Source organism: Eublepharis macularius, chromosome 5 (genome assembly GCF_028583425.1).
Source record: "Eublepharis macularius isolate TG4126 chromosome 5, MPM_Emac_v1.0, whole genome shotgun sequence".
In the NCBI taxonomy this organism is placed as follows: Eukaryota; Metazoa; Chordata; class Lepidosauria; order Squamata; family Eublepharidae; genus Eublepharis; species Eublepharis macularius.
In genome coordinates, this window is record NC_072794.1 from 12,329,172 (window position 1) to 12,452,579 (window position 123,408).

The window sequence follows — 123,408 nt, forward strand, 5'->3', positions numbered from 1 at the left end:
TTGACTTAGGCCCCACAATTCTAGCTGGTCTATTGCATGTCTCCCATTTCCTGATGGAAGGGGTACCTCAAAGGCATTAGGTCACAACAACTCTTGTCCAGCAGCCATGCAGGAAGCAAGTCGCTGGATCGCGTCTGCCTCCAGTTGGCAATTTGTACTGGTCGATATGATGCATTATTAACATGTGGAACTCTCTACCACAAGATGTAGAGATGGCCAATAACTAAGATGGCTTAAAGTGGATTAGAGAAGTTGATGGATGACTTGCCCATTAGCTGTCATGGCTGGGACTGCCGCTGCTTCTAATAGAGTTGCCAACCTCCAGGTGGTGACTGGAGATCTCCCAGAATTACAACTGTCCTCCAGGCCACAGAGATCAGTTCCCCTGGAGAAAATGGCTACTTTGGAAGGTGGAGTCTATGGTATTATACCCTAGTAAGGTCCCACCCCTCTCAAACCCCACCCTCTCCTGGCTCCACCCCCCAAATCTCCAGGAATTTCCAAATCCAAAGGTGGCAGCCCTAGCTTCTAACTAGATAACATCTGATGCTGGAGGCTTGGGGAGATTTTGGTTTCTGTGTCTTTGCTTGTGGGCTTTTGAGGGCATCTGGCTGCAGGGAAACGGGAAACTGGCCTGGATAAACCATGGGTTTGATGTGGCAGGGTTCTTTGGCAAACCATGGGTAATTTATAGTTCTCCTAAAATCGTTTTGGCTAATTAGTAGCCATTTTGTTCTGTGGCTACTAATCCTGGGAGGTCACAGGGAGATCGTACTTGTGGTCAGATGTTATTTCCTTTGCCCAAATAGAAAGTGAATATGGCTGATCTCCCAGCCCTTGAGCAATGTCCCCCATCTGCCTCTTGTTAGAGATGTCAGGGACTGAAGTGGTGGCCGTCGGTATTACAAACCGTGTGCTTTGCCACTGAGCCATAGCTCCCAAAAATAACGCTTCCAAATGAATGGGCGTTATCATTTGCCATGTGGCCCTTCTGCTGTCTAACACTAACCATAATCTGTCATTGTCTCCCTAGGATAATATAGATTCTCAGCTCTGGCCAGGCAAGGACATCATCGAATACCAATGCTTGCTTGGGATGCTGAGCTGTTTATTCCTGCAGACTGAAGCCCTTTGGATACTGGATAAACGGTTTAATAAATCTATTTTTTTTTTGAAATTTGCAATAAAGCTGTATTTTTCAGACTAGCACCCGTCTATCTGTTTCTTCGGTGTGAAACTGGCTTGAAGGTCTTATCCCCAAAATTAGAACCTTCTTTTTAACAAAATCTGCAGGAATATGATACAAAACCAGTCTGTAGAAGAGCAGCCCTGTGCAGGACATCCTACTGAGAATGGCATGTGAGTGAGGTGGGATCTGAACCAGACATCCTTGACGGTCATCGTTTGTTTAACTAACTTTACAGGGATGATTAACCTTGTTTTCTTAGAGGGGGCACTGAGTCTTCTAAGGAGTGATCCGGAGATTAGAGGTGTTTGTTGTCTCACAGATTGACGGGCGAGTTTTTAAAGAGTTGAGTCTGGGATCCTCAGACTCAACTTGAGTTCTGGGCAGCTACATAGCACCTTTGAGAAAGAGCTGTTAGAAACAAAGGAGAGCCCAAATGGCCTCAGAATGCCCCTGCGGGGGGGGGGGGCGGGGTTCTCCCTCCCCATCAAGCCGTTTCCCCATATCAAAATAACAGGCGAGGGAGGTTTTCACCCCTGTTTTTTCTGCCCCACTTAGAGTATTCCGTGCATGTGGAGCAGTAAAAACTGAGGGAGACTCCCCCCCCCATGCTATTGTGACACAGGAAAATGGCTTGAGGGGGCAGGGAGGAGCCCCTCCTCCCCCTGCAGAGGCATTCTGAGTCCTTTTGGGCTCTCCATTATTTTTTAACAGCCATTTACCTTTAAACTTCTGTATGGCTGCGGAAACCTGAGTTGGGTAGGGGGAAGCCCAGACGCAACTCTTTAAGAACCTGCATATCTAGAGAGTCCCTGAGACTGGGAAGTTGATCACTGGCCCTGCTTACCACTAAGGGCTTATCTTGGGCGGGTGGGGGGGATGTATCTATAACAATATCCAGGGCTTTTTTTCTGGGAAAAGAGGTGGTGGAACTCAGGACCGCACAATGACGTCACTTTGGGTCAGCTGGAACAAGGGGGGAGTTTTTTAAAATTTAAATCGCCCTTGGTGAAAATGATCACATGGCCAGTGGCCCCGCCCCCTGATCTCCAGACAGAGGGGAGTTTAGATTGCCAGCGGCGCAGAGGGCAATGTAAACTCCCCTCTGTATGGAGATCAGGGTGCGGGGCTACTGGCCATGTGACCATTTTCAAGAGGTGCCGGAACTCCGTTCCACCGTGTTCCTGCTGAAAAAAAGCCCTGACAATATCTAGCATTAAGGGTCTTCTAACAATGCCATCCTAAGAGTTATAGCATTCTAAGCCCCCTGACTTCAATAGAAGGGAATCTTGCAGCTTAAAAAATTTCCCCCTTACATGAAGTAGTATAATTCTAGCATACTTTGTTAAATTCAGCAGGGCCTTGAAATTTTCCTGGTCTCTTTAAGCCAATGGCAACTGCAGTATCTTATAGCCATGGAATCTGTATGTTAATATTGGCCGTTTTCACACTGCTTACTGGCCACAGAACATTGCACCAAGCTCCCAGAACGACAGCATCTTCCTGGCATGATTTCACAGTTCTCACACAAAACCACGCCAGGAAGACGCTGTCGTTCCGGGAGCTTGGCACGATGTTCCATGGCCGGTAAGCAGTGTGAAAACGGTTGTTGTGTTGTATGACCAGGTGTTCTTTCTTTGCCTGTCCTGACTAGACATGGGCACAAACCGCCTGATCCTCTGTTCACAAACTGGCGGTTCATGAGGGTCCATGGCCAACGAACCAGCATTCGTTGGAAGCCCGGTTTGTTGCATTCGCCCGCGGTTCGTGAAGCCAGACAGTCAGGCACCGTCAATCAATTCCCTTGGAAACGGGGCTGGGGGAATGCCTGAACTCTGCCTGCACTCCTTTTGTCACCCTGGAAACCCGAATCGAAGCCCAGCTTATCTTGATCGCCAGGTCTTCCTTCCAACCATGGAGCTGTAAATTGGTTACAATTGGTTACATGGGAGAAGACACCCAGGGGGAGGGAGGGGGAAGGGGGTGTTCTGTAGTCATGGGCACTCCAATCTCATTCCTGCAAACCCTGATAGGCAGTTCTGACGGCCAACCCCTTGTACACTGGGCCAACGTCAACTGGTGGCTCTAATCGTATCGAATGGGAGTTTCCTGGGGGCCTCGGATTGGAGAGGGTATAAGTCCAAGATCCCTATTGCAATCTTGACCAAACTTGGGTGCTGGCTGGAGGAGAGCCTGCTAAACACTCCCTGTGAATATGGGCTCTCTAAGTCCAACGGGGGCCGTTCTGACCCCCACGAACCACGAACTTCAAACCGGTTCGTCAGCGGGAAAAGTTTGTTTCAGTTCACTAGTTCAGGTTCAGCAGTGACACCAAACCACCAAACACTGGTTCGCTAAAAAATTTTGGTTCGTGCCCATGTCTAGTCCTGACCCTCACTCCCATTAGGGGCAGGCTGAGGTGGGGGGAACCATTTTATATTTCTCCTATTATAGCCTGTTTATTCATCTAAAATGACCTCCTAAAGTTGCTTCTAAAACCCCCTTAATTTAAAATGAGATGAGCGGCTCTGTCCATTGGGGAATTAAGTGGTTAGCCTAATTGTTGATTTTTATGCTATAAACAATTGCTCCACATATTTTAAAATGCATTATTTTAATTGGAGATTTGGGAGAGAAAGAGGCAGGAAGGAAGAAACAAAATGGAAATGAATATGTTTGTGTCTTGAAAGCTTATCTTGTTTGGTCTCATTGTTGTAAGGTTACAAATTCAAAATAGGCAACAGCAGCTGTCACGGAGGAGGCAAGCCCAGTTTGAATCTCCTCTCTGCTGTAAGCCCATAATGGGCCTTGGTTGTATGATGCGGAAGGAACTTCAACAGCTGTTAAAATATCTTGAGTTGTTGGGGTGGGGGAGCTGGAGGAGGGTGACTCATGGTCAATTTGTCAATCAACTTTATTTCAGGCAAATGGGAGTTCCTCTTAGCTAAATGTTTACTATATGACATTACATCTATTCTGTACATAATTGCAAAGGAAGGAGCTAGACGTCTCTGGTCTGGATCCTTTCACATATGAGAAAGTCATCTCCAATGGTCCAATCAACAATATTACTACAGCATGAATGATGGTGGAATTACCTCCAGCGGAGGCTGGTTGGGAAGAGTGAATTGTGCAGTAGGCAGCCTCCGTAATGTCTAAGAAACTGAGCTAAGTCTCTGCATGAAGATTAATGGAATGATTCAACTGCAGCCAATGTAGCAGCAGAGGCCAGAACGGTGACTCCTACAGAGAGAGAGTGGGCACCCTCTGCAGGAAGCAGCCTTGATCTCTCAGATTACATTAATTTCTTAAGGTACACTGCTAGTTATCTTGGGGCCCACAGTTCAGGAATTACACAGGGAAGTAAAAATACCAGATAACACACAGCTTTGCTTTTGTGGCTTTGTGTCCTCTTGAAGTGTCCAGTTAGAGACACAAAATTAGGGTTAGTACAATAAAACTAGAGCCGGTTAGCAATCTGAAAAGCAATTTGCAAGGCTACCTTTTCAGCAGCTGTGTACAAGAAGATTGTACATACTATGCTGTGTAAAGAACTGTAGGGGTGAATGGGGGTGGGAGGTCTCTGTAACACCACCTTGACTGCTAACGTTGGCACCATAACTGGAAATATGTTGTCTTACGCCACTCAGATCACTTAAGACTCCTGATACAGAAGAGGCTGCCTGTTGTGTCCATGCATGAGTCCCTGCACTGAACCTAATGTATTTCCAGGGGGGATTGTGGCTCAGATGCCTGGCATCTGAGGGGGAGATTGTGGCTCAGATGCCTGGCATCTCCAATAGACACCAGTGGCAACCCTCACCCCCTCAAGCCCAGGAGACTCGTGAAATGGCCTGCTGGAGGAGGTTGGGGCGGCTCCCATGCTTCTGTTGTTCTGCAAACTGCATAAAACGGAATTATTCGGGAGGGCGTTCTCTAAAAAGCAATAGGGCTACACTCCAATGCAGGAGTCCCCGACATGGTGCCACACTGTCTGCCAAGTGATTTTAGAACACGGGTGGGGCCACGAGGGGCTTTTGCATGACCGTTGAAGCTGTGATTGGCTGTGCAGATTCCAAAAGACATTTCTTCAGCAGCGGCTGTCACCAGCGTATGCAAGAAAATATTTATGTTTATTTAGAAAGTAATCCTGTTAAGCAGAGCTGCTGCTTGTAGAGTTGAAGAGTTGCTATTAGAACTATGCATCATTATGGCCCCTGATGTTTTGTGGTTTGCGCCACCTCCTGCAGCAGCCATTTTTTGTGACTGCACTCACCACCCTAGGTCAGAATTCCAAAGGCGCCCACAAGTTCAAAAAAGTGCTTATATAGGGAAAGAAACTGCACTACACCGGAGTGTATAGGACAGATTATCGCTCTGCGGAATGTTCTGTCCTGTTATTATTTTCTACTGAAGTAGAGCAACTTTTTCTACATTGTAGCTAAAGATTTAATACTTTAGATTTGCAGTCTGAAATAGATTCAACATTCTGTGCTTATTTCAGATTAAAATAAATAAACACTGACAGCTGCCGTACTGAGCTAGGTAGACCAATTATTATTATTATTTATTAGATTAGATTTTTAGTCCGCCCTCCCTACCAGGCAGGCTCAGGGCAGAGTACAACATTTCAATTTACATAAATAACATTATACATAAATAAACATTATACAAATAACATTAAAACAACTTTATACAATAAATACAATACAGCTTCTCTTCAGATGGCGATGATAAAATACTGCTTTTCAAGCCCTGGCTCATATATAGGGTGGTGGATAGATCTTTAGTGGGGCCAGTGCGGGGCCCAGTTTAGCCTCCACCATATGCCTGGCAGCAGGGGTCATTTCGTAGAAAAAGAGCTGGAGGAACTCATTAGCATAACTCATTAACGTATGCCACACCCTTCCCATCGCTGGAAGTGTGTCATTAGCATAACTGATGTGCATATGCCACACCCCCTGACATCACCTATCCTGGCTGTTTTGGACCCAATCCTGGCCATTCAGGGCTGAAATTGGGCCCAAAATGGCAAAAAGGGGCTGAAAAGGGCTGAAAAGGGGCCAAAAATGGTCAGGATCGGGCCACTGCTGAGTGGGAGAGTAATCCACCACCAGTCAGAGGCCCAATCTGGGCCGTTTCGGTCCCAATCCAGGCCAAAATGGGCCCAAAATGGCCAAGAGTCCGGTGGGCGGGGCCACCTGACACGTGACCTCTTTGGGGAACTGCCAGAACTGCGTTCCTGCGTATTCCCCCTAGAAATGAGCCCTGCCTGGCGGAACATCTCTGTCTTACAGAGCGCGGTGATCAGATTCAGTATAAACAATATAAACATCCACTGTGAAAACAGGCTAATTTGAACCAATACTTTAAAAAATGCTTTACATAAAGTATCCTTTATGAACAATGCAACCTAGTTATTATAAACACATTTTAAAAATATCTACAATTAAATATAGATATTCTTACATCCAACCTTACAATAGTATAAGGCAGCTTCACATGAACAGTGACTCCGACAGAGAAGCAGCATTAATCACAATCTCAAAGTAATTGTTTTGTTCATAAGATAAGCATACTTCCAACTCCGGTTCAACAAAAAAGTGACTTAGCCAGCCGAAGTTAGACTGGAATCACCTCTCGTCCTCCCTGAAGTTCCTTTGCTGAAGTGCTTCCAAGTTTCCCTGATGTAACCTGGTTTGTTTACCAGCAGCAGCCCCATTTCGGGGTAGCTGATCCTAGATTCTATTTCTGTTTGGATGAGGTCTGGTGCCTTTCCTAATAATAACCAGCCACAAGCCAAAGCTCTGAGAAGAGAAATGAAATTCACAAGGCTGTGTCTCATTGCACCGGTTCTGGCAACTGACTGACAGAAATGAGCAGTCTATGTGCTGCTGACTTAGAAGCATTTTTTGGAAGAAGCATCATCGGGAAGCAAGTATGCCTACTGGGCTGGGCCCCTGAAAAGCTTCTCTATAAAAGCCGGACCAAGAGTTTTTAAAGGCAGAACTGAGCAAGTCTCACTGAACAGAGACGGAGCGCCACGAGAGTTGAACAGCTTGGAGAGGACCACGCCTTCCTACCCTGAGCCGAGGATGCTGTGCCGCTTGCATCTCACCGCGCCACGCAGTCCCTTGCGCAGCCGTGCCCTTTGGCCGAGCCCTGGCTCTCTCTTTGAGGAACTGGAGCGAGAGATGGATGCCGTCTGGGACTTGCTGAGCGGTCACTGGCAGCCTGCAGTGAGCAGCCCTGATTCTGCCCGGAGCACAGTCACAGCAAACCCTGCTGAAGCATTTGCAGTGACCCAAGATATGGCTGGGTTTGACCCCAGGGAGTTGGTGGTCAAGCTGGTTGGGGAGAAAGTGGTGCTCACGGGCAAGAAGGCCACACAGACTCCCAATGGCCCCTTCCGCTACGAGCTGTTCCGGAGGGAGTGGGATGTACCTGAGAATGTGGACCGAGACCGCCTGACCTGCTCTATTTCTAGAGAGGGACAACTGCGAATTGAAGCCCCATCCATGGCGTCGGAACCCGCAGCAAGGACAGTGCCCATTGAGGTTGGCCAGTCGGGGAACAGCGCACAAGCCGGGCCGGAATCAGGAGGTGCCGAAGATACCAGGGCCAAAGCATGACAGACTGAATGGGAAAGACTTTTTTCTTTAACAAAAAAAAGTTTCTAGAAACTACCAATGGCTATGTTCTGCTAATAAATATCCTTTTAATATGTTTGTGTGTGCGCGTTTGCTACTGAGCAGTCAATTTAGAGAGAGAAAACAGGTAAGGGGGTATATCTGGGATGTGACCAGTACCCGCTGGTGAAAGTCAGAAAGTCTTCAACTGTGTGCCAGGGGAGAATGCCAGGGAATATTAGAAAAATTAAGCGATGTCTAAGTTCAAATCAGTGACCTATAGAGGTAGGAGTCTGCTGAATATACAGTTGATTAACTAGTCTAGCCACTTTCTAATCAGTCAGGATTAGGTAAATTTGGTAAGTCTCTGCAGTGGATGGGAAAGAAGCATTCCATTTCTTCCAAAGCAGAGAGACAGCATGTCTGATGGGGATGTCTATTGCAAGTTTGCTCAGCTTTACTACAGCAACCCCCCCCCCAAAAAACCCTGCAGTTGCATATGTTGGTTACAGAAGATACTGGTCCTCCAGCCCTTCAAAAAAGGGACAGCGAGAGAAATATTTTCCTCATCATGAAATTGCTTGGCAGTGGATTTAGGACAGCTAAAAATTTTTTTTTTCAATGTGTAACTAACTTTACGGAATTCCTATCACAAGATAGTGTGACCGTCACCAGCCTAGATAGCTTTAAAAAGGATTCGAAAATGTATAGACTGATGACTATTAAACTTTATAACCAAATGGAACCTTCATGTAGTGCAGATTCTGGGGATAAACAGAAGCAGTGTGGTGGTATGGTTACACTGTCAGTATAGGATGGAGGTAGGTGTGCCAGACTCTCGGTGGAGGCGGGAGATTCCCTGCCCTCGCCCTCCACACCCCGCTCCCACTTACCTAGCCAGCAGGGGGGCGCGCACCCTCCATGCGTGCTCCCCTGCGGAGCTGCGTGCTTCCGCAGATCGGGCACGCCGCAGCGCCTCAAAACGGGCCCATTTTGGGACCATTTTGAGCCGCTGTGGAGTGTGGGAGCATTCCTGCATGCTGCAGCATCCCAAAACAGGCCCGATCCAGGGCAAAATGGCTGTGGATCGGGCCCGTTTTCGCGTGGACCGGGCCTGTTTTGGGACACTGCAGCAAGCAGGAGTGCTCCCGCGCTCCACAGTGGCTCAAAACAGGCCCAGTCCGCAGGTGTGTTTTGGGCCACTGTGGAGTGCAGGAGTGTTCCTGCACTCCACAGCAGCCCCCAACGTGAGCCCCTGCAGAGTGTGGGCACGCTGTGGGGGCGCATGTGCAGCATGATGACGTCACTTCCCGGAAGTGCGCACACACCCCCAGCAGGACAGAGGTTAGAGCCAGCCCCTGATCCCCCGCTGGGAGCTTGAGGGAGCCTGACAACCCTACATGGAGGGAACCTTAAATTAATATTTCAAATCCCAAGGAACCCTCTAATCCAGGGGTTTTTTTCAGCTGGAATGCGGTGGAACGGAGTTCCGGCACCTCCTGAAAATGGTCTCACGGCTGGTGGCCCCGCCCCCTGATCTCCAGTCAGAGGGGAGTTTAGATTGCCCTCCGCATCGCTCTAGCGGTGTGGAGGGCAATCTAAACTCCCCTCTGTCTGGAGATCAGGGGGCGGGGCCACCAGCCATGTGACCATTTTCGCCAAGGGTGATTTAAACTTTTAAAAACAGCCCCCTTGTTCCAGCTGACCCAAAGTGACATCATTGGTCCTGGAAGCATGCGTGCACTTTGCACGAGCACATGTAGTACCAGGGGCACCACCTTCTGCCAAGAGTTGCCCCCTGTGCTGGCAACCCACTGAGTTCCACCACTTTTCCCAGCAAAAAGCCCTGCTCTAATCTATGAAAACATTTACAAGCCAAGGGAAGTTTATGGCGGGGAGAGCAACTCAATTACTGTTAAATTATTGTCAGGGAAACATATTTGTAAAGAGCTGCTATATATAAAGTCATCTTACATCATGAGAAAAAAGGTAAAGCATTTTCCTGTCGTTTTGTGTTATCTAATCTTTTTTTCATACAGCAATCAAAATAAAGTCCACATCCAAAGTAAATATAAGGTTTACTTTCAGGGTGATATTTGGGCTTGTATATTTGAGGTTCTTCCAGGTATTTCATTTTTTAAAAATTGTTTATTCCACAATTTCTCACAGAACCCCTGCTGATATCCTGTAGCATCTCATGGTTCTGTGGAGCCCTGGTTGGGAAATGTTGTTTTAGGACATAGGACACCCAAGTTCAAATCCCGACTCTGGCCCAGAAGCACGTCATACTCTTAGCCTAACCTACCCCACAGGGTTGTTTGACAGGATAAAGTGGAGGAGAGGAGAAACCCTTGTAAGCTGGTTTCGTTCCCTATTGGGGAGAAAGGTGGAGTATAAATAAATAAATCAGGGCTTTTTTTCTGGGAAAAGAGGTGGTGGAACTCAGTGGGTTGCCTGCAGAGAAAATGGTCACATGGCTGGTGGCTCCGCCCCCTGACCTCCAGACAGAGGGGAGTTTAGATTGCCCTCTGTGCCGCAGAGGGCAATCTAAACTCCCCTCTGTGTGGAGATCAGGGGGCGGGGCCACCAGCCATGTGACCATTTTCAAGAGGTTCCGGAACTCCGTTCCACCGCGTTCCATCTGAAAAAAAGCCCTGAAGTAAATAAACATCAATGGCACCCAATTGCTTTCCACAATACTAGCAGAATTGTCAATCCAGCCACGATGAAGTCTGTTCCGTGAGGCATCCAAAAATAAAAATCAAGGTTCAGTTGGTAGTACAAATATGAAACCTTCTCAAAATTAAGCTTTCTTATGCCGGCAATTTGAAAGCCTTTGTTTTCCAGCTTTGGCTTTTAAGGACTTGAAATACTTTCCTAGTTTGCCCACTTGGTGGTGTTTGAGGGAAAGGGGGAGGGATTCTGCTTTTTCTCTGTATTTTGGACTCAGCAAAACCTTGGCTCAGCCTTGAAAATGATGCAATGAGCTGAAATGATCCAGCGCGTGGCTTCCTCCAGAGGGGTGTGTGAGAGAGGTGACTGTGTTAATCTGTAGCAGCCCCAATAGCAGGTGTGGTTTGCAAAAGCTTATGCTGGTGTCTATTTATTAAGCCTTTTCAGGGTACTGCAAGACGATTATTGTTTTAGTCAAGCTGTCCAACCATCTATTACATTTTTATCCCATCTGTTCCAACTCTTGCATAGAAAAATCCTGGAGATCTGGGGTGGTGTATTTCTGGGAGAACTTTAGACCTCACCTGGAGGCTGGTAACCTTGTTCCCATCCCTCAAGGCAGTCCCAGAATGGCTAAATAGAACCTCCAGATTAAGGTGAAGTCTACCACTGAATACCAGTTGCTGAGTGGGCAACAGCAGAAGGGAGGCTTTTTGTGCACTGGCCCTGCTTACAGGCTTTTTCAGGATTTCTCACTGTGGGAAATAAGATGCTGAAAGAGGGGCTCCTGAGGTTTCATAGGGCCAAGCTACAAGTGATGAATTACACTTGAATGGCAAGTGAACAGACTCACGTGTATTCCTCCCTGTTCACTTGCACTCCACTCGCACTCCACTCGATCACTACGTGATCGAGTGAAGCACTACGTGATAAAGTGGAGTGCAAGTGGAGCGCAAGTGAACAGGAAGGAATACACGTGAGTCTGTTCACTTGCCGTTCAAGTGTAATTCATCACTTGTAGCTTAGCCCATAGTGTAGCTTGGAAATAGGGTAGCCAGCACCATGTGGGGAAACTCCTGATTTGTGGATGAACTCTCCAAAGCAGCCATGGGGATTGATCTCTGTAATCTGGAGATCGGTTTTAATTCTGAGACATTTCCATGCCCCACCTGGAGTTTGGCAAGGCAACTCTACTGGGAGAGCCGAGTTCAGATTCCTACTCTGACTCTGATTCCTACTCTCAGCCTAACAGAACTCACACGGTTGCCGTTAGGATAAAATAGATATGTCTACTTCTTGGAGGAAGGTTCAGATTAAAAATGTACTAGATAGGCTAGATGGATCTTTTGTCGAACTCAGCCAGGCTTTTTTTTCCTGGGGTGGGGGGAACCAGCATTAGCAGGCAGATTCAGCCCCCAAGAATACGCCCTGTTATTTCCATAGGAACGACCAGAACAGGAGAACATGAGGGCAGGTTTTTAGAAATCAGCTACCATCTGCTGTCATCTCATTTCCTCCCTCCCCCCCGCCCCCCCAGGCAGCTTGTCCCATGACCGTGAATAATCAGATTGCTCTGGAGGCTGCTAGAGAAGCAGCTTATTTCCTGCATTCTCTGTTGCTAGCAGTTTGGGGAGAAGCCACGGGGCTATCCTCCAGATTTCCAGCTGTTTCCCGAAGCAGGAGGGTACCTTCAGAAGGAGGGCCTTCATCGCTCCTTCTAGAACTCTCGCCTCCTTTCTAGTCTTGCTGGGAAAACTCCAGGCCAGCCCAGCGCCTGTTACAGGCAGTTGCGTCACCCCTGAAGCGGTGCCAAGGCCTTCCCTTCAGCCTTGTTTGTGGGCGGGCCAGGGAGTTATAAAAGGCCCCGCACGGCTCCCAAGACAGCCTGAAAGACATCAGCAAAGGATTTTTCACCCAGCAGTGCTGCCTGCGTCGCCATGGCTAGCTACAGCCGTGTCTTGCTGCGGATGCTCCCTCTGCGCAGGTGGCCGTTGCCTGGCCTGGGTCCTGTCTGGCTCAGCGATGCCCAGCCAGCCTGCAGAGTCCTGTGGCCATCCAGCCATAGCCTCATAGACCGGGTGGCGGCTGATGTGGAGAGGCAGATGCAGGACATGGAAAAGATGACCCGGGCCTTCTTCCAGGCTACCCCACTTCTGACGTGGGAGCGCGAGAGCCGAAGGGAGCCACATGAGGAGAGCGCCACAGAGGCCACCATGAAGGGGCAACCAGAAGGGAAGTACCACTTCTCTGTCGATGTGGCAGGCTTTTCCCCAGAGGAGATGACGGTGAAGCTGGATGGGAGAAAAGTCACCGTGACCGCAAAGCGCCAGAGAGAGAGCAAAAGTGAGGGGGACGGCTACTGGCAGGAGCACCAAGAGTTGCGGCGGGAGACTCTCCTCCCACTCGATGTGGACCTGCAGGCCGTCTCGTGTTCTTTGACCCCAGACGGACAGCTGTGCATTGAGGCACCGCGCATGGCTTCTTCAGCGACCACAGAGAAAGCCATCCCGATCGACGTCCAGCCTGCGGCACCGAAGACACCCAATGGGGAAGAGAAAGAGTTGGGCGGCAACGAGGGGGCCAAGCCAAAGGAGACCTGAAACCCAACCTGATAACTGTGGGACAAGCCCCCCTCCACAGCTTTGGTAGCAGAAGACACATGTGGACAATAATTTGCATGCACTGCTGACTCGCCTTTTAACCTGTGGCCAATTTGGCTTTTTTCCCCTTTATCAAGCCCAGCCTGGGCCCTGAGAACCTCTTGCACTTGTACAATAAACCATTTATTTTTCCAAAATGATGTACATGTGGTGGGATTTCTGTGTGGCGCCTTCTTCTTTTAGTGTTAGGGCAAAGCAATACTTTTAAGAGGAGGTGGGGGGTGGAATCTATACAGAGAGAGTGTGTATTAAGAAGAGGGTGGGATGGAGATTACCAGACTGGATAAATTGGAGGTTGCATTTTATCATTGCTATGAAGCTATTCTTTTGATAGTAGCCTAACCTACCTCTCAGGGTTGTTGTGAGGATGAATTGAATGAGGGAAGCCACGTACATTGTCCTAAGATCCTCAGTGGAAGCCACGGTGGTCCATTGTTCTGATCACATCCAGGCTAGATTACACAGAGCTGCCTTTGGAAACTGTCTAGAAACTTCAGCGGGACCAAAATGCAGCAGCCAGGTGATTGTTGGGGGCTGGATCCAGGGGGTCGCATCACCCCTGCGCCGAAAGAGCTGACCAACACTGGCTGCCCATTTGTTTCCAGGCACAGCTCAGAGTGCTAGGTCTTACCTTTAAAGCCCTAAACTTTGCTTTGGGCCAGGGTGCTTGAAAGACCCCGCTTCCCATATTGTCTGGCTGCCAGCTAAGAGCAGAACCACAAGTGACAAAAGGCACAGATTGGACACTTGTCTGCTTCCCTCAAGTTTTGATGGGAAATGTAGGCAACTTGGCGGAATGTTGGACAAGTGACAGTTGAAAAGTCCATTGGACAGCAGTCAGAGAGCGAAGCTGCGAGACCAGGATGCCTACATTTCCCATCAAAACTTGAGGGAAGCAGACAAGTGTCCAATCTGTGCCTTTTGTCACTTGTGGTTCTGCTCTAAGTTCTTCCTCACAGGCCCTCTTCTTTGCGCTCCTGCCTACAGAGGTGAAGTGGGTGGCATCCAGAGACAGGGCATTATCAGCGGTGGCACTGGGCCTTTGGAATGCCCTCCCCACCTGCAGGCTCACCTGGTACCATCTTCACTTTCCGCTAGTCACCAGGCCAAAACATTCCTTTTGAACCCAGTAGGATTTTGTGCCTTTCAGCAGTTTTATGGTCCGTTTCTGGAATAAGGAGTGTTTTATTTATATCATTTGGTTGCTCAGTGTCTTTTTAATGATAGTTTTATGCCATATCTTGTTTTTAATGGTATTTTTAACTGTGTTTTAGTTGTAAGCCACTTTGAGCAAGTCTCTGGGACGCAGCATATACATTTTCCAAACAGGTAAAGGTGAAATAAATAATGTCACATATAGAAGTCGTGTGTGGGTCTAAGGTAACAAAATGGGTGTCTTCCCCAGATAAAGGTGCCAAGGCCACTTAATATAGAGAGAAGAGTAAAAATCATTTTAAATTGTGCATTGTTATTATTCAGCATGTTTTCAAGATGGAAAACAAAGAGTTGGCATTGAGGCCCAGTCAGGGCAGCAGGCCAGGTCCGGCAGCTTCTCATTTGTCCTGTGCCTGCAGCTTAACACGGGAAAAACACCTGCAGGTACCGAAAGCTGCCGCTAGCAAGGGCAGAGATGAAAATTAAAGACTGGCAGATGTTGTCAATTGGAGAGCCAGCCTTTGAGCACAACCGCTTCTGCAGAATAGGGCAGTCTAACCTGACTTGAATTTCCACAGCAGCACCCCAAACATGAGCTGAAATGATTTTACATCTTAACATTGAACAACAGGTGCCTGGGAGCAGCATGGGGACTCCTAAATACATTGGCTTTTAAAATGTGCACATTCCCCCTTAACCCAGAGTGGAGTAGCGGTTAGAGCATTGTCCCAGCACTGGGGAGACCCAGATTCAAATTCTCATTCCGCCATGAAGCTCACCGGAGTGTCCTTGAATCAGTCACTCTGTTCCCCCAAGTTTGTTTTGAGTATTAAACAAGACGGGAGTAACCTTTTTATGCTACTCAGAATTATCTTTGGAGGAAGGGTGGGGAAAAGCATACTAGATAGATTTTACACCCTGTTAGGGTAGCTTCTGTTTTTACATTCCTGATATGGCATCTCCCAGGTTTTTGTGTGGCACAGGGGTGTGCATGCACTAGAAATGGAGGACTCCCTACAGACGAGGCAGCATCTAGGACACCTTTCACTCTCCATCCCACCCCCCCCCCTCCCTTGTAGCTTCCAGAAAATGGAGCTGGGCAGGGAAATGGCCCCAATCTAACTGCTTGCAAACATTATAGGGAGAAGCAAGCATCTACCGTAGAGAGATTATTGTCTAGGGCACTGCAGCTCAATCAGCGAGGAATCTAAAAACCGACTTCTCCCTCTCCCCCTCTATATATTCATTACCAACGATGCAAACTCCCCTCCATTTTAAAGAGCGCCCCAGTGTCTCTCCCAGAATAAATAAGAGGACTGAGAGAAGGCAAGACGGTTGAGAGGCATTTATTTATTGAAGGCGGAGGGGATGTTGTTAGTTCACAGTTTATATTTGACAGAAGGCCAAAAAAACCTCCCAGTATCTTTGGAAAAAATATATTTATCCAGGTAAAGCGGGTCTAGCTAAGGTTGGCACTAAGAGATGCCAACAAAGGGCCGCTGGCATGATAGTGAAGACTGTGGGGACAGGGAAACAAAATGCCGCTTGGCAGTCTTGACAGGCAGAGATTCGAGGGGGTGGAAGGGACCGGCCTGATCTTTGACCTCTGCAGGGAGGCCACAGGCACACTCCAAGAGCATGTGGTGCACGCCTGGCAGAAAGAGGGAAATTGCTTGTCTTGCAGGTTGAGGAGGCAACCAAGACAGCAGGATCCACATTCAAGCATCAATTTGTTTGCTCCTGTAGAGGAGGGTACTTGTAAGATAACATACCCCAAAAAAGTACAGGCTGTTTGTCAGCCCTGAGTATTCTAGTAGCCCAAAGCAGCTCAGAACTGCCCCCCAAAGCTCCTTTTCCCAGAATTAAAGTCAATGCAGCCACCAGCCTCTAACCTTCCCCCTCCCCTAGAGCAGCCACTGGCTTCTTCTCCATTTATGTTTCATGGTCTCCCAGTAGCCTGATTATCGCAGCACTCCTTTCACTCGCAAAGAGGATTACAGAGGATGATTGGAGCAAAAATAAGAACCAGAGGCCTGGGAAAGAAGGGGAGGGGGGAATGAGACACCTGCACACACCCCAAAAAAGGTTTGTGCAGCGTGTCCAATGTAGGGGGTTGGGGAGACGTGTGTGTCCAGTTTTCCTGTCTCCCAATACTCCCAATGCTTCCAGGCCCTTTCTCACCCCTGGCATTGCACCCAGCAGCCATACAGTCACTGCTAGGCCTTCACTGCCACCTGGGGAAGGGGGCAGCTCCCATGGAATAGTTCAGTGGTATTTCAATGCAGAAGCAAAGACCTCCCCCCCCCCCAAGCCACCCTAACAGTCCAAGCTGTGTAGCGATCATCAAGGGCCAAGTATGGGGAGAAAGGGGGAAGGGGGAAGGGCCAGTCTCGGGGCCTCGCGTGCCAAAATGTGCTATTGGCCAACGGTGCTAGTTCCTGGCTGCTATGACGACTGACAAGGCCACGCCTCCTAATGCCACGGCTGTGGCACCAAACAGCCACTTCCAAGGAATAGCCTGGGGAAAAGAGAAGGAGAAAAACAGTTTTCAGTGCTAGAAGCCAGACTGATGGGCACAGGAAATACAAACTAGGATCAGTATTCAAATTTGCTTCCCAATAAAATCACAAAACCTATGGTACACCCATATTTGGAATACTGCAGGTGGCTGTGAGCTAGAGCTGGGGAGGCATATAGCAGTGAAGAGAACGAGCCGAGATCCCAGAGGCTGCTAATTCAGATCTTGCCTCTGCCATAGACTTGCTAGCTGGCCTTAGGCATATCATTCAACCCAACCCCATCCACCATATGGGGATAACGGTACTGACCGACCTTACAGGAATGTTGTCACGATTACAAAATAACACCTAGAAAGTACTCTGAATACATGAACAAGCGTATACAGGCCAAATAATAACAGCTGCCATTGTGTCAATATGGCAGAACTGGTCAAACCGTAAACAAAATGAACAAAGGGACTGGGAATCTCTTCTAGAGGAAAAGTATTTGGAGCTTATTTTAGTTCATGGGACAAGAGAGGACTAAAAATGTGGTAGGGAAAAGAACACCACACATGACAGATAACGGTGGAGGAGAGTGCCCTCAAGTCACCGCTGACTTATGGCAAGCCCTGGCAGGGTTTTCAAGGCAAGAGATTAACAGGTGGTTTGCCATTGCCTGCCTCTGCAAACCTGGTTTGCAGGTCTCCCATCCAATTACTAACCAAGGCCGACCCTGATTAGCTTCCGAGACCTGACGAAATCAGGCTCACCTGGACTATGAAAGATTAATACAAAAGCATAAAGAGTCTTTGCTTCCTCTCTCCTCCTCTCTAAACTGCACTTCTTCAGTGCAGCTCCCACTCTGCTTTGCTAACCATTTTTCCTTAAAGCACTTCCTATGGCACCACATGAACATGAAGCCAGGAGCCGAAGAGCTGGTTCAAATGGAGATGTGAATTTTAACCTCTCTCTACACACCCTCCCAGCACTTTCCAGCCCTTGTTAAAAGTACTCCTAATGCTTGAGCACAACACCATGGGACTCACACCTGGCTCCCTTAAGCTTCAACACAGCCCTTGAAAAAGTATGGCAGCCTCCTGAGAAAGACTCCAGAACTTTAGTTCCCTGAACACCTGGTCTGTGAACACGTCATGCCAGCAGGTCAAACAATGACATAGGCCTCCCCCAACTGAAAGCACAACTCAATGAAAAGTCCTTCCCTCTCCGGGTCCCATGGGACATACTCCTCTCCACCTACCCGGGAGGACTTATCTTTACACTTAGCAGGGGGTCCGCTGGAGCCAGCAGTCCCCAGCATCTTGCGGTACATCTCAGTCTCCACGCTTTTTTGGTCGGCGTGCTTCTTTGCCAGCTTTGAGAGCTCCATGTGGATCGTCTGGGGGCCAACAGAAGAGAGGGAGATGTCACCAACTCTCCAAAATATGTTCTGGGGCAGATTTTTAAGAAACCACTTTAGGAGGCTCTCCATATTCCTGCTACTGGAGTCAAGGTACTCTGTACTGGGGCCAGGATGTTTAAGGGGAGGCTGCCATGCGAAACACGTTGCCTCAAGGGGCTTACGGAACAGGCAGCCCTTCTGGATGCTGCAGCCTTGCACGGCTACTGGGTCTAATATCTAGCCACACTGAAGTTCACGCCGTGGGGAAAGCCAATCAGGGAAGCTGTATAGACAAGTCCTTGGTAACTGCAAGCGAGCAAACCCTTAACCTTGAATTCCCAAAGCCAATCCAGACAGGCCTTTACAGGGGTCATTTCATAGAAAAAGAGCTGGAGGAACTCATTAGCATAACTCATTAGCATGTGCCATGCCCCTTGCCATCACCGGAAATGTGTCATTAGCATAACTGATTTGCATACGCCACACCCCCTGACATCGCCTATCCTGGCTGCTTTGGATCCAATCCTGGCCATTCAGAGCCGAAATTGGGCCCAAAATGGCAAAAAGGGGCTGAAAATGGCTGAAAAGGGGGCCCAAAATGGTCAGGATTGGGCCACTGCTGAGCGGGAGAGTGATCCACCACCCATCCAAGGCCCGATCCAGGCCGTTTTGGCCCCAGTCCAGGACGAAATGAGCCCCAAATGGCCGAGAGTCAGGTGGGTGGGGCCACCTGACATGTGACCTCTTTGGGGAACTGCCGGAACTGTGTTCCAGCGCGTTCCCCCTCGAAATGAGCCCTGGGCCTTTACAATTACAGTTCTACAAGACACACAGGCTAGGATGTGAGTAGGTGTCCAGGATGAAAAAAGCTCCTAACTGTTACAAAGGTCATTCGCTTTAAGAAAAAAGGAGAGTGGACAAATTCATCAAGTATAGTCTATCAATGGCTGTTACAAATGAGGGCTAAATGGAATCTCCCTGTTCAGAGGCAGTCTATCTGCAAGAGCCAGGTGAAGGAAACAAAGAATGGAGAAAGGAGTTCATTTTTCTGGGATTCCTGAGGGAGGTGAGAAGCAGAATGCAGAACAAGACGAGCATCTGGTCACATCCAGCAGTGCCATTTCTAGTGCTCAAAGAGCTCTGCTAGATCAGACCAAAGGATACAGATAGCCCATCTTGTTTCAACCAGCGGCTGGTGAAATGCACCTGAGAAATTCACAAGAAGAGCACGAAGGAAAAAGCCCCGTCCAAATGTACATACCCTCAACAACTGACATGCAGACACCCCATTTAAGTACCATGGCTAACAAAATTTGTCTAACCCTTTAAAAAAATAAAACCGTCTAATCCGCCAGCCATCACCACTTCCTGTGGCGGGGAGTTCCAAAAGTGAACTAGGAACTGTGTGACACCGCCCTCCTTTTCTGATCAGGGTATCAGGTCCAGTTGGAAATCACAACTTCTGGGCAGGTCTGTTTGCCAAGTTGGCATTCACGGGCGACTCACCAACCCATGACCTGCTATAGGCACAAGATCCCCACTGCCTACCTTATTGGATGGCTCCAGCTTCAACGCTGCCTTCAGGATAGGGATTGCCTCGCTGTACCTCCCTTGCTGAGCCAAGACCTAGGAGGGAAGCAGCCAAAACACAACTGTGGCTGGTGTCAGCGAGCAAGCAGACAAGCCCAGAAAGAGGACCTCCCTCCCCCTCTCCGAGAATAATTGGTGGATCATAATACTGGATGACCTTATAGGAACACAATCCATGCCACAGCTTTTATGGGACCAACCAAACTGGCACAAAACACTGTGCAAACTTTAGAGCTAATTTGGTTGGGCCAATAAAAACTATGGCATGGATTTTGTTCTTTTGGGGGGGAGTCTACATGGACCAACATGGCTGTGCGATGATTTCTATTTAATGTTAAAAGGCTGTTGCGCAGATTTCAACCATATGAAACAGCACTGCAATAATGATAATATAATAAATATGAAACTGCCTGCATGAACCTGTCCAAGATTTCACCCATATCCCCCACCCATCAAAATAGGGCCTCCCATAGATAATGCCTGTAGATTTTGCTCTTTGTTTGTCACTTTTAAAAGTCAAGCCAAGAGACTTTTTTGTTTTACCCAGGCCTTAGTTAATTTTTCTTTTACAAAATTTTTATTGTAATTTTTATGCATCTTACATGGAAGCCTATGGCTGAGAGGCAAGGTATGTATCTTACAATAAAGATATGGTTGTTTAAAATAATAAACTTGGTACATTCCTACCCAGAATTCTATGCTAAAAAAACTCCCGAGAACGAGTTCTCCAACAGACACCCCCCGCCCCCATCCCTGTGCCCAAGCTCTACCTTTCCTTTCCGAAAGAGGGCTTTTATGTTGTCTGGCTGCTGCTCCAGCACCTGATTGCAGGATCTCAAGGCCGCTTCGTAATGGTCTAGTTTTAACTGAGACGCAGCTAAGTTGTTCAGACACTTCACCTTCACGTCCAACAGCTCGGCCTCCTCCTCTGAGCTGAAGTTGACTGCAGCAAGCAAAAGGCAAAGATTGCACCCTGAAATGGGGCTGGGTTCTCCACTACGGGCTGTTTCAATAATCCTTTATTCCCATTTTACAAGGAAACGCAACCCCTAATTGCACCTTCTACGATCACCACTGCCCCAAATCTAGCATTTGAGAGAAGCTGAAGGGTGGGAGAAGCGATTTCACAGAACCTGGATGCATGAAAACCTGTTTAAAACTAAGCATCTAACCCTTAGATGCTTTGCAAAACTCACTCGCCGTAAGCCAAGGATTTGGGGGGGGGGGGGGTTGATACCCAAGGCACAGTTTTGGATTACAACTGAGGACAAGCTGCATTCAAAACTCAAAATTATCTTTCTTTTCTTGATGGGTCCTTAGGAATGAAGAGGAGGTATTTTTCTCATAGATTTGTAACAATCTGGTTAATATTGCTTACAAAAGTCCCACTTTCCACTTTGCCCAACTAATAAGGCTCTGTTTCTTAGGCAAGGGAGATGCTACTGGGCTTCCTCCCCATCTGACTGCTGCAGAACAAAGGATATCCCAGGAAACGCATGCTCTCAGGATGGCGCCCTCGAATGTATATTGGAAGAGGGGGCATCGATCCTGCCTGAGACTCTGATCCTGCATAAGACTCCCCTGACCTAAGAAGCATACAGTCGTGGATGTATCCAATGTCATGGACGAGGTTCCTGGCAGCCCATCTCACAGGACAGTCTGAGAACCACTGAAGCACATGAGAGAGATGTTAGCCAGATCCTGCCACCATTTCGGTAAGTGGTAAAATCTGCAAGATTTGGGGTACACAGTTGGTGAACAGTTCACGCATACATCTCTTCCAGAGTCCTGCAGTCCCAGTCCTATTACATTGCTAATTAGATCTTAGTGACAGCGCTTACTCCGTGTAACCCACTTCAAGTTTGAGTGAGAAAGGCAGCCTATAAATAATAGAAACAAACAAAAACCACCTTGCACAGCAGGCTTTGGGTACCTTTGGAACTGGAGCCAATAACCTTCAGGGCAACGTCGTAAGAGTTGATGGCCAACACGTAATCTCCTCGCTGGTAGTGGAAGTTGCCCCGTTCCCTCTTGTGGTTGGCTAAATCTACTTTCTCTTTCCCACTGAGCAGTTCTAAGTCTGGGGCGTCCTGCGCCGCCAGCAGCTCCACTTCAAGTGTGAGGGCTGCATCTGGAGGCACATCCGGGCTTCTATGCAATCAGATCAAAGAAAGATCATCACCAATGAAGTTCTCTGCAGAGTCAAACCAACTGTCCATCTTAGTCAAATTGACCTTGAGCTTGTTTGGAGGTTCTAGCAGGGGAGTGCAGCTATCATATACCCTTGATTGAAGAATGGTACACTCCTTCTATTTGGGATGGTCGTCCTCTTCCACCGAGCGCGCAGCTTCGGGAGGGACGCACATGGAGCGGTGAGGGAGGAAGGGGACAACTGCCTAACTAGCCAGATCAGCCGAATGAACCCTGGCGATCAATGGGGTGACAGATGTCGCAGCCAGATCGCCCTCACATCCGTCCATCTTAGTCAAATGCCTTGTTTCCAGCAGAGACCAGCCAGACACATCTGAGCGGATGTGTCTGCCTTTGTGCCACCTCAGCCCAAAAGCAACAGCCCTTTCCGGTTCTTTGACCTCTGGCAATTGGCATTTAGGTCCACTGCCTCTGAACATGGAGGTTCTATTAGATGTCATGGCTATCAGCCACAGACTGAACTATCTTCTATGACTGTGCCTTTTTGATTTGAAAAAAAACACACACCGCCCTTCAGGACAACTTAACACCCACTCAGAGCAGTTTACAAAGTACGTTATTATTATCCCCACAACAACAATCATCCTGTGAGGTGGGTGGGGCTGAGAGAGCTCCGAGAAGCTGTGACTGACCCAAGTCACCCAGCTGGCTTCAAGTGGAGGAGCGGGGAATCAAACCTGGTTCTCCAGATTAGAGTCCCGCGGTCTTAACCACTACACCAAACTGGCTCTCTCTCTCTCTCTCTCTCTCTCTCTCTCTCTCTCTCAAAGAGAGAGGAAAACATTTCTCTCCATCCAATCCAAGGGGAAGGGGCATATCTTGGCTTAGTGGCAGGCAGAAGGTCCCAGGTTCAATACCTAGCATCTCCAGTTAAAAGGAGCAGATAGTAGGTGATGTGAAAGACCTTGCCCAAGACCCTGGAGAGCCACTACCAGTCTGAGTAAACAATACTGACCTCCATGGACCAAGGGTCTGATTCAGTATACAGGAGCTTCGTGTGTGTGTGTGTGTGTGTGTGTGTGTGTGAGAGAGAGAGAGAGAGAGACAGAGTGTGTTTGTTCAATCTTTCTAGACCATTTATAGCTTTATAAACCACTACTATCCCCTTAGGCACCCCCCCACCCCAACCCAAGTACAAAGTCAATTATTATTTAGCCTTTCCTTGTAAGGAACGGGCTGCAAAGCCTTCAACAGTTCCCCTGCTCTTTCCAAACATGCCCCCCACCATCAGCCCGTACGCTTCGCTTCCTCGCCACGTACCTGCCCTGTGAGCCAAAGCAATACTTCGAATCCGACAGAATGAGGGCTGTTTCCCCCGTCTCCATTAGCTGCACACACAAGTCCAAGGCCTGCAAAGAAATTAAGGTTTCAAAGTTGTGTGTGTGTGTTTGGGGAAAGGTGAGGGGGGGGGCAGAATTACTAGATAGCCGTTTGGAATTCTCTCAAAAGAGAAAAAGGGGTGGGGGGAATGACCCCCGAGTAGTGGGTTCCACACCTCCTGTGGGCGCAAAAGGCCCCATGACCCTTCCCCGCCATCTCCAGGCAGGTACTAGGAACGATTAGGCTTTGCCCAAAACCCAGGACAGCAAACAAATAATATTGTCCTGTATCAAGGGTGGCCAAACTGCGGCTTCTTCTAGACATATTGTGCGGCTCCCAGAGGTCTCTGAGTATCGCTGTAGCCGTACAGCTTATTTTAGTTTAGTTTATTTCCTTCCCTCCTTTCCCCTTTCCATGTCTTTCCCTCCCTCCCCTTCCTTCTTTCTTTCCATGTCTTTCACAGGTCCGACTCAGAAAATACCTGGGGACACCCCTTTGGGGGTGAAGCCTATCAAGGATGCGATATCACTTTTGTCAAAGATCAGGTGATGGCTCTTCCCAAGCGTCACCCCTTCTGATGATGTCACTTCCAGCATACTGCACCAAAACCCCACCCCTTCCTGTGATGCCACTTTCAAGACATTCCCCCAAACTCACCTCTTCCTCTGAAGTCACTTCAATGCATCACGTCTTGCGGCTCTCAAACATCTGACATTTACGTTAAGCAAGTTTGGCCACCCCTGTCCTGTATGAACAAGTTAGGCTAAGCAGTCATAGCTGAAGCCGATAATCGGCATGCTGGAGGCCCAAGGTTCAATCCCAGGCATATCCTCTTGAAGGGTCAGAGGTGGCAGGCCTGGGGAACTGCTGCCAGGCAGAGGCCTGGCGGATCAAGAGTCTGGCTTGGCAGAAAGCGACTTCATACGGCCAGGTTGCTCTTTCGGTAAAAATGATGTTATGATGGGCACTGGGAGCGGGGATCACTCTGTCCTTTAACATCTCTGGGGTGAAAACTGGATATACTTTGCACCAGACATTACAGCAGAAAACGTCCCCATGTTTAGACCGGAAAGTACGTGGTGGTGGGCTGATCTAATGCTTTTCTCTCTGTGTGCTCAAGCCACAAGTTCTCAGCAAGTACAGAAGGATCCACATTTATTTATGTATTTACTTCACTAATCCCCTGCCAGAAATTTCTCCCCAGTGGGGACAGAAAGTGGCTGACCTCATTCTCTTCTCCTCCATTTCATCCTCACAACCACCCTTTGAGGAGGTAAGGGTGAGAGGGTGTGACTGGCCCAAGGTCACCCTGTGAGCTTCCATGGCAGCGTGGGGATTCGAACCTGGGTCTCCCAGACCCTAGTCCGACACTGCAACCACTGCACCATGTCAAGCTGCCACCAAGCCCAACTTGCATTTGCTGAAATTGAACGAACAAACAAAAAAAGGGGGGAATCTGTTGCCAGGGAGGCAGGGACTGGGCAACGAAGAATTTCTTTGTTTGTACACGCACACCCACCTGGATGACATCGCAATCGCCCAGCGTGAACGTGAGGTTGGGATTCTCCTCCACCACCGTGCCATCTTCCAGCGTAGCTTTTAATCGAATTGTAACATTCTGATTCTTAACCGGCCGGGTCTCCCTGCCTTGCCCAGCAACGATGACTTTCTTCTTCAACAAACCGCTCCCTGAAGGACAACAGGAAGGCGGAACAGTTTTAGCAAAAGCTGGAAAAGGTACAGAAAAGGCACCCAGAATGATCAAGAGGTGGCTGCATCTGCCTTCTGGAAAAAAGCTAAAGAATTTGGGGGTTTTTACTTCAAGGGGAAAATGAACAGAGGAGGATATGACAGAGATCTATAAAATTACAAGGTGGGGCGGGGGGACTACAGAGATTCGCAGGGGGCATCTCATTTCCCCATCCCTCACTGTTTTTCTTCTCTAAAAGCCCCCATATCTTCTCCCCTTTCCTTGCCAGGACATCTAACTGGAACCTGCATGTACAGAGGCAATCTATCAGTGAATATCAGCGGCTGGAGACAAAAGTGTAGAGGGGGTGTAGCTTATGGTAAGCCCAGCCCTGGTTCCAAGAATAACTACTATTATAATGTACTACTACTATTATCCAAGACCTTCCTGATTCATTATCATTGCTCTTTATTAATATCAATAACACCTTCTATCATTATTACTACCTTTCACACAGTATTGCCATTATTTCACCAATGCCATCAGCACGTGTGTGAAACTTTCAGAACATCATAAAAAAGCTTCTTACACTTAATGTGTTAATTGGCTTTTGTTTGTTTCTTTACAGTTTCAGCCAGACAGGCTAATGGATTCTTAAAAACTGTATTGAAGAAGAACTGTATTGTGGCTCAAATGCAGGCTATACTGTACTTTAAATGCATAAAGGGAAACAAACAAACAACCAGTTCTCTGTTCCTAGGAGCCCACAGTATGGATTTAGAACAGGGGAAGCAAAAAGGAGAAGCTGGAGGAACAAGATTATGGCAGACTACGGCGCGGGACCTGAGTTCAAATCCCACTTCCCCTGCACTAGCTGAATTCCTGCCTGCCGTAAAAGCACATTCCTGGTCCAGAAACAAAGAGCTATTTTACCCAGTACATCCATCCACTCCTCCACAGCAGGAGAGCCTTCCTCGGCAGGGTGCTCTGATGCGGATCCTTCGGTTGCATCTTTAGCTGCTGTCGTCTTGCTGGTGGGCACATCTTCCAGTGGAGGAAGGCCATTCATGTCTTCCTCTTCCTCATCATCCAGGACTTCAAAGTCTTCGCCACTGTCCATCATGGAAGAGCTGGCTTTTGCGAGCTCTGGTGAGGTCAGGTCGAGGCTAGTGCCAGCCCAGTCCGAAGAAACGTCATCAGGACTGTCCCCACCGGAGGCCATGGTGCTGGAGCTCAATGTATCAGCCAAGCTGTGAAAAAAAGGGCAGGCAGATAAAGAGTGTTCCCGGTCTTATTCAACTAGCTGTCATACAGTTAGGGAGCCAGATCTGACACACGAGGCCTTTGCCCAATCTGGCTGGTATGCCAACGTTCACAAGAAGCACAAGTTGGCTAGTTATCTGCAATCTGAACACATCCAGGCTGGACCACTGCAATGCTACCCTTGAAGACGCATTCAGAAGCTTGAAGAAAACAAAACACAACAGGCAAGATGGTTGGTTGGTGCAGGAACACATTTTGCCAGTTTTAAAAGAACACCACCGTTGTCTATTTGCTTTCAGCATGTTTCAAAATGCTGGCTAAGAAAACCCTAAAAAATTTGGAGCCAGGTAAGATCTCCTGCTTTGTTTCCCAACCCCTTGTGAGCTAAGATGGTGCCGAGAAGAGACAAAAGGCTTTCTTGGCAATGGCAATTTGCCTTCGGAACCTCCTCCCACAACGTCTGCTTAGTTTGAAACATTCAGTTTGTGATAAATCTTTTTGTTTTACCCTTTTGGCTGACTAGCAGTGCAATCCTATGGAGAGTTACTCCAGTCTAAGCCTATTGAAGTCAATGGGATTAGACTGGAGTAACTCTCCATAGGATTGCACTGTAAACATTTTTACTGTGTGTCAGTATAATGGATGATTAATATCTGCTTTTCCCATTTCTTACATCCAACACATCACTCAGAAAGTTTTATCTGATGCTGCTAATTAATTTTCCTGCAATGGAGATTTAATTAAGAAATCTGCAGAACATAAGTGTGTTCAATTGCTCAATGTGTGAATCTGAGGTATCAGCAGCCACTACAGGGACAGAAAAAGGCAAAGCAGCAAAAAGTATTTCACATGAAGCTGCCTTATACCAAATCTGACCATCAGTCCATCAAAGTCAGTCTTGTCGACTCAGACTGGCAGTATTTCTCCAGGGTCTCAGGCAGAAGTCCGTCACATTGCCTACCACTAGATTCTTTTGCCTGGAGATTCAACCTGGGAGCTTCTACATGCAAAGCAGATGATCTATCACTGAGTCATGGGCCCTCCCCTAAACAGTAACAGGGCAGCCACCAGTTCCTAAGGCACAGAAACTCCTATTTCAACAGCTCTGTTTGTAATCAGGGAAAAACCTTCCATGGATGGAGTTTGTCCATATTCTCACGGATGGCAGAAGTACAAATCCTGTTTGCCATGCCCACTGACCACCTGGCAGAAGCGGAGGGCAGGAGGCGGTATGCCTACCAAGGGAGGGAGAAGGGGTGGACTTGGTCCCACCGCTGTGACTGCACAAAGAGAAAGGGTAGGCATTGATGCTGCTGCTATGTAACAGCAGACCCTCTCAAATTCATGGGGCCTCAACAGCTGCCCAACAACACCTGCTCGTCCTAATACTATATCTGGGACAACATGATCCAGCCTGTGCCCTGCATGGACCGCATGCCCTATGAACAAGTTTCACTATCCACTACAACGCAGTGATTCCCAGTGTAGACAGGCAGAAATATCTCAATGATAAATTGCTCCTTCAAGACTAAATGTCCCAAAGCCACTGCTTTATTTAGATAATCAGCCCCGAATCCATTTTTTAAACACCTAGTTCAAACATACATGTTGTAAAATAGCAACAGGTGATAGATCCAGAGGAGTTAGCCGTGTTAGTCTGTAGTAGCAAAATCAAAAAGAGTCCAGTAGCACCTTTAAGACTAACCAATTTTATTTTATTGTAGCATAAGCTTTCGAGAATCAAGTTCTCTTCATCAGATGCCTGATCCGAACTGGTCAAATACAGAAGAGGAGGGGAGGGGAAAGAACAGGACATATATCACAAGAAGACAGGATGCAATTAGCGTGAAGGCAATCAAAACATTCCTTTGCTTGTAAATGTAAACATCTCCTTTTGGTGTGGAGTCAGTTTGCCGCAGTGAAGGTATACAATTCCTATGTAGTATAAGCCCTCGATAACCACAGCTCTCCCCGCCAGAGCTGTGCTTACCGAGGGCTTATACTACATAGGAATTGTATACCTTCACTGCGGCAAACTGACTCCACACCAAAAGGAGATGTTTACATTTACAAGCAAAGGAATGTTTTGATTGCCTTCACGCTAATTGCATCCTGTCTTCTTGTGATATATGTCCTGTTCTTTCCCCTCCCCTCCTCTTCTGTATTTGACCAGTTCGGATCAGGCATCTGATGAACAGAACTTGATTCTCGAAAGCTTATGCTACAATAAAATAAAATTGGTTAGTCTTAAAGGTGCTACTGGACTCTTTTTGATTTTGCAACAGGTGATAGCGAGGGTGTTTTTTTAAAAAAAGAAAAACCATAGTGTGCAGATTGGAGAACAATACACAATGTTATTATTATATATTATTAGTTGTGGGAGATCTGAAAACCGAAATTACAGGGGAAGGGCACAGAGTCGCAATGATCCCTCAGGCTCTGGGAGGCAGGCTGGAATTAATATTCCCACACTGCAGACGGGAGAGCCAAGGCCAGGAGAGACGTTCCCAAGGCCACCAAGAGAATTAGTGGCACAGCAGAGATTCAAACCAGAGCCTCTAACAGCTACTTAGATGTCTTCCTTGTTAAAAAGAGTGGGGCCAGCAAGCCCAACCAACCATCACCCCACTGTCAAAGGAGTCAGGTGCAAGATTTGCACTTGTTGTTAACCAAGAGATGGGGGTGGGAGCGATGGAATGACATCGACAGCTCCAGAAATAACAGGGAAGAAACACCCAAGCCCCAAGGAAGAGAGCGACGCAGGAAGAACGGGTTTGGGAAGGTGGTGATTGAGCAGCGACTGGATGGCAGGACAAGCCACAGAATTTCAGTTGATCTGTTCTTTTCTCATTGCTGTGCCTTCCAGTTTGAAAACCCCAAATTATTCAAAGGGGGGAAGGACCTTGGCCAAATCACTCAGCACAGCTTAAATACCCCATAGGTAAAATAGGAAAGAGCAATTAGAAACAGCCACCCTCGAGATTGCCCGTAGCAAGGCAATTCTCTCCAAGTGTCAGGAAAACTTTCCCCCAGACACAATATTGTTTATGTGACTTTTTACAAATAAAAATATATAAATGCAATACATGAATACAGCTAAATGCAAGTTACGGACTTGAGTCTCATTTCCAGTAGACAGACTGCGCACACGTCAAATGTCAGTGGTTAACTCCACATACCCCCTCTCCCAGAAATGACCAATAAATGCATTTTCCTGTTACTAACCATAAAATGTAAAAAGGAGATTAAAGGAAAAATACTGGTTCCTACCATATGAAAGAAACTACCATCTACTTATATGGGAAAATATCTAAATTATGTTATTACAAATATGAAGTCGTAATGAAATTATTCTGGCTAAAGTAATTATTAATTGAGAGCAGCATATATTTAAGGATTCCAAAACAAAAAAACACCATAAACCTATAAGTTTGCCTTTCCGTGGGTATATTTAAACAATGAAAGTGTCAAAACAAGGTCACCTGTGTTAAACTAAGTTATTATATAAGCTGCACTAAATTAAATTTTTAATATTATATGTATATATTACATTATAGATCATATTAAATTATGGCAATTTATCCTTGAGGAAAACGTCCTTGTAATCTGGAATATCGTGAAAACAAATCAATCCACCAGAGCATGATTGTACAAGAGTAAAATGTTCTTTTGTGTTAAGATGACTTTATTTTTAGAAAGGATGCTAAACAATTCAAGGAATCTCAATTGCCATCAACACTAAAACAAAAAAGTCATGTTATTAAATCTGTAGCTATCAATACATGCTGTTAAATCCATAGATATGGATACAACTGAAGCATGATTTGTCACATAGACTCAACATATGATGCCCAGGCTGGAATATTGACAACTAAGACATAACTGATGTATTGTCGAAGGCTTTCACGGCCGGAGAACGATGGTTGTTGTGGGTTTTCCGGGCTGTGTTGCCGTGGTCTTGGCATTGTAGTTCCTGACGTTTCGCCAGCAGCTGTGGCTGGCATCTTCAGAGGTGTAGCACCAAAAGACAGAGATCTCTCAGTGTCACAGTGTGGAAAAGATGTTGGCAGGTCATTTATATCTACTCAGTTATCCACATAACTGGTCGTCGATAAGTGTATTTAAAATATATTCCATTTCTTCTTATTCTTTTCCAAAGGTCTGGACAAATTCTGTTGTTCCAAAATATATTGCTGGATTTCCCAGTTCTTTTTCTCAACTTAAAATTGCTGGCATGTTTCTTTCAATTCTCTGTGTTGGGCCTTCTCTTGCTTACGGAGCTGTTGCATCTTAGCTTCCAAGGCCTTCTGTTTCTGTTTTTTTCTCTTCAACCTTCATTTCCTGTTTAATTTCCATGTCCATTTTCTTCATCTTCGCCACGTGAGCTCTCCGTTCTTCTTTCACGTATGTAAGAAGACTCTCCATTAACTGCCCTGTGTTGTATTTGTTGTCCGGCCCATTATATATAACAGCTGCGGATTTCTTGCTTCTGTACTTCTCATAGTGACCTGGTTCATGTTCTGCGGGTGAGTTCTTATCAATATGTTCCTTAGAATTATGAAGTCATAGTGTGTGCCATTTTCAATTTTGGCAACTCTCCAAGGAAACTGCCTCCCCTAACTCTCCTGCCGCTGACTTCAAGGATAGTATTGCTACCAATGTCCGCAAAAGGTAAACAGTCCATTTTTAACCAAATTATTTTGTTCTTCATTACCTGTTTTGGGGAACTCATATATTTTAATGTTGAGCTCTAGAATTTTTTTCATGATCTCTCTTTTAAACTGTTGGCATTCTTCAGGGGTAAGCGTGTTTGCTTTGGCAACAAGTGGAATGATATTCACTTTTTCATGAAGCTGCTTCAGAAACTCAGTATCCAAAGGTTTGAGTCCGTGTCCTGAAGGAGCAATTAAGAACAGGCAAGATTGCACTCTGGTGTCTGCTACCCAGCTTCCTTTGGCACGCAATTCTGCACGGAGAGAGTCTTCAAACTTGCTCTCAATGCGGTGAATAATTGACTGCCAGCAATTGCTATTGTCCAGCTCATCATCAAATACAGGGGTGTCAACTAAGGTTAGAAACAGCAGAACATCCCTTTCTGGAATGAGAACCCTGGTCTGTTCAACATGTACAGTCTTTTTCATACCGCGTGAAAGTCTTGAATGAATTCAAGTCTGTCAGGAACAATGAGCAGATGAGGGTTGATTTCCCCAATCCAGATGCCCCCACTGTGAATTCAAGCCTTCACAGAGTTTCTGTAAAAAGGATGGAGGAGATTAAGTATCCCCACACATCCTTCATCCAGAGAGCCTATGGGGCTGACAGCCCCTGAAAGAGGGCACCGTTCCTTCCCTCAGCTATGACTCTGTGGAGCCAACAAGCGGCCCCTTCCCTCTTTACAGCGCCAGGGCAGTGCAAGCCACGGTTGGCAGTCCAACCACCGGCCTCCCAATTCTTCAAAGCCCCCACACCGTTTGAGCAGCGTAACTGCGGCACACCCTCACTGTGCCTCCGCAAGCGTACTAAGCCAAGCGGGCGGGAAGCCGTGACAGAAATTCAGGCCGGGAGGTGACCCAAGAGAAGGAGCTTTAACGAGCAAACGGGCGGGGACGCCTTAACAAGGGCTGGGTCACTCTCGTTTGAAACCTGAGGGAGAGTCCCCAGCCATCAAGGATTTTCTCACAAGGGTGAGAGATCCCGCCAAGCGTGCCTCTGCCCAAGACTCCCAATTTGAATAAGCCACAAAATAACGTGCTTGAAGGCTCAAAGCTTCTGCCTATGACAGAGTTGTTGCAGCCAGACACCTACAGGAGAAAGAGCAAGAGTCCAATGGCACCTATAAGGCTAACAAAATTTGTGGTAGGGTAGGAGCTTTCGTGAGTCACAGCTCACTTCATCAGAAGAAAGATGGCATGAGAAAATTCACAGCCAGTCCGGTTTGTTTCCTAGTTTTAACCCATGTTGAGTCAAAGCTCCCTTCTTCAGACACAAGTAGGAATCTCAAAAGCTCATACCCTGGAAATCTTGCTTGACTCTGAGGTGCCACTGGACTCAAATCCTACTATTCTACTGTACACCAACACAACTACCTACCTGAAACTAGTTTTAAGACTGCTTTGTTCCATGAACATAGGGTTGCCAGCTCCAGGTCGGGAAATCCTGGGCTGAGTGAGGTTTGGGGAGGAGAGGGGGTATAATGCCACACACACACACACCCAAAGCAGCTATTTTCTCCAGGCGAACTGATCTTTGTGTCCTGGAGATCAGTTGCAGTGCCAGTAGATCTCCAGCTACCACCTGGAGGTTGGCAAGCCTAGCTCTGGGGGACTTATTTCAACCCAATGGACTTTAAATCCAGGCTCCAGAAAATCATCAATTATTTCCTATAAATACAGGCTCACTCCAGAAAATCAGCAGCGACTATTTCCTATTCATGTCTGAAGAAAGAAGCTCTGACTCTACAAAGCTCACACACACTGAAAATCTCTCTAAGGTGCCACTGGACTCAAATCCTGCTGTTCTACGGCAGACCAAGGCGGCTACCCACCTAAAACTATTTCCATAGTGGGAGCCAATCAGTTGCAGTAAAAAAAAAAAAGGGGGGGGGGGAGAAGGTGCCTAACAGATTTATTGCGGCGTCAGGCTCGCATCGGCCAAAGTCGCATCAGCCCGGGAGGGCACTAGTCCACAAGAAAGTATGCCATGATCGATCTGTTAATCTTTAAAGGCCCCACGAGACTTCAGCCATAATAGGTGAAAGGAGAGAGAGAAATACAGGCAGTAGGATGAAAGGCAAGGAGATTTGCAGTGGTTTGAAAGGCAAACTGTAGGCGGGGGTGGTATGAAGCCTTTCCTTAAAGCCTTTCCTCTTTGCAAACTCAGATTTCCATTCTTAAACCTTTCTGTTTCATTTGATCATCAAGAAAAAAGAAAAATCAACCCTTCCACCCCCCCACCCTCCCCAGCACACACAAACTTTCCAGCCCAGCCAACCCACAGCGAGCGTGGTTGAGAGTCTTTCTGTCCTGGATTCAATGTAAATAAATCAATCAGCCCCTATTTTGGAAAGTTGGGACTGAACTGGGTAAGGGCCCCAAATGCAAACCCCCAGGCCACTACCTTTTCAGAATTTTGCCAAAACAACCCCCTGTGGTTTTTAAGCAATTCACAAGCGCAAGCAGCCGGCCCCTTCCAGGATCGCCGCCCCCTCCCCAAACAGCAAGCTTGTTGCAACACTCACCTGGTCCCAGATATGATTCTTTTTCCAGCCCCGCCCCCTCAGAGCCCTACACTTGCTCAGCTGACTACAGGCAACCAATGCTACTGGCTGCTTCACCTGTTCCTCAAGCCCTGTTTCAGACTGAGAATTCTTAAAGGGACAGGAAAGGATTTCACTTTTTTAAAAAAGGAGAGAAAACGGGTGAGTTGAAGTATACTTCCATTACAAAATGCAATACCTAAGACTAGCTCTGAATCGGATTTCTGCTTGTCTTCAAATTTCTACTATTCTTACCCTATTGTACTGTTTATTCAATGCCCCAGCTGTTGATAGAATTGATTTATACTGTGTAATCCCCCTTGACTCTCAATGAGAAAGATGGATTTTAAATAATATAATAATATATATTAAAATGTGGGGGTAGGGCAGCTAAAAAAACAGCAGTCATACCCGTTCAAGTTACATATAAGACGGGACAGGTTCCAATCAAAGCTATATAATGAGGGAAACCCCAGGAACCTCACATTTGACAAAAATATATCAAACAACTTTAATCACAGATATCCATCTCATTCTATAAGAATACAAATTTAGTTCATACAAAAATACAAATTCAATTCATGTGATAATATTCAATTCATACAATATTGCCTATAGCCCACACTATATATGAATACAGCTAAAGTCCATACAATAGGACCCAGAGCCCCCTCTGGGTCTCCCGGCAAATGGCAACAATGGTGCAAAAGTTTCAAAGCGGCTGAATCCGCGCTGAAGGTGCCAGAGCCCCCTCTGGGTCTCCCGGCAGATGGCAACGAGCCCGCCAGCTACAAATGCTCGTTTCGGAAACCCTTCTTCTTGGCCACCTTATAATCATAACAGTCAAAAGCTCAGTTTTCCGGTGGCTCTGGCACCTTCAGCGCGGATCCAGCCGCTTTGTAATTTACGCACCATTCGTTGGGAGTCCCGACCGGGGCTCTTACACTCGTAGCGTGGCAGCAGTCGTCTTGAAATTTACACAGGAATTACAGCTACTCGGGACTCGTTATTGGCGCATTAGCCACTTATTGATATTTATATACTGGACTTACACGGGTCTTGAGCCTAGTCCTATTGTATGGACTTTAGCTGTATTCATATATAGTGTGGGCTATAGGCAATATTGTATGAATTGAATATTATCACATGAATTGAATTTGTATTTTTGTATGAACTAAATTTGTATTCTTATAGAATGAGATGGATATCTGTGATTAAAGTTGTTTGATATATTTTTGTCAAATGTGAGGTTCCTGGGGTTTCCCTCATTATATACCCGTTCAAGTAGCATTTGTACAGTTTATGGTGGGGAAACTTGATTGATTTGTTCGGAATTTATTTCCCAACTTTAAAAAAAAAAACTATTACCTTTTATATTCTACCCTTTGAAATATGGGTAGAATCAGACTGGCCTGCCTTACAAAGTTGTTGTGATAGCTGAGTTAATGGATATGAATTGCTTTTAAGCACTGGTTAGTTGTTCTATCCACACACAAAAAAACTTTAAAACTTACTCTGATGTCGAAACATTCTACATATGCCTAGAAACACTTTTTTGTTGGGAGTAACTATGCAATGAGAGCATAGTTGAGGCTGCTCTACTACATTTAGCAGGAGAACATATTCCCCTGCATGTTTTGGACTCAGAAAAACCAGATGTGGCTATCTCGTTTACACTGGGGAAATGCAAGCTGCACATCTAATGGGCTGGGTTACCAACCTCTTGGCAGTACCTGGAGATCTGGAATTGCATCTAATCTTCAGACTACAGAGATGTTCCTTTGGAGAGCGGACTCCATAGCATTACACCATGCTGAAGTTCCTCTCCTTCCTAATTTCCCAAACAAGAGTTGGCAAATCTACCAGGGGTTCCTGCAACTCCCTTCTTTCATCTGCATGGGCACAAGGGAAAAGAGAGGCTGGCTCTTGTATACGGGAGATGTGCGTTCCACACATCCAGAACTCCTGGAAAGCGGGTGGTTCTTGCTAAACTGTCTCTGAGGAAAATACACTTTGTACGTGCCTAGAGACCCTGGAAGACAGATTTGGGACCATGTGCTGCCTTGAGGTCGAAAACGCCCTCTGCACATGCTCAGGCACGAGAGCGCCATCTCCGCGGCCTCTTCTTCCTAGCATACCCAGAGAAGCGCAACGAAGTCCCACATCCTGACCCCTCCCCGTTAACCTCTATGAGAGCAATACAGTCGGCGCATGCCCAGAGGCCTTCCTAATTCCCCCACCCAGAATCCCCGCCAGGGTGTGGGGGCGTGGCCTGCAGAAAAACGCGGAAGGCGCTGCGTTGCCATAGAAACCAACCTTTTTTTTCACTCCGGCGCGCCAGGCGCACGCACGAGGTCACGCCGTACGCGACCCCAACACCAACCCGGAAGCGAGCGCGGCCCCGCTGTGCCTATGGGCAGAGAGTGGCTTCTTCGTCGGCGGCTCTGGTGCTGAGGGAAGGGCGCGCTCCTTCTCTCCCGCGCTCGCTCGCGGCAGGCTCCCGCTGCTCCGCCTCCCTCAAACGCCCGGCATGTGAGCTGCGGCCGGCCAGGCCCGCTCAGGTACTCGGGTGGGCGAGACCTGTTGTGCAAGGGGGTGGGGCTTTGACTGACAATGGGGCGGGACCTGCTGAGTCTGCAGCTGTTGGGAGGCGGGCCTTGGCAGGGGGCGGGGCTAGCTCTACTCTGGGGGCCCCAAAGTTGGTGTGAGGGAGGGGCTTTGGGCGCAGGCCCCGCCTTGTGCGTGGGAGGGGCTTATTGGGGTGGGGCAAGGAGGGAGGGGTGCACCTGCCAAGGTGAGTGGGTGAGCCCTGGCAGCTGCCACCCTCCACCAGCCATGGCTCACTGAGGCAGTCAGCAGACACCCCCCACCTAAGGGTGGCCTGGAGATATCGTGGAATTGCAAATGACCATAGAGAACAGCCCCCCTGGGAAACATGGCAACTTTGGCGGATGGACTCTGTGGCATAAAACCCTGCTGTGGTCCTCTCCCCAGACTCCACTCCCGAGATTACATATTTCCCAACCTGGACTTGGCAACCCCAGGCTGCAAAACAAATTTGCATGCGATCCTGGTTTCTCCTTGAGTCTGGTTGGCCTGGAGTCCCTGCAGTTGTTTACTTTCTCTTGCTTTCTGCTGCACCTGTGCTAGCTTGCGCTTGCCTCCACTGAGGCATGGGAAGAAATGTGCTCACACAGCACCTGCTTTCTGTTGCATAACTGCAATTAGGTTCTGCAGTGTAGGAAGCCACTTTTGTTCCTTCACCTGCTCAATTTTTTTAAATTAGATTTTTATCCTGCCCTTTTTTCAAAGAGAACAGGTGTCTCTCATCCTCTTCCCCTGCTGTTATTCTCACAACAACTTCAGGAGGTGGATCAGCCAGAAGAAGTATCATACAGTGAACTTCATGTTGGAGTGGGAATTTGAACATGGTCCTCCTCTTCCTTACTAACCACTCCACCCCTCTGTCTCTTAGCCTTTTTTCTCCATTTTTATCCTTTGCAGTACGATGGAGCCCTCTGCCTCTGGTGTTTTCTGCAGCCGGGTTCTCAGCATGGTGAACTCAGAAGATGTAAATGCTATCATCCTGGCTCAAAAGAACATGTGAGTAGCCTGTTTCTTCACTCTGGCATTATATTATTTCCTTCTCACTCAGCCGTCAGAGCATTGCGTTTATTTAGTTGTGCATGGTTCATGTTTAAATATTATACATTGATAATCCTGACCCCCCCCCCAGAGTTCTTACATGCTTTACCTGCATTGGGGGTGGAGAGTCTGGTGGAAGGTAGAGCAGCATATTTTCCTCTCTTCTTGGTGCAGTCCTGTGCAACTGTTTGCCAATGCTGGATGTACCTGAAGATTGCTGAAGGTGAGTGGGAGAGGCAAGGGCATAGAGTGACAAAGCTTCCGCTTTTGGGGCCGAAGAGTGCAGAGGGACAGAAGTGTGAGGAGGCAGTGACTTTCCAGTTGAGAGCGGAACTTGAAGATCTCCAGGCCATTGCAATAAACTTGTTTCAAGAGCTTCTGTGGTGAGAGGCTTTCTTTTGAACCCTGGAAAGATGGAATTTCTACCCTGGAGCTTGGCTCTGATGGGGTGCCTACAAGGGAGTTGTCTCTCGGCTGTCAGTGGGAAGCTGACTTGAGATCCTTCAGAAGGACAAAAGGACTGAATTTAATGCAGCCCCCAGTTATTTGAGGCTGCTTGTCTCCTAGACTCTCCTAAGGATGGGTCCTTGGCCCCAGGTAGCAATAACGGAGGTGGTTCACCCATATATTTCTGACCTAGCACAATAAAAACAGTTTGACTTCCTGCCCAGGCTTGACCGATTTGAGAAGACCAATGAGATGCTGTTGAACTTCAACAACCTGTCCTGTGTGCGAATGCAGCAGATGAACGAGCGCTTCCTCCACCATACCCGGACCCTGGTGGAGATGAAGAAAGACCTGGACAGCATCTTCCGGAGAATCAGGTGAGTGGGCAGGCCGCCTCTTGACCACAGGGCCCTCTGCTTGGCCCTTCGTCCGGCTCCTGAGACTTCACCAAGCCTCGTTTCTGCCGCTGAGATTCTTGGGTATCCCCTTCTGTCCGTGTGTGTGGAATTGCAGGATCCATAGCCTAACAGGACCACTTTGAATGAAGATCATGGATATTAGGGATCCCTATATTTTTATGTAGCACTGTCTTCTGGTTACTTTCATCCTGATTATGGTTCACTTTCTCTCTTTTGCAGGACACTGAAAGGGAAGCTAGCAAAACAGTATCCAGAGGCCTTTAGCAGTGAGTGCAACCATGTTGTCTGTCCTCTCCAATTCTGTTCCTGAACATGGCACAACTATCCTAATCCTCGACCTGAAAGTCGTTTTGCACATAGTGGTAATAAATTGGAGGTCCGGGGGGATTGTGGGGTGGGAATATTACCAACAGGAAATCCCCGTCCACAAAGCTTCCTGTTTCAGTTTGGACTCTTCCCCCCCCCCCCTCTTCATTTTTCTTTTAAGGAACTTCCAACTGTTTTCCACAGCCTTGTGAAACACATTCATTCCTCATCAAGACCTTTAGGGGTTTCAAAGCCCTATCATTCTATGTATCTAGGGAGTTCCCTGAGTTAGGTGCAGACCTTCTGGGCAGGTGTCCTGCTTTGCTGTTTTTGTAGTTTGGAATGGAGCCCTGCTGCTTTACTATTAGATATAGTGATAATCCTAAATACTTTGCCACGTGTGCTTGGGATTATTCAAATCCAAAGCACAGGTGGCAAAGTATTTAGGATTATTCAAAGCCCTACATATGTTATAATAAGGGAAGCTTTGGGAGCCTCCTTCCGTCTTCGTTCTAGCCCTGAAACTGCTTTCCAAAGGGACGTTAATCTCTCCCCATGTTAACTTCAGCTGTTGTGTATCAAGCCCCGTTCCTATCTGCACAACCCCGCTCAGGATTCTGTTTCTTGATCACGCTCAAGAGTAATGGAATGGCTGATAATTTTTGACAGCTGCTTTTCCTGTCTGCTCACACTGCATACATTATCTGAGCAATCTTTAAAATGGTATGCCAGCATTTGGCAAAGCTTTTGATGAGGTGCTTCACCAAAGACTCCCGAGTGAGCTTAGTAGTCATAAGATAAGAGGGGAGGTCCTCTTATGAATTAAAAGTTAAAAAGCAAGAAGCAAAGAGTAGGAATAGGTAGACAGTTTTCACAGTGGAGGGGAGTACACAGTGGTGCCCTACATGGATCAGTATTTAGGAGCGGTGCTATTTAATTTGTCCATAAATGATCTAGAACTGTGGGTAACAGTGTAGTGGCCAAGTTTGCTGCTGGTATCAAGATAGGATGGAGAAAAAATGAGAATTGTGAAGAGCTTCGAGAAGATTTCTAAATTCAGTGAGCGGGCAACATCATGGCAAATGAAGTTAAGCTCAGGCACGCATAAGGTGATGTACGTTGGTGAAAGTTGTATGATCTGAAGAGAAACCAGAGTATGGTGCGATGTGCATGAATGAAATATTATAACTTTACATATGAACTTATTTAGAAGTTTTATGCAGTCTTTCCACCCAACTTAGGGTCCCCGAGGCAGTGAACAATCAAAAACTTTTTTAAAAAGTTAAAATCAGTAACAATGTATAAGCGATTGAAATGCACAACAGGGTGAGTGAGGGAACTCCAAACAGAAAAGATAAGTCTTCACGCACTGGCAAAAGAGAGTGATGAAAGGGGATAGATGTGAGGAGACTCAGTTGTTTTGCTGCCGCAACTGAGAAGGCCCTTTCTTGGGTTGCTGCTTATCTAGTGTCAAATGACAGAGACACCAAAAGCAGGCCCTCTGAAGATGACTGGAGTGATTAGGTTAGTTCATATAGGAGCCGGTGGTGCCATACGGGGCTCCAAAGATCAATACCAGCACTTTGAATTGGACTTGGAAGCAGATTGGGAGCCAGTGTAAGTGGGAAAAGACTGAGGTGATGTGGTCCCTATGATCCACTCAGGTCAGCATTCCGAATGCAGCATTGGGTACCACCTGTAACAAGGGCAACTCCTTATACAGCACACTGAAGTAGTCTAATCTAGATGTTACCAGGGCGTGTACCACAGTGGTAAGATCTCTTTTGACCAGGAAAACTTACAGCTGTTTCACCAGCCAAATATATAGTGGGGGGCCCGGACTGGCTGAGACAGGGGGAGAGGAGATCTTGGGGCTGTAGTGGACAGCTCAATGAAAACGCCAGCTGAATGTGAAGTAGGAGTGAAAAAGAAAAACTTCATGCTGGAGATTAATGGGAAAGGGATTAAAAATAAAACAGCTAATGTTATGCCCTGTGGTGTGGCCTCGTTCGGAAAACTATGTGCAGATCTGGTCACCATAGCTCAAAAAGAACATTTCAGAGCTGGAAAAAGTACAGAAGAAGTAGGTCAAGAGGATTAAAGGGGCCTGAGCTTCTTTCTATGAGAGAAGGCTAGGATTTTTCAGGCATAATTTCAAAGGTTTTCCAGGCATAATTTAGGATAGACTAGGATTTTTCAGTTTAGGAAAAGGATGACTGGGGGGGGAGGGTAGACAGTATTATAAAATTATGCCTGGTGTAAAGCGAGTGGATAAACCGAGCTTCTTCTCCTCTTCCCCCTTCTCCCTAGATCTGCTTGGGAAAGAGGCCGAGGACAGTCAAAAGGAAATAGTTCTTTACTCCATGAGTCATTGAATTGCAGGATTCACTGTCAGCAGATGGAATGATAGGCACGAGCATACATGGCTTTAAAAAGGAGATGGAGGAGATTCGTAGAGGAGAGGCTCATCAACGGCTACTCGCCACGATGACTAAGGGAACCTCCGCATTCAGAGGCAGCAAACCTGGGAGTCCCAGTGCCTCTGCCCTGCTGCTCTCTCAGCAAGATCGTCTGGGTGGTTGCTGTATGAAACAGGTTGCTAAACCAGATCAGCTGCTGGTCTGATCCTGCAGGGCTCTTCTTATGTTCATTAGTCCTGGGGTGTTTCCAGCTGGAGCTGAGGCCAAGAGACCATGGCTGTTTTTTCACTGCAGCTCCGCCCTGGCCCAGCGCTTGCATCCACCAATTTTATGACGGCCCATCTCTGTCTCCAAAGGATTCACAGTCAGAATACTAGGATGGACGCTAAAGATGGTATTGTTGTCACCGTAGCTCTCCCTGTCCCAAAACAGAGCTCTCTCCCAGAATCTGCTATGGCTTATTTCTCTGCCAAGTTGAGGTTTTCTAATGTAGTTATTAGTTTTAAAAGCCCTTTCTTCCCCAAAACAGCCTCAAGGCTGAAATCTCCCTTTCCTATACTTAACCATAAAGGTACAACTAGGGTTGCCAGGCTCCCTCAATCTCCCAGCAGGAGATTGGGGACTGGCTCTTACCTGGGGGGGGGGGGTGCGCGCGCGTGCTTTGCGTGCGCCTGCTCCTGCAAGCGTGATGACGTCACTTCTATGAAGTGACGTCATCACGCAGCCCCTGGATTGTGCCGTTGGGGGCTGCTGCGGAGCTCAGGAACGCTTCTGCACTTCGCAACAGCCCAAAACGGGCCCGTTTTGGGCCCCTATGGAGCGCGGGAACGTTCCTGCGCTCCGCAGGGGCCCACAACGGACCCAATCCGTGCCAAAATGGGCCCGATCCACGCCCATTTTGGCACGGATTGGGCCTGTTTTGATGCAGATCGGGTCCGTTTTGGGCCCCTGCAGAGCGCAGGAACGCTCCCACGCTCCAGAGAGGCCCCGATCCAGGCCAAAACAGGCCTGATCCTGGCGGCTGCTGTGCGCCCCTGCGCACAGCAGCCGCCAGGATCAGGCCTGTTTTGGCCTGGATCGGGGCCTCTCTGGAGCGTGGGAGCGTTCCTGCGCTCTGGGGGGCGCACATGGAAGGTGCCCCCCCTGGCCAGGTAAGTAGGGGGGCGCACATGGAAGGTGCCCCCCCTGGCCAGGTAAGTAGGGGTGGGGGTGTCATCAGGGCTTTTTTTCTGGGAAAAGAGGTGGTGGAACTCAGTGGGTTGCCCTCGGAGAAAATGGTCGCATGGCTGGTGGCCCCGCCCCCTGATCTCCAGACAGAGGGGAGTTGAGATTGCCCTCTGCGCCGCAGAGCGGAGGGCAATCTCAACTCCCCTCTGTCTGGAGATCAGGGGGTGGGGCCACCATCCATGTGACCATTTTCAACAGGTGCCGGAACTCTGTTCCACTGCGTTCCTGCTGAAAAAAAGCCCTGGGTGTCATCAATATGCGGATGACACCCAATTCTATATCTCGCTATCCAAATCCCCACAGGATGCAATAGAAATCTTAGATTGCTACCTGACAGCCGTGGTGAAATGGCTGAAAAATAACAAATTAAAATTGAACCCAGACAAGACTGAAGTGATGCTTGTTGGGAAGGTAGAGGTCTTGAAAGACTCGCCACTTTCGATGGTGTTCGTCGGGCCCTTGCAGACTCGGTTAAGAGCTTAGGGGTTATACTGGATCCAGCACTACTAGAAAAACAAGTTAAGGCAGCAGCAAAAAATGCCTTACTGCAATCTCACTCTAGCCTGGAAGATGGCTTCTTACCTCGATACGGCCAATCTGGCCACCTGCATCCATGCTATGGTCACATCAAAACTTGACCATTGTAGTGCACTATATATTGGTCTCCCATCTAAGTTAACTAGGAGGCTCCAATGGATGCATAATGCTGCAGCTTGACTGTTAGCAGGAGCATGAACATCACTCCTCCTACAGTCACTCCATTGGCTACCTATCAGCTACTGTGCTCAATTCAAGATACTGGTTATTACATGCAAAGCTCTTCACAGCCTTGGCCCAGCATACCTACAGGACCGCCTCCTTCCCTATGTCCCTCTACGGCAGTTTCCCTCATCTGAATAGGGTGTCTTGCAGGTGCTAGCCTGCACATGGGTGAAATCAACAGCAGCCCACACAAGGGCTTTCTCTGTGGTGGCCCCTACCCTGTGGAATGGCCTGCCTGAGGAGGTCAGGAGAGCCCCTACTCTCCTGGCTTTTCACAAACAATGCAAAACCAAATTATTCAAAAAGGCTTTTTACTCAGAAGATGGTGGTGGAGAGTGCCGTCAAGTCATAGCTGACTTATGGCGACCCTCAGTGAGGTTTTCACGGCAAGAGACTAATAGAGGTGGTTTGCTGTTGCCTGCCTCTTTTACTCACATAGGAGGGATGTATTGTAGGGAGTCTCAGATGTTTCACTAATGAGTTAGGGACCATAGACTTCACCACTATGTTGCCTTGCATATTATCTGTTGCTTTGAATATGTACTCCTATATACTACCTGTGCTTCATGTTATCTAATGTTAATCCTATAATTGATTATGTTGTTTCAGCAGTTCTTCAACTCTATTGGATCCTTGCTCATGCTATGTCTTTGTAAAATCCTATGACATTGTTTATGGAAATGTCCTTGATACTGATTGTACAAATCTCATGCTATGTAATCTGCCTTGAGTCTCAGTGAGAAAGGTGGACTATAAATGACATAAATAATAAATAAACCAGATATACCTCTACTGAAGTCAACACCCTTTCCCTTAGGGAGGAGCCACAACAGGAGCAGAGGACAGGGGTGTGCCTTCAGTTCTTCTCTCGCCCTTCATTTCATTCAGTAATCAAGTGCATGCAGGAAGCCAGAATGAGGCTGGGGTGTCAGATCGCCTTTCTCTCTCTCCCCCTTCGCAGATATCCACGAATCTCCCATTCTGGAAGACGACGACTTCGACCCCCTCCCCAAAAGTACTGCCACAACCATTGCTACCTCGGAGCAGAGCACTGAATCCTGCGACACCAGCCCCGACATCATCTCCCCCACCACAAGCCACGACTTCGAGGACCTTTCCCAAGGCCCGTACGACTCTCCGGCTGTGAACGGGCAGAGCATCACAGACGACGACAATGAGACGGACTAGACTGCTGGGGAACGCTCGCTGTGATGGGCTTTTCCTCCCACCCGCCGTCAGGGCTGCAAACTGGAATCCCTTTCCTCCTTCTCTGTATCTCTGTGTTGTCTTGGCCATTTATTTCCGTGTCCAGGGAGAGAGGAGTCAGCGTGGGCACAGGGGCTTTCGCATGAACTGTCGTCTCCCTGATGATGCTGATCCCTCACATGCCAAATAAGCTAAATGTGGGTTGAGTTTGTACATTAGTGGAACCCCCAAATAGCAGGGGATGGCCAGCTGCATTGCAAACTGCTTGCCCGAAGGGCTGCCTGCCAGGTTTGGGCCACCAGTAACTACCACATTCCCATTAGCGGGATTTGTTTTGACTGCCCTTCAGACCAACAGTAATTACGCTGTTTGCCCTCTTGCATTTGCTGTATCCATACCTTATCCCTCAGGCAAAATGTATGAAGCTGGTCTCTCAGAACTGCAGCCCTCAGTGGGTGGAGAGCAAGAAAGGGACAATCCAAGGAAATGGCTAGGAAACACACTGAGAATGGGTAGCTTGGTCTTTTTTCAAGCCATGCTCGTATCCCCCTGGCTGTGCCTCCCTGGGGCACAATTCATTAGAAGCAGCTGATGCCCGAGATCCCCTTTGAAACAAGCCACAGCTCCTATCCATGTACAGGGCTTGTGCAGGTGAGGTTTCTGGTAGATTGCACTAACATATTTCCGAAGGTATCCCCCCACCCCCGCCGCCCTTTCCTACAGGCCTGCTATCAGGGTGTAAGGCCTCTGTCACCTCCACTGCCGCTTCCTCTGTCTCACTGTAAAAGCGTGTCTTCTGTGCTGCTGGCCTCTACTGATGCACGCTATAGCTAAAAGAGGCTATGCATCAACGCAGTCTCCTTGCAGAAGACAGCTGACAGCCACGTATCACCTGTTGCTTGTCACATGTAACAATTGGATTGCTTTTTGTTCTGTTTCGATCCCGTTTGTCGCCTTCTGTTTACAGCCCCACAAAAAGTGTCCACGTTCTTTGTCTGGTTTTTAGTTTTCCCCTCGCCCCCTTCTGCTGTGGTATTAACAGTTCCTTTGCCAGAGTTCAGCACAGGAACGACAACATTTTGCGTGTGGAGAGAGTGAGGCAACTACCCACCCTCGCTCTGATGTAATCTCATGAGATGCAAAAATCAAAGAAGAAATATTTTTGTACCGCTACAAGTTTACAGAGATTAATAAAGAGGCGATAACCCATGGAAGAGTTTTCCTTGACTAGAGCCAGGGCCATGCTGATCTAATGAGTCTGGACACGCTCTGCTAGCTGAAAGGTAAAGGAGGGGGATGCAGCTGGGGTTTCCAAGAGGCTGAAATTGCATCAGCTTGTTGTCAAAGGAGAAGGCTGTAATCATGTAAGAACAATGTTATTTCACAAATGCATTGTGGGGAAGGGAAAAAATCAGAGTCAGGTTGCCATCTCTGAGTTGGGAAATTCCTGGAGATTTCGGGAAGGAGCTTGGGGAGGGTGGGATTGGGGGAGGAAGGTCAGCAGGGTATAATGCCATAGAGGCCTCTCTCCAAAGAAGCCATTTTCTCCAGGGGAAGGGATCGCTGCGGCCTGGAGATCAGTTGTAATCCCAGTTCTCCACACCCCCACCTGGAGGCTTGCAACCCTAGCAGCTCATGCCAAAAGAGGCTGCCTTTTTTGAGAAGTGTGTGTGTGGGGAGGGATGCCCTACTGGGGATAAACTCTTCACATGCCCAGAGGCAGCAGGTCCTAAGTGTTCTGAAAATCAAAGATAGATCAAGATGGGTAGCCATGTTAGTCAAGTCTGTAGCAGTAGAAAAGAGCAAGAGTCCAGTAGCAACGTTTGTGCTAGGGTACTAGTTTTCATGAATCACGGCTCCTCCTTCAGATACAGCTAGAACGTGATAGATGCAGAGGAGTTAGCCGTGTTAGTCTGTGGTAGCAAAATCAAAAAGAGTCCAGTAGCACCTTTAAGACTAACCAATTTTATTGTAGCATAAGCTTTCGAGAATCAAGTTCTCTTCGTCAGATGCATGATACAGAGACTGGTCAAATACAGAAGAGGAGGAGAGAGAAGAGGCAATTGGGGGGGAAACCAAAACATTCCTTTGCTAGTATATGTAAACATCTCCTTTTGGTGTGTGAATCAGTTGGCTTCAAAGGGACTATGAATGGTTATCACATTATCACAGGTAACAGATTTCCTTTACAGAGGCGGGGTCTGGGGGAGCTCAGTGGCACCTGGCGTGGGCTTTCGGGGACCACAGATCTCTTTGTCAGATGTGTCTGGCAAGGAGAGCTGTGGTTATCGAAGGCTCATACTGCATTCGAATTGGATGGTCTAGCTGTTTGGCTGCTACAAACTAACAGGGCAAACTCCTTTGAAGCCAACTGATCCACACACCAAAAGGAGATGTTTACATATACTAGCAAAGGAATGTTTTGGTTTCCCCCCAATTGCCTCTTCTCTCTCCTCCCCTTCTTTCCCTCCTCTTCTGTATTTGACCAGTCTCTGTATCATGCATCTGACGAAGAGAACTTGATTCTCGAAAGCTTATGCTACAATAAAATTGGTTAGTCTTAAAGGTGCTACTGGACTCTTTTTGATTTAGCTAGAACTTGAGTCCATCTGTCCATATATCTTGGGGAGAATTTGAAGAAGTGAGCTGTGACTCGTGAAAGCTCCTACCCTACCACTCATTTTGTTAGTCTTACAGGTGCCACTGGACTTTTATTCTTTTCTACTGGAAATTAGTGTGTTTGAGGGGGCAGTTCTGGGCATGCGCGGACGGGCAACCGCCTCAGCGCTTTATAACGGAGGCGACTTCAGCCTTCGTCGCAATTGACGCAGAGGAAAGCGTCCATGCCCGGAGCGGGAAATATTACTTATTGCCACCTTCGGGAGCGTTCCCGCCTCGCGGCGGAAAGCTCCGCAAACGCCTTGAGCTTTCCGGCCAAAGAAACGACCGCCCGGAACGCAGGCGCCGCGAGAAGCGGCTGCCACAGCTGCGCGCGGAAGAGTGGGCGTGGCTCTTCGGTCAGGCGGCGGGAGGGGCGGGCTATGTGTGACGTAACGAGCGCCCCTTCTTCCCTTTTCGCCGCCATAGAGCTCAAGCCAGCCGTATACACTTCCGGTTCCCATACGAACGCGGCTAAAGTGCGGGACGATCACCCGCGACTACCCACCCCCTCTCCCTTCAGCTGAGGTTCGGAACTGTCTTTCTCGCGAGCAGCCAGACCTCGGCTCCCCTCTCCTCACTGGGCTTCCACGCGCCGCAACCAGAGCCTCGGCGACGGGAGGGCAAGAAGGGCTTGCGTGATGACGCCACGCCGTTGCTTACTTGCTTGAGGGGCGGGGAAAGGGGCCGCCGTCGCCCAGACGACGCCTGTGACGGGCAGGCGAATATTACGGAGGAAGTTGACGTAAATGCGCTTCCGGTTCCGCTGCTGGAGCTCGCTCTCTTTCCGTTCGGCCAAGGGGAGTTGCAGGGAGCGCGTGGCCGGTGGGTTGCGGGCCGGGGCTCGATTCGCCCCCCGGGACTCTCGCTGGGGCCGAAGGGGGGGCGGGGAGGGAAGGAGGAGCGGGAGATGAAGGGCGCATATATGTTTATTATAATTACTATGTTCATATTATATTTGTATACATATATAGTATTATATTTGTAATATATAGAGAGAATATGTGTGTAATATAACATATAATATATACACATACATATAATATATATTCTCAGACATATGTAACTCTCTGAGTATTTTAAACTGTATATTTTTATATATTGTGTGATCTGCCTTGAGTTTCAGTGAAAAAGGCAGACTCTAAATAGCAAACAAGTATGTGTATTTTTATTTCGGTTCCTTAGGTTAGCTAGGTAACGTGCTTTTTCCCTGTACTCCTTTCTGCCACTGCATGACATCTCTCTCTCTGCCGCTCTGCTTATTTAGTATTACGAATTTTTATTCGTTCTTTTTATATGTATTTTGGGGGGAGATTATAAGGCGGCTTTCCTGTATTTAGGGAGCTCTAAATTCCATAGTGTATTAGCCAGTATTGTTAGAAATGTCAGCTTACAGCTTGCTCTGTTTCTTCTCTCCCCAGAGGATGTGTAATTTATGGTTATCTGGATCTCGGCGATTGAGAGAACCATGAAATTGATTGCAACAGACTAGTAGAGTTTGGCAGGACTGTGGCCAGTGGTAGCTGTCATTTTGTAGTTGGTGGTGTTTAGTCAGCAAATAATTGTGCAAAACTTAGCAATAGTGGTGATAACAGTTACTGGTTTTCACTCTTCCCTAAGAATTAAAAATGCATTTTGTGTTTAACTTGTTTATGTCATCCCCGGCATTTGTTTATCAGATAGTTTGCATAGTGGCTAATAACCACTGGTTGGTATCTACCATGGACTTACTGGGTTGTTTTTTGGCAGGTCATTGTTCACTCAGTCTCTAGAGCCCCACTTCTGTAACTTGGGGGTGAAAGCTAAGATTTCTGGTTGAGCAGAAATTTCATCTCAGCTTTGAAATCCAACACTTTGTTGTTTTGACTGTGTCTCCTCCTTTCCCCCTTACCAGGTGATATTTGGCTGCCACCATGCAGATTTTTGTGAAAACCCTGACTGGTAAAACAATCACTCTTGAGGTGGAACCCAGTGACACAATCGAGAATGTAAAAGCAAAAATTCAAGATAAAGAAGGTGAGCATTGCCCCAGCCCGTCAAGGTGCTATAACAGAGGAGAGCTGCTGTAGCATAGTAGTTAAGTGGTTAGGTTGTGAGACAGCACTCCGCTAGTTCAACTCCCACGACTGCCATGAGCTCAGCAGGTGGCCTTCGGTAAGCCACTTCTCTCATCCCCAGCTGTGTTGTGGGGATAGTAACACTGATTTTGTTCACCACTGTTGAGTGGGCACTAATTTATCTAAAAGAGTGCTGTGTAAGCACACTTCTTGTTAATAATAATGTTCATAAGTGGGTGGGTGTGGGTAGAAGAGGGAAGCCTTAAGAGGGACATCTCATTGCTGCAGAAACAAGGGGGGGGGGAAATAAGCATGGGAGTTAAGAACTTAGAGCATTGGTGGATCGCAGCCATGATCCATCCCCTTTTCCCACTTTGGCCAATGAGCCAGTTTGGTGTAGTGGTTAAAAGTGCAGGCCGCTAATCTGGAGAATCGGGTTTGATTCCTCACTCCTCCACTTGAAGTCAGGCACAGCTTCTCTGGGCTCTCTCAGCCCCACCCACCTCACAGGGCGATTGTTGTGGGGATAATGATAACATACTTTGTAAACCGCTCTGAGTGGGTGTTACGTCATCTTGAATGGTGGTATATAAATCAAATGTTTAAATTATTTTTTTATTATTATTAATGAGTGAAGCCTCCCTCAGGAAATGGTTTCAAAGGTATACTGCTTTTCAACATGGAGGTGCTGTTTAGCTATCTTGGCTAATACTCTGTTGATGGACTTTGCCTCCAGCAATTTATCAAATGTCTTTTTAAACTGTTGCTGTTGCTGTCAAGTTTTGTGACAGCATGCTATGTCAGTGTGGCATTGTGTGAAATGGTCTTGAATTCCCTTCCTCCTTTTCATTGGCTGCCTCTTAATTGCAGTATTAGAGAACAGTCCATAACATCATCTGCACTGTAGGAGAATGAGAGTGCCCTCAAGTCATAGCTGACTTAAAGGGTTTCCATGGCAAGAGACTGTTAGTGGTTTGCCATTGCCTGCCACCATAATCGTCGCTGGAGGTCTCCCATCCAATTGCTAACCAAGGCCAACCCTGCTTAGCCTCTGAGATCTGATGAGATCAGGCTCACCTGGGCTATCCAGGTCAGGGTCATCTGCACTGCAGCAAACGGTTAACACAACAGTTCTCCAATGCAGAGCCTTAGCCCAGCCTGGCCGTTCCTCTCTTCTGCCACCCAGGCTTGAGAGTGAATGTGGAGAAGCTTCTTATTACCAGTAGGGCTGCTGAGACTCTTGAAGCATACCTGCTGCCTTGGAGTGGGCTTTAGTCCCCCATCTCTGAGTCAACCTGGATTTTTTCTTTCCCCCTTCCCATGTTCTGGTCATAGGGATTGACAACTCAGCTTAAAATAAGCCATTTGGGAAACTGCTCCCCTCCGCCACTCAAAGCTCCAGAGGCACAAGGAGTGTGAGGAGCAGAAGCGTCAGTCTGCTTGACAGAGCAGGTCAAGGCCTCTGCCCCAGATCTCTTTCTCAAGGTGACTCTCCTTGATGAGCAAGAAAGTCACAACGCCACACATCCTGCTGCCCCAAGCCAGCGAGAATATACTGGATAATTAGAAATGAAGCATTAAGCAGCATACAGAACATCTATCCCAACTTCCATGCTTCCTTTTGCTTGGCAGGTATCCCTCCGGACCAGCAGCGCCTGATCTTTGCAGGGAAGCAGCTAGAAGATGGGCGCACACTCTCTGACTACAACATCCAGAAAGGTACCATTCTGACCTGTGTTGGCGGGGTGGGGTGGCGCAGTAACATCATTCAATTTCTCCCTGTAAATATAGCAGTGTCCTAATAACAAGGATGAAATGCCTGAAGGATCACCCCCCCCCCCCACATCACTTGCTGCTTGCTGCTGTTTCACTCGGGAGATGTTGTGCCAGAGGAAGGCCTTGTACAAACCTGCATCCCACAATGAGGCTGCTGTCGTTCCAAAGCATGGCACACCCTTAGATATGGCTTCTATGTGGAGAAATAGGAAGTTAGAGCCAAAACGTTTAGCATTTTGTAAGTGCTTTCTTCATCAAATCAATCCTGCCAACAAAGATCTGGTTTGTTTAGCCTCCTAGAAGGGGAGGTGAAACTGACAGAGCCTTCAGGGGGCAAAGAGGAAATAACAGACTTTGCTGGCTCCATAGAGAGGGGAAATTGACAAAGCCTTCTAATCTGTCTTTTAAAACTCGGCTTCCGGCTAGCATTGCGACTCCCTTCACGTGAGCGTCCTCATGTAATTCATCTCTTATAGTTTAGCTCTCAGTTAAACTCTGCCGCCTGCAGTATTTGGGAAGTGGGGGGAATATGCTAATCCTGGCCTGCCTTGATTATTGTGAAGATATTTATAAGGTGCTTTGAGCAACTGGAAGTGCTGGAGGGGAACACACAGTGCATGCTCACACACATGGGCCATTTCCTACAATAATAGCCTGTGTTTCCAGAGCAAGGAGCAAACTGCTATCGGAGACTCCGTTCTGAATTTTAAAAAGACGTGTGTTCTCCCCCCCTCCGCTTCTCTGAGGGTGAGCGGAAGCAAAAGAAAGGCAGGACCCTGGTAGCAGTAGTAGTGACTGTGTGAAAGGGGTGGGGATTTGGGCAGGTGTGAAAAGGCCGCGGATAGGCTGAGGTCTTCTTGTGCTTGTGGTTTCCGTTCTTCATTTTCCACTGTTAAAAAACAAAAACCTGGTTGCGAGACCCACTTGAGGCAAGACACGTCCACTCGCCCAATCTGCAGTGCTCGGGCAGCAGATACGCTTTGTGGTGCTTTCCCACAGCACTTCTTGCCCAGTGCCAGTTGAAGTCTGACACATGGGCCTTGCTGACTCCTGTGTGTTCCATATGCCGATCACGTTTCTATCCTGCTCTTTCTCCGGGAAGCTAAGGGTGAGGTTTGAGCCATGGACTTCCCGGCTCTCAGCTGCAGTGCCCCGGGCATCTCTGTTATGTGAACATGGTGCCCAGTTTATTCTCCCTGCTTTCCCAGGGCCTTCTGGCCAAACCTTCTCCGCTGAACCTTCTCTCTTCCCTCTCAGAGTCCACCCTTCACTTGGTGCTGCGTCTCCGTGGAGGAATCATTGAGCCTTCCCTGCGCCAGCTCGCCCAGAAGTACAACTGCGACAAGATGATCTGCCGCAAGTATGTGAAACCACGGTCAACCCCTGGAGTCGCTGGCTGGGGAGGGGAAAGAAACGGGTAGACTGGTATCATGTCTCCCCCCCGTGATCCCAGGGGAGACAGCTGCAAAAATGTCACATAGAGCAGTGCCGAGTTGACAGAGGTTCATGGAAGTCAGTGGTCCCATGGGAGGCCATAGCCAGGATATAGGAGGGAAGAGGCCGTACCTCAGTGGAAGAGCACCTGTTTTGAATACAGAAGATCCTGGATAAAAAGGATCACAGAATGAGGGTTGGTAAAGCTGAGCCGTTAGCTGTGAGACAAGAGCTACAGTGTTCTGTGTGAGCCAATACACTTTCCACTGATGACGGGTGATAGCATGATGCTGCCTTGTTGAGAGTCAGGCCTTTTGCCTTTCAAATCCACTCTCCTCTGGCTGGCAGCGATTCTGCAAGGAACCAGGCAAAGGGCAAAGGCCGTGCTCCATTGTTCACCCACAGCCTCTCCATCTGCCTAATTCAGGCACAGTGATGGGTTCCTCAAGACCAGGCTCTGGGAATTGTGTGTGCCCTGCACTCCTACCCCTTTGTAACACCCACAGGGCCCTCAGTAGACAATTAAACCAGCCTCTTCTCCCCCTTCCCCCCCACACCAAAGCATGACCATTCTCAGTTCCACAATGTGTCCCAGGATCCTTTGCAGCATGCAGGCAATTCATGCTAGCTTTTTTAGCAGCACAAGGCCATGTGGAAAGGGCGCCCTGCAGAGCATGTGTGTTGAATTACACCCTCTTGCCCTTCCAGATGCTACGCCCGCCTGCACCCCCGGGCCGTGAACTGTCGCAAGAAGAAGTGTGGCCACACCAACAACCTGCGCCCAAAGAAGAAGGTCAAGTAAAGAGCGTGGAAGTTCAGGGCAGATGCTTATCTTTTCCCACCTGGTTTCAGCACTGTTGGTGGCAAAATGCTCCATCTCCTGTTCTCGTGGCACGTGGCCTTTTTCTGCCTGCTTGAATAAAACTTGTTGATGTCAGCTGCTTTTTTAATTTGTGGACCTTTGTTTTTTAAGGGGTCTCTGGTGTTCCTGGAGTGTGTACCCCCCCCCCTTTCCAGGTGCCACATCATTTTGAAATTGTGCTGCCATTTCCCAGTGTGAAGTCTCAGGGCTGTAGCATGATGGAGGCGCCTGCTTTGCCCTAAGCCTCCTAAGCAGAAGGTGCTGTTCCTCATGCCCCTGAGCCTTGTGCTGCATACACAACATGGCCTTTGTTGGGAACGGGGGTGAAGGGGATAAGTAGAATGGTGGGTCTTCTAGGACTCGAGGGAAGAGAAATGCCCAGCTGCACAGTGGAAAGCTCTAAGGGAGGAAGAGCTGTTGCAAGATGTAGCCAAAAAGACTGGGCTTCAGATTCAAAACAGTTGGAACAGCAAAAGTCAAAAGGGGGCCATGAGATCTCTGCCCCCAAACAAGAAGGATGCTGAGGAATCTGCAGTTGCATCATGGTTCTTCTCTGCATTGCCTGCCTATGAGGACTAGCGACTTGCTTTCCTCCTTCCCTGTTTCTCTGATGACTTTATCAGCTTGACACCCTAAGATTGTGCATCCTGCTGGACAGCTGGTGCTCAAAAAGCTGGGAAGCTACTTTTATTTGGGGGGAGGGGCTTTCCTTATATGGAGAAGACTCAGTTAACCAAATGGCTTGTATTGCCTTAAAAGGCAAATTTATTCAATGTGTTTGTTAACCACAGTGCGCTTGGTCAGATGCCTGAAGCATTCTGCTCAATTCTGTGCTGCTGGACAAAAGGCCCTCTTATATATGCCCAGAAGCACTCTGGCTGTCAACAGATGGCTTCTCTTCCAAAGGAAACTTCCCATGCAGAGGTATTTTGGCCTTTGGTAAAACCTGGAAATAAATGAATCTCGGGGCTGTTGTTAAAAACTCAAGTGAGGTAGAAGCTTTTGCGGACAATAAATCTGTTACTCTTGAAAGTGCCACAAAATGTTACTGGTTTGCTGTAACGTCACAATGAATACCCGTCTGGCCTGCTTGGACCCAGATATTGTAGGATCAAGCCACCTTTGGACAATGAAGCTTGGCTGGATGCTGAGAGATTACTTTTGCTGGGTAGGGGGAGAATTGAATTAAGGAATGGGGGATCTTCAGAAGTAACAGGGAAGCAGAATTGGTCTGTGCATTTTTATCCTTCCATTCTGCCAAGTTGCTGTGGGGAGGCATCAAATGTTTTTCCCTTCTGTGGCTTGTCCTCAATCACAACCCTGTGAGATAGCGGGGGCAGACCAATCATCTATGCTCTCCAAATGAACTTCATGGCTGAGTGAGGATTTAAACCTGAATCTCCTAGGTAAAAAGTATGATAGTGTTGCACTGGGAAGGAAAGGCAGAAGAACGATAACGACAAGTGAGATCCCCTGGGGTCGAATCTCTGCTGCAATCCCACCAATTCCTGGCCTGGCAGGCACAATAGGGGGTATAATTATCGAGCAAGATTTGGGTGCGGTAACGCCTTAAAGACCAACCTAGATTTCCAGGGTATGAGCTTTCCAGAGTCATGAAAGCTCATACCCTGGAAATCTAGTTGGTCTTGAAAACTCACGCCCTAGGAATCTACTTGGTCTTTGTCGGTGCTATTAGATCTGAATCTCGCTCTTCTGCAGACCAACATGGCTACCCCACCCGAAACTACTTATTGGTTGTTTCTTCCAACCAACCTCAAGGTAAGGTAGTGTTATTTTCAGATGGGTAGCCATCTTGGTCTGGCCTTCCTGACCTCTCTCGTGGCAGGTGCAATGGGGTATAATTATTGAGCAGCGTTTGGGTCCAGTAGTCCCTTAAAGACTGACTAGATTTTCAAGAGTCATGCCCTGGAAATTTAGTAGATCTATTAGGGGCTGCTGGATCCAAATCTTGCTCTTACATTGTTACGTAAAACCATAATAAAGGTAAAAAGAGCCACGACTTGCTGTTTGTGTGCAGCATTTTGCCCTGCCCTTCTTCCAGGGAACCAGAAATGGTTCCCCCTCTTCAGTTTTATTCCGCAGTAATAGTGTGAGAATGACTGGCCCGTTAAGTTTCATGGTAAGTGGGGAACCTGGGACGACCACCCCCCTTCCCAAAACACATGCACACATTGGCTCTCTTCTTTGTCAACTAGCAAAGAGATTGGCCAGCCCTATATTTATTTCAGTGCATAATTTATTAAAGAGAGACGGGATGCAAGAGAAGCAAAAACAGCACATGTTGAAAGGGGCAACTTGTAGGGGTCATTTCAGCAATGTGCCCGTCCGGCCTGCAGGCGGCAGCAGAGGGCCCCGCTCCAGAGGCGCAAGCGCGGACGGAGGACGGAGCTGAGCTCGGTGCGGCAGGAAGCGAGACGGTCTTCTTTGGAGAGGGGAGTGTGGCGCAATGGTGAGCGGAGGCGCCGGGAGGGACAGGGTACCAGGAGGGGGAGCAGTGCTGGGCTTGCTCTCCAGCCCAGACTCTCTTTGCGTGAATTGGCGGCGGTGGGGGAGCAGGACTGAAATTGCAAAGTTAATTTTCTTTAAGCGGCCAGTATTTAAGGGGCCTGCATTTTTACTCTGAGCCGTGCAGAGGGCGCTGAGGCCGCTAGAGGGCGCGCGAGCCCCGAAGGCTGCTTTTTGCAAAGGGATTGCAGTTCATGATTATTGTTACGTTATTATGCATATTATTATTATGCATTCCCTATTATGCATATGTGGATGTGAAAATTGGACGGTGAAGAAAGCTGACAGGAAAAAAATTGATTGCTCTGAAATGTGGTGCTGGAGGAGAGTTTTGCGGATTCCATGGACGGCCAAAAAGACAAATGAGTGGGTTTTAGAGTTTGGATCACATCAAGCCTCCCTAGAAGCTAAAATGACAAAACTGAGGCTATCGTACTTTGGTCACATCATGAGAAGACAAGATTCTCTGGAAAAGTCAATAATACTCGGAAAAGTAGAAAGCAGTAGGAAAAGAGGAAGACTCAAAACGAAATGGCTTGACTCAATCAAAGAAGCCACGTCCTCCAGTTTGCAGGATCTGAGAAGGTCTGTTAATGATAGGACGTTTTGGAGGTCTTTCCTTCATTGGGTCACCATAGGTTAGAGGCAACTTGATGGCACATAGTACACACTTTATGCAAATATGCATGTGTATGTTGTTATTACGGTGAGATATCACAGTCCACCGGATGTTTGGGTTTTACTTGGTGTGAGGAGTCCGTCACCAACTCGGATTTTACCCAAGAGTCTAGGAGTCACCTTAGTATGTGTAATGTTTCAAGTGTTGCGGCTGTTTGCAACTGTCCAGTTGTTATCCTGTCTGTGCCAATATCGCCTAGATGTTTAGTTAGTCCTTTTGGACCTACACCTAGTGCGCCTATCTATTATTTCTGAAATAATCATTGTATTTTTCTCCCAGAGACAATGAACTTCAAATCTTAGCCCTTGATATTTTTTTATCTTTTCAACCTCTTTTTCTTCAATTTGACATCTTGTTTGACCTCCTTACTTTCAACCACAGTAATATCCGGAATTGTACGTTCTAACTTCTTAATCTGATTGGATTTTAAAACCCCACAAGATCTTAAGTTTCTCATTTGCAACAACTTTTCCTGGCTTATGTTCCCACCAATATTTTCTTGCTATTATCATCATCATAGAGCAAAAGTAACATCTAGAGCAATTGATTGAGGTGAGGAAGCAGGGACGATGGGGGCGTGGTTTTCTGGGAGGCCAAAGCTTTAACAACACTGTTATGAATCCAGGACTTGCTTAAAAAAAAAAGAGCAGGTCTGGCTCAGAATGGGGGTGGGGGGAACAGGTTCCCTTGTTTTTAAGTAGGGTTGCCAGTTCTGGGTTGGGAAATTCCTGGAGATTTGGGGGTGGTGCCTGGAAAGGACAGGGTTTGGGGAGGGGAAAGAACTCAGCAAGGTATGGTGCCGTAGAGTCTACCATCCAGAGCAGCCATTTTCTCCAGGGGATCTGATCTCTGGAGACCAGTTGGAATTCTGGGAGATCTCCAGACCCTGCCTGGAGATTGGCAGCCTTATTTTAGGGGGCCTGCTGAGCGCCCTCCATGTATACTGCCCATAGTCGGGTGGAGGAAGAAAGGCAGGACATAAATGCAGTTGATAAAAAAGCAGGGCTGTAAGGTAGGCCGGTGTCTTTATTCCGCTGTTGCAGATGGGGCAGATTTGCCAGCCATTAAAGCCAGATCTAGAGGGGTTTTTTAGCAGAAGCTGGCAACAAACTGGGGATTTTCTGACTCAGCCTTCTGTCCTTGCTCTCCTATGCGTGCTTACTTGGAAGTAAGCCCCACATAAACGTGTGTAATATTGATCTGTTACAGACTTTATTCCTTGGGAGGTACCCCAAGGGTGCAGTCTTAGCCACCATGATACAGCAGCTTTCTTTATATTGACTGACAGTTACAATGGCCCTGGAGGGCAATCCGCGTTCTGAGCCCAGGATTGCAATCTTGCAGGTTGAAGCTTCACAGCTGTTGGTCGCTTCCTCTCAAAGAAAGCCCTGGAAAAGGCACCTGTACAAAGGGAAGGCTATTACTTCATACAGGTTTATTTATTTTATTTATTTATTTCAAATTTCTATTCCGCCCTCCCCGCGGGCGGGCTCAGGGTGGATCACAACGTATTAAAAATAAAAAAGCAGGTCTGGCTCAGAATTGGGGGGGGGGGGAGGTTCCCCTGTTTTTAAGTCGGGTTGCCAATTCTGGGTTGGGAAATTCCTGGAGATTTGCTGTGTCTCCTTGCAGAAACCAAATAGACTTTTGCGGATCCAACAAGACAACGCCTTGCTGTGCAGGTGATTTGCTGGCATGTGTGATTAGGCACATCTAAGGAGGCGGGACCGTTGATGGCAATTAGCCGTGATCGCTAAAAAAAGGAACCTCCATGTTCATTGGCAAACTATCTTTGCATACAAGATGCTGGGGGCAATCAGCAGAAGAAGACTTCAAGCCCTGGCTGGAAACAAGATCCAGGCTGGGAAACAGATGGACTTGCTGGTCTGGTTTGGCTGGGCTGTTCTTATGGGTTGCCTAACGCTTTCTAGGGGTTCATAGCTGAGCGAGACTTGAACCAGGATCTTGACCAGGGCTTTTTTTCAGCCGGAACGCAGTGGAACAGCATTCCGGCACCTCTTGAAAATGGTCACATGGCTGGTGGCCCCGCCCCCTGATCTCCAGACAGAGGGGAGTTTGGATTGCCCTCCGTGCACAGCACGGAGGGCGATCTAAACTCCCCTCTGTCTGGAGATCAGGGGCCGGGGCCACCAGCCATGTGACCATTTTCGCTGAGGATTATTTAAACTTTTAAAAACTCCCCCCTTGTTCCAGCTGACCCAAAGTGACGTCACTGCGCGGCCCTGGAAGTGTGCGTGAAAAAAAGCCTTGATCTTGACCAGTCTCTCTCCAAACTCACCAGTCTAACTCACGTGTGCTTTATGTAGTTAGCTGCACCGTCTGAGCCTTGGACTGGATTTCCGGGGCAGGGAAGGGGGCCAGTTTTGCAACCTGCAATTAAATGACCTGCCTTCCAACCGTGCGTTCACACAGATGCCAGCGGGCGGCCTGGATCCTTGCCATGAAGAAAGGGAGGATCAAAAAAAGGCCTGGAGAGACCACATGGAAATTGTCAGTTTAATTGGGTGAAATATAGGGAAGGAGGAACCACCCACCCACCCCCAGGCTAGGGTTTAGCCCTGGCGGCTGTTACGGTGATGGGCTTTCTCTCCCTCCCCTGCGCTAGGGAGCTTTCTCCCCCATTTGGAACGGGGCAAGACGTGTGCCTGCCAGAACTGTGTTCTAGAGGCATTTTGGAAAAGATGCTCTCTGTCGCTAGGTCAAAGGTTCAATGTATTGGTGGAGATTAACCAGCAAGGTTCCTCTGCTGAAGGGCAAAGTAAGGGTGTGCGTTGGGGTGCAAGATTGTGCCCTTTGGCGCCATGAACCCACAAGGCCTGCTGCAATCCAGGCAGTGTGTTTCGCCAACAGGGAATGGCGTTTTTGGGCTCGAGCTACCAAGGCGCAGCTGTTGCCGTTGTGTTTTCTGCCTTTTGCCAGCATCCTTGCCCTGGTTCAAGCCACGCAAAGCAGACTCGAGTCAAAGTACGCAGCCGGCACGCCACTCCCGCGATGCTGCCAAAGGTTTGTGATTCCAGGCAAAGCGAGGCTTCAAAGGCCCAGTGGAAATTTCTTATGGAGTGTGAGAGAAATTGGTCTTGGCAAGAAATCCGCTGCAAAGGAAGCCAAAGCGGACGCTGTCCATTCCAAACGGAGCTGGGGTTTGGGGGGGGTGCGGGAGGCGGAGAAGGGGATCGTGGGCTTGCCAACTGGAGGGGCTTTGAACCCTCTTTCAAAGTTTTATGCATAAATATATATATATATATTGAAATGAGGCGTTGGAAAAATAAATCCGCTCCAATCGTTGAGCAATTGCATAGGAACAGTTCCAGAACTTTGAGCTGTTGTTTCAAAAAGGCTCTGAGAACAGACCAAAGAAGAGTCAGGTTTTGGTCACGGAGAAGAATGAATTTTCTTTCCCGGAAAATGAAACATCACCTAAGAACTTTAAAGAAGATGGGCTTGGTGGATCAGGCCAAAGGTCCCGCTCGTCTTCGATTCCAGAAAATGCTTCTGTAAAGCTCACGTGGACATGAAAATGGAGACGGCTGTCTGTTGTTGCTAGTCTCCCCTTCCTGGCAAATGAAGGTAGACCACCCTGGAAGAGGGAGGTTCCATCGGGTTCAATCCTAGCAGCTTGCCTGCTCAAACTTCTTAAATTTTTCTCATCATAGCCGACATTCCCTGTGGGTGTTGTCCACACGGGTCCCACTTTTTTATGGTTCAAAGATGCTCCTTCCACCATCTTTTAGCAGTGGAAGGTAGAAGCCATTGCAGCTCCATGAAATGCACCCGGACTTTTTTTTCTTTCAAGAAAGGCCTACTCTGGGTTAACGCAGTGACCGTTTTCCAAACAGTACTTTATCAGGGCACAAAGAAACCTGTAGATGTTTTCACTCGTGTTTTTAATTTTTCAAACGCACATATTTAATGTTACCCTGACCTAGATAGCCCAGGAGAGCCTGATCTCATCACATCTCAGAAGCTAAGCAGGGTCGACCTTGGTTAATAATTGGATGGGAGACCTCCAACGGAGACCAGGGTTGCAGAGGCAGGCAACGGCAAACCGCCTCTGTTAGTCTCTTGCCATGAAAACCCCAGGGCACTCTCCACTACTATATATAATGTTACGTTATAACTTATTCCCTGTTTCTATGGCAAGAACTGCTAAGTTGTCCAACCAATTTACGTACTGAATTCTGTTGGCTGCGGAGAGCGGCAAAGAAAAATGTGTTAGTTGTATCTCGTTTCCTTCTGCAGGCGGAAGACGATGTACAGGCCTTAGTACGCCGCTTCTACAGTCTACAGAGCGAGCGTGTGGAAGCGTATCGCCTCTTTGAGGAGTGAGTATCCATCGTGGGAGGGGTTTTCCCAGCAGCCCACTGCAGCTCTGCATTTTTGGATCCGGGTATTGGGAAATTGAGTCAGGACTCGCTTAAAATTGACCTCGATGCCTCCAAGGCTGTCTTAATACATTGAAGACTAACTCACAACTAACCCTAATACATTCGGGTCTGTCTTAATACATTTGGGACAAACTCACAGTTAATAATAATACACCTAGAATTAACTCACAACTATCCTTTAATACATCTGGAACTCTGTTAATACATTGAAGCCTAACCCCACACTGACCTTGGTATATCTAGGCCTGTCTTTAAACATCCTGGACTAACTGAAAACTAAAGTAAATACATCTGGAACTGTCTTAATTCGTTTATTATTAACTCAGAAGTAACCCTAATACATTTGAAACTTTCTTAATACGTTTGGGATTAACTTGGAATTCACCTTAATACCTCTGGGACTAACTCACAACTATCCTTAATACGTCTGGGACTAACACAGAACTAACATTAATGTATCTGGAACTGCTGCAGTTCATCTGTTACTAACCTGGAAGTAATCTTAATACATCTGGAACGGTCTTAATACATCCAGGACTAACTCAAAACTAACCATACTGTATTCAGGATTGTCTTAATACATCTTGAATTAACTCTGAACTAACCTTAATAAACTCAGGACTGTCTTAAGTCATCCAGAGGTAGCTCAGAACGTAACTATATACATTTGGCATTAACTGAGAACGAATCTTAATACATCTGGTACAGTTTTAGCTCACCCAGGCATAAGCTGGAACTAACTTTATCGCATGTGGGGCTGTACCTCGAGGACTGCCTGTCTTCATTAGAAGTTGGAGGAGATCCCATTGAAGATCACATCCTGGGTCCCTGCATATTTCTAATATTTCAGGAGAAAAAGGAATAATTTTAATCCACCCAGGAGTGGGATAAACAGATTGGTTTTTCTCTTTTGTTTTTTCTGTTCTCCGCTTTTTAGAACGGTTTTCATTGCATATACAATTATATGCCATTTAGACAGAGTTTATACATCCAGGGGGATGTGGAATGGTATAGTATAGTCCAATCTTGCCAGCTCTTGGAAATGAAACTGGGTCGGTACTGGGAGAGGGCAAGATTCGAGTCCGATAGCACCTTAAAGACCAACAAGATTTTCCAGGGTACAAGCTTTCAAGACCCAAGCTCTCTTCGTCAGATAAAAAAGAAATGGAGATCCCTGAGCTCTTATACACCAATCAGAAGGTGGGAGGGGTATTGCAGAGAAGGGAGTCAGGATGCAAAGGTACAATGCAAAATATAATCTGCTTGATTAGAACAGGGGAGGAAATGCAGGAAATGAGCATCTGTGGTGAGATAAGAATCCTGTGTCTCAGGGCTGAATAGGGTGCTTGACTCGTGGAAGCTTATACCACGGAAAATGGACTTTTAAGGTGCTGTGGACTTGCAGACCAACACAGCTACGCACCTGAAACTGCTTGGATGGGGGACCACCAAGGAAGACTCTGCAGAGGAAGGCAGTGGCAATCGCACTTCTCACTTGCCTTGAAAAGCGCTTGTGGGGATCACTGTAAGTCAGTGTGACTTAACAGCACATGCATACATATATGTATACAGCCAGGGCTTTTTTTTCTGGGGAAAGAGGTGGTGGAACTCAGGACCACACAATGACATCACTTTGGGTCAGCTGGAACAAGGGGGGAGTTTTTTAAATCGCCCTCAGCGAAAATGGTCACATGGCCGGTGGCCCCGCCCCCTGATCTCCAGACAGAGGGGAGTTTAGATTGCCCTCCACGCTAATGCGCGGAGGGCAATCTAAACTGTCTGGACATCGGGGCGGGGCCACCAGCCATGTGACCATTTTCAAGAGGTGCCGGAACTCTGTTCCGGCGTGCTCCAGCTGAAAAAAAGCCCTGTATACAGTATACACCGTTTTTTGATGCACAGAGGATGCTGAAGAAATGTGTACATTTCTACAGAAAAGGGCAAGAAATCAAAAATGGTGCAAAGGGGGTTGAGTGCTGCAATGAAGAAGCAGAACCAAAATGAGATTTGGGGGTCTGCCTTGAGACAGGTGACTTCGGGTTAGTCATTCAGCTTGGCCTACCTGCCAGGGAAGTTGCAAGAATACAGTCTATGGACCCCGTCCTGTGCAGCTTGGAGGAAGGCAGGGTGGGATAAAAATGGTTATCGGTCCATTTTAGATTTTGTGCTTTGCCAAAAATAGAAAGATCCCACCAGAAAGTGACCAGCAGCTGTTTTGCGGTGTGCCCATGGTATGCCCTGGGGTGGATTCCAACTCATAGCCTCCCCCCTTGTGCACACCAGGGCTCTTTTTCTCTCTGGGCTGCTCCATCCTGCTGGGAAAGGGGCCCAGCTGAGGCTTTTGCTTTCTCCTCCCCACCCAGGGCCTTCTCTCCGGGTGCTTGATGAACTCCAGATGAGCCGAAAAGGGAACGCTCTACCCCAGACACCTGTCTTCTATTTGCAAAGCAAGCTCGGTGGGGGGACACAGGGGCGCGGGTGTGTGGATAATTTACTTCTGTGGATCAAGAATCAAATGCCCAACCCTGACAGCCCTCCGGGATTCCAAGCGAGCGGGCCCTTCAGCGCCGCAGGGGATACGGGTGATGGCCCCTCCCCGGGCGACCACGTCTGCAAGAGGGGAAGAATTGCTAATTTAATAATGCCTTTCGAAAAAGCGCCCAGAAAGATCCTGTCCAAGGTCAGGGAGCGGGGAGGCTTCTTCCCTTTACCTGCTTAATGAGCAGTTTGGCAGCCTTAATTGGATTCTCCGGCTGTCAGCAGCCGTTGTTTACAAGGCTCCTTCCTGCTCATTTTGGCTGGTGCTTGTGGCTAAATTTGTAAAAGAGAAGAGAGGAAAGGCCATCCAGTCTGACCGCCCCCCCCCCCAACTGTACTCATGATACATAATTAACTTTTGGAACTCTTGGCCACTGGAGTTTGCTGTGACACCCCGTACTAGGGAGGGTGAAATTTGAATTCCTGTTTCTCAGTCCTTTTCTGTCCATAGAGGTCACCGAGCGTACCTGAGAAGCGGCCCCTCGTATGACTTTGTCCGGTACCGTCAGCTGGTACACGAGATCACACTGGCCTTCAATGGAATCTCGCAGGAGATCCTGCAGATCAAAGGACAGCTTGAAGGTCCCCACGGGCGTGCAGATCTTGCCCAACACTTGAGACGTATCCAAGAGAAGGAGAAAGAGAAACTCGAACTGGTGAGGAGGAAGGAGGAATGGGGTGTTGCTGTGTTGTGAACTCTTTCCTTTGCCACGAATGCAAACCGGTTTGATTCCTGCGTCACGCTCCTGACTTTGGCCGTTTTCAAACTGCTTACCGGCCATGGAGCATCGCACTGAGCTCCCAGAACGACAGCTTCTTCCTGGTGCAATTTCATGCGAGAACAGCTATCGTGCCAGAAAGACGCTATCGTTCCAGGAGATCGGCGTGATGTTCCGTGGCCAGTAAGCAGTGTGAAAACGGCCTTTCTCGTGTGGGGGAATTGCCGTTCTGGAGAATCTTTAATCCCCATATAATTCTGCTATGCTTTTCGTTTCTGTGCAAGAAAAAGGCTAAACACAGAATTAGCGTTTGTGGTTTACTGACCCATGTCATGTAGCGGTGCCACTGGCTTAGATAGCTTTAAAGAGGGGTTAGACTAATTCGTGGTCCGTCACGATGCCTTCAGGTTCAAGAATTTGATGGAGGGGAGGCAGTAAGAGTTCAGTTGAGAGGTAAATGTGCCTCCATCATCTCCCTCAACCTCTCGTAAAAAGGTTTCTCTTTGGCGCTCTTGTAGGAGCTCCCTTTTTTTAACATACACGGCTATATCTAATAGTGAAGTAGCTGGCACCCATGCCAGTCACAGGAGCCACATAACTGAGCCACTCACAAGGTCCGTGTTCTTTCATACTTGTGGGGAGACCCCAAGCAGGTAGAATATGACTGTAAATTAACCACCCCGGTATTGAGCCTGTGATGTCTATCGTAAATCGGTTGCTAACTTAAAGCACCTTCCCCCAGCCGCTCAGAGAGGCGTTTATCCATCCAGTACTTTAAAACACCCTTTAGAAAACAGATTATTGCCTTGTCTCTGATCTGACCTGCCTGGGAAACGTGCTTCAGAGAGCAAATCCTCTCTAGGTTTTTCTTGGATCTGCTCTGGACCCCTTTCAGGCTGCGCTGTCGCACAGAGACACAGACCAAAGCCAGGCTTCTTCGTTGCGCCTCTTGGTTCTACCTGCTGCCTTTGGTACAGTAGACCATGTGTCGGTGGATCTAGTTGCAGAGTTTAATATGAGCGAAGTGGAAATAAGTAGACAGACTCCTGTGTTGTTTAGCTCTAGAAAAATGCTTTTGTTACATATCAGGGAAAAGGGTACATTGGTTAGAAAATAAAGAATAGCTAACAATGCCTACATCTCTATATCTTGGTGATCAGACTAGAAGAGAAGAGAGACTGGAGAAGACTAAGACTGAACAAAGAGCAATAAAATCATAGTATATGTTGCTAGTTAACTGGTTATCCACCCTGACCTAGATAGCCTAGGTGAGCCTGATCTTGTCAGATCTCAGAAGCTAAGCAGGGTCAGCCTCGGTTAGTAATTGGATGGGAGACCTCCAGCAAAGACTAGGGTTGCAGAGCCAGGATATGGCAAACCATCTTTGATAGTCTCTTGCCATAAAAACCCTGCAAGGAGTCGCCATAAGTCAGGTATGACTTGAAGGCAAGGTTTCATTTTTGCCCTGACGTGGATAGCCCAGGGGAGTCTGATCTCGTCAGATCTCAGAAGCTAAGCAGGGTCAGCCTCGGTTAGTAATTGGATGGGAGACCTCCAACGAAGACCAGGGCTGCAGAAGCAGGCAATGGCAAACCACCTCTGTTCGTCTCTTGCCATGAAAACTGCACCAGGGGCCACCATAAGTCAGCCATGACTTGATGGCAACCTCCACTCCAACTGGTTACCCAATGGTGAATTCTGGATTCCTCCATAAAGACTAAAGACTCCCCTTTCTATGGCGAGAACTTTTACTCGAGGCCTAAGTGGTTCTATGCTCACTAGCTATCTGACTAAACAAACCGAACAACAATTTAACTCTTGCATGACTGAACGTAGGACACTTGCTAAAATCCCAAGACCTGTTGAGAGCAGGTAGCAGGGACTGGTTTAATTTGTTCCTCATGGCCCTGACTCAGAAGGTTGCCACAAGAGAGCTGCTGTCTTCAGTGTGGGAGCTGTTTCGTGGGGTTTCACAGGACACAATCTTATCCCCCATATTATTCAACCTCTGTGTAAAGCCTTTTGGAGAAATCACTCCTAGCTTTAGAATTGGATGTCATCAATATGCTGGTGACGCCCAGCGCTGTCTCCAAATCTCCTAGTGATGCCGCAGAGGTCTTGAGCCGCTGCCGGACTGCTGTGGTTAAATGGCTGAGAACGAACAAACGGAAACTGAACCCAGACAAGATGGAAATGATGCTGGCAGGGGAAGCAGAGAAAGATCTTGAAAGACGTTGTGCTTTCCACTTTCAGTGGGGTTCAATAGGCCCTTGCAGACTCAGTTAAGAGCACTGCCGGCGCCAGGGTTTCTGGCGCCTGTGGCAATGCGCGTGCATGCGCGCCACAGACTGCATGATGACATCATCACGCGATAACGTCATCACGCAGTGCAAGCTGGTGGCATTCGCTGGCGGATGGCTGGGGTGGCGGGCGGAGGCTGCTCCGTGCTCCGCACACCGCCACGGCAGCGGCTCGGGGCTGCTGCGCCTGGCTGGGAGCATGTGGCGGCGGCATGGGGCTGGCTGGCTGCAGCAGCTGCGGGCCAGCCACGCCAGCTCTGCGGCGCATGCCGACACCCCCGACACCCCCTCCGGTGCCCTCGCACTCTGAGGTCACCGCCTACCTGGCCTCAATGGGCGCACCGGCCTTGGTTAAGAGCCTAGAGACTATACCAGATCTAGCACGACTTGAAGAAACAAATGAATGCAGATGCAAAAATGCTTTTCTCCAACGCCATGTAGCCTGGCATGGATCCAGGTGGCCAGATCAGCCGTGTCAAAGCAGGGGCCCACAGGCCAGGCTGCCCACGGTAACATGGAGACTAGACTCCTGTAATGTACTCTACACAGATCTTCCCTTGAAATCAACTCGGAGACTCCAGCCAGTGCAGAACGCCACAGCTCATTTACTTTCAGGATCTAGGCAGTGCGTGCATATTACTCCCGTTCTAGAGTCACTCCATTGGCTGCCCATCAGTTACTGGGCTCAGTTCAAGGGATTGACTATCACGTACAAAACCCTTCATGGCTTTGCAAATCTGAATTATTCAAGAGGGCTTTCCTGCGCAGGCATGAGGGGCGTACTGCAATGAAATGCTTCTGAAAGATGCTTCGGTAAAGGAACGAAGCCTGTGGACTGCTGTACGGTCTGTTGCTGTACGATCCTACTAGGTGATTTCTGCAGCGTGCTTGTCATTTTAATACGTGTGCTTTGTTTTGGCTGTGTTTCAGATGTCTGCTTGTTTTCAGATTTCTACAATTCAAACCTTATTGTTTTGTTTATTGGCTGTCCTGTCATGTGGATTGTATTGACGAAAGGCAGACAATGAATGAATGAATGAATGAATGAATGAATGAATGAATGAATGTGCCAAGAGGCACAGAACAACAACAGCGGTTGAGGGGTGGTTCATAGGAGAATGAGGGAGGTGGGGAAATGGGGTGCTTACGCCCTAGATAGTGGGATGCATGCAGCGGAGTGAAGGGCTTCCGAAACAGTTCCACAGCTTGTGTAAATATATTCGCTTGCTTTCTGTGCAGCTTGGTTTTGTGAGGCCCCTTCGTGGATACTGTGTACTCCCCCAATACAAGGATGGATTGCATGCGTAACGTGCGCGCGCGTGCGCACGCACACACACACACACACACACAAAATCCCGGTCAATTAGTCAAGTTGTGATTCGTGGGAGGCATCAAAATATGCCACGGTCTAGGCTTCCAAATGCCAGCATTCTCTTTGGTGTGGAAGTCCCTTCGAAAATAGTAGTGATGATGATGATGATGATGATGATGATGATGATGATGATTATATACTGCTCTTCTAGACAGGTCAGGGCCCCCTCAAAGCGGTGAACAAGGTCAGTGTTGTTGTTATCCCACAATGGAGTTGGGGCTGAGAGGAATGGCTGACCCCAGGCCACCTGCAGAGTTCATAGCAGTAGTGGGACTCGAACCAGCAGAGTGCTGATTCACTACCCAACCACTTAACCGCTATGATACAGCTGCCTTCTATGATACTCTTCTTCTAGACAGATCAGTGCCCCGCTCAGAGTGGTGAACAAGGTCAGTGTTGTTATTGTCCCTGCAACACAGCTGGGAGCTGGGGCCAAGAGGAGTGGGTCACCCAAGGCCGCTTGCTGAGCTCATGGCAGTAGTGGGATTTGAACCAGCAGAGTGCTGATTTGCAGCCCAACCACTTAACCACTACGCTACAGCATAGGCCGGCTCACAAGCAAACAAGCGGGTATTTTTCAATGCGCTTTAATTACACATTTGTAATCAAATGGGCTTAATTTTGGTAGTGTCGGAATTCAGTGTAGGGGTTTGTTCGAACCTGTTGTTACTCCATCAGAGGGGAGGGGGTGGATGTGTCCCTCTGGGCGCTCCTGAGCCTTTCACTTCCTCCTTTTTCCCTTCCCAGACTGCAGAGTTGCAACTAGCCAAGCAGAACGTGCAAGATCATCCCGGTGTGGGCGCACATGAGCAAGAAGTGCGGGAGCTGAAGCAGAAGTAAGCAGAGCCATGCAGTGTGGATTTCCCAGGAGGAAGGGCTTTTCCTCCACTTCTGTCCCATTGCGTATTGTCAGATCCCACTTTGAAAAGGGTCCTTGGCTCTGGTCTGGTAGAGAGAAGTGCGCAGCTCTTATCTGGGGCCTCTCAGTGAGCGAACTGCATGTGCAGAGAGGACCTGGATATTCTTTCAGAGCAGAGAGGCGCATTGCACAAAAGGCCTCCGCTGTACAGGCTGGCGAGGGTACATGAGCCACAGGAGCATTGCAATACTTCTCCCCACTGGAGTGTGAATGTGGCAGCCATTCGTGCGTGCGCACACAGAGACACACATAGAAGTGGAGGCACATAAACTGCAGGGTGTGACATGGCAGGTACTTTTTCACACAATGCCTGTTTAGATGATGTGTTAAATGCGAGTTGGGTGGGGGTTTTCCCTCGTGTTTAACATACCGTGTTTAACATATCGCCTAATCAGGCCTTAGGTGAATTGTGGAACTCACCGCCACAGGACGCCCTCAGGCTTACAGTTTAAAAAAGACCAATGGAGGAGGGGGAATTTGTTCTGGAAGATTCCATATGGGAAGGAGGGATGACAGAATGTGAACTTCTGAGAGGAGTAAAGTTTCAAAAAGGATGTCCTTTGCTTGGAGGTGGGGGCAATGTTTAAATCTTCCCCTCTTGCCAATTTTCTGCTCGTCTGGTCCTAATTTCTCTCCTCCCGGTTGTTAAAAGGTTGGGGGAATAATTTGGTACCTTTTTGGCCCCATAAGACAACTGTGATCTTCTCAGGGAGGGGAGAGTGATGGAAACCAAGCCTCCCATGATCCTCCTTGGCAGCATCACTGAATTTCCCACAGTGCACAGCACCGAGGGCCATTTTTTGAAAACTCTCCAGTTTAAAGAGGTGATTCTTGGGAATTTGGTGCCCTGTAAATGAGAAATGACCCTTCCTGCTACCAAAGCAGAATGCGCCCCTCCCTTCTATTTGGGGCCCAAGTTGGTGGCAGAGAGGTAGGAAAAGGATCCCACAGCCACCCTCCTATTGGAGAAGGGGCCTCAGGAAAGCTCTTTAATGTCTGCCCCACCTTCCCCATTCTCCATCCTTCAATGTTGGTTATTTAATTTGTCGGCTCCCCCCCCCCCCCCGCACCCGATCCCATCGCTCTGCTTGCCTCTTGTAGCATTTCATAAACAAGCATCGGAGCTGAGAGGGTGGTGGGACAGGGGGGGGGGAGGCTTGAGTGCAACTAATCGCCTCCATATGCGGCTTTATTTATCGTTTCCATCCGGCTCACGCAGGCTAATTCAAACCATCGAGGCAATCAGCGAAATTCTCCAAGACTTCAAGTACGATTCGGAAGAGAGCAGTTGACGGGACATCCCGAGGGATCAGCTTTGGCGAAGCAGGGGGGGGGGGAGATGTTTGGGCGGGGTGAGACTCCGCCAAGTCCTGAGTGCTCTATGCCCCTTCTTGCCCTTCTGTACTGACCTTCCGTGGAGCTGACTCGCACACAGTCCTGATGTCATGGCAGGAGTGGCTAAGGCCTGGCCAGGCCCTGTGATGTCCCCGTCTCTTACAGAAAACACCCCACTGGCCACCTTCAGAGTAGACCCACCTTCTCCCCTCTCTGCAGCAGGTCCAAAATGGGTGTGTGTGTGTTGTGTTTTATCTTTCCAGTTGGCTCTCTCCCTTCAATAAATCAGTTACTTGTATGAATTCTTTCTTTCTTTTCAAGATGAATCAACTTTCTCCAGATCAGTTTCCTGGGAGGAGGGGGTGACGGGTGTCAGAATTTATTTATATATTTAGATGGAACAGCCTAGCCACCATCCCCAGAAGGACAGGCCATGAACCACAGGAGAAGTAAAGCATCTTGTCAAATGTTTCATTAGATTCATTGACTTCTCCCCATCCATGACCAAATGTACTCTAAAGCCCCAAAGACTGACCCCACAGACAGGTAGGCCTTACGACACACCCGGAAGTTAATGAGGCGTGTGATCTGGACATTCCCTCTAGTTTCTCGGGGAGGGGGAGAGAGCTTCACACCCTGCTTGTGGGTTCTTTCGTCACGGCAGGACATGGGATACTGGACTAGATGGAACACAGGTTTGAATCAGCGGGATTCAGAAAAAGATGGAACCTCCATGTAAAGTGGCAGTCTACCCCCTGGCGACAAACCGCAAGAGAAAGTTGTGAGTTATGGCTTTCATGGCCTGCATTCCCAGAACCACCACCTGGTTGGATTTCCTTGGATAAAGAGTCTCCTCCTCCTGAGGTCAGAGCTTCTTGCTTCCCACAGTTGCCAAATTGATGTTCTGTGAAGCATCACAAGCCTAGGGACCAAGATACGCTGTTATCCTTCAACAACTAGTATTCAGAGGTCTACTACTGGACATGAAGGTTCCAGTTATGGCTTATTGTCATTGGTGGATCTCTCCTCCCATGAATTTGTCTAGTCTCCCTTTAAAACTACCTAGAGACAATATCATATGACAGTGAGTTCCTCAGTTTCAGGTGGCTGTGTTCTGCAGTAGAAAAGCAAGGTTTGAGTCCAGTAGCACCTTAAAGACCAACAGCAGTTTCCAGGAAATAAAAATTCTTGAGAGTCCAAAGCTCCCTTTGTCAGATAGGAAGATTTGACTCTTGAAAGCTTATACCGTAGAAATCCTGTTGGTCTTTAAGGAGCTACTGGACTCAAATTGAGTTCCTCAGGTTCAGCATCTAATCCAGCATTCTGGTTTGATCCAAAAGGGTTATTCTTCCACCAGAAGTCCTGTGGGCTCCTCTCGAGGAGGGGCGAGTTGTACGTTTAACTCCTGTCTGCAGATTTTTGGACTGCGACTCAAATGACTAGCAGCCTCACAAAGAACCAGCAGTTCACAGACATTCAAACAGACGGAAACCTGTGAACACAAATGTACTACAAATTTATTTATTTTTAATCATCTTGAAATTTCAGGAGATAACTTGGCCACTTCCTTCACACTCACCCGGATCTCCAGGCTTCTAAAACCCCCTGAGCTCACTGGCCGAGTTTTCGTTTTTCGGTGGGTTGCTGAGCCCTCTTGAGGGTTGGTAGGGGGATGGTAAGCCCTAGTAGCAACTCCAGCTTCTTGCGGCAGACACAAAGGGGGCAAAAATGGGAAGAGTTGGGGATGTTCACGTTCTCCGGAGTGCTGATAGCGCGAGAAACGTTGCTGAGCCAAGGTCTGTTCAGATGCAGGAACGGGGAGGAGAGAGCTGGTGGTGGCACTCCTTGCCACTTGACAGGGAGGAAGTGAACATGATGGTGCCAAGAAGGTTCGTTTTCAGAGCCAGTGGGCCCAAAACAAGCATCTTCCTCCTCCAGCAGCTTGCAATAGGACAAGCCTTTTGTGCTTCCCTGTCCTGCCAGGAAAGAAGAACCGGTCCTTGCAACCGCAGAAGAGTCCACATGGGCTGGGCTTGTTGCTCCTTCAAACTTTGCTAGGATTTATCGCCGGATAGGACCTGGGAAGAAAGCAAGACGTTTGGAAGCACAAAATTAACCTCAGGTGTTGGAGGACAGGTAAAAATTTGGACATTGCCCCCTCGAGCCACAGGTGCGATTGGCTGTTGTTGCCTTTGTATCTGGACCTGATGGATCTTTGGTAAGACAATTTGTGCCGTCTTCTGCGAGAGACAGCTAGCGGGTTGGTTTGCCACAATGGAACCTCCATGCTCAGAGGAAATATATCAGAAGTGGCAAACAAAGGCCGGGGGGGGGGGGGGGACAGCTCCCTGCAGAGGTTGTTTGTGGGCTTCCCAGGAAGTCCCGTTTCATGTTTCCAATGGTGACCCTACTAAGCTGTTACAGGAATCAGTCTTGCATACATTCATTCCTTCTGTGGCTGTGGGAGGGTAGACCCCTCCCCTGCATCCAGGGGCTTCTGGGTTCAACTCCTGGATCCCCTTTCATGGGGCTTTCTCTCAATCTTTGCTCACCCATAAATATGGCCACAGGGCTGAGCTCGGACTCGGCAGGTAACGTGCAAATCAGAGTTAATCCAGATAGTTCTTTGCAGGCCTGGCCTGAACATGTGTTTTTGCTTTCTTTGCATTTGAAGCAATCCCAAATTCAGGCTATTTCAAATGCTGAATCTCATTTTCCAGAAGATAGATCCAAAAGGACGAGTATATCTGAGAATGTATAGTGTGTGTTTTTTCTCTCCCTCACTAACTCTTGATCCATATTTGGTTTTGAGGGTGGGACTTCCTAGCGGGAACTGAACCACCAAGCCTCGCTCTTTGTAAGAACTTGGCCTTGCAAAACAATCCACAAAAGTTACTAGCCATCATTGCTTTTAACTTGCTTTGCAGCACGCCTGAATAAAAGTTATTTTGGACAAAGCCATAAAGCAAAATATAAATTTATCAAGGGGGGGAATCTCACGCTTGACGGTTCCTAATCGCCCCAGGTCTTTGTGAGCCTGATCCAGCCCTGTGATCCTCCCTCCCGCCTTGCAAAGAAGGAGTATTGTGGATCTCCTTACCTACCTGGTTCCGCGTTTTGTGTGACTTTTGCAACGAGACGCGCCACTGGTCGTACATTTTGATGCTCAGGTTGGCGCAGCCGTACGAACTTCCATGTTTGCGCATCCACCCGAAGAATTGCTTGAGTTCCCGGCGCAGCGTGTTGTTGTGCTCTCCATTCTTTGGCTCGCAGACACCCGTGGCCCGTCCTGAGAAAGAGCAAGAGATGGCTGAGGAATGGTGAAGGACCCTCCACAGATAGCAGCAGTCTATCTTTGAAGAGTAGATGCCCAGGAACAAAATGCATGGAGTGCCTAGCACCTTCTGGTTCAGCCAGGTGGACCTGTTAACCACCAACCCAGATATGAAACCGAGACCTTTCTGGGCTGCTTGTTCCCAGTCCTCTGGCTTTCTCAGGTAAACTGCCTATGAACATAGAGGTTCCATTAAGCGATTTTGACTAGTTATCCACAGCCAAACCTCTCCTCCACAAATTTGTCTAATCTTTTAAAGGCATCTAAACTAAACAGCCATTTCCACATCTTGTGGCAGTGAGTTCTACAACTTACGTATTATGCAAAGAAGCACATTCTTTCCTCAGCTGACTGACCCCAAATTCTGGAATTATGGGGAACGCAGGAAAGGTCCTCTCTCTGTGCACTGTCTTCATGCCGTGGCTTGGATCTAGAGCAGAGTTTCAAAGGCACAAGGGCTTCCGCCAGCAAAGCCTGACTCGCCTCCTCTCTCCCACTCTGCCCCCCTCGTGGCATTTCAGGCTTCTGGTAGAGAAGGAGGCAAAAAAAGTCATGCTCTGCAGGTGGAAATCCTTGTGCCACAAAAATATTGCCCAAGATCGAAGCCTATGTTTAAATTTATAAACTTATCATGTTTCTCTTCTCTCTCTAGCTTAGCAAAGTGCTTAAGAGCATAAGAAGAGCCTCGCTGGATCACACCAATGGTATGGGGAGTCCAGCATCTTGTCTCACATGGTGGCTGCCCGTTTACTCTGGGCCGACTGAAGGGCTCACAGGCCGAGGTCTTCCCCTGATGTTGCCTCCTGGCTCTGGGGTTCAGAGGTTTACTGCCTCTGAATGGGGAGATCCCCTTTGGTTCTTTTGGAAGAACTCTCATAACTAGCCCATGATAACTAACATCGGAGCCTCCGTGTTCTGGCGCTGTCTACCTCAGAATACCAAGTACTGGCAACGAGAAACGGGGAGGTTCTTGCCCATGTGGCCTGCTTGCAAGCTTCCTAGAAACAGAGCACTGGAGATATGCAACCTGTACACCCGACCTCTCAAAAACCTTTCTGTCCATTTTTTTTGCTTTTCCCAGAGCCCAATTTCCCCTCCACAGACATGCTGGGTTGGTAGTTGACCTCCTTTGCAAACCAGATCATCTGCCGCCATTTCCGTTTCCCTACTAAACCAATGGGGTCGCTCTCCCCCACAAGTCCCACGTTAACCCAAGCCATAGGCCCGATATGAAATTTGTGTTCAATTAAACACAGAACTGCTTTTTCTCAAGATGGCAAATAACCTCTTGCCTCCCTCTTCTAATGTCCCAAAGGCTAGAAGGAAAAAGATGACATTACATGAAGACTGGCTTGGAAAGGGGGGGGGGGACATGGAGTGACTTTCGGGGCCGAGAGCATACGGCCCTCCCAGCTGGGGAATAAGACCTCCAGCCTGGCTCCAGAGCAAGAAATCCAGGTGCCGGGCATACAGCGAGGTCAGCGTTTCTCCTGGGGCTCTTCGCTTCCTTCCCCAAAGGTTGCACAGGTCTGCCTTTGGCACGGAATTGGTTTCTCCGGGCTGACATCTGCTCAGATTTCTGGAGTGAGGGGAGGTGGCGGCAGCCCCAAACAGCGAGCTGGAAGGAGGCCCCAAAAGCCCGCCAAGAGGGAACCGTGAGCCCAGGCACCTGGCGGAGAGTACGGGCTTCACCCCAGACCTTTGATGCTCCTTGCTGAGGCCAGACAGCTGAACAAGAGGCCAGTGGTTGCAGCCCTGCACGGTGTAAACGTGCCCATTTAGCTCACCGGCTTTCTCGGTTTCGGCCACACCCTCTTTAACATGTTTGTGATTTTTTTAATTTATACAAAACAGTATTATTTTGTACAATATCCCTTTTTATTCCATGTGGTACATGAAACACTCACCGTTCCGAGGCGTGGAGGCCGCTGTGGGGTTGCTCCAGTCGCTCCAGATGCCAGCCTTCTTTGAACCGTAGATACCAAACGGGTTACAACGCACTTGGACAAAATAGACGGTGCCTGGTCTCAGCCCTGCCAGGCGGCATGAGGTCTGGTTCCCCACGTTGTCCACAACCTGCTGGGGAAGAGAGGCAGAGCTGAGAACCTCCAATTTGTAGACTGAGGCCCAGCCCACATCAGGTCCCACAGGGCTCAAACCAGGAACCCGGCAAAAAGGAAACAGATTCCCTGCTCCTGTGTCAATAGGACTCTGTGTCGGAGGATGGAATAGTAGGTCTTTGGGGCTGGGTGATTTTGCCCAGTATCCTTCTGGTCTTAAGGATCAGGTGATCCCAGAGAGCCAACCCCAAGTTACTGCTTGGTATAAACTTCGCTATAAAATCCACAAAGATCCCAGCAGCCTGGGCAACTGATCCCTGGGGTAGGTCACCAGGGACAGACGGAGTTTACGGCAGTCGATCCAAGATGGCATCGGGGTGGCCAAACCACCTCCTAGCTGAAAATCCAAAATGGCACCCAAATTATGGCAAAAATAGTATTTGTGTCAATGAAACCATTACCCCACATTTCTTAGCTCCCCCTACCTAATGGCTGGCTCTCCTTGTCCCTCCCATCCCAACGCATTCTCCCTCCACACCCTCCAGGCATTTCACCTTCCACTCCGAACTGTCCTCCACTCGATACTGGATCTGATATTTGGCTTGGAAGAGGAAGTCCTTGAGGGCTGGTGGTGCACTCCATCGGACGCTGAGTTGGTCCTCCAAGTCACCGACACGGCTCACGTGGACATTCGAGGGTGGGTCAGTAGTGACTGTGAGGTGAGCACAACTGTTGTTAAACTGGGATGAATGTGTGTGTGAGAGGGAGGTGCTCTGTGAAAAGCTTAAGTCTCAATGTTTGGTGTAGTGGTTAAGAGCGTAGGACTCTAATCTGGAGAGCTGGGTTTGATTCCCCACTCGTCCACTTGAAGCCAGCTGGGTGACCTTGGGCTAGTCACAGCTGTCCCAGAGCTCTCTCAGCCCCACCCACCTCACAGGGTGTTTTGTTGTGATGATAATAATGGCATACTTTGTAAACCACTCTGAGTGGGCATTAAGTTGTCCTGAAGAGCAGTATATAAATCGAATGTTATTATTATTATTATAAATCGTTGCGGGGAGGGAGCAGCTTCTACTTGAGGCTGGAACTGGGTGAAAATTCTGTGCTCCCCATTCACACATGCAAATATAGGAAGGCCAACAAGGGATAAATGGTTATTTATTGAAAGATTTCTAAACCTTTCCAGCATTGAAGGTAATTTAAAGTGGCAGTCGATAAGAGTGTCTTATAACACAGCTAGTGCTGCCATTTTCCAGGTGTGGCCTGGTGCTCACCTAGAATTACAACTGATCTTTAGACCATAAAGTTCAGTTCCCCTGGAAAAAATGACTACTTTGGAATTTGGACTTTATGTGCGGCATTATAACCTGCTGAGGTCTCCTTCCGCAACCCCTCCCTCCCCAGCCTCCACCCCCAAATCTCCAGGAATTTCCCAACCAGGAGTTGGTAACCCTAAAGACAGCCAGTCTGGTGCAGTGGTTGACATCAGGCTGGAAAGACCAGGTTAAAATACCCTACTTAGCCGTGAAGCTTGCTGGGTGACTTTGGGACTGTCATTCTTTCTGTCAACCTAAAACATACATCACAGGTTGCTGTGAGGATAAAACTGGAAGTAGGGGAGATACTGCCTGCCACTTTTGAGCTCTCTGGAGGAAAAGATGGGATAAAGATGTTCTAGAAACCATTAAAAATCCAGCGTCCTCCACTACCATGCAACAGGGTGGAAATCGCTTCTCACTAAAACAGCGTTTCTCTCTGAATTCTAAAGAGAGTTCTACGCCCCCTGCAAAAACGCAGGGGCGTGAGGGTTTTTCTCAGGATGCATGGAATGGCCCCGTGGCCTTTTACCCATAAAAAAGGAACTGTGTAATTAAAAAAGCTGTATACATGTAGCATCACAGCTGTGTGAAAGAATCAAGACCCGCAAGGGCTTGCTAGACAGTTGACTTTTGCCATTCTCTCCCTCTTGATCGTAGTCCGCAAGAAAGGGGTGACAGCCCTGCCCAATCTTAAAGGAGCGGTGTAAAGTGAACGGAGTACACTGAAAATGCACTCTCCCTTGTGTATGGTACACACACACAGAGACGCACACTTTCTACTGGTATGCCAAAGAGTGTCTGATCTGGATTAGTACAAAGAAAGACAATTGTGAATGCTTACTAAGTAACAAATCTAATCTGCCATTCAATATTTAATAAAACCATTTTAAGCAAAACAATGTCTCCTTCTTGTGTGTAGTACATTGAATCACGAAGGGTACTGGGATAAAGCAGCCTCCAAGACGCAATACCCAGTAATATAATAAATGGTTCATATGTCAGTCACCTGTTGATACCCTTATTGTATACCATTTCATGACAGTAAAGTGCTAGTCCTTAATCCTGTTGTGATACTCTGTGCTGATCTGGATTAGTGACAGCAGCCATAGTTATCACCCAAAACACTTTCCTTAAATCACCCGTCGAAGCATGCCTCCAGATTTGAAGGAGGCAAACCTTCAGCAGAGATTCATTGCAGAGACACAACAGGCAGCAACTTTTGAAGAAGGGTAACTGCTGCATCTTTGAATCAGGAGGACTGATCCAGTCACACACAGAGATGATCATCTACACACACACACAGCAGGGTTGGGGCAGACTGGAAATAGGCCAGAACAGGAACTCGTGCAGAGAGAGAACAGGCAGCCTCATCTTTCATGAACCTATTTCTCTTGCCCCGGCAGCAGAATTCTTGCAGCATGCTATTCAGTAATTGCTTACTTGGCCAGGGACTGATATGCGATGGAAAAGGCAGATATTTGAAAGTGGAGGATGGCGTTTCTGGCCATATATGGGAGTGTTTCTCCACAAATGGGACCCATTATAAAATGTGCGTGTGTGTCTTCTTAGGGGGCAGCCCCTGCCCATCCCATCATTCCACCCACCAGCCTCTCTTGGCCAGCACAACTTTGCCTTGGCAGAGATCCAGGCAGATAGAGAAAGGGTTAAAAAGAAACAGATGTCTTCAAATGTGGGGGGGCAGTGAGAATCCAGGAGAAATTTCCTAATTAGATTAAGAGCAATTTTGCTCCCATATCATCTATTTCCTGCTTTCTCTGAGGGATGCATCTTTCAAGCAACCCAGAGAACGGCCTCTCTCTCACACACATTTCCTGGCTCTGCAAGTGAGGTCATCGTCCCCTGTGTGTGATGTCATAGATGTGACTAGTAGTGACATCACGCTCCCAATGATTGCCACTAAAGCTGCTACTTAGAATTTGATTGAGTTTCATAATTTGCATTTCATAATAAGAACAACAGTGTGCTCATATACCGCTCTTCTAAATTAGCGCCTCACTCAAAGCAGTGAATGAAGTCAGTGTTATTATCCCCACAATACAGCTGGAGCGCTGGGGCTGAGAGGAGTGGCTTACCCGAGGCCAAGTACTGAGTTCATGGCAATACTGGGACTCGAACCAGCAGAGTGCTGATTTGCAACCCACCCACTTAACCACTATGGTAAAGAGTCCAGTAGCATCTTTAAGAATAACCGACTTTATTGTAGCATAAGCTTTCGAGAACCACAGCTCTCTTCATCAGATGCATCTATTTTTTAATATTTTGCAACTACAGATTGACATGGCTGACTCTTCTGGATTTTAACCACTGTGCTACAACCAAGCAGGGGGAGGGAGAGCAGGTTGTGTATCATCTGCTGCTTATGCCTTTGTTTTGTTCTCTAGCTCCTATAAAATTTTGTCTTCCTGTACATTAAGATCCTAACATGAGCCCTGCTAGATCAGACCAGTAGCCCCCCCTGTCCAGCACTCTGTTTTCTGCAATGGATACCTCTGGATCGGCTAAATAGCTATTCAGAGGTACCCCTGACATCATGGATGGGCGTGTCCCCTAAGCGTTTGTCTCGTCCCATTTTCAAACAACAATAATAAGATTTGATTTATTTACTGCCCTTCAGAACAACTTAACACCCACTCAGAACAGTTTACAAAGTGTGTTATTATTATCCCCACAACAAAACACCCTGTGAGGTGGGTGAGGCTGAGAGAGCTCCAGAGAGCTGTGACTAGCCCAAGGTCACCCAGCTGGCTTCAAGTGGAGGAGAGGGGAATCAAACCTGGCTCTCCAGATTAGAGTCCTGCTTGCTCTTAACTACTACACCAAACTGGCCATCTGGTGCCTGCCCACTCCATCTTGTGGCAGCAAGTTCCACAAGTTACTTTGCTATAATGAGAAGAACCGTCTGCTATTTCATGCCCTGCAGAAGTTTGTCTGGAACTGTTGATAATAAACTAGAGGACAATTATACATGAATAAGAACAACAAAGTCATTATTTCTTGAAAAAAAAAACAGTTAAAGCCAAGGCTTTTCTATAGATGGAGGAGAGGCACTTGCAGACTAAATGAATGCAGCCCACAAAATTGATACCTTTCAGCAAGATGTCTGAGTGAGGATGGGATCTCGGGCTATGATCTTTGGTATGCAAATAGAGGTATCCAGGGCATTTTTTCTGGGAAAAGAGGTGGTGGAACTCAGTGGGTTGCCCTAGGAGAAAATGGTCACATGGCTGGTGGCCCCGCCCCTGATCTCTAGACAGAGGGGAGTTGAGATTGGCGGCGCGGAGGGCAATCAAAACTCCCCTCTGTCTGGAGATCAGGGGGCGGAGCCACCAGCCATGTGACCATTTTCAAGAGGTTCCGGAACTCTGTTCCACTGCGTTCCCGCTGAAAAAAAGCCCTGGAGGTATCTTTATTTTCATTGTTGAAAAGCAATCAGGGCTGCCTTTTTTCTGTTGTGTATCTAATTGTCTTGCCTTCTCTTGTCTTATCTGGTTTCTAACCAGAAACTAAAGAAACAGAATGATTGGAAGGGGTGGGTTCACACATAGGTGGTTATCCCTTGATAGCTGACTCTCATGTGCCATTCAATAAGATGGTGGAGTCTGGACTCAGACTTGAGGTTGAGGGATTTTGCATTTTTTAAAAATGTTCCATGTGGGAAAATGTCCTTGCAAGTAGAGATCTAGCACAGCAAGACGATAATTGGACTGGGCCCTTTCTCCTTGAAATGCTGGGGGCGATTGTCTTGAAGGAAGTCTTTTTAATTTTTTTTGTAGGGAAGAACATTCCAAATTAGCATGCAACTAGAGTCTGTCAAACACACACACACACACGCACACACTTGCGCCTGAGGTGATTTGACAGGTCTGTGAGTGGCATTTTGATCCGGGAGCAGCCTGTTCACACAAGCTCATCGCCCCTCGACGCTCCGGAGCCCATTTGACTTGGAAAGAATTTAGTGAGGGCCGACGAAGGAAGAGGGAACCCAGCCTTACCAACATCGACGATGTCCAGCATGACCACTTCGGACACAGCCACCCCAAGTCGGTTGGAAGCCTCGACCCAGATTTCATAAGGTGTGAAGAGAGCTAGGTCTTTGGGGATGTGGCAGGAATATGGCCCAGCCGTGTGATACTGCTGACAGGTGTTATCCCTCCCATACCACCTAGGAAGCAAATGGAACGATTAGTCCCACAACCAGCCCTTGCTCAGTATCCAGCTTCTCCTATTCCGGGGTTGCAAATTTCAGGGGATCGCCAAGCACTTTGGAAAAGATTTGACTTTTCCTCCTGCAGCCTGGGTCTGTGATTAGATACAGTAGCCAGATTGGACAGGCTGAATAGCCAAAGTTTGAATGGAGATGTATCAAGGAATGCCACCCCTCTACATAGGCTAAGCCCTAAAGCCTGGTTCCTGTAAAAGTAAAAGGCTTCTAAAGCAAACAGCCGTTTACATCTATTCTGCAGAGTACATTAGCCAGGCCGCCAAGTGACCACAAACACTCTACATAGCTTGAGTGCATGGCTACAAAATGTACACTGTCTGTTTTCACTCCGAAAAGGGGAGATTAAGGGTGGGGCAAAGTGAATTATTACATTATGCATAGCTAGAGAGAAGTTTCTCTCCTCCACGAAGAATGTAAGGTCATCCAGTGACATTGACGAGCAGTGGATTCAGGACAGACGAAATAAAGTTCTTTTTCACAGAGTGCATAACTTAGCTTACGGTACTCACTGCCACAGGATGGGGTGGTGATGTCCACTAGCTTAAACAGGTTTAAAAGGGGACTGGGGCCGTTTTCACACTGCTTACCAGCCACGGAATATCGCGCCGAACTCCCGGAACAACAGTTGTCCTTCCGGTGCGATTTCGCTCGAGAACTGCACGACAAACCCCTAGTCCTTTCTATTGAACTCTCAGAGTCCCTTCTTTGGGATAGTCAAAACAAATCCAAAAGCAAAGTGAGTTTGTATCGTGGCCCTGTTGGGCAGGCATGGATCCTGGCACTGTATTTTTACAAATTAATATCTGACCATGTTTTTTTTGTAAAAAAAATAACAACAACCTTGTAATGCGGTTTCCTCTCAGTGTCCTCACCTTAGTTTGTACTTGAGAGTGTAATTGGTATGCAGGTAAGTCTCCCCTTCTGTCCCAGGTGCCCACTTACAGGTAAGATCCTTCATGTTCTTGGACCAGCAAGAAATGTTGGTTGGCTTCTCTGGGGGCACTAGAGGAAATAAATTATAAATATATTAATTGAACCAGAGCGTGAGCAGAAAGCAAACCCTCCAAACCCACAGAAAGAACACGCCAATTGGTTTTTAAAATAGCAACACTCCTTTGGCACCAGTGTTGAAACACAGCCCTGTAGGGAACAGCAGTCAGGGCGGGTAGGAGAAAACGCCGTTCCCAGTTGCAATTTCCATATTCTGAGAATCTTTGCTGAGCGAGTATTAAAAATAGCCGGCGATAAAAATCTTACGATTATTGATTCGGACAACTGTGATTTGGCAGAGCCTTGCCAAAATAGCTTTTCTCTTGGAAAAAAAAAAGACGGTTCTTGTTGACTACAACGGCATGTCTCATAATAAACTCCCCGGACAAGGGGAAAGAACGTTTTTATCGGTTAAAGGTCTTGGATGAGCTGTAAATGCAGAGATGTCAGAAGCAGAGAGGGCTGGTTTGTGTTAGGGGGCTGTGCGTGTGAGAAGCATTAACGTAGTGCGGGGGAGCCAAAAGGTGGCTGTGAAAGACAGTCTCGTATGGCGGACAGCACCATAGCAAGGTGGTAGGGTGTCAAGGGCAATGCAAGTCACATACCCACCCAACCCCCAAGTATCACTGTGATCTTTCACAGTGTCCGCTACTTTTTGAGGTGGTTCTTACTACAAGTAAAATCAGAAAGAGTCCAGTAGCACCTTTAAGACTAACCAATTTTATTGTAGCATAAGCTTATGGTACAATAAATTGTAGCATAAGCTTATGGTACAATAAATTGTAGCATAAGCTTATGCTACAATAAAGTTGGTTAGTCTTAAAGGTGCTACTGGACTCTTTTTGATTTTGCTACTACAGACTAACACGGCTAACTCCTCTGCATCTTACTACAAGTGTAGCTCAGTTGAGGAGCCCCTGCTTTGCACTCAATCCCTGATTCTTCAGTGAAAAAATACTCGATCTGCAGTTCTAGAAATAGCTTCTGCTGCCAATTGGAGGAGTCTGTTCTAAGCCAGGTGGGTCAACCGTCTGACCCGGTCTAAGGTTTACTATGGCATAAGGACAGGATGGTCCATTGAATCTAGCATCCTGTTTCCCACCACAGCCACGAAGATGCCCACAGAAGGCATGGCGTTGGAGGCATCTTTCCATTGCTGAACAAGTATTCAAAGGTAGATTGCCTCTGAACAGAGAGGTTCCATTCAGGGGTGCCATCAAGGCTGAGGAAAGCAGATTGCTGCTTTGCATTTGACGTACATGTTACTATTTAAGAGGAGGTGGAAAGACCACGAAGTCCAGAATCTGAAATTACTAAACTGTGCCACAGATTCCATGTAGCCATCATAACTAATAGCCATTACTGAACCTACCTAATCCCCTTTTAAAGACATTTACAGTGCAATCCTAAGAGTGACTCCAGTCTAAGCCCTCTTGAGTTCTAAAAGTCACTCTTCTTAGGATTGCATTGTTAATCTAGTGGCCCTCACTATATCTTTTGGCAATGAGTTCCACAAGTTAATAACATGGTTGTATCTCCCAATGTCTGGTGCATTGCTCTTTTTAGGAGAAAAGATCAAGAGTCTAGCAGCACCTATAAGATTAACAAAATTTGTGGTAGGGTATGAGCTTTCTTGAGTCACAACTCACTTCGCTATCTGAAGGAGTGAGCTGTGAATCACAGAATCACAGAGTTAGAAGGGGCCATACAGACCTTCTAGTCCAACCCCCTGCCCAATGCAGGATGAGCCTAAAGCATCCCTGACAAATATTCATCCAGCCTCTTCTTGAAAACTGCCAGTGAAGGGGAGCTCACCACCTCCCTAGGCAGCTGAGTCCACCTTTGAGCTACTCTGACCATGAAAAAGTTTTTCCTAATATCCAGCCGGTACCTTTGTGCATGTAATTTAAGCCCATTGCTTCGGGTCCTACCCTCTGCTGCCAACTGGAACAGCTCCTTGCCCTCCTCCAAATGACAGCCTTTCAAATATTTAAAGAGAGCAATCATGTCCCCCCCTCAACCTCCTCTTCTCCAAACTCCTCTTCTCCCAAGGCCCTCAGCCTTTCCTCATAGGGCTCAGTCTCCAGACCCCTGATCATCCTTGTCACTCTCCTCTGCACCCTCTCGATTTTGTCCACATCCTTTTTGAAGAGAAGCCTCCAGAACTACACACAGTACTCCAGGTGTGGCCTGACCAAGGCAGTACAGAGAGGGACTATGACCTCCTGCGATTTCAATGCAATGGCCCTTTTGATACAACCCAAGACTGAGTTTGCCTTTTTTGCCACCGCATCACACTGACTGCTCATATTTAGTTAACAGTCCACTCTTACCCCAAGATCTCTTTCACATACACTACCACCCAGAAGTGTATCCCCCAAGTGTATCCACTCACGAAAGCTCATACCCTACCACAAATTTTGTTAGTCTTTTAGGTGCTACTGGACTCTTGCTTTTTTTACTGCTACAGAGAGACTAACACGGCTACCCATCCTGATCTTTTAGGGGAAAGAAGAAATGCAGTTTGAACGTACATCCTATGTAGAGACAGGACCCGGCCAAGATGCCTCCATCCCTGCTGTGGCAGACCAAGTTATCCCCCGACTGCTGCTGTGATCCATTCAAACTGGAGATGGTCACGCTCAGCGTGGTGGCATTGAGGACCTCATAGGTCTCCGCCGGGAGCCGTCGGCCATTTAGAGTCCAGTAAAGATCCTCGGCTCTCAGGCTCGAACCAGCGTCAACTGAGCAGGAGGCTGTCAGTGAAGAGCCGATGAGGAGGGTGGGGTCTTGGGGAGATATGACTGCTGGGTCTGCAGCAAGAAGGAAAATAAAATATAACAGATCAGTCTTTCTTGGCTCATTGGCTGCATTCAGAAACAACACTGGAGCTGTTTGGGCCAGGCATGACGACAGCATCCTCGCCTTCTCCCTGGTAATACATTTGCATATGAGGAAGAGTCCAGTAGCACCTTTAAGACTAAATAACTTTATTGTAGCATAAGCTTTCGAGAACCACAGCTCTCTTCATCAGATGCATCGTCAGATGCATCTGCTGAAGAGAGCTGTGGTTCTCGAAAGCTTATGCTACAATAAAGTTGCATCTGCTGAAGAGAGCTGTGGTTCTCGAAAGCTTATGCTACAATAAAGTTGCATCTGACAAAGAGAGCTGTGGTTCTCGAAAGCTTATGCTACAATAAAGTTGGTTAGTCTTAAAGGTGCTGCTGGACTCTACTGTTTTGCAACAACAGACTAACATGGCTAACTCCTAAGGCTGGGTGAAAGTTTCTAAAAGTTTTTATGGAGGATAGAGCTGTGACCCCTCAACTTCAATGTTCGTTATTTACTGAGGAGTGACAAAAAATGGCAGGAACTGCCAACAGGCTGGGGTAGAAATTTCTAAAAGTCTTTGAGGAGGACAGAGTGGCAGCTCAATACATTTTAACATTATTAATTGTGGCATAATGGTGGTGATGGAGAGTGCCCTCAAGTCATAGCTGACTTATGTGACCCCTGCTGGGGTTTTCCTGCCAAGAGATCAACAGAGGTGTCTTGCCATTGCCTGCCCTCCGCAACCCTGGTCTTCGTTGGAGGTCTCCCATCCAATTGCTAACCAAGGCTGGCCCTGCTTAGCTTCTGAGATCTGACAAGATCAGGCTCACCTGGGCTATCCAGGTCAGGGTAGACTAACGATAGGAAAGACAAAAAAAAATCAGCCCAGGATGAAAGTTTTTGGAACTATGGCCAATAAAATTCCATGACAACATCCACAAATGTAACGAGGTGATGGGGAGGGTTCTGCCATTACAACTGGACCTTTCAAGAGGACAGACTATGGGACCCTTTTTTCCACAGGTCCAGTTCCGAGAGAAAGTTCCCTTCCCCTTTATGTGCTGCTACCTAGGGACATCCAGCCCTCAGACCTTCACTTCTGGATGCACTAGGCAAGCTAGAACAGCACCCTGGGATCTGGCCAATTCATAAGACCAAGAAGCAGGTCCACTGTGATTCCTGATTATTTAGTATTATTTGACATGGAATTCAAGGTGGTATGCATAGGGGTCTATTTTGCCTTAAGAATTGCCTTACTGGATCAAGACCATCTAGCACCCTGGGTCCAACCAGCTGCCATGGGAAGCTCAGCCTCCAGAGTTCAGCAGTCCAAGGTAGACTGCCTCTAATCATGGAAGCTCTATTGGGCTTGTTGTAGCCCAATATCCATTGACAGGCCTGATGCATGCTGCTTTTCTGGTGCTTAGGAAACCTGATGAAGAAAGCAGATTTAGGATCACAGAAGTGATTGAGAGTGAGCTTTGCCTGGGGAAAGGGATGTGCCAGAACGATGGACTGTAGTTTCCAAGAACCTCCATAGTCCATCCATTGTTGGGAGACTTGTAGGTGTCCTTTTGGCAGCTGCCACAAGATGGCGATAATCCACACACACAGTCTTGGGGGGCAAGTTCCAATATACGTTGGAAGGGGGAAATTGGTTCGAAGCGGTCGTCTTTTGATACATCAGTTGGTCAGATGGGAATGCTATTAACCTAGCAGGACCAACATACATCAGAGCGGCAATGAAAAGACACGCCAGTGAAGAAGAAGCAACTTTAGGAATCAATCCACATGAGCAAATGAATCACAACTGAATCACTTGTTATCGCATGAAAATTCGGGAGGAGACCGCATTTTGAAAATCTGTTTTGCTTTGATTGTCCCGTTTAATTTTCATTTCCCCCCTGTGACAAACAAACCCAAGAGGGTTTTTTTTTAATGTTTCCCTTTCCTCATGCCAAATTATTCCAGTTAAAATGGATGCGTTAATCAGCGTCATTTTTGTCTCAATAGATGATGAAAAGCATGAAAGAGAATGGCAACATAGAAAATAAGAGAAGATGGGATCATCCTGACAAAAAACTCTTGAGAAGCAGCCCCATCTCCCACTCCCTGATCAAACCAATCGTCCACCCAGTCCAGTCCAGGAGTTCCTGCTCCTATGCTTTGAGAACAGTTTCTCCCGCTCCCTGGAGATTGTATCGCCAATGGCTGAAAGGCGGCCATCTTGGTTCTTTGTTCTACCAACTTGTATCCCCCTCTCCTCAAAGCAAAAATGCGCACTAATTGCTCCTCCGGTTGGAAGGGAAGTCTACGAGATTGAGATCCTGGACATCTGGTCCCACTCAGCCAAAGGCCAACTGAATATTAAGGTAATTCCTTTGGTCTGCTGAGGTATCCAGGGACTGGTGCCTGGAATGAATTCTGCATGGTATTCCCTTGAGGCGGCTCATCAAGGGAGAGGCGGGTGAGATTGCTATTTCTGCTTTGCAAGCTCTTGCTCTCTGTGGAAATCCGCATTTTGGAGCAAAGAACCAAAAGCATGAAGAAGGTATTTTTCATTTCCAGAGAGCTGCAGGACAGACGGCTGCTGGTATGCCTCAATCTGCTACCACATTTGGTTAACAGGTTTGGCAGGTTTTTGAGGGCAAATATAGTTGTGTTGTTGATATGTTTTGGTTGAAAGACCTGGCACTGGCGATTGCTGTTGTTGGGCTTCCTTACAGGGAATCCGCTGCCTACTGGAGCGCCCTTCCTCCCGAGAACTGCTACTGGACAGCAGTGGTGGCTACTGACCCAGGATTCAGAAAGAAAGAGTTGCTTTTACTAATGAATATCAGAGCAAGGCTTACCACAGCTGATGTGGTAAGCTGCCCAAATACAGTGAAGAAAGAAAGGAAGATAGGCCTGTGGCCAAAATCATGCATACAACATAAAGCCAAGGAAGGCTGAAGTGTAAGAGAAAATCACATTTTGTGCATGGCCAGGGATTGATAGAGAAACCCAATAGAAGGGCACTGAAAACTGCCTTCTTGAGTTGTTTCATGCACGCAAAAATGCATTGAAATGTTCTGATTTTTTTTCTGCATGTGCAAGCGCATTTATGCATATACAAATGTACTGAAAGCCATCTTCCTGTTTTCCGAGCATTTCCTATGTTCCATGCATGCACAAGCTCGTTGAAAACTGTCTTCCAGCTTCTCATGTGTGCATACTAACAACAAATGAGAGATTTTAAGGCACCTGAAAGGTCACATATGAATCCGGTCAGGGTGTGTTTTGAGAGGGAAAGCATCCTTCCAGCTACTTCTAGATCTCAGAAAAGGCTCTGCAACCACAACAAACAGCACTGTGTGGTATAGGGAGCATTTTGCAAAAGAAAGGAAAAACACACGGATGGTGCAGCTGCCGTGGGGCCTGGAACCAAACCTAGAATTGCTACAGTTCAGAACATCCAACCCGGCAATTACCGTAGCAGCAGAAGAGAGAATCTCATTCCACCCTGCAACTGGGCCTCAAAAAGGCCAATAATTTAATCTCTGGAACCAGCTTGGGCCGGGAGGAGGGAAGGGAGGGGGGACAAGATTTGCAAAACAAGGAAGTCCCAAGCTTGGTAAACTGTGCAGTCCTGGAAAAACACATCTGTCCAGCCATCAGAGAAACAGGTACCTTTCCCTTGTCCTCAGTATGTAGAGAGGCCGGTTGTTTTTAGAAGGATGGGGAGACACAGACTCGAACATGTGTTTTAAAAGGGAAAGGTGTGAAATTTTCAAATTGGAGAGGAAAAAGCAAGGGGGCTGGAGGGGGGGGGGTGAGAAAGAGAGAGAGACACAGCCAGGATGTGGAATGTTGGCTTGCCCCAGAGTACCTGCAAGAGGTTTTATGGCTCTCTGATTTTTAAAAAAATTACTGATCAGGTGCTAAGTAATACTGAAAAGTAAAACCACATTTCCAAGGTGTCGGAAACATTTATTCTGTTCTTTTGAATGGCTGGGTTTTATTGCCTTTTTTATTATTGGTGTTTTAAACAGCTGGAAGTGAGCGGAGGAAAGCCTGATTAAAAATTGCAAGCTTTCTTCTCACCTCCTGCCAGGCAATCTTTCCCCCCCCCCTTTTTCTTCTCAAAACTAATTATTTGGCAGATTCCAGAAGTAGATGACAACTTGATGGGCATGACTTCAGTAATTGTTCAATTATTAGTAACAATAACATTTGTATTTACTTATAAAAGAAGGCCAGAAATATAAAAGCTGTCTCCTGCTTTGAAGAAATGGGGCCAATTAATTGAATCCGTTGATGAATCAATTACATCTGCAGATGACTGAAACAATCAATTCATGGGAATAGGTTTTGGGGTTGTTACTGATGCAGGATGGAACCACAGGGCAGGCTCCTGAAAGAGGACAGAGTGCCTGCTGTAGAACATGGGTGCTCCGGGGTTGCAGTACTTCCATCACGATTAATTAACAGCTTGGCAAACAAAAATCTGTCTAGTTAAGGGGCACCTCTGAAAATGATCAAAATATTTAATGTAACTGACCTGGATAGCCCAAGTGAGCCTGATCCCGTCAGATCTCAGAAGCTAAGTAGGGTTGGCCTTGGTTAGTAATTGGGGAGACCAGCCATGAAGACCAGGGTTGCAGAGGCAGGCGACGGCAAACCACCTCTGTTCGTCTTTTGCCATGAAAACCCCACCAGGGGTCGCCATAAGTCAGCTATGACTTGAGGGCACTCTCCACCACCACCAATGTAATTGCTTAAACATCACATCCCTTTAAAAAATACGGTTTAAAACTTCTGCATTAAAAAAATATATTATGCATCACAGACAGTTGGAAAGAGATGATAGCATCAAATATCCAGAGGAGTTAGCCGTGTTAGTCTGTAGTAGCAAAATCGAAAAGAGTCCAGTAGCACCTTTAAGACTAACCAATTTTATTGTAGCATAAGCTTTTGAGAATCACAGTTCTCTTCGTCAGATGCATCTGATGAAGAGAACTGTGATTCTCGAAAGCTTATGCTACAGTAAAGTTGGTTAGTCTTAAAGGTGCTACTGGACTCTTTTCGATAGCAGCAAAGCTATTGAAGATATAGTTTAAAAGAATGAGTCTTGTTTTAATCTGAAACGTTCCCTCTTGTATACACAAAATCTCTTTGGTCATTATTTCCGAGGAAATATCCTCTCAGTGATTCCATAGCTGCAAAAACGGACGTACTCACAATTTAATCGGTGACCACCTGCCCTTCACAAATTTAAAAGCCAGAGTAGGGGGTTATTTTCTGCTTAAAACAGAGGATCAGAAAAAACCACACACACAATTGTCCTACAAGAAGATAAAAACCGTTCAAACTAGTTCTCAGTTCCTGTCAGGTGTAAAATAGCAGGCTGAGCTACAGTGTCCATGAACATGAATTGAAGCGCGTGTGCATCTACCACCATCCACTCAGAGATTTCGGTTTCAGTGACTTTGGGGAGAAAAGAAAACATTCAAGACCAATATCTTAAAGATTCCCACAGAGCAAAAATTAAACAAGACTCCGTCAACTCCAACCAATGTAAGGCATAAATACAGACAGGGAGAGAGACACAAATTAGGGAATATTTCCCAAATTGAGTCTCTGCAGAGGAATCCATTTTAATAGGCCTTCACACACACACAGTCCATGCTATAGGTCATTGATTGCCTTGTCACTAGGGGTCATTTCGAAGGGGGAACACACAGGAACGCAATTCCGGCAGTTCCCCAAAGAGGTCACATGTCAGGTGGCCCCACCCACCTGACTCTCAGCCATTTTGGGCCCGGATCGGGCCTCTGATGGGTGGTGGATCACTCTCCCACTCTGCAGCAGCCCAATCCTGACCATTTTGGGCCCCTTTTCGGCCCTTTTCAGCCCCTTTTTGCCATTTTGGGCCCAATTTCGGCCCTGAATGGCCAGGATTGGGTCCAAACCAGCCAGGATAGGTGATGTCAGGGGCGTGGCATATGCAAATCAGTTATGCTAATGACACGCTTCTGGTGATGTCAAGGGGTGTGGCATATGCTAATGAGTTATGCCAATGAGTTCCTCCAGCTCATTTTCTACGAAATGACCCCTGCTTGTCACAAAACCTTTGCGGGGATGGGAGTCAAACCAAGCTGAAAGGGAGAAAATAAGATAGGATTTTGTGCAGTGTTTCTTTGATAGACTGAATTTGTAATATTTACATTTTACAAAACAGTCTCTTTTGTCAATTTTTTTTTAAAAAAATTATGATTGCAGTTGGAAGATGCTTCAAAAGGTTAGAAGTCAAATTATTGAACCTAAAAAGCGTGGCTATAGAGATGATCATATGTATACATTTTAGGGTGGTTATTTTTAATTCCAGATGACATAACTGACATAACAGATATTATTTTTTAGACAGTAATACACTAGAGGAGGCTTTTTAAAAAACAACAGCCAGCGTCAGAATCACTAAACATCTTTGCGAGGGGAACTGAATTAATGGGCTGGGTGGGTTTTGAATCATATGAAATGGCAGATTGCTTGTTTTTCAAAATGCACGTATTAATTATTAAGTGGATGTATTTATGAACCGTTCAAATTATCATGGTTTACCTGACATGGAGGGATTGGATGGAATGGAAACCAATTTTTCTTCCATTTGCATACTAGAATATCCCCCTCAGCAGATTCGGGACAAAGGAAAAGGAAGATAAACACTGGTGCAAAATTAAGTTAAGGAACTGATTGCCACAAGATGGTCACTGCTGGTTTAGTTGTGTCCACAAAAACTTGTTAGGCCCAAACTCGTTGAGCCCCTCTGGCAATTTCTGGATGTTGGGGAAAAGAAATAGGGACCCCCACAAAATAGCTACCAAGGGCCTACTAGAGGAGGGCCGGTTCTGCACGGCTTACCTGAAGCCGGGACGCGGAACATGCCAGAAAAAATGCGGAAGATTGCGTTTTCTTGCGCGATGTCACACAAAACTCACGTGAGAAAACACGATCTTCCGCGTTTTTCCCAGCATGTTCCACAATGTCCCGGCTTCAGGTAAGCCGTGCGGAATCGGCCGAAAAATCATAAATTTGTTAGGAGGTTGCAAGCCAAGTATCCTCCTCTGACTGAGTGCCCCATGGTTTCTTCTAAAGCCCCTGCTGCCCAAAGAAAGTCTGCTCATTATTTAATGTAGGGGGAAAAGCAAATGGGTGTCAGGAAACCCATCACAAGTCCACAGGCACCACCTCGTTGGTGGATCTCAGGCTAAGACCCATTGATAGAGGATGAACTTAGCAATAGAAATGGGGCATACAGCAACCTGTAAATGGAACCTCCATATTCCCAGATAGCCTACATCTGTATACAAGAGGTCAAGGAATAAGCCCCGAAGAGGGCTTTGAATTTCCAGAGGCATCTATCTGAGAGCAGTTGGAAACAGGGCTCTGCAGCAGATAAAACAGTTCAGTCTGCCCGTTCATTTTTATAGATCTAAAGGAGTTAGCTGTGTTAGTTTGTAGTCGCAAAATAGTAAAGAGTCCAGTAGCACTTTTAAGACTAACCAACTTTATTGCAGCATAAGCTTTCGAGAACCACAGCTCTCTAGAGATGCTACTGGACTCTTTACTATTTTACATTTTGACAGCAGGCCTTTCAGTGGCTATTGGCTAGACCAGCTAAATGGAGCCCCCGTGCCCAGCCGCTGTCTACCTCCAAATGCTAGAAGCTGGTTGATCACCTCTGGATACAGGATGCAGGGCTGGACAGAACTTTGGTCTGATCCAGCAAAACTATACTTTTACTTGTTTCAAAGTTTTCTCAAAGGGTCTTTATTAAAATAAATCAGAGATTGTAAACCTTGAGGAACTACCCAGTTCTAGGATTCTAAATCTTGCGGAATGAGATTATCTAAAATGCTGATAAAAATTCTAAAGGTTTAATTCCTCCCCTCCACCCCCTCCCCTCACAGTGAAAGTTCTGTTTCTCTCTTAGGTCCAGCAAATCCTGACCTCCCCCCGCCCCCCCCCCCCCGGATTATAACATCCGAGCTAGCTTGATTTAGCTGGGGACTTCTGCTCAGTTAGTTAATTGGGGCCTCTTGACCCAACACAAGTTGTAGGAATTCTCCAGGTGTTCTGAGACCCGTTCCCAGATTGCTGCCGAGCCTCTTGAGGAAACAGGAGCAACGAAAAAGAACTTGCAGCATCTTGGTTTCTGATCTGTCAAGGAATTGCAACATGAATGGAGACAACACATTGCAGTGATGGTAGAAATCCAATCCCAATGACAGAGAAATGATGGGGGTGGCAGGGCCCGCTAAAGCATATGCAGCCTAGCAGATACCGTCAAGTGTGGACCAAGCTGTCTCACTCCTCACTGAAATCTCTGTTCAGCTGCAAAGCTGGTGCGATGGCCGTTCTCTCTCAGCTTTGTCTACTTGGCAGGGCTGTTTCAGTTCCATGAGATCTCGACAGCTGAATTCAGATCAGACACGTATTCAACATCTGCACCCCAAAAGGCTTATCTGTACCATGCATCTGACGAAGAGAACTTGATTCTCGAAAGCTTATGCTACAATAAAATTGGTTAGTCTTAAAGGTGCTACTGGACTCTTTTTAAAAGGAAGAATCACCCACCATCTGAAGAGGTAATTTCCCCTTTGTGTGTGCATGAGCTCCTGGGTCAGTGAATGCTCATTTAGCCGAGAGCAGTGACTCATTCAGAGATGCAGTAAGCAGCCTCCTTGGAGACAACTCTGCTGTGCCTCGCATCAGAAGCTTGTTGAGAGATCCAACTACAGAGATACAGCAAAATTAACTGCCTCCTTACGGAGGAGGATTCAGAAGGAGACGAGGACAGGGCAAAAAAGAGAGAGAGTTGGGGATCAAACCGCTTTTATTAACTTTGCAGAGGAATAATCAAGGTGACGAACATGGTAAATAATTTTGCCTCCCACTGCCCAGCAGCTACACTGTTTGAGCCACAAGCTATGCCCCAGTAATGTGGCATAGACTTCTGCAGCCATGACAAATCCCCAAGCAAACAGAGTCCAAGATACGGACCCTGGCTCTTACCAGCCCCATGTACCAATAGGTGTTGCTGGTGTAGATACAAACAGCTGGGAAAGTCGAAGTCCAGAGATGGCCGAAATGAGGCCGGGCAGATGGATTCAACCCCCATCCAGACCCAAATGGTCAGTCTTTGTGACCTTGGCAATCTGGCTGATGCCTCCCAGCTCTAGTTTATCTCTGGGGTGGAGCACCCCACTCTTCCTCACCCACTCTTCTCTTCTGTTGTCCATTTCAGATTACCCCCTCTGTTGTCTTAAACCTCATCTCCTAAATTGCAACACAAGCAACAAGAACGTGCCACTACATCCATCCTGCTCTCCCTCCCTCTGAACTTTTCTTTCTTTCCTTCTTTTCTGGAAATCATTCTTTCGTTTTCTGCATCGCCCCAAGTATCTGCCTCTTTCTCTCTCTCTCTGTCCCCCTCCCTCCTTTTCTTCCCCCTCACTCTGTGCCTCAGTTTCCCTCTCCCATTCTTCCTTTATCCCCTGCCTTGTGACTAACAAGCCTTCTCGTGCCCTTTCAAGATGAAATCTAAGACAGCCACAGAATTGTTTAAAACCATCTAAGACATCCTCTCAAACAAATGAAGGCACTAAAAATAAATTACCTACCCTGTACTCAAGAAAATAAAGAGAAACAGCAAAGATGGAGTCATAAATGTTTCTGGAGAAGGGGAGATCATAGGAAAGGTCTTTTGGGGGGGGGGGCTTCTGCAGTCATGCCTAACCTAGACCCAAATCTGTTTCAGTACCAAGTGACAACCTTTAATTCTGCCAGGCATCTGTAAATTGCTGTTTTGTAAAATATTTTTCACCCATTTGGAAAGGCTCTCTGCAAATGACCATCTTTTTTTTTAAGACTTCTGATTTCTAGTTCTGTCCTGCTGTTGTATGACATTTTATTTTGTTACTTCATGTGTCTACTGCTCCATTAACGTTTGGACATGATTTTACTTGGAAAGGGCCTCAAACATGCTTTGGACAGTGAGGCATTTAGACGTGTTAAGTAAATATTTTTAAAAATAGGTGGCCCTCCAGATATACTGTGCAGAGCTCTGCAGCAAAGACGAAACTGTAGATTTATTTATGCATCCTTTAGGGGTATATGAATGTGCCCATTTTTAAAGTAAAATCTGAATTATTTTTATCCCACCTATTATCTTTTGCCCATCTTGGTTTTGTGTCTGTTTTCTACAAGGCTGATGAAAATTTTGGCAGTGATACTCAATGGCAATATTTTTATCAGCTGTCATTAATCCGGTCATGGGAATAGGACGGCTGCAGTTTCGGCCTGGGTATGAAGAAACTCTCCAGAGAACTTTAATATTGAACTGCGGTCATCATGAAATACAGTTAATGTGCCTAATAATATGCAAGGAAAGAGATATGAAGGGGGGAAAGGATGCACAAAATTAAAATATGTACAAGATCTTAGATCAAACGTCTGCCAGTTTGCTGACTATAAATTAATTAAAAGCCATCCTAAAAAGGACCATGTTGGAGATCCTGCAGACAGAAAGCAGTACGGAAACCATTTGGGGCTACTGCTGAAAAGGCACTGCAGTCATGCTGCCCAGAATTGGGCCAAAATTCTGTGGTCACAATGTGGAACAGATCTTAACAGGCACAGGGGTGATACAAAAAAAATATATGGGGCCTGAGTCGCAAAGGGCTTTTATAACTGAGAACCAGCGACTTGAATCAAAACCCAACTGTATTTAGCATCTCATCCACCTTATCAAAGTAACCCTGGCAAAAGCCCTGCAAAGTTAACTGGTACGATTCTCTATACAGCCCATGGGGAGACTGGCTTGTCTAAGTGAGTTTGTGGCAGCAGTGGGATCTGACTTTCTTGGAGTCATTATCAATTCCCGTGAATGTGCATTCTCTGTGGTATCTCCCACCATATTGGAAAGGCTTGCCTGAGGGGGTCAGGAAAGCTCTTGACTTTCTGCAAACTTTGCAAAACAGAATTATTCGGGGGGGGGCGGGACTTTTTTTTACTCAATGGGGCTGTGCTGTAAGAAATGGCTCAGAGAGATGCTTAGAGTGACAGGGGCTGTAGACTGTTCTACTGGGTACTGCCTGTTGACGTAGATATGCTCCTACTGAGTAGTTTCCACATAGTTAAAGATGTCATGTTTAATTACTTATTGCTTTGTTTCAGCAATGTTACCATCACCGTGTTCAGATTTCCGCTTGTTTTCAAACTTTTGCAACCCACACCCTGTTTGTGTTTGTTCTTTGAATGTCCTAGCTGTTGTTCATATTGGCTTGCATTGTATAATCCGCCTGGGGTTATACATATATTATATATGAGAAAGGCAGAAGAACGAATAAATAAGTAAATAACTCCACAGTCACTGCAATTAGGATTTAAATTGTCAATTTCTTGAGGGCCAGGGCACTGTCATTCTGGGCTCAGGAAACTCTGAAGCACACAGATGATGCCATACCAATTAATAATAATAATACATTGTTATTATATTATGAACAATAATTAGCCATTGAAAAGCACTTTAGAATTTATAGATTAAGTAGCCAAGTGGGAAGAGAATATGATATCAAGACTGGTGACTGGGATGAGATTAAATCTTTGCTAAGGGATAACACAAATTCATAGCAATGGCTGTTAGGCATGATAAATGGAAAGAAACCTCCATGTTCAGAGGCAATCTACCTGCCAAAAATGAGAATGCTGGAATAGATGAGCCTTTGGTCCAATCTTTGCTAAAGAACAGAGATGGCTCCAACATACCCACCATGTTGCTTGTTTACAAGCTACAGACTACAAAGATTTGCATGTAGGAATGTGCCAACTCAAGTTAACCGCCTCAAATAGAACTTGTGACTCAAACACTGTTGATACAAAGCAAAGCCGTTTCTTGACAGCCATCTGTCACACCTTGCTTGTATCTTTATTGAGAGGGTGTGGGGTAAATATTTTAAATAAATAAATGCTGCACGGTTGAGTTACCAAAGAAGATGAGCAAAGTTCAGGCATCTGTTCCCCAGCTTTTGGTTCCTATTATGTGGAACTCATTGCCACAAGATGTAGTGATAATCACTAGGTTTAGACAGCTTCTTAAAGGGATAACACAAATTCATAGCAATTGCTATTAGGCATGATAAATGGAAAGAAACTTCCATGTTCAGAGGCAATCTACCTGCCAAAAATGAGAATGCCGGAATAGATGAGCCTTTGGTCCAATCCAGTAGCATTCTTTTTGGGTTAGCTTGCACAGGATTATAAATTAGCGTTTGACTGGAATGTGAAAATTAAACATAATCCTCATTAAGACAGAATATCATCTATGTCCAAATTTAATTGTCTAGTTTTGCTGGTCTGAGTCCATGCCAAAGGAAAATTAGGAACAGATTTACATTACAAGAGAGAAGAGACTGAATGAAATATCCTGACTTCCAGCCCATGTGATCCCTGGGATGGCTACGAGTCTGGAATGGCCCATTCTGGCTGTCCAACCCTCTCCACAAAATTCAGTTTGAACAAAAATCTTGCACGGCTTAGAAGACACAAAGGCTCAGACTTTGGCTGCTGTCCAAGGATGTGGAATAAAGCTGCATGCCCCCCCCACTTCAGGTGATCCACTGCCCGCCCTCCGCATCCCCTCCTGGCCACACCGAGGAATCTGCCACCATTCTTACTGGGCCACGGTTGTGGCTTGCTGCACTGCCACACCTGCATGGGATGAGAGGCAAAAACAGCCCTGGAAAAGGGCCTCCCAATAGACCAGGAGGGGAGGAGGATGAGAGCACATATCCCCAATGGAAGGAGTGAGGGAAGGAAGGAAGGAGCAGGCCACCCACAGGGACCAAGAATACTGCCCAGCGGAGCTTAATGCTGCAAGTAAGCGACAGGGCTGCCTAGCTCCTAAGGGAGGGGCTGGCCACCAAAATATCCTCCCTTGGATGCCAATCTACACAGGCACTGTTCCCCAAGCAGAAATCCCGGCCCCTTCTTCAGGCCATGGCACACCGTCACAGAAAATCACTTTCTTTTGCAAAACAGCTGGCCTAATATTGCTGTCCCAATTGTCCTCTTAAAAGTCTGGGATGCAAAGACATTTTATGACGCTGAGGCAACAGGAATGCGCGCCAGCTTCCCTCTCAAATGCGGTTGCAGCTGGATCCTAAGGAGTCCCATGTGCTTCAAAGGGGACTTACATCCAAGTAAATGAGCATAGGATTGCAAGCCTCGAGCTTGCTTCCATTTGACCTGAGCTTGTGGCTATAGATGCGCAGGCTGCAAACATGCGCTTCTGCACATCAGTTGAACACCGGTGGGGGGTGGGGTGGGCTCCACCGTTCAAATCTGGCCTCTGCCACAGCCTCACTCAATATGCCGCTCAGCTCCCATCTGCAAAACTAACAGGAATCTATCAGCACTGTAATGACTAGCCACATTTTATTCCTAGGGATGTGCTGCCGGAATAAAACGCTGTTGGCCTTTCCGGTGCCCCCTGCTTATCGATGCCAAAATGGACTCACACAGCCAGCCCTCCAGAACAATCAGAAGTGACCAATACCAGCCTGACTCACCAACTACAAAGCAAGGAAGTACACTGAAGAATCTAAACATTTGCCTTCATGCCCTACTGCAATTCAGTTTATGTACCTGCCTTATACATATCTTCCCTCCCGAATGAAATTGTAAGCACTTGGGGAGGTGGGAGTCTATTCAAGCTCATTGTGTGGCTTAGTCCAGGCACATCCATGATGTCTAGAGAGACTTAATAATAACCATATTTTATAGAAGCTTCCTATTCTCTCTCTGACCTTCTTGGAGAAAAGGGGGGAAATCCAACCGAAGAGAAAGAGGTGCGGGAAGGCTTCTCTTAGCCTGAATTCCCTAGGGTGGGGCCCATCCGCGCATGGAAATTTGGACACAGGTGCTGTTTCTGAGCCCACACTGTCCGGGCATTGGGTTTCACTCCGTATCAGCACTGCGAAGTGTTAGGAAACTGTGTTCCTGGGACAAACTGTTCAGTCCGGGGGTGTCCAGCCGTCCCAACAGCGGCAGGAGTTTTTCTTGGCCTAGCGACACATCACACGCTCTCTGAAAACATTGCCTCGGACAAATTTCTCACCGTACAGAGGAAGTGTAAACTTCCTGTTCCAGAAGGGGGGGGGGAGAGCGAAGGATCTCCTCCACAACCATCACCTCCTGTCTTCTGGGAATAAATGAAATTCACTCCAGGAACGAACGTCTAATTTGTGTTTACAGCTCTTCAGGGGAGCAGGGTGGAAATTCGTTCACTCTTTGCTCAGAAATGCTCCATGCGCTCACGCACATGTTCACTTTCTCTGCAAGATGTTCACCCCCAGTGAATTAAAGTTGACTGAAGAAGTTAGGAGGGGGAATTCTCAAGCTGGGAACTGATCCTTTCAGAGCTCTTTCCCTGCTGAAATGTATTCTGAATCAAGATCTGTTAGGCCCCTAAAATACCAGTTCAAAATTGGTCTAACTCCCAATTAAATAAGTTCTCCCAGTGGCCATAAAATTATCTGTACGGAGTCTGGGCCTTAGATGGTAAAAAAATCACAAAACACCAAAATTATTTAATAGGATTAGAAAGAATAAAGCCAGGGCCTTTGCCTCGGAAACTTTGATCAAGAAGTTCCATTGTTCTTAAGACAAAGAAGAGGTTGTGTTGTGAGTGGGGGGGGGGGGAATGAGACTTTGTTCTCAGTGTGGTGGAGAAAATGCCCCACCAGCTCCAAAGAGTCTCCAGTCTTCATTCCAAACCATCATAAAATCAGAGTTTCCCATTCAGTCCCCATTGGCAAGCCCTGCCAAGGACTTCGGGGGGGGGATCTTTTCTTGGATTGTTCTCCTTTAAAGCATATAGTGTGTAATTAGGAATATTTCCATCATATTTTCATTTACAATGAAGTGAGGAGAGGGGAGAAAACCAACGACTTGGCTGTGATCCATAGGAAGAATGAGGGGTGGGTTTACTTTTTCTTCTGGGGGCTAAGAGTCTTGGTACACAGTTCTAGGGAAGGCTTTTGAGGTAAGTTGTCTATTGCCCTCTCTTTAGGTTGTGTAGATTCTCTGTTATCAGTTACAAGGTGGAACCCATAGATTCTTTGGGGTCTTTTATTCAAAAATATATCCAGAGAATTCTTTGTGGGACAACAATGGAAGGTTGCCGTTTCTTTCTGCAAGGATTGAGATCTAACCTTTTGGGATGGGGCAAGGGGCGCAGGGAAAAAATTAATCTGCAGTCACGAGGCCAACTGATATAACTTTGCTACAGGGTGGAGAAGATAGTAAAAAGATGTGGATGGACTGGAGGTTTAATGTGATTTTTTAACCATCACTAGGAGAGATGTCCGTTTTCCAGGGGAAATTATTTTCTGTTTTACTCTCTTGGTGGGAAGGGGGGATAGAAAGTCCACCAGTGGAGTAGCACAGGAAAGAATAAAAGTTTGAGTTGGAAGATGATGCTAGATGTCCTGGGAATGTGATTGAGAGTCTTGGGACATTCAATTTAGAGGGGTTTGGGGGTGGAGCTGTTGGAAGATAACAAGATAACACAGGATATCTGATCTGAAAAGACTGAAGGGGTGGATAATTTTTATCAAACACATCTAGAAAGAAAGGGGTGGCCTTGAAAGGGGCAGCTTAAAATTCTTTATCGCTACACAGCTACATCCAGGGAGTCATCTTATATTCAGGGTGTCTTCCTTTCAAGTAAATATGGTATCAATCACCTCCAAGAATCTGGATTAAAGATTTTTAATTTCTAAAGAGTGGGTGGGATTTGCAGTTAGAAACATCCCACAAAACAAGGAAAATCAGAATTTACCTGTATGTGCACATGTAAATTGTTTAATAAACTAAATAGCCTTGGGGGGGGGTCAAACCCCTAGAAGTTCGAACCCTCTTTCACTTTTCTCTAAGATACATATGGGGGGAATAGAACATTTTTTTCTGTCTGGAATGAGAGGACACCAGTTTTACTGCAATATATAAGTTACAGATTCTTTTGTTCTCTCTCTTGCTGTTTTTATATATAAATACTACATTAAAGAGGCAAACCCAGTTCTTTGGATCTGTGCCTTTTTTCTTCCTGGACTTCTCTCCCAAAGATAAATTATTTGTTTTTTAAAAACTAACACCTCCAACCCACCCCCCAAGGCTAATTTACGAAGGAAGCTTTTTAGCTGAGACCACAAGAAAGTTCAAAAGTCTCCTAAAAATAGGGGCGGGACAGAGAGGAAGAAGTGCCATTTTAAAAAAGGATTGTCTTCTTTTTGTGCACGAATCCCACCTTTTCTTAACTCTGGCATGCTTAAAGGGAGGGGGGTAGGATTGCAAGCCAGCCTTAAGACCAAAAGATAACATATAAAATAAAAGTTTTACAACAGAAAATGTTTGGTGGTGCAGTCTCTGAAAATCAAATGCATGGGTCGTGGGGGGGGGGGGGAGGCATCTTAAATTAGATCCAACCCCCCCTCTTCCCAAAAACACTGTTCTAGAATTAAAACCTTCTCATTTATCTTTTTCTTCGTGGAGCTGACTTGACAAATGCATCCCCCCTCCCACAAAAAAAATAGAACCTAGTATGTCTGTAGGTGGACGAAGTCTTTGAAAAAAAAATGCTCGTTTTTGTAGGTGGTTTCCAATTTTTAAAAAGAGTGCATGAGGACTGAACCAATCCCTAAAGGTATTTAAAAGAGAAAGACAGAGCCACTTAAAGAATAAAAATGGGGGGGGGGTTGTTTAGAGAGAAACTCATCACTCTTTGTTGGTGGCAAAGTGTGTTAATTCTTTGGCCTGTTTTACGGAACGTTTGGCTGACAGGGTTGATATTTCTTTCCATCTCCTTTTTTCTTCTTTAAAAAAAAACCTTTCCTTTGGATTCCCTGTGCATTTTTTTTATTAAGAATTTCCTTCTCAATTTTTTTTTAAAGTCACTCTAAAAATAAACAAAAAGAGCCCATTTGGCTTTTAAAAAAATAAATAAGAGAAGATAGTTTTAATTTTTTTTTTACGATAGCTTTCTGCTCGGGGCATCCCCAAACGTCCATAAAACTCCCATCACCATCGCCTCCGTATGCCTGGCTGGCATCTCTCCCCGCCTCTCTCCCCTTCCTCTCTTTCACACCATCAGTTCTCACCACCATCTGCCTACCACCTTTCCCCACTTCTGTAAAAGAGTCAAATTAAAATATATTTCTATCTAGATACAGATTAGAGAGTCCAAGAATTCTACTTACACATCAGAGAATCCACCCGCAGTAGAGCCAGACCGAGCAAGAACACTTTCATCATAGTGCAAAAAAAGGGGAAAGTTTGAGTTTTTTTTAAAAAGGAGGGGATACTTTTTCTCCTCTTGTAAAGGACCCCTTTTCTGCCTTCCCAATGGTTCTTTTCTGCACCCCAGAAAAGGCTCCTTCTATGTTCTCATGAGCAAATGGGAGGTATGGAGGGACCTCCTTCTTGCTTTACCCCCCAAGCTTTCCCCTCCAAAACCAAATATAGAGCACTAAGCAAGGGATTTCCTAAGCCAGTCTGTGCTGTTCAAACTTGACAAGTTGCTTAATACCTCTTTTTTCCCCGCCCCGCCCTGCCCTTCCCCGCCCCTCTGGGCTTGGGGGGGGGATGAGGTTGAAATTAACAAGCCTTTGCTCAAATGAGATACCCCCTCCTCTTGCAATCCATCCATCCCGCTCCTCTTTGCTTGCAAAAGGGGAGCCCTGGAGCTAAGAGTCCCCCCCTTAAAAAAAATATTCCTGATTTTTTTTTTTTTAAGTTTTGACCTTTTTTTGCCTGTTACTCAATCACCACTCTGAAAAGATCACTTCTGACTCAGGGTAGTAAATACCTCCCTCCGCTATTTGGCTGGACTGTTGCTCGGTGGTTTCTTTTTGTGTGTAAGATTTTTTAAAAACAAAAAAGTAACCCCCCCTTTTAAAAAATGTTTTGACTTGGTGGGTAGTATGCATTATGGCTTTTTGTTGTTGGAATGATGTTCTTTTTAAACGTACTTTAAAAGGTTTCTCTCCCTCACTTTCTGAAGGAAGAAGTAGTGCAGGAGAGCTCAGTCTACCCCCCCCCCGCCATCCATCCGAATCAGCCAGATGATCCAAGCGTCTGGACTCGTCCAGAGTTGGCCCAGGAGCAAAGATCTTTTATGGGTATGATAACATTCATATGTCTAACTCCAGATCTTTTTAAATTGGATTGACTCAGCTGTACCAACTTTGGAGTTACACAGGGCTCCTTGGCAAGTGCTATACAAGATTTCTGTGCATATTGAAAGCTTTCATGTTGGGCCACTTTCTATTTGTTTATGCACCTCTCCTTAACCTATGCAGCCATGAACATTCATTTGTCCTTGACAAAGTATAGGGGGAAACAGTTTTTTCCCCAAGAGCATTCTTGAGGATAGAGCTGTGACCATCATTATTGACAATCATATTATTATAAGTTTTTCAGAATTATGCATATCATTCAGTCTTTCAAACACACCATGCGTTGCCCTGTGTTTTTGTTTGCTTGCTTGCTTTTGGTGCAAAATCAGAACGTTTTTGATGCAAAATGCAGTTGCCAAAAGAATATATTCAGTCTGCCTGTGCCTGGGAAAATATATTTTGCATGAGGTATGTGGAAGAGAGAAGTCCGGACTAAACTACAGGAGATGCATTGGGAATCTGTGTTCGGAACCTCCGGTGCAAAATGTAGGTGCCCAGCAGCAGCCACATGGACGTGGCACTGTGGATCAGGACCATGGTGTGGGAGAAGGTGGCTTGGCTTCTCCCACTGGAAATGCTCTCCAAGCTAGAAGTCTGTCCAGCATCACACGTGGCATCAGCCCAAGCCGTGGCATATCTTCGAAATAAAAAATTGGCCCCAAATTCTCAAGGATTGGGAGGTGACAGAGAGCTGGTTTTTGGAGGAGGCCACTGGCTTGGGTTTCTGCTTGAGTTGCTCACTGACCTGGGTTCCTAGTCAGAGTTGCAATGGACAGTCTTTTTTGAAGGTGGACAATTCAACAGCTTATCCGCGTCAGGAGTCGCTGAATGACCCGCTTACACCTCATTGCAGTTAGAAATACTCCCACCAGCATGGGCGGAATGGAAGGCACAGGAAATCAGACAGAGACACAGCGGGCACCCTCCTCTGCGCATGGGTCATTCTGCTGCATCTCTGCATGTGGAGTGAGTGATTCGTCTTATCAAGCCTGACACAGAGGCAGGACAGATCTATTGCTCCCCCCATGGAGGCTTAGACAGAGCAAAGGCCAGATCAGAGAATTATGCAGTTATCGCCTGTAGAAACCTTTACTTACTCAATTCATGTGCTTCTCTTGGCACACTGTTTTGAAATCCTTTAATTAAAACCTTGAAGCCTGAGGGATGAAGGGAGAGATCTCAAGAGGGGGAAAAAAACATGCGCAAGGGATGCTTCCCTTTGGATTTCGAGAAGTGGCAGCGTCTGGCAAAGGGCAGAGAGAGGCACAGGGCAATTTGCCCAATGCAGAACGGCAAACATATACAGATACCTGCTCTAAGAACCCTATATGTGCAAAATATCTTTTTCTTTTGTACCTTTTCATTTCACTATTTCCTTGGCTTCTTCAGCCAAGCAGGATGAAACCTTTGGCCCAAAGGCTCCAGACAACCCCATAAACAGTAAGACCAAAACTTTCCTGCACACTGTAAGAGAGTAACTGCTTTGCGAGGGACTCTTCCCAAACCTCTTTGACGCAAATCTGTTCCCTAATGGCATTAGCAGGATCACTCTTTTAACACTCGCGCATAGATGTTTCCTTCGCTGTTTAGTCATTCCATCCGCTGCAGCCCTGATCCAGTGAGCACAACGTTTTGTGGCACCATGCAGAATTCTGGGGCAAACCTATGGGGGCCACTTGGGGCTTCTTTAGTTCGTATCAATACGCCCTATTTAGAGCAATTCCAGCCTAAGCCCATTGAAGTGAGTACACAGGATTGCACAGTAAGAAAAGGTTCAACTCTCCAACTTTTTGTTTCACTATGGAATAATGGAGCCCATTTGCAAGAGGGCAAACGGAAAAGAAATTCACCTGCGGGCCCAAAACTTTAACGCGAGTGGCAGTCAGGCAAAGCGACACCATTGCAGAGAGCTTCTTTTTGCGCTTGCAGCCCAGCATCAGGGAGCTCATTCCGCCAATGAATACTGCTGGCAAGAAAAGGGGGGGGCGTGATATGCCAAAGGCCAGTTGCAGCTTGTAAGCTTTTTGCACAACAGCTGTGGACAGGAGCAGTCTATCTGAAGAGGGAGAATTTCAGCAGTAATGCCCATAAAGGCCCACACCTATTCTGACCGTGTCTCAGTACTCATGCCATGGGGTTAGCACGGATTCCCCAGTTGTTGTTGCCCAGTATCTGGCATTCAGAGGTATACTGCTTCTGAACATGGAGGTTCCAAGCAACCATAGCGATTATTAGACATGGATGGACCAATCCCTCCATGCCTAATCCCCTTCTATGGTTGCCATATCACTTACAAACAGTCCTGTAAGGCCGGCTAATATCACATCAATCTTGAATATTAGGTTGAGAGCCTACAGCTACCTAATAAGTCCCCACCACAAAGAGATCTAAACCAGAGACTTCCTCCATCATTGCTCTGCCTCAGACATCCTAATCTGTTTTTAATTTATCCAACCTTAGCCCCAGGACCAATTCTGAAAGCCTCTGAGCATACTCAGAGTTCATTTCCCTGACCTCTGAGCAAACAGAGCCCAGGAAACAGATGAGGCGGCTGGATTTCCTGTCCAGAAGGCACAAAGCCCAGGCCAACTTGAATGCCTTTTTAAAAAATGACCTACTGCCCCCAGATTTCCAGAAACAGATGATGAAGAAATTGCTGGCAATGGGGGCGACAATTGTTTGTGGGATCAGGAGCCTTGGTGATGCTGACCCAGACGCAAACATACAATTCATGGAGGATGGCAGCGTGTCCTGGGTGAGTCACCCAGCCTGCCGGGAATCTCAGGAGGTGGCTATTTTTCTGGTCCCCTTTGACACTGGCCTGCTTTGTGGGCTGAATCACTGACCGCCAAGCGAGGGCTGCTGTCATGAGTGGCTTGGAGCATGAGGCACAAGGAAGGGGACTGCTGGGGGCAGGGTGAAAATAGGGCTCTGAAAGGAGTGCCAGGCCAAAAAGAGGGCACAGAACTGGCACCGGTCCCCTTTGTTTCAGAGATGCCGTCGAATCTCCCCACCAGTTTCAAATCCTCTTTTCCCACAAAGTTTGGAATTGTGGACAAATAGAAAGAGAAGACGGAGAACGTCCACCTATGTCAATGCTCCACAGGCCAGCCAAACAATGCTCTCCGTGTTCGGAGGTAGGCTGCCTTGTTGCGTGGAGGTTCCATTTAGCTATTATGGCTAATCGACATTAACCAAGCTCTCCTTAACGGTTTAAAGCCCTCCCCTAATAGATAGGTAGGCTGCCTCTAGATAGGGAAGTTCTATTCAGCATTCATGGCTAAAATAACTGCTGATGGAGCCATCTAAGAACGTAAGTCTACTGGGTCAGATCAAAAGCCCGTCTCGCCCCACATCTTGTAGACTGCCTGCAAATATGGGAGTTCTGCTTAGCGAACAGTCCTAGATTAACCACTCCTCCACAAATTAATTAAAGACCTCCTGATATTTAACCCTAATACTAAGAGCTAGATTGTCCCTGAACAAAGAGATTGTATTTGTCATGGCTAGAAACTGCTGCTGAAATGTTTCTCTTTAAATTGTTTCAAGGCCTCCCTGCATCTTGTGGCAGTGAGTTCCACAGGTGGTTCATGCCTGGTGTGAAGAAATCCTACTGAGTTGAATCTGAGAGGTTCCCCCCTCAGGTTATACCATGATATGAGAGAGAGAGAGAGAAATCTCTCTCTCTACCTGGTCCTTGCCTGTGCCCCGTTTTATAAACCTCTTTGTCTTCTTTCTCCTCCCATGTATTTAAAAACTCTGAAGTGCTACACAGTCCTCTGCATCTTTGCTCAGAGATCCTTGACTTCTGAGCCATAAAAATCCTTGGACGGAGATTGCATCTGGCTGCGAAAAGAGCCAGCTAAGGCCTATTGCCTGATCCAGTCTGCATCCTTTATTTTAAAGGACTGCAGGGGGAAATAAAAATTTAAAAATGCAAGGAATCCCACGCGCTCAGGCCCTCCCCACTCAACATCTTTCCCTCACAGCCCTTACCAGATTAATTGGTAATGTATTAAACTTTTCAGCCCCTTGAACTTCTGGGCTGCTTCCAGAATGCATCCCACCCCCCAAAATAAAGTTGGTTGGTTTGAAGGTTTAAAGTGAGCTGTATCCTATCCCCAATTCCTTGTTCAATGAACAATGGAGAACTTTCAGCAAAGGCCCACAGGATGGGACAGCACGTGATTTCCACGCAGGAGGTCCTGCGGTTCCCAGAATGCTCCGTTGAAGGATGTCGGGAAGACGGTTGCCTGTTTGAGGCCCAGAAGAGCTGCTGCCCGTCAGACAACGCGGGGCAAGATCTGGAAAATTGCCCAAAGTGTCAAAAATGTTCACACCTGAGTGATGGTGGAGATGTCAAAGGTCGTGTGTCCTTTTGCCAGTTTCAAGTGGCCTACATGTAACCATGCCCTGGCCTGGGCTGAATCTACACAAACCCGCATAGCGCTAAATTGTCGGAATGCCAGCGTCTTCCTGGCACAATTTCTGATGTCTCGCGCCACAAGAGCGGCCTCATGGCGCACCAGCCTAGGAAGATGCTGGCATTCCGACAGTTTAGCACTACATCAGTACGTGTGGATTCAGCCCTGGATAGCCCAGGATATCCCAAGCAAGCCCAATCTCAACAGATCTCAGAAGCTAAGCAGGGTTGACCTTGGTTAGTGATTGGATGGGAGACAAGTGTTGCAGAGCCAGGCAATGGCAAACCACCTCTGTTAGTCTTTTGCCATGAAAACCCCACTAGTGGTCGCCATAAGACAGCTATGACTTGACAGCAATCTCCACCACTAAATTTAACCATGATGGCTAGGTGAAACCTCCGTGTTTAGAGGGAGAGCACCTTAAAATATGAGTGGCTGGAGGGCAAAAATAGACCTCTGAGCCCCAGCGTGTGGGCCTTTTTGATGGGTATCTGGTTGGCCAGCTTGTCTGTTGAACCAAAGGGACCGTTAGACTAATCCACCATCTTGGAACCTCCACGTTAAATGACAGTCTACCACAGAGTACAACCTATAATAACAGAGGGAGGTTTGGGTGCTCATGCCCCCGTTACTAAACCTTCGTGGGGTTTCTATAGGAAACAAAATGCTGAACTGGAATGATTGATTGTATGTCTGTATGTTTTTATTTGTTATAAAAGTTGTTCTAATGTTTTAAAGGATAGTGTTGTTTTAATGTTTTTAAATGTACTGATGCCTTAATGTTGAAGGCTTTCATGGCCGGAGAACGATGGTTGTTGTGGATTTTCCGGGCTGTATCACCGTGGTCTTGGCACCTGACGTTTCACCAGCAGCTGTGACTGGCATCTTCAGAAGTGTAGCACCGAAAGACAGAGATCTCTGATGTTTGACAGAGAGCCAAGCTACAAGTGACAGCTGACACAGGTTGGACACTTGTCAGCTTCCCTCAAGTTTTGATGGGAAATGTAGGCGTCCTGGTCTTGCAGCTTGGCTCTCCGTTTAATTGAAGTTTACAGAGAGGCAGTCTATGGGAGGGAGAACATGCGGTCAGGAGGGGATTGTAGGCATCGAGCTCTCGCCGGGCACCCCCCTTCCCTTCCGCTGTGTGTGTGCGTGTGTGTGTTTCTGTAAACTTCAATTAAATGGAGAGCCAAGCTGTAAGACCAGGATGCCTACATTTCCCATCAAAACTTGAGGGAAGCTGACAAGTGTCCAACCTGTGTCAGGCGTCACTTGTAGCTTGGCTCTGAGAGATCTCTGTCTTTCAGTGCTACACCTCTGAAGATGCCAGTCACAGCTGCTGGCGAAACGTCAGGAACTACAATGCCAAGACCACGGCGATACAGCCCGGAAAATCCACAACAACCATGATGCCTTAATGTTTGCCTCTTTGGATGAAATGTTTCCTGTTTGAGTGAAAAGGTGGCATATAATTTTTTCAATAAATAAATAGCAAGGCTCTTCTAATGTTCTTAAGATATAACTGGAAAATTAAATGTACTCATTCTATGTCAAGGGGTTATGTTGATCATACCTGATGTTTAAAAGTTTTTTTAAAGTACTTTGGAAAGCAAAAAATAAAGAAATTGACTGTGCACGGCCTAATGCAAACAAAGCTAGAAATGTGGTATAGGTGGAGACGGATTTTATTTGCTAATCTGAGTGCCGGGGCATTGAGAAATATCTTGCCAGCATTTTAAGTAGCTTCAAGAGCCTTTCCTATATACTCTTGAAGCTCCACACACACACACACTGCTTTGCCATCACCTGTTGGGTTTTTTTGCACAGCGTCATTGAACTAAGCTTGGCCTTGGGCGGAGGGTGCGGTTTGGAGGGAAGCCGAAGATCTGCAGCCCAGGTTCAGGGTGCAACACACACCTGGAGTGCAGGTATGACAGATTCGTTTTGTCATTTCAAAGACACCCAAAGAAGCTTTGGGGTCTTTTCTGGACATCCAAGTTGCCCGCTGACCAAGGAGGCAGGCACAAAAGACTTGCCAGGTTCTTTGAACCTGTTGCCAGAATATATTTTTGTATAAAATTCTGGACCAATGGCCAGAAATTTTTGCTATAAAGTTGGAATTTTTTTGCAAGTGAAGTGAGATTTTTGCTCCACTGAACACATTTAAGCAGCCTCTAGTACTGGATCCTCTTAACATGGAGTCTCCATTGAGCAGTCGTCTGTCAACTGGATGATGGTCATGCAGTTTAGATGGCTTTTTTTAAAGCTCAGACACATTCATTTGGGTTAGCCCTGTTGAGGGCTAGGAGCCATGATAAATAAAATAGAACCTCCACGTTCAGAGGCAGTTTACCTCTGAATAGCATGCATTTTGCCAGTTTTGTGAAAAACCTGGTAGTGGACTGAAACACAAGAACCTTCTTGGGTCTGATCCAGCAGAGCTCTTATATTCTTTTCAGAAAAATTCAAGCTGGGCCGGCCACTCGGCTGCTATTAACCACTGTGACTAAGAATGGAACCTCTATGTACAGGAGCAACCTATCCCTGATACTAGGCACAAGGAACAAGAAAACAAGAATGGAATCTCTATGTACAGGAGCAACCTATCCCTGATACTAGGCACAAGGAACAAGAAAAGGGCCCCCTCATGCCACGGTCACTGACTACCATTCATGATGGCTAACAATGGAGCCTCCCTATTCTGAGGCAGTATTCCTCGGCTGCTAGGGTCAAGCAGTGGATGGCTGTTGCTTCAGAAGTTTCATGACAGGCAGAAATTCAACAACGAATAGTCTCTCTCTCTCTCTCTCTTTGAATACAGATGTCCTGATATCCACCATTGAAATCCATTATTTTTGTTGCACACAGACCTGCGACTGAAGAAGAAACAAAAATTGTGCGGAGAAAAAGAGAGAAGGAGAAGCAGAGATGATCTGATGGTAAATATTTCTCAACTGTTGGGAAGGGAAGGTTTTTCCTATTAAAAGTCAAGTGGATTTAGTGCTCCCGGAGTTGAGGGGCTAACAGCCCAAACCTGAGACACACATATTGTAAACAGGTGCACAGGAGTTTGTCCGCCCGTGTTTGTAAATCTGCAGCCAGTTCACCTTCTTCCCCTCCCTTCTCCGATTACTCTAGCCTGGCCTTCCCTCTAACAGATTTCTGCCGTCAATTCATTAAGGTTGACAACTGACCAGGAGAAAACTGCTTATGTCTGCAACCCACCACTCCCTTTCCCCCCTGCCCTCCTCTGCACAGCTATGTGGCTAACCCTTCACTTCTAACTTGCACAACGCTGCCACCATCTGCTCCCAACCGCTTTGCGGAGGGGTTATTCATCACAGCCAACCCTCCCACCTGCCCCCATCAGCTCTGGTATTCCTGGATGTTCGGATAAATTATCTGCAAGGAACAAATCAGAGAAGGCATTTGGGATTCAGATGGGAGAACTCTTGGACAGCCCGTTTCTATTACAGCTGCAAACTTTAATTGGTAGATCGCTCTTCAAGGTTTATTGATGGAGGCCAGTTTTAGCTAGGGAGGGTGAGTTTGGATCTGTGAGAGTAGAGAATATGTGTGTTAATGCCATGTGGAACGGATTAAGGAAATATCAAACGATATTAAATGTTGAATCATAAGTGTTATTTCTTCTAACAAAGGTCTGTAGCTTTTATCAAATTGTGAATTTTCTCTCACCTATTCCCTATTGCTATCTAACCTCAAAGGAGTCCAAGGAGGTTATATAGGGTTATTGTGTGTGTGGTGCCCTCAAGTCAGAGTTGACTTATGGCGACCCCTGGTGAGGTTTTCACAGCAAGAGACTACCGGAAGTAGTTTGCCATTGCCTGTCTCTGCAACCCTGGTCTCCGTTGGAGGTTTCCCATCCAATTACTAACCAAGGCCGACCCTGCTTAGCTTCTGAGATCTAACAAGATCAGGCTCACCTGGGCTATCCAAGTCAGGTCACATAAGGTTATTACCCTGCCCCTTACCCTCCCAACAACCCAATGAGGTAGGTTGGGCTGAGTGTGTCTCTGTTTCAATGAACTACAGAAAATCACCCTGGCGTTTCTCTGACACGCTCAGAAAATTACTTTGGGTAAGATGCACAATTAGCTCCATTTAACCAGTCTAGAGATGAACCAAAGAGAGCCAGTTTGGTGAAGTGGTTAAGAATGGTAGGACTCTAATCTGGAGAACCAGGTTTGATTCCCCACTCCTCTACTTGAAGCCACCTGGGTGACTTTGGGTCAGTCTCAGCTCTCTCAGAGCTCTTTCAGCCCCACCCACCTCACAAGGTGATTGTTGTGAGGATAATAACAACATACTTTGTAAACCGCTCTGAGTGGGTGTTAAGTTGTCCTGAAAAGAGGTATTTCTTTATCACACAAATGGAGGGAAATGCAGGCAGTATAGTGGTTAGTGTCAACAGCATTCCAATCTCCATTCTGTCCTGAAGACTCTGGGCTGACCTTGGGCAGATCACTCTCTCTCTCACCCTGGCCTACCTCAAAGGGTTGTTGTGAGGAAAAACAAATATATGCTTTCCTGTGACTACTAGAGGAAAGAAATGTGCGTGACAGAGGAGAGTACAGGAATCTTCCCCAAGGGACAGCCATTTCCTTTGCACAAGAGTTGAACAATATTTTCTATGCTGAATTTTGAGAGCCCTGAGTTGGCTGTTTCATGGAAGCTGAATGGTGTAGAGGACAGGGTTGTTATCCCTTTGAAGGGCTGAGGGGGAGAATTTCTCAACTGGCACAATTTTGGTATCATTTCTGAGCATCATACTGTTCAAGATGGCACCTCAACTTGGCCTTTGTGTTGCCTGTTGGTAAGGGAGCTGTTGTAGCACAGTGATTAAGTGGTTCAGCTGCGAATCAGCACTCTACTGGTTTGAATCCCTCTACTGCCCTGAGCTCAGTAGGTGGCCTTGGGTCAGCCTCTCAGCCCAGATCCCCAGCTGCATTGTGGGGATAATAATAACACTAATTTGTTTACCACTCTGGGTGAGGCACTATTCTGTCTATAAGAGTGGTATATAAGTGCAGTTATTTAATCAAATATTGTTGTTGTTAATATTGTTGTTATTGGTAGAAACCCCTAAGTTTCATTTTGGTCTGAGCATAAGAACAGATTACCTCACTGAGGCGACATCAAATTTTTCAACAATGTTGCTCCTCAAAGGTGAACCCTCGGATCATGTCCTGCAGAGAGGTAGGGGGATGTATAACAACAACATTTGATTTCTATACCACCCTTCAGGACAACTTAATGCCCACTCAGACCGGTTTACAAAGTATGTCATTATTATCCCCACAACAAAACTCCCTGTGAGGTGGGTGGGGCTGAGAGAGCTCCAGAGAACTGTGACTAGCCCAAGGTCACCAGCCGCCTTCAAGTGGAGGAGTGGGGAATCAAACCCGGCTCTCCAGATTAGAGTCCTGGGCTCTTAACCACTACACCAAACTGGGGGAAGACCCCAATCCAAAACCAACAAACCAGCATCATCCCTGCTAGCTATGTACATTGGCATTTCTCCCAGACTCCTCCATCTTTGAGTCTTCCTGTCAGGAAGATCCACTCAGCACCGCCCTTCCTTGGAATGCATCTCACCGGAGGCTACCTGAACTTCTCTGCTTTCTTTGGCTCCAACTGCTTTGCAAGAAGGAAGCAGGAAGAAACTGCTGGCATAGCAGGAAGCCTGCACCAGCTTTGCATGCTGAAGGCCTCAGGTGCAGCCCGATTACCTTCTGGTCAAGAATCTCAGGTTGCAGGTTCTGGGAAAAGCTGGTGCTTTTAATGACATTCTATACTCTCTGCCAGGGCTTTTTTTTCTGGGAAATGAAGTGGTGGAACTCAGTGGGTTGCCCTCAGAGAAAATGGTCACATGGCTGGTGGCCCCGCCCCCTGATCTCCAGACAGAGGGGAGTTGAGATTGCCCTCCACGCCGCTTGGCGGCGCAGAGGGCAATCTCAACTCCCCTCTGTCTGGAGATCAGGGGGCGGGGCCACCAGCCATGTGACCATTTTCAAGAGGTTCCGGAACTCCGTTCCCCCACGTTCCTGCTGAAAAAAAGCCCTGGAATAACAGTTGCTTCTGCTTCCAGCCTATATGGAATTGCCGCCTTTGTACATTTGGTGCCTTCGTTCTTGCTTTAAAATTGCTCTTTTAGTGCTTTGGTTTGGATTTTCTAATCTAAGCCATCTTGGAAACTATTTTGGAGCAGAATATTGTAAAAAAAAATCTCATAGTAGTTGTCTATGTTGTGCAAGATATGGGATGGTGGGAATGCTATAGCTGGATTGGCCAAGTTTCCTCCCTCTGGTGTGTCTACCTAGCAAAGGAGAACTTGGAGCCTGCAATTCTGAGAGCCAGTATGAAGAAGTGGCTACAGTGTCAGACTAGGGTCTGGGAGATTCAGGAATGAATACTCACTCTGGCATGGAACTTGCTGGGTGGCCTGAGGCCAGTCACTCTCTCTCAGCCTAACCTACCTCACAGGGTTGTTGTGAGGATAAAAGAGAGAACGATATAAGCTGCTTTGGGTCCCCATTAAGGAGGTGGAGTTTAGGCGGAGCGGGTGATGTGTGTGGCTGTTTTAAATATTATGCTGCTATTAATGATATTTATGCTGCTACATTTTATATTTTTATTGTATATTTATACTGTGGTCTTCTCTGAGCCCGCTTGCGAGGAGCATTCCTAGCAAATTGCAAGAAAATCCTTCCTTTTGGCTGACCTGGGCTTAATCTGGAATCAAGTCACTAACACAGTTGTTAGTGGTGAGCCTTTTAAAGGTATGAGGGATTTAAAAGCAAAGTATAATTTCTCTTCCTCAAGGCACGGACATTGTCTCCAGTTAACCCACACCTTTGTACCAGATTTGGCCCGGATGTCCTGGTAACTGCAGACCAAAAGCACACAAGTTCTCGCATGTTCATTTGCAACCAGAGCATGAACCTGGTACAGAAGTACTACAAAGGAAATGGAATATGGAACAGACTGTGCAAATTCAGGAAACAACCTAGCAAGAAATACAGTGCTATGTTAAACAAATAGCCCTTAGACTAGAGTTAAGAAATGCATGAAAAATCATTTTTGCAGCCTATCATGGTTGTCTGTGTTGCGCAAGATACGGGGTGGTAGGAATGCTATGGCTGGATTGGCCATGTTTCTTCCCTCTGGTGTGTCTGCCTAACAAAGGAGAACTTGGTGACAAGCCAGGACTCGAACCCATATCTGTGGAGTTTGCTGGAGTATAAAACTCTGAGAGCCACTGTGGAGTCGTCGGACTAGGATCTGGGAGAATCAGGTTCAAGTTCGCACTCTGCAGGTAGCACCTTTAAGACTAACCCACTTTATTGTAGCATAAGCTTTCGAGAACTACAGCTCTCTTCATCAGATGCATCAGACGAAGAGAGCTGTAGTTGTATTGTCGAAGGCTTTCACGGCCGGAGAACGATGGTTGTTGGGGGTTTTCCGGGCTGTATTGCCGTGGTCTTGGCATTGTAGTTCCTGACGTTTCGCCAGCAGCTGTGGCTGGCATCTTCAGAGGTGTAGCACCAAAAGACAGAGATCTCTCAGTGTCACAGTGTGGAAAAGATGTAGGTCATTTGTATCTACTCAGGAGGGGTGGGGTTGAGCTGAGTCATTCTGTAAGAGTTTCCCAGGGTGTGGAATGCTAATGGCGGGAGGCTTCACTGTGTCCTGAGGCGGTTCTTTTGCATATGGATTGGTGCTTGATGTGCTAATCTTCTCTGCAGGGCTATTGTCGGGTGTGGAGTGTTTTGTTGGCCTGGTGTTTTTCAGAACCGGAGCCCATGCTCTGTTCATTCTTAAGGTTTCTTCTTTCCTGTTGAAGTTTTGCTTATGCTTGTGAATTTCAATGGCTTCCCTGTGCAGTCTGACAAAGTAGTTGGAAGTGTTGTCCAGTATTTTGGTGTCCTGGAATAAGATACTGTGCCCTGTTTGAGTTAGGCTATGTTCAGCCACTGCTGATTTTTCAGGCTGTCCAAGTCTGCAGTGTCTTTCATGTTCTTTTATTCTTGTCTGGATGCTACGCTTTGTGGTCCCGATGTAAACTTGTCCACAGCTGCAGGGTATACGGTATACTCCTGCAGAGGTGAGGGGATCTCTGCTGTCTTTTGCTGATCGTAGCATCTGTTGTATTTTTCGGGTGGGTCTGAATACTGCTTGAAGGTTATGCTTTTTCATAAGCTTTCCCATCTGATCAGTAATTCCTTTGATATATGGCAAAAACTTTCAGTTAGGTCACAAGGTCTACAGGAAACCAACTCACACTGATCGGTACTTACACAAAAACTCCAATCACCACCCCCGACAGAAAAGAGGCATAATGAAAACATTAGTGGATCGTGCAAGACGGATATGTGAGCCGCGCTTTCTCAATGAGGAAATTAATCATCTAAACCACGCACTTCAGGCAAATGGCTACTCCAGAAATGAAATCCGAAGAGCAATCAAACCCAGGATGAATCAAACAACCAAAGAAAAACAGTCTCCCACAGGAAAAGTGTTTTTGCCATATATCAAAGGAATTACTGATCAGATGGGAAAGCTTATGAAAAAGCATAACCTTCAAGCAGTATTCAGACCCACCCGAAAAATACAACAGATGCTACGATCAGCAAAAGACAGCAGAGATCCCCTCACCTCTGCAGGAGTATACCGTATACCCTGCAGCTGTGGACAAGTTTACATCGGGACCACAAAGCGTAGCATCCAGACAAGAATAAAAGAACATGAAAGACACTGCAGACTTGGACAGCCTGAAAAATCAGCAGTGGCTGAACATAGCCTAACTCAAACAGGGCACAGTATCTTATTCCAGGACACCAAAATACTGGACAACACTTCCAACTACTTTGTCAGACTGCACAGGGAAGCCATTGAAATTCACAAGCATAAGCAAAACTTCAACAGGAAAGAAGAAACCTTAAGAATGAACAGAGCATGGGCTCCGGTTCTGAAAAACACCAGGCCAACAAAACACTCCACACCCGACAATAGCCCTGCAGAGAAGATTAGCACATCAAGCACCAATCCATATGCAAAAGAACCGCCTCAGGACACAGTGAAGCCTCCCGCCATTAGCATTCCACACCCTGGGAAACTCTTACAGAATGACTCAGCTCAACCCCACCCCTCCTGAGTAGATACAAATGACCTACATCTTTTCCACACTGTGACACTGAGAGATCTCTGTCTTTTGGTGCTACACCTCTGAAGATGCCAGCCACAGCTGCTGGCGAAACGTCAGGAACTACAATGCCAAGACCACGGCAATACAGCCCGGAAAACCCCCAACAACCAGAGCTGTAGTTCTTGAAAGCTTATGCAACAATAAAGTTGGTTAGTCTTAAAGGTGTTACTGGACTCTTACTATTTTGCAAGTACAGACTAACACAGCTAATAAATATAAACTTGTAGTCTGTTAACTGCTCTCCCAAGAGCAGGTAGGGTGCAGGCTAATTTTGTCCCGATTGATCGACTGACATGTTACAGAGTCCTCATGTCTGCTGATGGACAGTATGACACGAGGCCTTTGTATCTGACTCGCCACTGGAATTTTGTGCCTCCCAAATGCACGCTGGCCCTTTTTAGCAGGGAGAACCAACTTCAGCCATACCCTCCACACTGTCTTGGCACCCCTCGACTGCCCTGTGGAGCTGCCATTGGCTCCAGTGTGAAATCACAGTACTTGTGTGGCTACATAGAATACTCGCCGTGAACCCAACAGTGGCTCCCCCAGGCGATTTGAGGACGTGAAAACAACGTGAGAGGGAGACAGAGGCTGAAGCCGCTTTTCCCACTTGTGGTCAAGCGCGGAAAAGGACCAATGTGTACCTGGGAGACACAAAACTCCTGTTGCACATCTAATACAATTTATTTATTTATTTGATTTATACCCTGCCCTCTCCACGAATGGGCTCAGGGGGGCTCACAACATTCATAAAATACAATAGATTAATCATAAAACTATAAAATCAGTAATAATCTTAAAACAGTCATTAAAATAGTCCAGACACCATATCATAGGAGTCCGTATAAAGGCATACATGTGAGCATAGCACATGGCCGAGGGCAGTCCCAGAAAAAGTGGTGGTCTTAGGTGGAAGTGAGGGGACACCTGCTGGTCCTCAGCCAAAGGCCCGGTGGAACATCTCCATTTTACAGGCCCTGCAGAACTGTAACAGGTCCCACAGGGCCCGGATCTCCAGCGGGAGAGCGTTCCGCCAGGCCGGGGCCACGGTAGAAAAAGCCCTGTCTTTCGGGCCGGGGACCACCAGGAGTTTAATATGTAGATTGCCCCCCCTAGTGGAGTATAATCCCCCCCCTGGAGTTTCTCCTACACCCCTTGCAACTCTGATCAGCGCTGGTAGCTAAGAGCCTGTTGGACCCAGAAGATGCAGAGATGCTCGATCACTGAACCATTTGGTCAGAGGTTAAAAGGCAAGTTAATTTTTTGCTACGGAGCTGAATCCACTTATCTCAGTACCGGGGTGTGTTGCTTTTTCCTGGAACTTCATGAAAGACAGAGACCCTGGACCCTGCAGATTGTGGTAGAGGCTAAAGAAGGAAAGCGGCTGTCAGGCCTTATATTGCAACATGGACAAAAAAATGTTTGATCTTGTGGTTCAAAAGTTTCCCCGAGTAGCAAGAAGCAAAGGAGAAATAGTCTGAACTGGCAGATCTAATTGGATATTAAAACAGCATCTTTTTCTTACTAGATCAAGATGGGTAGTAGTCTGTCTGTAGCAGCAGAAAAGAGCAAGAGTCCAGTAGCACCTCTAAGACTAACAAAATTTGTGGAAGAGTATGAGCTTTCATGGGCCACTTGCAAGCTGTGGCTCACAAAAGCTCACACCCTACCACAAATTTTGTTAGTCTTATAGGTGCTACTGGACTCTTGCTCTTTTCTTACTATTTCCTGTTGGTTCACCCCCCCTTTTTTCCCCCTGTCCCACAGTGACCTAGGTATCTAATCTCTCCTCCACCAGTTTTCTTTTTTAGGATGTTGTGTTGGGAGAGTTATAAGAAAAATTCAAACGAGGTTCAAAAATTCTAACTAACTTCTCACATTTACTCATTTCTGGGTCAGATTCTGATGCCTCACGTTTTTGCTGTCCTATTGTGCTGAAGAGCATTTAAGCCCAATATCCCTGGCATGAGCATCATGCCGATGGATTGGCACACAAATAACCCTGATAGATGCCTGCACTATGCGTAGGGGGGGTGGGGAACCCACAGAAAACGGTGCAGAAATAAGAGTCCCAGGTTCAATTCAAACCAGGGATTTTCAGGTCAGCAGGAATGAGAAACGTTTTAAAATAAAGATTGCATTAATGGCTTTCCTGTAGTCTTTTTGGTTTTTGCAATGGAGCTCAATGCAAAAATGGAGCTTATTGCAATGGAGTTCATTGCAAAAAATATATTAATAGACGACTTCCCTGTAGTCTTCTTTTTCTCAATGGATCCCGTTGCAGGAACGCATTAATAGGTGACTTTCCGGTAGTCTTGTTCTCTTTTGCAATGGAGCCCATTGCAGAAATGCATTCATACACGACTTTCCTGTTGTCTTTTTTTGCAATGGAGTCCCCCCCCCCCGAATTCCATGAGAACTTCAACCCCTCCGCCCTCGCGGGCTCCGATTTTTTTTGTAACCTTCATGTGTTCCCCATTAGGCCTTCGGCACGCTTTAGGGGCGCGCAATAAATTACGTTAATGAGCGTTGGTGTGGAAAGGTCGGTATCCACCACGGGGCGGGGGATGAAAGGAAAAGCGGGCCGGGGGGGCCGGGCCCGGCGCAGGTGGGAAGGGAGACGGGCTCGTTTCTCGCTCGGCCGGGCCTTTGGAGCACGTGCAACCAAATCGGAGCCATAAATCTCGCACGTTCGGGGAACAGCCCGAGAAAGTTGATCTCGCGCTCCGGGAGCTTCGCGGCCAGTCCGGCTTCCGCCCTGGGAAACGAGCGGGGGGCGCGGTTGCCAACTCCAAGGTGGGAAATTCCTGGTGATTGGGGGGTGGGGCCTGGGGAGGCGGAGTTTGGGGAGAGGAGGGACATGCCAAAGAGTCCACTCTCCAAAGCAGCCACTGTCTTGAGATCAGTTGGAATGCCAGATCCCCAGGCCCCGCCTGGAGGTTGGCAACCCAAGCAAAGACCTCGAACTGGATCCGGCATCCAAAGGATTGCCAGCCTCCAGGTAGTGGCTGGAGATCTCCCAGAATTACAACTGGTCTCCAGGCCACAGAGATCAGTTCACCAGGAGAAAATGGCTACTTTGGGGGGTGGGCTCTATGGAATTATGCCATGCCAAGGTCCTTTCCTTCCCCAAACCCCACTTTCTCCAGGTTTCACCCCCTAGATCTCCAGGAATTTCCCAACTTGGAGCTGGCAACCCATGGCATCCAACATCCACGTTGAAAGCGAAGTTGCCTCCTTTCTTCGAGGTTCAGAGCCCAGACTCAATGCGCAAAGCGTTAGGAGGGGTAGAGCCTCTTGCATGGATGGGAGGGAGCTAATACGAAAGACAACTGGTTTGTTCTTAGGGTAGGGTTGTCAGCTCCCGGTTAGGAATTTCCTGTAGATATTGAGGGTGGAGCTTGGAGAGGGTGGCCTTTCGAGAGGGGAGGGAGCTCATCAGGGTGTAATGCCATGGGCTCCACCATTCAAAGTGTCCCTTTTTTCCTGGAGAACCAATCTCGGTGGCCTGGAGATAGTCGTAATTCCAGGGGCTCCAGCCACCACTTTGAGGCAACACAATAGAAGGAAAAACTTCGAAGGACTGCAGAAATAATTATATGTAAAATGTGTGAATTTTTCTAGTTTTTTTGTAATGTTTATAAAGTTCAGTGCATAATACCAAGTGCCCAAGTGCTGATAAATAATTCATAAATACACCGTTCAATAATTCAATAAATATCCAATAAATAATTAAATAAAGATACATGCAACCCTGATCAAAAAGTCCGACCGGTATAGTTTCTCCAATCAGTTGTTGTTGTTGGCTGGCAGAACCTGTCAGGCAATTCAGGCCAATTTTTGACCATGTTGTCTTGTGAAGACGCTCCAGAAGGACGTTAACACCTGCACAATAGAACCACAGGACAAGAGACATTATATACGACATCTCAAGTGCATGCAACAACTTCTGATTGGAGAAACTTTATGGTTGGAGTTTTTGATCAGGATTGCATGTATCTTTAATTATTCATTGGATATTGATTGAATGGTATATTTATTATGAATTATTTATCAGCACTTTAGCGCTTTGTATTATGCACTGAACTTTATGAAAATTACAAAAAAACTTTATAAAAATTCACAAAATTTACATATAATTATTTCTGTAGACCTTCGAGGTTTTTCCTTCTGTTGTGTAGCATTTACTCGGAGGAGCCCCCTGTTGTTGAAGTGATAGCTACCACTTGGAGGCTGGCAACCCATTAGTGCCGCGGGGTCTTTTTGATGGTAGCACCAAGACGATGGAACTCCCTGCCAAACGAACCTGACTTTATTCCTTCCTTATGGACATTTAGGACCTAGGTTAAGACAAAAGACTTTTAGAGTTTCTTTACAATTACAGGTGCTGGCCGCTCTTGCCTTCTGTTTCTTGGATGGCCCTGTCGTTTTGCTTATTCTGCTGATAAACTGGGCTGTGGCTTTTGAACTTTGCTATGTTTTTAATGCTGATCTGTTTTTAATCCCGGTAAAGTAGCTAGCTGTCTTGAAGCTCAGGCTCACCCACATGCACCCCTTGATCCTGGTCCCCTTATCCTGAAATGTTAACTATTTCTCCCCTAGAGATGGGTGGTGGCAGTTAATGGCCCAGCATGCTTACATCAGCCATGTTTGGGCCAAGATTTATCATTTATCAATCTGAAACATGGAAAGTACCCGATGTGTCCTTTTTGTTTTGGATGCAGGAGGGTGAGCAAGATAGGGATTTATGTTGTATCTTGGAAATGTTTTCAAGCAACAATACCAGCAGATCAGATGGGAAGCAAACAGCACCTGAAGCAGGCAGCACTGTTGTTATTCCTGCATCAGATATCTACCGGAGATTATACAATACAACCCAATAATTTGTTTACCAATTTTTTAAAGTGCAAGTGCTGTAAGTGCAACTTACAAAAATAGTGCAAATAACCATGTGTTATATACAGTAACTAATGTTTCCTTTTCAACAACCACATAGTACAAATTATACATATCCACAGAGTTCCATACATCAGTATTTCATAAGCAACTTAATCATATATGTTCTTCCACAGGGTAAAGTATTTGGCTACGGACAAACAGGTAAGTTCTCAGGTAAATTCCAAATATTATAGTTCCAGTATGTAATCAGGTCTATCCTTCTCTTTCAGACGTGAAGAGACAGAAGTGGAGGATCCCACACGGTGTGCAGGCTGTAATCCAAACATCAAAATTGGCCAACAGGCCTGCTAGCTATTTATTCTGCCCATTTCGGGGTTCTTCTTCACGGGCCATTTTTTAACATCCTAAAACACATAACATTCATGTAGTTTTCCATGTCCATAAAGTTTATCTATCTATCTATATATATATATAAAGACAAGTGTCCTGACTGACTCATCAACGCCTGGCCCAAACCCTAGAAACATGAAATTCGGGGAGAACATTCCTTTCATGATGTAAACACCCACTAAGAAGGGATTTTAAGAAATTCACCTCCTAAGGGGGTAAAAAGGGGTAAAATGTGTTTTCCCAAAGGGATACAGCTTCCCTGTGTGGCTGGCAGGCTGCTGCCTGCTTGTGCCCCCACCCTCTGGCAGCTTGGCCACTCTTCCCTGATTGGGCCAGCCTTTCAAGATCATTTGCATATGTGGGCTGATTGGGGCTCACAACATTCCACACTTCATCGCGCCCCCACCCCCCCACCTCAAGACACTTGGAACATAGAGCGGAACTACAAGTGACAAAAGGCACAGGTTGGACACTTGTCAGCTTCCCTCAAGTTTTGATGGGAAATGTAGGCAGCTTGGTGGAATGTTGGACAAGTGACAGTTGAAAAGTCCATTGGACAGCAGTCAGAGAGCCAAGCTGCAAGACTAGGATACCTACATTTCCCATCAAAACTTGAGGGAAGCTGACAAGTGTCCAACCTGTGCCTTTTGTCACTTGTAGTTCCGCTCATAGAGGTCATTTGCGTAAGTGGCCTGATTGATCCTCACCCCTCACATTCTAAACGGTTTGCAGTTGCTGTTGGGAATGATTGAATGTGTCCTGAGGTGTAAAATGCACCTCCCAGTCTTCCCCTAAAAGTTCACTAGGGTTGCCAACTCAAAGAAAACACCACAAACCAAAAAATGTTACATGTTCATAAGTATTATAACTGAATTTAAAGTAGTTAAATACTGTAGCGAAGCACGGGTATCAAGCTAGTCAGTAAATATGTTCAATAACTATCTACGATCAGGCAGTTATTTGGCACACAGAAAATCCCTAGTCAAATCTCTAGTGGAAAAGATCTCAGGTAGCAGTCGATGGGAAAGGCCTTCCTTTGCCCGTAAGATCTGCTTCCAGTCCAACTAAATGGACCAAGAGTCTGATAAAACAGAATAAGTCAGCTATGTATGTTCCTCACTGTTGCTTAGCAGGCTGAGGCCTGTGGCGTTCCGAAAGGCCAGGGAGACAGGTGACAGGTCCAGCCATTGAGATTCATTTTTTAAAATGTTTTATTTATTTTCAAACACAACATAAAAAACACCATATAGGCCACAGAGATAATATTCAAAGTTACATAAAGGAATAGGGAAAGAAAAACATGTGGTTTTTTTAAAAAAAGAATTTTTAAAAAAAATAATAAAAGGAAAAGAAAGAAACAGGCAATGTTAAATCAACCTATTAATAGAGGACTTTTTAACTTTATCTTATACTGTATAGAACCCAGAGAGGAAATTTTTAATGGCATTTTTTCCTTTTTTCTAAAGCATTTTCACGTACGCTACAAACCTAATCTCGATTCCACAGTTTGAGGAAGGGTTCAGATACAAGTTAGAGCAGAACCACAAGTGACAAAAGGCACAGATTGGACACTTGTCTGCTTCCCTCAAGTTTTGATGGGAAATGTAGGCAGCTTGGCGGAATGTTGGACAAGTGACAGTTGAAACGTCCATTGGACAGCAGTCGGAGAGCCAAGCTGCAAGACCAGGATGCCTACATTTCCCATCAAAACTTGAGGGAAGCAGGCAAGTGTCCAATCTGTGCCTTTTGTCACTTGTGGTTCTGCTCTTAGTGTCAGGTACTTTTCTGATTTGGGTACTTTTTTGATATGTAATAAAATCTTGCCATGTTTCATACAAATCCAACATTCTAGCATTATCTTTGACAACTCT

The 123,408-nt window shown here is 46.9% G+C and overlaps 7 protein-coding genes and 1 pseudogene across 15 annotated transcripts; 5 read left to right on the forward strand and 3 right to left on the reverse strand.

Annotated features, from left to right (window-relative positions):
* The first annotated feature begins 7,000 nt into the window (after positions 1–7,000).
* Positions 7,001–7,918, forward strand: LOC129331057 (heat shock protein 30-like). The gene has a single exon (XM_054981383.1). The coding sequence runs from the start codon at positions 7,282–7,284 to the stop codon at positions 7,816–7,818; it is 537 nt and encodes a 178-aa protein (XP_054837358.1). The 5' UTR covers positions 7,001–7,281; the 3' UTR covers positions 7,819–7,918.
* A 4,394-nt stretch (positions 7,919–12,312) lies between these two features.
* Positions 12,313–13,288, forward strand: LOC129330817 (heat shock protein 30C-like). Its single transcript, XM_054981023.1, has one exon. It carries the CDS (start codon positions 12,426–12,428, stop codon positions 13,086–13,088), a length of 663 nt encoding a protein of 220 aa, XP_054836998.1. The 5' UTR covers positions 12,313–12,425; the 3' UTR covers positions 13,089–13,288.
* A 2,345-nt stretch (positions 13,289–15,633) lies between these two features.
* Positions 15,634–35,933, reverse strand: FKBP8 (FKBP prolyl isomerase 8). Of its 5 annotated transcripts, none has more exons than XM_054979915.1 (9): positions 35,849–35,933; positions 25,948–26,264; positions 24,844–25,013; positions 23,265–23,353; positions 21,727–21,944; positions 20,564–20,736; positions 19,752–19,829; positions 18,063–18,200; positions 15,634–16,821 (listed from the first exon to the last, which is right to left on the reverse strand). In XM_054979915.1, the coding sequence occupies exons 2-9, from the start codon at positions 26,234–26,236 to the stop codon at positions 16,735–16,737; spliced, it is 1,242 nt and encodes a 413-aa protein (XP_054835890.1). In that variant the 5' UTR covers positions 26,237–26,264; positions 35,849–35,933; the 3' UTR covers positions 15,634–16,734. The 5 variants fall into 5 exon arrangements, with proteins under 5 accessions (XP_054835890.1, XP_054835891.1, XP_054835892.1 ...); XM_054979916.1 differs by lacking the exon at positions 35,849–35,933 and adding an exon at positions 33,515–33,548; XM_054979917.1 differs by lacking the exon at positions 35,849–35,933 and adding an exon at positions 33,394–33,452.
* On the reverse strand, positions 30,071–32,837 carry LOC129329925 (septin-7-like; annotated as a pseudogene).
* Positions 35,934–36,009: 76 nt separating the features above from the next.
* On the forward strand, positions 36,010–45,173 carry KXD1 (KxDL motif containing 1). Its single transcript, XM_054979920.1, has 5 exons — positions 36,010–36,093; positions 37,037–37,135; positions 37,849–38,001; positions 38,263–38,309; positions 43,720–45,173. Exons 2-5 carry the CDS (start codon positions 37,041–37,043, stop codon positions 43,944–43,946), a joined length of 522 nt encoding a protein of 173 aa, XP_054835895.1. The 5' UTR covers positions 36,010–36,093; positions 37,037–37,040; the 3' UTR covers positions 43,947–45,173.
* A 2,169-nt stretch (positions 45,174–47,342) lies between these two features.
* Positions 47,343–52,826, forward strand: UBA52 (ubiquitin A-52 residue ribosomal protein fusion product 1). Its single transcript, XM_054980286.1, has 5 exons — positions 47,343–47,447; positions 48,517–48,638; positions 50,312–50,398; positions 51,713–51,815; positions 52,598–52,826. The coding sequence occupies exons 2-5, from the start codon at positions 48,536–48,538 to the stop codon at positions 52,689–52,691; spliced, it is 387 nt and encodes a 128-aa protein (XP_054836261.1). The 5' UTR covers positions 47,343–47,447; positions 48,517–48,535; the 3' UTR covers positions 52,692–52,826.
* A 2,309-nt stretch (positions 52,827–55,135) lies between these two features.
* REX1BD (required for excision 1-B domain containing) lies at positions 55,136–69,843 on the forward strand. Of its 3 annotated transcripts, XM_054979049.1 has the most exons (7): positions 55,149–55,221; positions 57,301–57,389; positions 58,897–58,980; positions 60,217–60,299; positions 63,352–63,556; positions 68,039–68,127; positions 69,430–69,843. In XM_054979049.1, the coding sequence occupies exons 3-7, from the start codon at positions 58,969–58,971 to the stop codon at positions 69,500–69,502; spliced, it is 462 nt and encodes a 153-aa protein (XP_054835024.1). In that variant the 5' UTR covers positions 55,149–55,221; positions 57,301–57,389; positions 58,897–58,968; the 3' UTR covers positions 69,503–69,843. The 3 variants fall into 3 exon arrangements, with proteins under 3 accessions (XP_054835025.1, XP_054835024.1, XP_054835023.1); XM_054979050.1 differs by lacking the exons at positions 57,301–57,389; positions 58,897–58,980 and having other exon boundaries at positions 55,136–55,221; XM_054979048.1 differs by lacking the exons at positions 55,149–55,221; positions 57,301–57,389 and having other exon boundaries at positions 58,144–58,980.
* A 1,195-nt stretch (positions 69,844–71,038) lies between these two features.
* Positions 71,039–101,899, reverse strand: CRLF1 (cytokine receptor like factor 1). Of its 3 annotated transcripts, none has more exons than XM_054979174.1 (8): positions 101,621–101,899; positions 84,026–84,304; positions 81,374–81,503; positions 80,272–80,441; positions 75,494–75,651; positions 74,787–74,955; positions 72,650–72,834; positions 71,039–71,623 (listed from the first exon to the last, which is right to left on the reverse strand). In XM_054979174.1, exons 1-8 carry the CDS (start codon positions 101,673–101,675, stop codon positions 71,600–71,602), a joined length of 1,170 nt encoding a protein of 389 aa, XP_054835149.1. In that variant the 5' UTR covers positions 101,676–101,899; the 3' UTR covers positions 71,039–71,599. The 3 variants fall into 3 exon arrangements, with proteins under 3 accessions (XP_054835149.1, XP_054835148.1, XP_054835150.1); XM_054979173.1 differs by having other exon boundaries at positions 74,787–74,958; XM_054979175.1 differs by having other exon boundaries at positions 72,646–72,834; positions 74,787–74,958.
* Positions 101,900–123,408: the final 21,509 nt, after the last annotated feature.

What these genes read in the sequence shown, in the direction of transcription:
- LOC129331057 (XM_054981383.1), top strand. Translation starts at nt 7,282, where the DNA reads ATGCTGTGCCGCTTGCATCTCACCGCGCCACGCAGTCCCTTGCGCAGC.
- LOC129330817 (XM_054981023.1), top strand. Translation starts at nt 12,426, where the DNA reads ATGGCTAGCTACAGCCGTGTCTTGCTGCGGATGCTCCCTCTGCGCAGG.
- FKBP8 (XM_054979915.1), bottom strand. Translation starts at nt 26,236, where the DNA reads ATGGCCTCCGGTGGGGACAGTCCTGATGACGTTTCTTCGGACTGGGCT. An exon ending in GCGATTGCGATGTCATCCAG is followed by an intron (nt 23,354 to 24,843) that starts GTGGGTGTGCGT and finishes ATTTCTTTGCAG; the next exon opens with GCCTTGGACTTGTGTGTGCA. An exon ending in AGCTGGAGCCATCCAATAAG is followed by an intron (nt 18,201 to 19,751) that starts GTAGGCAGTGGG and finishes GTTGGCCCCCAG; the next exon opens with ACGATCCACATGGAGCTCTC.
- KXD1 (XM_054979920.1), top strand. Translation starts at nt 37,041, where the DNA reads ATGGAGCCCTCTGCCTCTGGTGTTTTCTGCAGCCGGGTTCTCAGCATG. An exon ending in ATCCTGGCTCAAAAGAACAT is followed by an intron (nt 37,136 to 37,848) that starts GTGAGTAGCCTG and finishes CTTCCTGCCCAG; the next exon opens with GCTTGACCGATTTGAGAAGA. An exon ending in GTATCCAGAGGCCTTTAGCA is followed by an intron (nt 38,310 to 43,719) that starts GTGAGTGCAACC and finishes CCCCCTTCGCAG; the next exon opens with ATATCCACGAATCTCCCATT.
- UBA52 (XM_054980286.1), top strand. Translation starts at nt 48,536, where the DNA reads ATGCAGATTTTTGTGAAAACCCTGACTGGTAAAACAATCACTCTTGAG. An exon ending in AAAAATTCAAGATAAAGAAG is followed by an intron (nt 48,639 to 50,311) that starts GTGAGCATTGCC and finishes TTTGCTTGGCAG; the next exon opens with GTATCCCTCCGGACCAGCAG. An exon ending in TGACTACAACATCCAGAAAG is followed by an intron (nt 50,399 to 51,712) that starts GTACCATTCTGA and finishes CTTCCCTCTCAG; the next exon opens with AGTCCACCCTTCACTTGGTG.
- REX1BD (XM_054979048.1), top strand. Translation starts at nt 58,831, where the DNA reads ATGGCGTTTTTGGGCTCGAGCTACCAAGGCGCAGCTGTTGCCGTTGTG. An exon ending in GCGTATCGCCTCTTTGAGGA is followed by an intron (nt 60,300 to 63,351) that starts GTGAGTATCCAT and finishes TTCTGTCCATAG; the next exon opens with AGGTCACCGAGCGTACCTGA. An exon ending in AGAAAGAGAAACTCGAACTG is followed by an intron (nt 63,557 to 68,038) that starts GTGAGGAGGAAG and finishes TTCCCTTCCCAG; the next exon opens with ACTGCAGAGTTGCAACTAGC.
- CRLF1 (XM_054979173.1), bottom strand. Translation starts at nt 101,675, where the DNA reads ATGATGAAAGTGTTCTTGCTCGGTCTGGCTCTACTGCGGGTGGATTCT. An exon ending in GCGGGTGGATTCTCTGATGT is followed by an intron (nt 84,305 to 101,620) that starts GTAAGTAGAATT and finishes TTCTTGCTGCAG; the next exon opens with ACCCAGCAGTCATATCTCCC. An exon ending in GCTGGACATCGTCGATGTTG is followed by an intron (nt 75,652 to 80,271) that starts GTAAGGCTGGGT and finishes CTCACCTCACAG; the next exon opens with TCACTACTGACCCACCCTCG.